General features: G+C 37.6%; 2 protein-coding genes across 3 annotated transcripts; both read left to right on the plus strand.

Moving 5' to 3' along the window:
- The first annotated feature begins 8,120 nt into the window (after nt 1–8,120).
- On the plus strand, nt 8,121–11,381 carry LOC127526846 (uncharacterized). Its single transcript, XM_051923907.1, has 4 exons — nt 8,121–8,294; nt 8,619–8,833; nt 9,788–9,947; nt 11,162–11,381. The coding sequence occupies exons 1-4, from the start codon at nt 8,219–8,221 to the stop codon at nt 11,320–11,322; spliced, it is 612 nt and encodes a 203-aa protein (XP_051779867.1). The 5' UTR covers nt 8,121–8,218; the 3' UTR covers nt 11,323–11,381.
- Nucleotides 11,382–13,971: 2,590 nt separating this feature from the next.
- Nucleotides 13,972–102,799, plus strand: slc29a3 (solute carrier family 29 member 3). Of its 2 annotated transcripts, XM_051923905.1 has the most exons (7): nt 13,972–14,090; nt 35,481–35,636; nt 52,076–52,350; nt 68,319–68,401; nt 68,741–68,967; nt 79,383–79,545; nt 101,682–102,799. In XM_051923905.1, the coding sequence occupies exons 3-7, from the start codon at nt 52,078–52,080 to the stop codon at nt 102,319–102,321; spliced, it is 1,386 nt and encodes a 461-aa protein (XP_051779865.1). In that variant the 5' UTR covers nt 13,972–14,090; nt 35,481–35,636; nt 52,076–52,077; the 3' UTR covers nt 102,322–102,799. The 2 variants fall into 2 exon arrangements, with proteins under 2 accessions (XP_051779865.1, XP_051779866.1); XM_051923906.1 differs by lacking the exons at nt 13,972–14,090; nt 35,481–35,636 and adding an exon at nt 45,229–45,347.
- The last annotated feature ends 41,380 nt before the right edge of the window (nt 102,800–144,179 follow it).

Raw genomic sequence — 144,179 nt, forward strand, 5'->3', positions numbered from 1 at the left:
TTCCTGAATAAGCGTGTGGTTGTAGGTAGGACCCTCACTCTTGGTTTGTAGTGAGGCTGAAGCAGAACCAGGTTATGATCTGCTTTCCCAAGCACTGGCAGCGGGGTGGCACTGTATGCGTCTTTAACATTTGCATACAGTAAGTCAAAAGTCTTATTTCCCCGGGTGTTACAGTCCACATACTGGGAGAAGGCAAGTAATGTTTTGTCCAGCGTCACATGGTTAAAATCTCCAGCGATTAGCACAAGTGCCTCACGGTGCTGCATTTGTAACTTAGCAACAGCAGAATGTATGATGTCACTCGTTATCTCCACGTCCGCCCAAGGAGGGATGTAAACAATAACAACAATGACGTGTCCAAACTCTCTGGGCAAGTAATAGGGATGCAAACTTATGGCCAACAGTTCAATGTCCCTGCAGCAAGTGGAGACTTTAACGTTAACATGTCCAGAGTTACACCACCTTGTATTGACATAGAGAGCTAGACCTCCTCCTTTGTGCTTCCCGCAGGTACTTGCGTCTCTAACTGTGCTAAACCTAGGTAGCTCCACGTTAGCATCTGGGATGGTGGTAGTTAGCCACGTTTCGCAAAAGCACAACAAACTGCATTCTCTGTAAGTTCTGACATTTTCGACCAGCTCAGCCAGTTCGTCAATCTTATTTGATATTGAGTTCACATATATATATGAACACACACATATATATATATATATTCATATATATATATACTGTATGTATGTATATATATATATATATATATATATATATATATATATATACTGTATGTATGTATGTATATATATATATATATATATATATATATATATATATATATATATATATATATATATATATATACAGTATATACACATTGTCACACACGTGCGCATGGGAGGCAGCTAAAGGGCTTGAGTAAAGGCAATTCTGAGGCATCCCGGGATGTGGCAGAGTACACTGACTCTTTTTCTCCCTGTCCTGTAGACCATTCACGGGAGATTCCACCTGGCTCTCTTGACGTCACTTCCGGGACCGAGCCTATGGAAGGAAACCTTGCCGGCACCGGCCCCTATGATGTCACGTCTGGGCTCGAACCAATGGCTGAAGAACATGAGCCCAATCCCTATGATCTCACTTCCTGTCTTCCCCTTTAAAAGCCTGCACCTTTTCCCTATTCCCTCAGTTCCGTCTTGGACTCGGTTGTATGCACATTAGTGCAGTATTCATTTGAAAGCAACTTTTGCAGCCAGGAAAACAATTACACGGGTGGCTGACCCAAACCTTTATATGAATCTGTATCAAGTTTGTGACAACATATACACTTGTAAATAGTACTATATAGCTCTCTCTATATATATATCATATATATAAAATCCAATGTCTGTCTGTCTCTCTGCTACTACTACTTAACTACTTAACGGATTTAGATCAAGTTTTTTCTATAATTTGCTTGAACATTCTGGTTGATTTTGCAACCTCTCTCATAGTATCATAGTTCACTTGCGGTACCAATTTATTTGCATAAATCCGAGAGTGACGCAGCGGGCCGAGGGGACGAGGGCAGGGCCCTCCTCACTCACAAGCCATCCTCGGGGCATATCTTACATCCGCTTAGCTAGTGAGTGAGAGAAATACTTAACAGATTTAGATTGGGTTTTTTTCTAGAATTTGCTTGAACATTCCGGTTGATTTTGCGACTTCTCTCATCGCGCTAATAATCACAGTTTGCTTGCAGGAGTGATATATTCATGCTAATCCAAGACAGAGGCTGCGAGCCGAGGGGAGTAGGAACCATGACATCAATAGTGGGGAGTCGGTATACCTCTGGGTTTTGGAGTGTACCTTGCCTCCGCTTAACTAGCGATACCTTTTTGTTTATTGCTTTCTAAAGTTTGTCCTGTTTCAGTACTACGTGGGCAGAGCAGCAGGTGACGGCTAGTATGTATACATATATATATTGTCACAAACTGCCATAGCAGTTTGGGGCAGCCACCCGTATATTTGGTTTCCTGGTTGCAAATTTTTAGTAAATGATAGCACTAATGTGCACAAAACTGAGTCCAAAACAAAACTGAGGGAATAGGAAAAAGGTGTAGGCTTTTAAAGGAGAAGACAGGAAGTGAGGTCAAAGAGGTTGGGCTCATAAGGGTCTTTAGCCATAGGCTCGTGCCTGGACATGACATCACAGGGGCCGGAGCCGGCAAGTTCTTCTTACATAGGCTCAGACCCGGAAGTGACGTCAAGCGGGCCAGGTGGAATCTCCGGTGAATGGTCTGCAGGAAATGGAGAAAAAGAGTCAGTGCACTCTGCCACCCCCGACAGCAGCTGACTCAGGAACAGATCCGGCCACAACATGGCAAAGTCGTATAGCAGTCACATTCTTTTTTTGACTCCGTAACAGATCCGTCTGTATTCCGGCATGCTCAGTTCGTGCTTCTGTGGGAGGGACAAATGGATCCGCCCACATTTCGTCATGTATAGTAATTGACAGTTCAATCTCTTAACACGCTTATGTTTTGTGTTCGCGCTCAAATTTGCGCGCCACAACGAGCAGTCTGAAAACATTTACAAAGAGAACAGAATTGTTCTGGGAGGAAGTGAGTCAAAAATTCATTTTTAAAAGTTATGAGAAGTTCAGCAGCTTTTTATATATGTGTCGCCATCATAGCAGGTTAAAGTGAAATGTAATGAATTATATTAGCATCTCACTGTAATAATTTTTAGTATTTGTACATATTAGGCCACGATGTTAAATTCCTGTGCAGTTTATTTTAGCCTCCACCAAATAAGGGTTAGTTGGTGCTGTGTTCAAAATTATTTTCTTAAACGTTTTGTGTTGAACGTGGGCTTATTTCAGATACGCTATAGAAAAAAAAGTGGTCTAACCTTTTTTGTGTTTCATTGTAAGTGGCTTCGCGACCGCTGGAGAGGGTTGCGTTGGTGAATCGTGAAAGCAGGGGCAATGTCAGAGGACCGCCGAATTGAGCGCGATCTGCCGTCAGAGCGGGGAAAAGGGGGTTGGGTGCATGTTCGCCCAGCGAATACGGGGAAATGTGGTTTAGGCGACCCGCCGGTCACGAAACACTTTTAATTGAACGGACTTACGCCTGTGGTAGTTTGTTTTGCTTTAGAAACTTTTTCAGTGTCGGTTTATTTTATGGAAGCTTATACAATTTAATCTTTTCTTAGTTCTTCGCTTTAATAAAGTGCCAATAGGATTCAGGTTGCACTCCTAATTTGTACAAAAATTACATGATAAACATATATAAAGGATTTGTTAAATGTAGATACAAAAAGTACTAACATTAATGTGTTGTTATTTTAAATATTTTAGTAGAATCCTGATGGGGATATATACTTTAGCAACATTTCACAAGCATAATCTGTACATTACATGTATTTTCTCTGTCCTTTAAAAGTGAATGGTTGCGAATATTCAAATTAGAATGGTAAATATATATTCACGTATATGGTAGCTTGGCTTCTGCTAAATAATAAAAAAAATCTTTGTAAATTAATTAGTGTCTTTTTTGTCATATTACAATTTAAGCAATATAGGTTACAATTTAAGTGAGGGTGGCATGGCAGCAGTGCTGCCTCGCAGTAAGGAGACTGCAGGGTTCACATCCCAGGTCTTCCCGGTGTGGAGTTTGCATGTTCTCCCCATGTCTACGTGGGTTTCCACTGGGTGCTCCGGTTTCTTCCCACGGTCCAAAGACATGCAGATTAGGTGGATAAAATAAATTGACCCAAGTGTGTGCTTTGTATGTTTGTTCACCCTGTGATGCACTGGCACCCTATCCAGGGTTTATTCCTGCCTTGCACCCTATACTAGCTGGGATCGGCTCCAGCAACCCCTACAACACTACTCAGGTTGTTAGAAAATGACTGACTGACAATTTAAGTGATATGGAGGCATTTACCTGTCAGTGATGATTTCATTTATTATTTTTCTTTTGGTGACTTTTGTCTAATCTTGGTACACATTTAAAAAGCTGTTAATTAAATGTGTTTGTAGATCTGTTTTATTTAAGCAAGGATCATCTGCAGTAGTTACCTGTTGCATTACTGCTGATAGGTAGTAGCTATTTTTGTCAGTCAGTCATTTTCTAACTCACTTAATGCAAACCAGGGTTGCATGAGCTGCCGGATCCTATTCCAGTTAGCATTGGGCCAAAGGCAGGAACAAATCCAGGACAGGGCACTAGGGCCATTTTTGTTTTAATATCTACAGTAAAAATAACAGCATTTAATGTTTGTATTTTTTTTTTTGGTATAAATTAAAATGTGGAATTCCAGTGCAGATCTGGAGACATCACTTGAAAGATTTTTATTTTTTATCAAAATGACAGTAAAAATCATATTTTGTTTTTAAGACATGTATATTTTGTAGCATGTTATTCAGTGGGATTGGTGTGCAGCCCAAGCTTAAATTTAACAAAAAAATACTGTTGCTGGTTTATATTTGAATTAAATACTGTATGCTTATTGTTTAGCTAGATCAAACATTATTTACATATTTGCTTACCAGTAGTGTACACAAAGTTACACACACAATATTTTACAGTAACATGTTAAACCATACTTATATTTCTTTCTGTGTATATTTTTGACCTGCAGTTCGTGCATGGTGATAATCAGCAGTGAGAAATGGCTGATTCTGTGGTATCGGGTTCAACCCTCAGACGAAGAGCACGCAGAGATGTTGATAGGAGACTTCAGCAAATGAGGGAGAACTGCAGATTTAACTTTGCATTTGGAATTAGGAATGGGGAAAGGATGGAGGAAGGTGATCTTAGAAATGAGGAGAGAGTGGAGCAAAATGACTTTGAAAATGGAAGTGAAGTGGAGAATGAGGATGTTGGGAATGAGGGCATTTATATAGACAACACAGCAGACATTTTTGTGTGTCCTCAGTCAGCAGACATTTCTGAGGATGAGTCTGATTTGGATCTGCATTCTGATGAGAATTTAGAAGAGCCATGTAGCCTCAGTGACAGTATTTGTAACTGGGCTTTAACCTTTGGAATATCTCTTGTTGCTCAAACAGCACTTTTAGGGTTGTTGAGACTTTATCATCCTGAACTCCCAAAAGATGCAAGAACTCTCCTCAATACTAAGAGTGGGTATTCTATTCAGAATAAGGTTGGTGGCCATTATTACTATTTTGGTATCCTTGCTTCAATCAGTAAAATTCTTTCAGATACCATAAGCTCAGTCACAGAAGGCTTTACCTTGAAGTTGCAGATCAATGTGGATGGGTTGCCCTTATTTAAAAGCACTAGCATTCAGCTTTGGCCTATTTTGGGACTTCTCCTCAACCTTCCTATGAAAATGCCTGTTGTTATTGGACTATTTTGTGGACCAAACAAACCAAAGTCATCTGAGGAGTTTATGAAAGATTTTGTTACCGAGTTAAGGGAATTAGAAAATGGTATTTCTTTTAATGGCAAACTGCTCTTTCTGAAGGTAGATTCTGTTGAGTGTGACACACCTGCCAGGGCTTTTTTAAAGAACACAAAAGCACATAATGGATATCATGGATGCGACAAATGTGCACACCGAGGGCAGTATGTCAACAACAGGATGACTTTTCCTTTAACTGAATACACACTCAGAACAGATGAATCTTTTTCACAAAAACTTGATGAAGAACATCATCTATTTGGCTTGCATGCTTTTCAAGGAACAAGCATTGGCATGGTATCACAGTTTCCAGTTGATTACATGCATTTGGTTTGTTTGGGGGTTGTCAGGAAATTGTTAAATATTTGGCTCAGAGGTCCTCTAAATTTTTGATTACCTGCAAACATTATTACTAGATTATCTGACGGTTTAAATGACTTGTGACCTTGTATACCAGTGGAATTTGCCCGGAAACCCCGGACACTGAGAGAAATTGACCGCTGGAAAGCAACAGAATTTAGACTGCTTCTACTTTACACGGGCCCTGTTGTTCTGTGTTCATTCCTGGATAACAGGATGTATAACAACTTCATGCTGTTGTTCTCTGCCATCTCAATTTTAGTCAGTCCAGTGCTTTCTTCATTCTACTGTCAGTATGCTCAAACATTGCTTCAAACGTTTGTGAACCATTTTGGTGAGATTTATGGCAAAGATCAGCTTGTATACAATGTACATTGTTTAGTCCATCTTCCTCTGGATGTACAGCGGCATGGTTCTTTAGACTGCTTTTCATCTTTCCCTTAAGAAAACCACCTTCAAAGACTTAAGAAACTTGTGAGAAAGCCTGAACGTCCACTTGCTCAGATTGTCCGAAGACTGTCTGAGCAAACTGCTTGCACACCCACTGGTCTGGTGTCAAAGTCTTTGGAAAAACCCCATTATGTTGGACCAGTTCCAGATGGACTTTTTGTACTTGGACAGTACCGTCAAATGCGTTGTGAACAATGGGTTATTAAAGTTTCAACAGCAGATAATGTCTTCATTATAGGCGATGATGTGTGCATGATATACAATATTGTTGAATCCAGTGAAGATGTCTATGTTGTGTACAAGGTGTTCTTAAAGAAGTCTGTCTTTTTTACCTACCCTATATTGCATTTCTCAGATATCTGAAACAATCAAGTATGCAAATGTGTCAGCCATCAGTCAAAAGTGCATAGTTCTGCCCCACAGAGGAGGTTCTGTGGCGATACCTTTACTTCATTCTCAAAAATATTAAATCAGAGTTATTTTATGTAAATAGCATTTTTGATTGTTCTACTTGTTCATTAGTCAGCACAGATGGAATCACGATTACATTTTGTAAGTACGTTGAGCCCTTTTTCACTCTACTGTTGATGCATTTATACGCTTCACTTTGTACTTTGTTATATATCATTTTCATTTGTGTATAAACAATTTTTTTCAGTGGCTAATGGATAAACCTGCTGCACATTGCAAACTACCAAACAAAGCTTACCTTTCATCAATAGTCAAAAAAGCATTCTTGTTTTTATTAAAATCAGGGCTGAGGATGTGCTAGGTGGTTTCACCTGCTGTTTGAGTAATGCATTTTGTGTGCAACATGTAAATATTATGTTTATTTTGAACACTGTCTTTTTTTTCTTCTGCAGGATGTTTCTGGTAGTTCAGTTTATAGATGAACAAAAATCTGTGTCTGTTATACCACAGAATTGGTACAGTGATGGCACAACCTTTTGGCCAAATTATAAGAGCGATCAAAGACTCAACAAAGCAGCAAGATATGCTAAGGACCAGGCCCAGACTGGACCAAGCACTATGTTAGAGTACTAAAGTCCTACGGTAATTGAAATGTTCAAGATATGTCCCCAACTTAATCCCTTTCACCAGAGAAATATTGCTGTAAAATATTAGTTTCTTGATATTCGTTTTTTTTTTATAGAAAAGCAACAAATATTTGTCTAAAGCCTTATTTTCATGTTGTAATCATGTGATTTTTCGCTGTCTCCAGGCCTCTTTTCCAACAACCTTCATACTAGTGTTCATGAGAAATCGGGGCCCAATTCACACCTTTCATTAACATGCATCTCTAGTGATTGCATTTATCCAAATTGAAACCCAATCTTACTTTCTCATGTAGGTCTCTTTACAATTTTTCCTAGTTTCACTTTGGTGGTTAAATGCTATCAAACTGTGATGCGATTACAAAAAAAGAAAATATGTGAATGCTAGGTGTAAATGGGGCCTAGGTAGTAGTGATTTAAAAAAATCACAGAAGTGATAATGTTATATTGCACATTGTTTACATCACCTGACATTAACTTTTTGAAATGCTTTTAGGAGATTACATGTCTGCATGGCAAGGGATGAAGAAGTCTTTGATTTGTCAAACTTCAGAATTGGATACAGATGGTGAGGAGGATATAGGCAGCGTGAAAAGAGCAACTAAACCAATGTAAGTTTGATTCAACTTCACCTGTGTTTTGTTGAATGTATGAAACCTTTGTTTTGAGTAATATATGCACATTCAATCTTCTGTAAACGGCCACTACTATGGTGACACTGACTATGAAAGTGAACATGAAGACTTAGCTAAGAAAACAAAAGTTCCCTTGACAAGATCTTCAAAACCTCAACAGTCAACTGGACCTCCCCACATTCTGCACCTCAGGTACCATCACCACCTTTACCTTGTCGCTCACCACCACATTCTTCGCTTCAGGTGCCACCTCCTTACCAGTCACTATTGCTCTCTGAAAATACATCTCAACAAATTTCCAGGAACCTTCCAAAAATGCAAAATACTTCTGAACTCTTCAGGCCTACTTACAGAGTGGGTCGATGTGGAACAGAACCAATACCTTGCACTGGTAAGTTATGATCGGACTATTGATTGTACTTGTTTCACATATTCAACAACCTTTTGAACATATCGGAGCATAAGTCAACAAGTTATTAGATATGTTATGGTATTTGTTGTCACGTTCATTTTGTGCCAGTATATTCCTTAATTTTTAGTGTTTTGGTTTTTAAAATGTCAAATTATATATGTTCCAAAGGATGTTCTTTTAACGTGTATGAGAGTTGTGTTTGCTCCAAAGTGCAGGAGTAGGATTCATTGCATTTTCCAATAAAGAACAAAGTATTCAAATGAATAGTATCCTTTTTATATTTTGTTGGTATTTATTTTTCAGCTGCAGATCTTCATATCCTCACATTGCTTGAACATGTGAAGCACCAGCTGTCACAATTGGCTGTCATGATCAGTTCACTATCTGGGCGGCTAAACATTGAATGCTCACCTGATATGCCTGAGGAGGTCCAGTTTCCTCTACAATCACTGGAGGAAGTGGATGATTTTGAAGCCTGGTTGAAACAACCAACCAATGCTTTGAAGAAAAAGAACACGGTATGGACTGTAAAGCTAGACTTTGTTCTCTTTCTGATTTTGTTTAATTTAAAATATTCACTTGCATTTTGTGTCATAATTTTAAACAATTGCTAATTTTTTTTGTACATAATAGGACGAGACCAAATCTTCACATTATATGCTAATCATAGGCAACATAAGAAACTGTCAAATCAAAGTTACTTCTCAATGGAAAAATATTTTGTTTCTAAATAAACTAGTTTTAAAGTATGACATGACATGGGTAGAATGTGTGAAATAAGTCTGCATTTTCCTTTTTTTTCTTTAGTAATTATTTTTCTCAGGGGAGTACTGTGTATTTTGCACACAATGCCCATGTGACTTCTCAGTTATTTGTGCATGGCTGTTGTGCTGGAAGTGGTATGTACTCTTTAGCTTTAAAGTCTGAAAAAAAAAATATATCATACATATATATATATATTTAAAATACAAGAAGAACAGTTTAACCATTGCTTGCATAAAGCTGTAGTATTTATATAAGTGTCATCCCAAATTTGCATTAATATAGTTGTTTTAGCTGTTAAGTGGGTTATCTGTTACAGGATGTTTATTGTGTAAGGGACTATGCTTAGCAAAATATTTAATAGCTCTACAGTTACAAGAAAACTTCCTTGTACAATAACAAGAGTTGCAAATATAAATTATTTCATTTGAGCTTTCTGAACATTACAATCCATGAATTTTGTGCTTCCTTTGTTATATTCTTATTATTACAAAATTAATGTCTACTGGATTGAATTACAGTTAACATTATGGTTAACATTAACTTTAATTTGGAAAGTGTAACTTTTGAACAATATTTGTCAGAATGCCAATCATCACATCAAAGTCAAAAGACATGTGCTTCAGAGTGACAAATGATGCCGTTTCTGCATATATTTTAATGTTTAAATTCTAAAGCCACTGCCTGTATATTATCTTTTGTCCTTGTAGATTTCTGTACTGGCATCTATTGGAGGACAGGATACCAAGCGTGTCACTTGGAATATTCTTTCACATATTTTTGGAGATGATGTAGCAAAAAAGATAAACTGGAAGGGAGTGAATGAAAAACGGGCCTTCAGTCAAATGGCAACCAAAACTCTAATTATGCGTAAGTATCAACAAATCCAATTATATGAAATTAGTCTAATTGTATTAAGATATTACATTTTATGCCTTTGTTGGCTCAGTGGTAGTGCTGCTGCCTTGCAGTAAGGAGACCAGGGTTTGCCTCCTGGGTCCTCTCTGTGTAGAGTTTGCATGTTCTTCCTGTGTCTGCTCTGGTTTCCACCCACTGTCCAAAGGCATACAGGTTCAGTATATTGTAAAATGGCCTTTGTGTGTGTTCACCCTGCGATGGACTGGTGTCCTGTCCAGGGTTTGTTCCTGAATGTGCCCCAAAGCTAGCTGGGAAGGCTCCAGCCCTCCCTGACCCTGGTCTGAATTAAGCAGGTTAGAAAATGACATGACATATTATTTTAAGATAGACCCTAAATATTACAGATTTCTGGAAAATAGCAATTATTAAATAAAAGAATTTTCCTGGTCTCTCTCTAACACCTTCTGCTCGTCCTAAAACTCCTGCCACATTCTTAGGAGTACTTGGAGTTTCCTCTATATTAAGAAAGATAATTAGGAGAGGGTTTCTGGTTTTTATGCATTTATTTAAAACAGAGTCATGTATTTAAAATGAGTTAATTGTACTATTTTTATCCACAACCCCAAATAATAATAAGTAAAGAATAAGAGAAAAACTGCAAAATTAATTCAACCTTACAATTGAACTGTTGTGAATTTTTCTATATTAATTATTTTTACACTTGCTCCACAAAAAAAATCTTGAAGGTGTGAGTAGGTCAGTCCACAATCTGTACATAGCCTTTATTGATCAGTATTAAAAAAGTTCACTAAAATCAAGCATAAATGATTTCATATCATTAGTAAAACTTTTGCCTCTCCTGTATTCAAAAAGCTTTGCTGTGTGGTCATTATGCAGTAGTGCAAGTGCCAATCCTTAAAGCATTGGGTGGAGTGGTAGCTCTAAGGCTAAGGAGCTGCGCTGGTATTCCGAAGGTTGCCGGTTCAAATCCCTGTCACTGCCAAAAAAGGCCACTGCTCTGCTGGGCCCTTGAGCAAGGCCCTTAACCTGTAATTGCTCCAGGGGCGCTGTACAATGGCTGACCCTGTGCTCTGACCCCAAGGGGTATGCGAAAACTACCAAATTCCTAATACAAGAAATTGTATAAGGCAGAACAAAAAAAAAAAAAAAAGCAACTGTTTGCCATTTAATGTTTCTGATAATTATTTTTCTGTATTTGCCTGTAGGTGCAGTTCGCCAGAGTCATGTGGCAGCCAAAGCTACAGATGTGGACATTAATAAATTTGTCATTAGGTGGTTCAATTTGGCATCTGACCGTGGTGGTGGTCGCAAGGAGTGCTGCAGGAGAGTGCAGGCAGCAGTGCCTTCTGAATCAGGACTGATGTAAACACAATTTAATAGTAAAGTTTATTGCTGTTTTACTGTTTTGGGTAGATTTCTTCATTTTTGTACTTGCATCCTACACTTATCTGCAAATGTGCTCATTTTATATTTATATTTTAACCATGTTACTGGATATTTGAACTGTTAAAATACTCAATATATTAATATATTATGTTTGTTTGGACATGGTGGCGCAGTGGGTAGTGCTGCTGCCTCGCAGTTGGGTGATCTGGGGACCCGGGTTCGCTTCCCGGGTCCTCCCTGCGTGGAGTTTGCATGTTCTCCCCGTGTCTGCGTGGGTTTCCTCCGGGTGCTCCGGTTTCCTCCCACAGTCCAAAGACATACAGGTTAGGTGGATTGGCGATTCTAAATTGGCCCTAGTGTGTGCTTGGTGTATGGGTGTGTTTGTGTGTGTCCTGCGGTGGGTTGGCACCCTGCCCAGGATTGGTTCCCTGCCTTGTGCCCTGTGTTGGCTGGGATTGGCTCCAGCAGACCCCCGCGACCCTGTATTCGGATTCAGCGGGTTGGAAAATGGATGGATGGATGTTTGTTTGGAATTGTAGTGTATGTTGACATCTTTTGATCCATGCAACGCATTGAGTTTATATAACATGACAATAAATAAACCAGTTATATACTGAAAGTTGTCATTCAGTTATTTTTCTCGTAACTTTTAATACTAGACACTTAAATTCTATGTAGGAGGGAATATGGACAAGAAAATACTATTTAACTCAACAGGGCATGTAGGTGATATTGCTACAAATTAAGGATGTCTTGAGTTGCAGTTTTTTTTTTTTTTTCTTGTTTTTTTTTTCATGCTATGTGTTTGGAAAGTGCCACCAACAAATGTATACTCCCACCAATGCAGCTGGAGTTGAAGTAAGCTAGCATCTCTGTAGAACGCTTTTGAGACCTTGATTAGCCCATTCCTTGATTTCCTGATGCTGTTCTTATAGACCATGGCATAATTAGGTATAATTAAATATTAGAAGGATGACCCTGTATTACTCATTCATTAAGGCAAGATCATCATTTCATTTCATCTACATTTTTTCAACATTTCAGCAGAGGTTAGCCCTATAGTATTTGCCTTATCCAGATTAGAAGCTCAGGTAATTTTAAGAACTTGGCTCTAAAGGGGCCAGATCTGGCACAGAGTCAGTCTGGGGCTGTAACGGATGTGTGCCAGAAAAGGCCCGGATTTTTACAAAATTATTTGATGCTGGTCCAGCTCTGGCTTAAATCTGGCCCAGGTAAAAAATCCTGATCTGTGCCGGTATTGGGCCATTGTGCAAAAAGACACTGGACCAGGTCTGTATGCCAGATCTGGTCCTGATGTTATAGTATATCCGGGCCATATCTGGAACTGTGTCCATTTGCTGTCTGGGACATCCCACTCTGATTCGGAAATGCCCTTACTCAAGCCCTTTTGCTGCCTCCCATCCGCACGTGTGTGACAATATATATATATTCACACACTTTTATATAGTTTTTATTGATTTCTACAATTAGAGACTAGAGAAAATAACTTTATCACAACCAGTGAGTCAGCAATGAAGAATAAACTTCCAACCATAAGCTTTAGCAAAACAACTCCTTTTTAACCACGTTGTGCTTCCTGCCACTTCAGCCCTGTGACATTTATCCAACTGAACACATTATTAAAAGTTATATAACAACCTTACCACATAGAGTGATACAGTCATGGACAGTCAAAACTGAAATGGACTTTGATTTTGTAAATGACACATAACCGAGCATGCATTATTCAATGAATGAAAACAAAATTTTATTTAACTTTGAGTTTTTTTTTCTTCTAATGAATATTTAATAGAACACTGCAATAATATAGTAGAAAGACGTGTAACCAGAAAAAAGGTGTCATATGGGTTGGGTTGAAAAAGAACAGCTGTGTCAAAGACAGTCCGTTTGAAAAGACATTACAACAAAATAAAAAATATTGTATTCTAGTGTAGAGTTCTTTTCGAAATTCGTTTTAGGGAAACGTCGTTAATGGTGGTAGAAATGCAGGGTCTTACTAACATTAAGAAACACAAGACAAGAACCGATCCCACATTGATGTTAGTGCATCATGTTGTACACACATAAGCTTGAATAAATTAGTCGCCATTCATGCTAACGTAATGACAAGAGTTTAATAGTCGGGCTCCAAAGTGCAATGTTTCTGTGCTTGAACATGAGAAGGACAGATTGAGTTTTACTTCCAAGTTTTTAAAAGAGTCGTCCTTTCACCTATGGCTGTATTGACAGGGACCTCCCAAATACAACACCCCACATAAATAAAAGCTTAAACCTTAAGCATCGACTTTACTTACGTATGGGACACGCGCGTTATTTTCTATAATGAGTGGTTGCTAATACTAAACTAAGCTTTTATCAAAGTATGAGGCAAATTAAAAATGAAAAGAGCACATAATTGGAATCGTCCTCCGCTGCAAAACTCTGAACTCTCCTTTGGAGAAGTAGCAACAGCACAGATTAATCAAAAATGAAAGTCGGAAGCCACTTCGGAGGATTTCGGAAAGCAGATCGATCGGTCGGTCGTCGTCTTCAAATACTGTCCCCTCCCACCTATACTCTCTCTCTGCCTCTGTCTCCGTCCCCCTCCCTCCCCAGTCTGTTTCTTGGTGCGGCTATATGGGCTGTTTGATGCGGAAGTAAGCGATCGGCAATGTTCAGCACTTATTTTCAAAGTAGTGGTTAGCCGTAAACCTTATCGGCGAGACAGTCTTATGCGGTGCACAGCGGGTAAGGGTTTTCTTTTTTTTCCATAATTAGAAAGTGTTCTTTATGTAGCACTGTTAGGATGGTATCAGCTTTAATTAAGTTTTAAAAAGTGACCGAAGAGTTTTAGAAATCATTTGAATCACTAGACTGGTGAGTGGTCAGTCTTTTTGGAATAACTGATTAAGTCAGTGCCTTTCCATCACAGTTAAATCCGGCGATACGGAGTGCTATATATCAAAAATTATGTCATACGGGTTTAAGAGTCAAACATCTGGGATATCACGATCATATCTAGGATTGAATCTGTTCAAGGAAATCGTCAAGACTACAGTTCGAGGAGTATTTGTCTTGATTTATTCAACTTAAGAATGAAGCAGTTTGAAATTTGCTAGTCTTGTTTCATTTCTTTCAGTTAACTGCAGCCGCCCCAGGAGTAACGAAAAAAAAGTCATATGATGTTGTCGTCGTGCGAGTTAAAATTTATGCCGACCTAAAGTAATATCATACCAATGTACCACGGCAGCATCTGACATCTTTCACAGCCCCAAACATTTTCTGAGAAGAAATGTTTGCCTTGTTGATTGAAACTGACTTTGATGTGATTGAAGAGGGTATTGTTCATGGCTCTTTCACAGTCTCTTTCTTTCAATTTTGCTGCACAAGAATGAGGTTGGCAGGGTGGTGCAGTAGGTAGTGCTGCCACCTGAAGGACTAAAAATTCCAGTGTAGAATTTGCATATTCTCCCTTTGTATGTGTATCTCTCTAGGCTTATGTTCCTCAACACATGGTGATTAGATTAACTGGGGATTTCATTTTTCCCTGTAATAATGTAAATGTGGGTAAGAATGGGTGTACGAGTAGACCCAGAAAACGGTTGGTGCCCTGCTTAGGGATGTTTATTCTGTTAAGCCCAGTGCTACTGCTTTTGTGACCCTGAATTGTGTTAAGCAGGCGAGTATGAGGGTGCTATGTTATTTAGGATTTGCGGGAGCATCAGATTCAAAACAAATGAGAGCTAGTTTTAATAATATGATAAGGTTGCTTCCCACTTTCCCATGTGGTATACTGATGATCTGGGATCTACACCTAAGAGCTGACAAAATTTTTTTCTTCACTTCACAGTGTTGTATATTCATAACCTCCACTTGAACAAACCCTGGAACAATGCAATTACATTTAGATAACTAGTGCAAAGTACTACATAGCACCAAACAAGAAGATTAATTATGAATACATGAAAGGAGATCCTGTGCTACAGGGAACAAATCCTGGAAAGGATTTATATAAGTACATTGACACTGTGTTCTCATCCTCCTGGCAATATGCAAAAGCAATTGAAAAGGCTAATAAAATGTCAAGATTTATTGTAACAACTGGAATACAAATCAAGGCAGGTTCTGCGCATGCTCTTTAATTGTCAAGTGAAACCTGACAAAGTATTGCATACAGTATTTTCCTGACAGAGCTCTATATTTTAACTTTACAGGCGCTAAAAGAAAATTAATGAACCTTCAGAACAGCTAATTTGGGTAACAAAATGTGACATCATAATATGTTAATAGATTAAATTTTGCTTTGCATGGATAATCTTTATGAGTGTACTTTATTATCAAGGATTTATTTCTTTAAAAGAAACTGTTTTTAATAAACACGTGTACTGTTTGGTAAAAGTGATGCAGTAAAACAGGAGGTTGGAACACAATTTGTTCACGCTAAAATGAAAGCACTGAAGAACCAATTAAGTTTAAGTTATGTTCTAAGTTGGCTGAAAATAGAGGGCAAACAGATGGGCAAGTTAATTTGGGAAGAATTAATATTATTTTGGTAATCTTAGCATGTAAAGAGTATAAATCACATTCCTTCAATTGTATGTTGGATCAATACTAAAATGTTGACTTTGCTATCAATATCAAAATGATTCTGAAGCAAATAACGGAAAACTTTGTATTACCTCCTGCCACCAACAACAGTCACTGCGCCACCTCACTAATTTCCTGTACAGTTTGTTTACCACTTCATTGTCATGGCACTGAAGCATACCACTCCTTCCAAATTTGCATTCCTCCAAATTCTTATTCTCTTCATCAGTAGCTTTCTGACTCCTCTGGCAACAGGTTGAGCACCTTCTGCCAACCGACCAGGGACGCCTTCCACTTTTTTTCCACCAGCCACTGCCCCTCTTTGCCTTCCTAGACAATAATATGCAACTGCAGAGCCTTAGCACCATACGTCACCGCAGGTCCATGCCAGCAGTAATAGGACAGAAGTTAAGGTTAGGGGTTAATATGGTTAGCGTGTAGGATAAATGGTTAAGGTTAGGGGTTAGTATTCCTAAAGTTTGAGTTTGATGTGATTGGCGTGTCTTATCAATTTGATTTGTGACATCCTTTAAACGTTTAATACCAAACTTCTGATCTAGATATGTGGTGATGTCACTTCCGCCTTGAAACTGCTGGCATAGGCCCTGTGGTGACGTGTGGTGACGTATGGTGCTGTGGTTCTGCTGGTTGATACATCTCTTCCTAGATCTCACTGTGATGCATCATTTGCATAACCATCCTCTTGTTCCGAAAGCACTCTGCATGGAAGCTGTGCAGCTACATAGCCTTTGGAATTGCTAGCCCAGTCATTACAATATGTTTAGAATCTAGAATGTTTCAACACACTTCAGAACGTTCATGAGGACTAATAGATGTTATTAGTGAAATGCGCACTAATTAAAATAGTGTGCAATGCATAGACTTGTTTGGGGATTAATGCTCTTTAGTTCAGTATTTGTATCACACTTTACAGAATTACAATGATTGGAAGTGAACTAGTTTGTCTGTCTTTATGAGTTTGTGCTGCGTGAAAATGTTGCACTTTTTAACCCATCGAAATACATTAATCATAACTTTTCTTATTATGTTGCCTCCTTTGGCAAGGTTAGCTTTGTAAGTCCGTTTCCAGACAACAGCTACAATATCTTAAGGTTCAACTTTTTTTATTTGCCTTATAAGAAAAGTATTTCCATATTTCACTTTGACTGCCCTGTTTACCAACAAGTTGGGGATGACTAGCACTATCAGCCGTTTCCATGTCTGTTTTTGTAACTGAATTGATGACTTATGTAATAAAGCTCAGCTAGCGTTCTTTGGTTTTCTGCTAACTACACAGATTCAGCATTGCATATGTAGACAAATCTGTTCGGTGCTCTGGGTGTCTATTTTTCCGACACAGCGCTTACATTTCAATAAAGACAACCTAAGGCAATTTCAGTCACATTATTCATGTAGTAAGATTGCCAAATTTTGTGTAATGCTGGTATAGTAGTTTTAAAAAATTAGTAGTTTAGAACATGGTATACTGTGCAACACTACTTCATATTTTGACTTGTTTTAATTTGACATTTTTCAAACTTTACCACCGTTTTATTACACTTGCACTAGAAAACCTATATACATCCTCTTTCGGACGCATTATGTCAGCATTCTCTGGCCTCTGTGGTCCAGAAAAACTGGACACCTTTTCAGTTACTTGCAGTTTCAGGAATTACTTCAAATCCAAGAATAGTGCAGGGAGAAGCTGATACACTTCAGTTCATTCTAAACCACAAACTTGGCAGAGTTTCTTCACAAAAGAGATCCTTCCTTTCATCTTATGTAGTTAGACTAAGTGGTGTATAGAAGTCTGAACAGAGGAGTTCTCCTAGTGACAATAACTAGAAGGAGCAAGTGAAAATAAGTTTGTGTGATTTATCATGGTGAGAGCTTGGATGTTCAGAAATTCTGTGCCCTTCCCCCAAATGTAATTTTTAATATGAGTTAAACTTTCTAATGGCTTCTGTGCCATTGTAAAGGTAGGGGCTAGGGGACTCAGCCAGCAAACACTACAACTGTCTTCACCAAGACTGCTTTACTAAGAACATCACCTGCTTTTATGGCAATTGCCTTATCAGAAGCATTTTGCTGTCTTGTGAGGAGTCATACTCTTCTTCAAGACATCAAGGCTTTTTAAGTTCAAAATATTCTTAAAATATATGATCTTTTTTGGAGTGCAGTTAATTCTTTAATCAATCAAAGTGCCAAGTAGTATAAAATATGACATTTTCAGGTTGAAAAAAATTATTCTGTTCCCTATACCTAACAATCTGGCTTTAGTCAGGTCAAAAGAATCTAGCATTCTTACACTCTGTTCATTATGTAGCAAACATTCATTGCCTTTGGGGCTATAATCAAATGTGTCTGGGCCTATGTTTTTACTAAAGTGTAAATTCTGCTCTCTTGAATTTTGGGGGCTCAGTTTCTTTAGCGTTGAGTATGGGAAACTTCACAGATACCTAATCGCTACGTGCTAAACTGTAAGTCATAGGTTCGCCTGAGCAGTGACCAACCGTTGTTCAAACTGCTAAAAATTAATATTTGTACTACAGTAACTCCATACTTGCAAAGTTTTTTTGGGATGGCTAAATAGTATAAGCTTACTAGTTTGTTAACATTTGTGGAGTGTAAAAACAAAAAATCCGTATGGTATGGTAAAGACAAATTTCTCCACTACTAAATACATGCAGAGCAAGTGAAAATAGTCTGTAGTGGATGGCCATAAATCTCAAACAAACCAGATTAATTTCACATGTCCAATAATTAACTCTGCTCTCATGAAAATTTGCATTTAAGACGGAAAATAGTAGTTTTTTATTTTGTTTTATTACAGACACTGATTAAAAAATAGAAAAAAAAGTGTATCCTATCAGATGCAATCTTTAACAGAATGACTGGATGAAATAATGAGACCAATCAACTAAACACTCGATCAGAATAGATTAAATGGCTTCCTCTCATTTGTAAACATTTTAATTCCTTCTGCTCTGTGGACTGGCTGTAATGCTGTGAACAATGGACATGTAGAATTTTTCATGAATACTAGCAGTGGAGCATAAATACTGAGCAGAGTTAATTATTGGACATGTGAAATTAATCTGGTTTGTTAGAGATTTATGGCCATCCACTACAGACTATTTTCATTTGCTCTGCATGTATTTAGTAGTGGAGAAATGTGTGTTGCCTTGCAGCTTAATATCCAACTTGTAATATTGACCGGCAAATACTGTGCACATTTCTTTTTCTGTCAATATACATTATGCTGTTCACAATCTATTCATCAGAGTTTAAATGTAAGACAGAAAACATTCATGTATAATGAGAGAGGCGTAAAGCTACCAGCCATGTTTGAATCTGGCATTATATTGTTCAGTTATCCCGTGGTGGGACAATACTGCTGATACTGGTGGCGCATAAAAAACATAACTGATTGCCCCCGATATAAGACAATGCTTCTTTAGCTCAGCACAGTAAATAAAGAGTTTGTTTAGTAGATGTGCTGTTAGAGTTATGAGAGAGTTTAAATTTTGTCTGCTTCTGTCACTCTTGGTATGCCCCCGATGTTTGCACCAGTGCATATTGGCATCTGGCTGGCCTCAGCTGATATATTCTAGTGGGAATTTATTTATGTAATTATTTATTTATTTTGTGAACCAAGTATTAAAAGACCCAGTATCAAATAGGAAGGGATACATGCAGACCTGGGGCCTCATTTATAAAACTTTGTGTGGATTTGAGTGTGAAAATATACAAACTTTCTGGGAAGCTTGTGTTTTAAATGGCCTTCAACTAAGACATTTCCAATGGGCTCTGCCAAGGAGATTTTTTTTTTGAGAATGCCTGGAGGAATAGATTATTTGTTATTTAATATGATAAAAGGTAGGAAGTGATTTTTTTCTTTAGGTGTTTACTTTTTTGGCAACCTCTATAACAGACGACTATTATTATTATTTTTTTTCTGATGGGTTTATTGATATAAAAACTCTATAAACAGCAGTAGGCACTACTGAGCCCCAAACTTCCAAACACACCAACACAAACACAGATCCTGTGTTCAAATAAAGATTTTATTTTTCATAAATAGCTCTTACAGACACTCTCTCAAACATCGCACAAGCACAAAACACAAACAATATTCTTCCCTCTCTTTGTCTTTCCTTCCTTCCTTTCTTTCTTCCAAGGTAGCTCTGTCCTCTTCTACCTGTATTTGACTCCCTGAGTGAGGAGGGGTGGCTTCTTTTATACCAGACTTGGGAGTACTTTCAGTGCCTCCACATTGTATCCAGTAAGCACTTCCAGGTCAGGTGGAACTTCCCTATAAGGAGGAAACCTCCTCCTCCCCACAGCTCCCTCTGGTGGCTCTCACAAAACCCAGCAGGGCTGCCCAGTGCAACTCCAGTTCCCATGAAACCCTGTGGGAGTGTATATGGGAGGCCCATCAGAGAGCTGCTGCCACCTGCTGGACTGGGGGAGGCAAATGGCTTTGGGTTGTGTTTTCCTCCCATCCTTTCCTTAAAATGACCTCCCAGCTGGGTAAGAAACCTTGAACCATCCTGGCCAGGATGCCAGTCCAGGCTTGGTGCTCATGCTTGGTGTTCATAACAATGTATATACATCCATCCATCCATTTTCCAACCCGCTGAATCCGAACACAGGGTCACGGGGGTCTGCTGGAGCCAGTCCCAGCCAACACAGGGCACAAGGCAGGAACCAATCCCAGGCATGGTGCCAACCCATTGCAGATGTATATACAGTACTTGGTTATTAAAAAAATGTAGGGTTACAAAATGTAATACAACAGCATTCTCACACCTGCTTAATGTAATTCTATCCTGGTAGAACTAGAAATTAGAAAATCTGATTAATTTTTTTTTTAATATTTTTATTTTATTAATTTTCATTGTAATCATTCCATACAAACAGATCAATTTATAACCCAGCAAATTTGAAGACAAATCAAACCCCACCCCTGAGAAGGAGAGCTTAGCTAAAGGAAAATTGCTTTAAGCTTTTTAATAAGGCAACATTAGACAAAAGAAGGGGAGAAGTAAATATCTATATTAAAATAATATTGATTAAATCCTGCCAAGTTTTGAAAAAATTTTGTACAGATCCTCTAACTGAAAATTTGATTTTTTCCAATTTCAAATAATATAAAACATCAGTTTCCCACTGACTTATAAGAGGAGAATTAGGATTCTTCCAATTTAACAAAATAAGTCTGCGTGCCAAGAGTGTAGTGAATGCAATCACTGTTTGTTTGTCCTTCTCCAATTCAAGTCCATCTGGAAGGACACCAAACACAGCTGTTAGTGGGTTAGGAGGGATTGTGATACTAAGGCTGTCTGAGAGGCACTTAAAAATTTTTGTCCAAAATGATGTTAGTTTGGTGCAGGCCCAGAACATGTGACCCAGTGAGGCAGGAGCTTGGTTGCAGCGCTCGCAGGTTGGATCCTGGCCTGGAAACATTTTGGACAGTTTTAAGCGAGACAGATGAGCTCGATATATAATTTTTAGTTGAATAATTCTATGCTTTGCGCATATAGAACTCGAGTGAATTCTCTGCTTTGCTACCTTCCACTCCTTTTCTGATATATTGATTAAGAGATCTTCTTCCCAATGTCCTCTTGGATCTTTGAAAGGTAGGGACTCTAATAAGATTTTATATATTGCGGAAATAGTGTTTGTTTCCTCGGAATTGAGCAGTATTTTTTCCAGCATTGTGGAGGGTGCAAGGTGGGGGAAATCGGGCAATTTCTGTTTAACAAAATTTCTAATTTGAAGATAGTAAAAGAAATGTGTAGCTGGGAGGTTAAATTTTGAACGTAATTGTTCAAAAGATGTAAATATGTTGTCTATATAAAGATCTCTGAGCATTTTAATCCCAAAACTTTCCCAGGTATTAAAAACTGGATATACTTGCGAAGGTTGAAAGAGGTGGTTCCCTTGCAGAGGTGCCACTGATAAAAGATTTTCCATCTTAAAATGCTTCCTAATTTGGTTCCATATTCTGAGTGAGTAAAGCACGATTGGGTTATTAGTATATTTGCGATAACTTTCATTTATTGGAGAGCAGAGCAGGGAATATAAAGAAGTACTACAGGATTTTACTTCTATTGCAGACCAAGCCTGTGTATGTGCATTTATTTGTGTCCAGGTTTTTATGGCTTGTATGTTTGCTGCCCAGTAATAAAACTGAAAATTAGGTAAAGCCATGCCACCTTCTGCCTGAGGTCTTTGTAGGGTCGCTTTTCGGATACGTGGGTGTTTTGAGTTCCAAATGAATGAGGTTATTATTGAATCTAACTGTTTAAAAAACGATTTATTGATATATATTGAAATGTTTTGAAATAAAAAAAGAAGTTTAGGAAGGATATTCATCTTAATGATGTTAATTCTTCCGGCTAGAGTGAGATGAAGGGTTGACCATCTATGCAAGTCTTGCTTAATTTTTTCCATACAGACGCCAAAATTTTGTTGATAAAGAGCTTTATGTTTACTTGTGATATTTACCCCTAGGTATTTAAACTGATCTGCTATGGTAAAAGGTAGGGTGTCTAATTTATTATTATATGCTTGTGAGTTCACTGGAAAGAGTATACTTTTATTCAGATTAATTCTAAGACCAGATATCTTTTGAAATTCTGTTAGTGCTGTTAAAACAGCAGGGACAGTGTTTTCTGGGTCCGATATATATAAGACCATATCATCTGCATATAAAGAAATTTTCTGTTCCAGTCCTTCTCTGACAATCCCCTTTATCTGATGAGAATTTCGGCAGTGAACCGCCAGTGGTTCAATAGCGATTGCAAACAACAGTGGCGACAAGGGACATCCTTGTCTGGTACCACGTTCTAGTTTAAAGTAGTCTGAGCAAATTTTATTAATACAAACTGAAGCTTCTGGACTGGTATACAGTAGTTTAATCCAAGCACAAATATTCGGGCCAAACCCAAATTTCTCCAATGCAGTGAAAAGGTAATTCCATTCGATCATGTCAAATGCCTTTTCTGCGTCTAATGATAGTAATATCTCTGGGGTGTTTGATTTTGCTGGTGAATATATAACATTAAACAAGCGTCGGAGATTTGAAGATAGATGTCGGCCTTTAATAAATCCAGTTTGATCTTGTGATATTACCGAGGGCAGCACTTTCTCCATCCTTCTAGCTAGGATTTTTGAGAGTATCTTAACATCATTATTCAGGAGTGAAATTGGTCTATATGATGCACATTGTAACAAGTCCTTATTTTGTTTAGGAAAGACGGTGATTAATGCTTGTCGAAATGTTTGAGGTAGTATTTGGTGGTCTTTAGCTTCTGTAAATGTTACCAATAAGAGTGGAGCTAGCTGAGTGGAGAATTTCTTATAAAACTCTACGGGGTAACCATCAGGGCCTGATGATTTCCCGCTTTGTAGTGACTTTATAGCGTCTAGTAATTCTGTTAGCGTTAGAGGTTTATCTAGTTCCTCAGCACTTAAAGCATCTATTTGTGGTATTTGTGAATTATCCAGAAATGCATTAGATTGCGTGTTGTCTTCTTTGGGCTCAGTGGAATATAAAGACTTATAGTAATCTCTAAATGTGTGCATTATTTTATTATGGTCGATGATTTCTTCTCCATTCTTGTTGGTGATTACTGGTATTGCATTGTGAACTTCTTGTTTATGAATTTGTTGAGCTAAAAGCTTATTAGCTTTTTCTCCGTGTTCATAGTAATGCTGTCTAGACTTATAAATAAGTTGTTCAGTTTCTTTAGTTGTTAAGATGTTAAGTTCTGTATGCAGGGCCTGCCTTTTCCTGTGAAGAGCTTCACTTGGACGCCTGGCTTGTTCATCATCTATTCTAGTAATTTCATTTCTTAGCTCTGACACTTTCTTGGTTTCTAATTTATTTCTATGGGAAAGATATGAAATAATCTGGCCTCTTAGGAAGGCCTTTAGAGTTTCCCAGAGTGTTCCTACAGAAACCTCTGTAGACGTGTTTGTCTCTAGGAAGAAGCTGATTTGTTTGGATATAAATTCTGTGCAGTTCTCGTCTGCCAATAAAAGAGGGTTAAGACGCCATCTGATTAATTTAATGCAGAATGAAAATCTGCTTGGACACAGGGAAAAACACACAAGCCCCATATAGACGATGCAGCAGTATTAAGCGCTGTCCCACAGTTCTGCATTAAATTGTAATATCTCCAAACATTGGAACCAAACTTGATTATTTTTGTACCATATTTCAACATTTAGGTATTGTCATGCCTTTACAGATCTCCCAGTATAAGTAGTATTTTTCCTATTATTGCTATTTTTATATACCCTCGAATGAGTAATTGTATTAAAATGTACAAGTTTACACTGTCCTTTCATTTAAATACTGTGACTATTGTTTCAGTTGTAGTGATTCTGTTTTTAACTAGTACTGTATTAAGATGTCTGTATAAGATCTATAAACAATCTTATTTTATTCTGCCTGCTTTCAAAAATGAACCCAAACATTACATATTGAATCATGACCACATTCACTCTGGCAAATTTGCTGTTCTTCAAATGATAAGTCATCCCTGAACATTTGCCCCAACATGACTTTGAAAACTGCAGATTTAAAAATAGATTTTTTTTGTAAGATGTGTTAGTGATAGGATGAATGTCAACACCTTTATAAAAATTGAAATGAGGTATTTTTTTGGGTTGTGGGTGACATTAATAACAACTTTAATTTGTAATGTCTTATTCATTCATGCAAGTTGAATCATTGCTTAATGTAAATGAAACAAAAAAAATAGAAAATCTGGGCATATGATAAAACTGCTAATAAAAAGACTCGACCAAGACTTTAAAGAAGAAACGTATACAGCACATGTGATGCTCACATGTAAGGCATTCCAGGGGAGTGTTTCTGTAAGAGAGAAAAATACAACTTTTTCTTTTTGTTTTAAGACTTGCATTGTACTTGTAAAGGAACAGTTTCCCACAGTCATCTTTTTTTTACAGTTTATGCCATTTGTTTCACAGTGCCCTGCTCTGCGCCTTTGACTTTTATTGCAAATGCTTCAGTTTAAAGCATAAAATAATGAAATGCTAAATTGGAAGACTGCAGATTGTGTATTTCAGTTACCCACAGACATTTCTCTGTGAATGAAAATAGCTGTGAAAATTTGAACTTGGGGAAGATTGTGCCTTTAAGGACTCAAGCTATGTGATATGGCACTAACAGTATTGATTGTTTATTTTCAGGAAAAGTTTGAAAAAGAGTTCTATAAAAGAAAAATAACAAGCCTTCTGACTGTATAAGAGCAAGCACTAAAGAGATTGTACAGAAAATTATGGTAATCTATTCTTAATAAAATTAATGCAGTGACAGCTTTTTCAGCACCATTAGAAGGCACAAAAATAATTTTACATTTTTTATCTGCACATTGCATTTCTGAAGTGTTTTCTTCATTTTAAATGTAATGTATATATTGGGATTGATTTCCTGGAAAGCATGTATAACACTGAATGAAAGAGAGTTCCATTCTAATTAAATATTTTCAGTTAAGGCAGAATCTAGAATGCAAAAATGGCATCTGGATGAACGAGATACTGCTCTGAAATTTTCAGTTCTGTAAAGAAGTATCTGGGTAAAACAGCGATCATGCCTGAGCATGCTACTGGAACAAACATGGACACTATCTGTGAAAACTTGAAGCAGTTTGTGGCTGCTACCCTTTTATCACACAATGTGCAATGTTATAAAAGAAAGGAATTTCAAGTTTCAAACACTGACCATAGTGTTGTCCTAGTTTTAACACATTTTTTTACATTTGTTTTTTTAACTTCTTGTTTCATTTTACTTATCAAAAGAATCTTGTTGGCCCATTTGAGAGTTTTCTTTATGTTTGCCAGGTTAGGTGCCATACAATCTGCATACAAGTCAACTTAATACATTAAATATACAATTTTATTATGATAATCTGATAGTTCAAGGATTTCAGCATATTCAAACAATGCAAGAATCGAATGAATGTTAGCTTGACCTGCAATAGGTTCATGCAAACTTTTATTTCCATTTGTGTGATTCCTTTTGCAAAGAGTAAGGTCATTGCATACTGAAAATAACATGTAAGCATATGTGGAGAGATTATTGTGGGGCATCTTTTGTTATCTGAAGGCCCCACAGCTCTAAATTCTCTGTTTCAGTGTTGGGCAGTTCATAGAGAATATTCTATGCTTTGGAGATGGGTGGCAGTGTAGCTCATAATTTACATAGCATTTAAATATGTATTGTTGTGTTTTTGAAGATGTTGATGCCAGGAAAGAATCATCAATCTGATACCAACCTAGATGCACATTAATGTAGCGTTTTGGTTTCTACATGCACACTGCGTCTTTCAAGAAGTATTTATTTCTTCTTGATTTCTGAATTCCTTTCTCACCGTTTTCCGTTCCTATTCTTACACCGCCGTATGCTACGGCGGGCGTCGGCTAGTAGTACAGTATTATGGTACTTGAGGAAGCACACATGCCAACAGAGAGCCAATAGACTTTAGGTGAGAGTGAAAATCGGAATACTGTGTGTTCTTTTATATTAAAGAGAGTGCAATAATAAACTGAGAAAAGGGAATCAAAGGAGTAATATTTCTACATGAAGAGGAATGGCAGACGTATATGTTGTCCAGCTTGATGTACTTGGAGTAGAAGAAAAGAGTACATCTTTGTCAGAATTTAAAAGGGAATCTCCTTTAATGAGAGTCTTTTGTTTTGTCCTTTAATTAAAATGAACATTTCTTGTCTGAGTATGACTAGTGAGTGAGCTGGTGTTTAGTATAGCAGCTGACATTTTTTAATTAGGAGAAAGAATAGATAAAAAAGAATTTGCCTTCACTGCTTAGTAAACAAAAGGTTTATTAGACAGATTTGTCTCTTAATGCATTCTACATGTAACCTTGTAAAGCTTATTAGCGTTTTATCTTCTTCAGAAACATCTTTTTGAGTGTTTTTTTAGAATTGTGGCATGTAATAATGATAAACGTTTTATTTTTTTAGCCATATTTATTTAAAAATATTTTGTGCACGTATTTTATTATTTAAAATATTTATTTTAAATAGGTTTTGTTTTAGTATTTTTTTATGGTCACTGTACAATGAGCGTACAGAATTTCATTGTGTTAATACAAAATTAAAAAGTAACCCCTATGGTCTGCAGTTTAATTATAGAAATACTACTTTAATATGGAACATAAGGTTTCTCCACTGCTGTTGTGCAGGATTTTAATGTTTAAGGGGAAAAAAGTAAAAAGATAAAGAAAAAATTAGAACTGGTATCAGTTCTGTTTTGAAAGCCTGCAGTATAATTATGGGTATGAACACAACTGCCTTTTTTTGACAAAATGCCTTCCCCCAGTCGTAATAACATGAAATTTGTGATTCATATTGGCCCTAAAAATACTGATGTATCCATAATTTGGGGATTTGGAGCAAACACCATGGGGCAGTTGTCATCTGTTATTTGAGGTATAAGTGAGTCAACATCATATTCATACAGGAATCTGGTATTTTAGCCAAAGATGTGGCCAGATTTGATGATAAAACATTCCATCCATTATCCAACCCTTATATTCTAACTACAGGGTCATGGGGGTCTGCTGGAGCCAATCCCAGCCAACATAGGGCTCAAGGCAAGAAACAAACCCCGGGCAGGGCGCCAGCCCACCGCAGGATAAAACATTCCTTTAAAGCATTTTATGCATGAGATAACTCATGGTTCAACTTGCAAGCCACAATATGGCAGATTATGCTAATAGATTCTGATGGAGATAGGTAGCTGGAAACTATTTCCCACTAACTCCATATGGATTGTCCTTCTTATCTTCTTTTTATAACCAGCCAAATCTTAAATTTGAAAGCCTGCAGTATAATTATGGGTATGGACACAACTGCCTTTTTTTGACAAAATGCCTTCTCTCTTACTAGCATGTTCCTTACCTGATCTGCTTATTTCCAAGTTTGCCCCTGATTTGAATCAGGTTGATTCTCTAAGTTTGTTGAATCCATCTGCTAAAATATTTTTGCTTCTTTCTCTCTGGCACCATTTTTATTCAAGAATTGAATACATTATTCTTTCTAAATCACTTGCTGCCAGTATTGATAATGTGTCTTATGAAATAGCTAGTCTCTCTGATCGTAGGTATATACTGAAAATCTGTCATTTCCCCCATGGCCGAAATCCTCTCCAGCTCAAACATCTCTCAAGTCTTTCAGTTCTAAAAATAGATATTGGACAGGGTTGTACCCTGCCCTCTCCCACTTTTTTAATATTGCGCTTCAGCCCCTAGCTGTCAGCCTTCACAGTGCTGATTCAGTCACCTCTATTACTGCTTGCACCACATATCTTCGCCTCTTTCTTGGAAATGCTCCCTCTGATTTTCCTAACCTCCTTAATTTGCCCAGCTGTTTGGAGTCTCTGTCTGGTTATAAAAATTAACTGATCTAAATTTGGTATCTCCCCTGTAAATTCTGTATGTGGTCAGTCTGTATTTCACTGCACATTCCCCTTACAAGTTCATTTAAATACTTTGGTTTGAAACCTCTCTTTTGTTGCAGGACATTGTAGCATCTCATTATAATTATATTCTTAAGAGTGTCAAGATACTCCCTTTGTTGAGGCCTTTTTTACTGCATTATTTTGTTCCCGTTTGGCTTTTGTTAAAATGAACATAGTCCCTTGCTTTAATTTTGTTAGTGCTCTGCTCCCCTTCTCTCCATATTTTTTTTTTTCTGTTTTAAATTATCTCTTCTTTCTGCCTCTTTATGGAATGGCAAAACATCATTTATATATTCTTTGCCTGAAATTGCAGTATATGCCACTGGGCATTTACTCTAAGGCTAGTGTGGAATTGGTAGAAGCCTCTCATTAGTCCACCGCCTTGGTTTCCTACTAAACTTAATTTGGTCTATGTCTGGTTCTTCTGAGCTTTGGTACATCCACATTACTAACCGAGAATGCTAAACCGGATGGACGCAGGGACATTCGGCCATGGGCCGTAGCCGCAAAAAGACGTACTGCACAGGCGCCCCAAGAAATGAGGCACCGCGAGAGGCGGCCGCAACCACAGAAAAGCCGCGACCACAGAAAAAAGGAGTGAGCACAGAAAAAAGGAGTCAAAGAAATGAGGCGCCGCGACCACAGAAAAAAGGAGTCAAACGCAGGCGACGCACACAGCGCCGCACGAAAGCCATTGCACACGAAACTAGCACACAAAAAAAAAGAAGCCGCTCGCGCTCCACAAATCTCACACCCACCTCCAAGCACCCCCCCACAAGCAATGGACGGGACACACACAAAGAGGACGATTCAACAAGCCCCTGGCACACAAAAAATAAGACCCCGCAACCCCCCCCCATTCCCCCCCCCCCCCACAAGCAACGGACGGGACACACACAAAGAGGAGGATTCAACAAGCCCCTGGCATACAAAAAGAAAGAAGACGCTCGCGCCCCACCAATCCCACCACCCCCCCCAAGCAACACCCCCCCCCCCCCCCCCCACCAGACGCCGGCAAAGCACACAGCGCCACACGATTCCCATTGCACACGAAACGGGACGCACACAAAGAGGAGGATTCAACAAGCTCCTACCACACCAAAAAAAGAAGCCGTGACCGCCACACCAAGCCCATTAGAGATGAAACGGTACAGACTACGGACATGGCACACGAAACGTTCACAACAACGACGATTCAGACCCACAAACACTAACATCAATAAGAAGTGACACCCAAAGCCCCATTTCTAAAGGAACCGTCCGCAGACACCTGCTAAACGATTGCGCCACTTAGCTGACAACGCGTTCAATAATGAGTCCACTATTGAGGAAAATTCATTGGGATTAATGAATGTCATTTGCAATCATTGTCATTCACTTAACTTCCCTGAAGAAACAACTGGCAATACAAGTAATGAATTTACACGTTGTTGTCAAAAGGGTCAGATTAGACTGCCTCCTTTACATTCATATCCTGAATATCTACAGAAGCTTCTAACTAACGATGTGCCTGAAAGTAAAAACTTTATGAACTGCATTAGATCCTACAATAGTTCATTTGCTTTTGCATCTACCGGAGTAAATATCAGGCCACCAAAAGGCAATGGCCCATACTGCTTTCGCATATGTGGACAAATATTGCATCGCATTGGAACAGTGCACCCTGAAACAAATCAACAACGCAAATATGCACAAAACTACACACACAGCCCCATTTCTAAATGAACCGTCCGTATTAAACATACGTCATCTCAACACGTTCACACTATGCAGCATAGGTGGATCTCATTACAATAAGGCACTATTAACCGTTCAACCGCAGAAAAGGCTCCATATTAACAGTGGGTGCGATCCTCCTTATTACTTATCCATATTTATCACGCTCAAGAACAAACAAGTCATAAATTCACGATCACGGGTACAAAACGATACGGCTCGGATAACGGGACCAAACACAATTCACACTATGCAGCATAGGTGGATCTCATTACAATGAGGCACTGTTAACCGTTCAACCGCAGAAAAGGCTCCATATTAACAGTGAGTGCGATCCTCCTTATTACTTATCCATATTTCTAACGCTGAAGAACAAACAATTCATGAATTCACGATCACGGGTACAAACCGATACAGCTCGAGTAACGGGACCAAACACACGAACCCGCATGAAAAAAAAAAATACACGTCGGCTCCAACGCGCTTCTGAAACTCTGGAAGAAAAAATGTCTCGGCTCCAAAAACGCAAAGCTCAACTAACACAGTTACAGAAACGAACCCAAATGGACAGACACACTGAACGTGGACGCATGCAGCACGTGTCTCACAGTACTGCATCGAAACAGGCACGGCTTCAAAATGAAACACCTCCCGTCTCAGACATACAGAAACGGCAACGAGGGGACAAAATAAATAAACGCAGACGTCTACACCGCGCATCTCAAATGCCGGAAAACAAGCAGGCAAGGCTCCAAAAAGAGAAAGCTCAACTGACTGACATACAAAAACGGGCAAGGCTCAATACAAACAATGCACGCCGTAAACTACAACGGGCTTCTCAAACCTCACAGGCAAATCGATTACAGCTCCAAAACAACACGTCCCAAATACTGGACATACAACGATGCGCCTCTCAAACGGCACAACCAAAACATACACGTCACGGACATCAACGACAGACACCTGCTAAACGATTGCGCCAGTGTATTATTGTAGTATTTCCCTCTACTTACCCTTTACCTATTTTCTCAAGGGTAAATGTTCTCATCAGGTTCGTTATCGGGTTGGTCTACTGTTGCACTTTAAAATAAACACACACACACAGACCCTAACCACAACAGTGCCCTATGAATGACACACACACGCTGATTAACCCTTTGCACTTTATACCACACATCAGCCTGTCACTCAGCACTTCAAGAGACTTACTTATTATCGGCACGGACAACATATGATGTTTTAAATAGACCTCATACCTAAATGTTACTTTTGGTCTGCAAGAAAATATTAAAACATACAAAGACTCAGTATCCTTGACTATAGGCCATTTATCAGCCAAGAATACCTTCTTTTCATACTGTCCCTTAACTATCGAGTGGCGCCTCACTCTCAGCCTTATAAACCTCGCAGCACAGAAATAATGGCAAAAATCTGGCTACCCCAGGTGCTCAAAGAAATCTAACTTATTAATTCAATCACTCTAGACATTAAAATAAAGCATAGAAAGTTAAAAGCAGCATGGTATTTATTACAAGAATAATAAGAGAATAATAATAATACCACTGGAACAAAGAATAGAAAATAAGTACTGATAGGAAAGTCTGAATATATATAGTCTTTAGGAAAAGCTTACGAAAAAGTTGAAATGACAAGGATGAATGTCCCAGGGAGGCGTTTGATTTAGCAATGGATGTTCATGGTGCCTTTCTGACGACCAATGTCGTCTTCGTCTGTTCCTCTTCTTCTTCTTCTCCTCCCTCCTGCTCCTTCTTCTTCCTTCTTCTCCTTCTTTTCTCCTTCTTCCTCCTTCTTCTCCTTCTTCTCCCTCTGCTCCTCTTCCAGACCAAGGCATATTTATTATGAAATATCATGCCTTGGTTACACAACACATGAACCTGATTGGCTGGCTGTCAATGTGATTGATGAATTTTGCTCAAACTCTTTCCCAGATAATAAAGTTCTTTGATATTGCCTGTTTCCCTTCCCCAGGCCATAAATCCCAGATGTCCATCCATAAAGTAATCAATAGCCTGGGGTGTCAGCAGAGCATCCTTTCCCGGGTTGTAAAATAATTGAGCCCCAGAATGTCTTCCTTTCACTGTAGGAAAACAGCTGTTTGAAAGTGAGGCGTGACAAAACCTGCTTTGATCTGTCTTCGTTCATCTGTTGTCTTGTCTCGAACAAAATATAATGGAAACCAAAATGTACAGATTTTATACACCATAACAGCCAGTTAGCTGACAATGCGTTCAATAATGAGTCCACTATTCAGGAAAATTCATTGGGATTAATGAATGTCATTTGCAATCATTGTCATTCACTTAACTTCCCTGAAGAAACAACTGGCAATACAAGTAATGAATTTACACGTTGTTATCAAAACGGTCAAATTAGACTGCCTCCTTTACATTCATATCCTGAATATCTACAGAAGCTTCTAACTAACGATGTACCTGAAAGTGAAATCTTTATGAACTGCATTAGATCCTACAAATCGATATCCACTATGAACATGAACAGTGGCACTGCACATGACATCCGTCTTGCAAAACTGTTAATTATTGATGAATGTACAATGGCATCCACTCACTTACTCAACACCATTCATAAACTTCTACAAAAGTTTATGAATAATAATCTTCCCTTTGGAGGAAAGGTACTTTTATTACGAGGAGATTTTAGACAGTGCTTAGCTATTGTTCCACATTCCATGCGCTCAGCTATTGTTCAGTGCACCTTAAAATACGCAGACAATTGGCATTGCTTTCAAAAGATACAGTTAGTACAAAACATGCGATGTCCACATCCAGATCATAATAATTGGTTATTACAACTGGGAGATGGTACACTCACCAATACAGATAGACTTCACCCAGATTTTATTACAATTCCTCAAGCCTTTATCTGCGCCGACTTAGTTACAGACAGATTTGGAACAGCAATCTCATTAGACCAAATGCCCTTTTTAACACAACGCACTATATTATGTCCAAAAAATATTAATGTGGAAAACATAAATACCCAAGTCATTGCATTACTTCCTGGAGAGACACAACTCTTTCTAAGCTCTGACAAACTTGACTCTGATCACGACAATAACCATCTTCATTGACCTTACAAGTTCTGACCTGGAATTACCTTTTACACTTAAACGGCGTGTACAAAGAAATTTTCCAATAAACCTTTACACTGTGCCACACACTTTATTGTTTGCTTTCTATTTGCATCATCTACACCTTCACACTATTCTATATCTCATTCATACATCACGCTCTTTCTCATTCCCAACACCAGGGGTTGGCGAGCGAAGCGAGCAGGGGGCGGAGCCCCCTAGTCTCATAGAAAGTACAGTTGCACTTCTATAATTTTAGTCCTTTAGGTTCCTGTGCTCTCCAAACACATACTTATCTTCTACAGGTTTAATGCTCTTTTCTATATTGGTAACAACCCCTGGACAGATAATGGTGTTAAGACACTTTGTGACATCTGTGATGATTCCAGGCTTGCAAGCTACCAATCACTGACTTCTAGGTTCTCTTTTTTTTTCCCCCCATCTTCCATTTTTCTTTGATCAGTCCTTAAGGCAAATGGTATCTTGTTATACTCTCCATTTCTCTTCCATCCCCCAAAAAATGCTTCAGAAACTATCCTCAATAACATTTGTGCATCCTCCAAAAATCCAAATTGTCATCATTTTTATGTCAAATTCATACATTGCCTGTAGTTTTTCCTTTGCAAGCTCTGTGCTGTGCTCTTGGTCCCAAATGATCTCTACCATTTTTGTTCCTCAACATAATTCTGTCACATTTTTTCATGTTTTTGGGATTGTTACAGTGTCCGCCATATGTCTGTCTATTTTCCCAGTTAGTATTTCCTTTCTTCTTCATGTGTTTCTTCTCTTGGACCTTTCTGCTCTTCTCTTTATTTTTAACCAGCCGAGGCTTTTTCATAGGAAACAATTGCTGCAAATTTAAAATTCATTGTTCCTCTGTCTTTAAGTTTTGGGAATTTCTCTTTCTTTACCAATCTCCCTGGAACTTTCAGGAGTATGAGGTACACATCACCAGTTCATCTGCTTCCAATACAAAGAAGTGGCCGGCATCTGAGCACTTGGTTAGGAGCCGACTTTATTATGATCGGCATTTCATTTCTAATCTCAATTCTGAACTTGTATGTCTGCTCTACCTAATTATTGCTCTGGAGCATCCTGTGTGTGCTGTCCCTCTCTTCCCAGATTGCATTTGAATTAAGGATTTAATCCTGTGTGGACCTATTTTACAGTGTGGTTTGGATGGGATGGAATAGGATTTATTCTTTTATTCTTTCAATATTTTTCATGTTTGCAATGTTTCATTTGTATTGATTTTTATAATCGAAGACTGTTGTTTAAAGTACTGTATAATAAAAAAAAATTCAGTCACTTTGCATACGTTAAGACCTCCTTAATTACACTATTTCATTGCAAAACTGTTTAGTCTTCCAACAGTTTTGTATCATTTATGCAGTCGTGTGACTTGGTCTAACTTTAACTGTTGACAACTGTTGACTAAAAGGAACTCTAAACCCACCAGTGTTTTATTATCTCCAGAAATTATGTTGAATGGAGCGTTTGGTTTTCTTTCCTTCATTGTCATCTGGTCATATCTCAAGTACAGTATTATTAGGTCTTTATATTTTTGTGTGAACCTGCACTTGGTAAAGAGAGCTATGCAAAGCCAAAATGAATTAAGTGTAATGCACTCTGTAATTACATTCTTTAGCTTCAGTTTTTAAAATAAAAAAGTAACTATATATGTATGCTTAAAATTTAAGAGGTACTATTGTCCATGTATGAAATGGACAAAACTCAGTACATGAAGTGGGGAAAAAAATAGGTCTAAGAGAGAATCCAAACACGGTATGTACTGGATAACAAGCAAACTGCCAACCAGAATAATTAGGTACAAAAATGCTCACACTTTAACTACTGCATTAAGACATTTCTATTTGGAACACAAACTAGTCTGGAATTTCTTAGATCATTTTGATCTTATCATAGTATCCCAATGTTTGCCTATAGTTTTTAAGTATCTTTGAGAGAAATTGCAGTTTTCAAATGCTATAACTTTAGTAAATGTTCAGTGTAATACCATTGACATTATATTATTAGGAGACTAACTAAACAGTTTTTTTTTTCTCTTGTTCTTATTTGGGATTGGACGTCCAGAGGCCGAAAGCTATTGTCTGGTATGTGTCAAGGTGCACTTACTGTTTGTAATGCCTAACATAAATGATCATATAGAATTCTTTTAGATTTTAAATGTTTTTGTCCTCTTTAGCTGGAAGACTACAACACTATCCTGCCACTGGAAAATGGCAGCTCCCAGAAGCAGGCTATTTCCTTTCTGAGTCCTTGTTTGCCATGTGATCACCTGCTAGTGAAGCAGTGTATACCATCTCCAAGAAGACTGTTGAATCAAGGAGAGCAAAGAAAGGTAAGGCATTATTTTCTTGCCATTGCATATCTAAGTAAAGATAACATACTGTTTCGTGTTTGTAGCTTCCTAGTTAGGAAAAGAGAAAAAAGGTAATTTAAACCTTTTTATGATATAACTAAGCTTCTTGCTAAAGAGCTGACTATAATAAGTACTTTTTGAATAACTTTACTTTATAGCGGTGGTCTTTATGGTGAGATTGTTTTCATTACTGAGAAATTATAAAAAAGACAAAAAAACCCACTTCATAAGAACGTTGTTAAGATATCTTGGTCATACTTTATATGGATCCATTATAAACCAGTCAAAATATTTTATTAATAATGTTATTAACAATAAATTACCACTAAACGTAATAAGACTCTTGAAATACTGTATGTTAGTCTCATTTAATGCTGTTTTATATTATACCAGTAACAGCGTACGATAACGTGCAGTGAATACACTTGACTTGAGCATTCCTAGTTTACATCCTCTTTCTCTGTACATTTAGCATTCATTTGCTCGGAGGTTGATGCGCTTGCTGCTTCATGAGCAGCTCTTCTTTTCTCCACCCTAGCGGCCCGCGGCTTCTCTTCTTTCGTTGGCATCTTTTCGGGTTAAAACTGATTTAAGTTAGTTTTTGTGTTGCAATTACTTAGTACGTTTTCTTTCATTTTTCTCTTAAGCTGGCACTCAAGTCTTCAATCTGTCTCAAGAATGATTAGCAAAGTGGGGAATGAGAACGGCACCCATACGCAACCGCACGGCCGCTCTGCTGCGCGGTGCCAATCGTTGATTCAACAATAAAATAAAATAAAAATAAAAAGTGTAATACAAATCATCACCCCAAAAGCGGATAGTAGACGTCACGTAGTATATGTGTACCAAATTTCAAGTCAATAGGTGAAACGGTTTGCGAGCTACAGGTGATTTAAAATCCTGGACAGACAAACAAACAGTTACGGTAGCGTATTATAGAAGAAGATTACAATGTCTTATTATGTGTTTCATAACATGCAGATTATTGCAATGGATAACTTAGCTGCAGTTGGTCCAAAGTGCTGCTGCCTGTTTTTTTGGTCGTGACAAGAAAGTTTGATTCTGTATCTCCAATTTTAGCCTATTTACACTGGCTGCCTGGTAGTTTCAGAATTAATTTTAAAGTTTTGCTGCTGGTATTTAAATCAATACATGGGTTTGTTCCCACTTATTTATCTGAATTATGTGTTATACACCAGCCACCCAGAGAGCTAAGATCTACCGGTCAGTTAGCTCTTGTTGTCCTTCGTACTACTACTGATACTGATGGTTCCTTCCTCATAGTCATTTGTTTGTTTTCAATTTACTGCTGGTTTGTGCTATGTTTTATTGTATTTGATGATATTTATTTTATTTATGTTTATTATATATTTTATTGTAAAACACTTTGGCGACAGCATTACTGATGTTGTTTTAAATGCGCTATATAAATAAATAAGCTGGAGTTTTACCACTGTCTCTTGGGTAATTACAATCATTTGTAAATTAAAATGTTTAAATTTGGGCACACACAAAAAGATTTCAATGATTATATGAGAATGGTGACATGACACCAAGTAAGATAAACATGTAGTATGTCAGTTGTGTGTTATTCTTATTGTTGATATTTTATTATTTGAATATCCAAATTTTAAGTCTTTATTTATTTTTGCAGTAATGCATTATCATCTCTCATAGAACAATCATGTACAGTATCTTAAATATTAACTGTATTTAACCTCTGGATACATACTTTTATTGCAGTTCACTTGAATTTGTCCTTTTAAAACACTCTTCGACTAATATGTTCAGTTTGTTATATACTGTTCCTAATACACTATATTTAAAACTATTTATGTTATCTGTTGAAGACAGATCACAAATATTTTTAAATTTATTCTATTACCTCTTCCCCTACGTGTACCTTCAGCTCCTTTCCTCTCTATCCTCTCTGACCAGTTCTCCCTCTGTTGAGCATTTTCCCATAAAACCTGCTTATCAGATTCTGTTGTTATTTTCAGGGCGCCTTTATCAACTCCTGTCTGGTTTTATAATTATCGCCTTTGAAGGCATCTCTCGTGGCTTCTATGGCTTTATTCCACTTCATGAGTCTCACATTCGCACTTCCTATTTTGATTGGTCACTAAAGCCAAACTGGTCAGTTTGACTTTGGAGTGATTGGTCAATCAGATTACTCACAGACACCTGACATTCATACAGATCTTAGTGTTTTATTATATAGTAGATAAAAAATACATGGAACTAGATGATATCCTTCTGAATACATAATACCTTATATGTACACATTGCTTCTGAAAAGTACTAAGATTAATTAAAAGGTTTCAAATCTTTCTGTATGATAAACTTAGCATATATATGTTGTGTTATTGTGTACAGTTAGGTCCATAAATATTTGGACAGAGACAACTTTTTTCTAATTTTAGTTCTGTACATTACCACAATGAATTTTAAATGAAACAACTCAGATGCAGTTGAAGTGCAGACGTTCAGCTTTAATTCAGTGGGGTGAACAAAACGATTGCATAAAAATGTGAGGCAACTAAAGCATTTTTTTAACACAATCCCTTCATTTCAGGGGCTCAAAAGTAATTGGACAAATTAAATAACTGGAAATAAAGTGTTCATTTCTAATACTTGCTTGAAAAACATTTGCTGGCAATGACAGCCTGAAGTCTTGAACTCATGGACATCACCAGATGCTGGGCTTCCTCCTTTTTAATGCTTTGCCAGGCCTTTACTGCAGCGGCTTTCAGTTGCTGTTTGTTTGTGGGCCTTTCTGTCCGAAGTTTAGTCTTCAACAAGTTAAATCCATTCTCAATTGGGTTAAGATCAGGTGACTGACTTGGCCATTCAAGAATTTCCCACTTCTTTGCTTTAATAAACTCCTTGGTTGCTTTGGCTGTATGTTTTGGGTCATTGTCCATCTGTATCATGAAACACTGCCCAATCAATTTGACTGTATTTAGCTGGATTTGAGCAGACAGTATGTCTCTGAACACCTCAGAAGTCATTTGGCTGCTTCTGTCCTGTGTCACATCATCAATAAACACTAGTGTCCCAGTGCCACTGGCAGCCGTGCACGTCCAAGCCATCACACTGCCTCCACCGTGTTTTACAGATGATGTGCTATGCTTTGGATAATGAGCTGTTCCACGCCTTCTCCATACTTTTTTCTTGCCATCATTCTGGTAGAGGTTGATCTTGGTTTAATCTGTCCAAAGAATGTTTTTCCAGAACTGTGCTGGCTTTTTTAGATGTTCTTTAGCAAAGTCCAATCTAGTCTTTCTATTCCTGAGGCTTATGAGTGGCTTGCACTTTGCAGTGCACCCTCTGTGTTTACTTTCATGCAGTCTTCTCTTTATGGGAGACTTGGATATCGATACACCTACCCCCTGGAGAGTGTTGTTCACTTGGCTGGCTGTTGTGAAGGGGTTTCTCTTCACCATGGAAATGATTCTGCAATCATCCACCACTGTTGTCTTTCATGGACGTCCAGGTCTTTTTGCGTTGCTGAGTTCACCAGTGCTTGCTTTCTTTCTCAGGATCTACCAAACTGTAGATTGTGCCACTCGTAATATTGCAGCAATTTCTCGGATGGGTTTTTTCTGTTTTCGCAGCTTAAGGATGGCTTCTATCACCTGCATGGAGAGCTCCTTTGACCGCATGTTGTCTGTTCACAGCAAAATCTTCCACATTCAAGCACTACACCTCAAATCAACTCCAGGCCTTTTATCTGCTTAATTGATAATGACATAATGAAGGACTTACCCACACCTGCCCATGAGATAGCCTTTGAGTCAATTGTCCAATTACTTTTAAGCCCCTGAAATGAAGGGATTGTGTTAAAAAAATGCTTTAGTTGCCTCACATTTTTATGCAATCATTTTGTTCACCCCACTGAATTAAAGCTGAAAGTCTGCACTTCAACTGCATCTGAGTTGTTTCATTTAAAATTCATTGTGGTAATGTACAGAACCAAAATTAGAAAAAAGTTCTGTATGTTAATTATAAACTCACATCATCAAGTAGAAAAGTTTAAATACAAAGATAAGGTTTTTAATCATCAGAATTTTTAAAGTCAGAAACTGAAATCTGCTGCCTACTTAAGTTTGCAGATGTCTATGCAATGGTAGTTTTTATATATGAATGAAATTGCTCTTACAAGGAGGTAATTTCCTTACTATTATGGATAAAACTGGTAGTAATTTTTTACATTACTGTAATCTGAATCTAAGTTATGCAAATAAAAACTTTGGACAGTCACTTCCTTGAGGGGACATATACTGTACATGCAGTACAGATGGTTGGCCTTTTATACTGAAGTGTGTGCTATACAGTTTGAATATGCATGTTACTGCTGTCCCTCAGTAAGATTTGTTTGTGTCATTTGCCATATATGCTCACACATTGTGGATACAAAAACTTAGATGAGTGTAGAGAGCTCTGTGGAAGAGTGTCATTTTGACATCAGTCTAAACAACCACATAGTTTTTTCTGTGAATTTTCTTATAAAGTGATAAATATATTTAAGGAAAAAAAACTACACTTTGTGCAGTAGTAGTGTTAATAGTTTGTCATAGAATTGGGATCTCTTTCTGAGCACTCTGCTTAGATTTAGAAACTGAAGCTGGATCACACTTTTCAAATGCTGCCTAGAAAGGGACATCTGTTCAAAACAAAAGAAGGGTTGCAAAAGAAGTTACCAAGAGATGAGCAGTTGGTTTGAAAAACCTTAAGACTGAAAGTGCATCAGTCATCTAGGTTACATATAATATGAAACAATAGTGTCTATGAGATGGTGGTTAAGAAAGAAACTATTGCTCAAAAGAGGCATCATAAGGTCCTTCTAGAGTGTGACAGAAAGTATGTGAGACAACCAGCTGAGCTTTCAGAAATGATCTTGTGGTAAGGCGAAGACTTTTTTTTTTTTTTGCATCTAAAATGGGTAGCACATATCTACCGGTAGCTTGTGACCCAAAAACAATCTGAAGTGAATTATATGGTTGGGGAAACATGTTGTGAAGATATCCCTCATCATCAGGAACTGAGCAACTTTTTAATGAACAGTAAACTGTGTATAAAAGTAATCTAATGTGAGGATACCAAGAAATGACATAAAAGCAAAGGGACCTTTACAGCAGCTTCTTTACATTGAATGGATTGATAAATATTTGTAATTATGAACAGGACTGAGAATCAATGGGAAAGAAGTGTGCATGAAAATACTGCATATACTCATATTTTAACAAAATTATACAATGCTGCTTAAAAATAAAAAGCACTACTAAACTTTGTTTTTGGGCTAATTGACCTGAGCAATTCACATGTAAACATGGAAATTTACTTTACTCTAGTTAATGTTCCTATTCTTATGGCTCTGTCAACCTCCATTCACTTTTTCAAATATATGTGTTTTCCCCTCCTGCAAATGTAGAAGGAAAACTCCTATTAACAGTGACAAAATGTGGTAATTCCACGCTAATGGTTCCAACGCTGGGATTTGTACCCAGAACTCAAGGTTGTGTGAGGCAGTACTGCTGTGCAATCTGTTGTCTTTTATATATAGCCTCATGTGTATGTGTCTCTCCACTGATTGACATAATTCTAAAAAAAATGTAGTACTTTAGAACACAGAGTGTACAGTATAGACAGCACATTAATTTCTGCATCTTGGTAGACAATACCTATTGTATATCAAGCAGCTTTCCTGTAGATATAACCTCTTGAAAACATTTTTTCTCACTATATTTAAATCATAGACTTTTCTTGATTTAATATACAGTACATTGATTTAAAACACTGCTCTCTTTTTTCTTTTATTGAGCCTTTGCTAGAAATTAATTACATTTGAAATGGAGCAATATCAAAACTACATCATCAACTGCAGGGTAGTTCCCCTTACTCTTATTAAAACATTAATATGAGGACAAAATAACAATTACACTAGCAAATAACTGGAAAGAAAAACATTCACTGTTCCTCAGTTTGTGTTAGACTTGTAGTGATTGTAAGCCATGTTCAGCACTCAAAGCTGAAACTTTAAGGTTTCCAAAATATGTAGTATATGCAACTAGGCTTCAGCACTCCTGGGAAATGTGATCTGTCATTTTCTAACCCTCGTAAAATGTGTGCATCGTAATTGTGTTCTCTTATAAGGTGTTGTTGAGGTCCCAGTAATTTTGCATCCATTTGTAACTTTTTTGGCGTTAATGCCCAATTAAACTCAGTTATCCAATGGCCAGTGTAATGTAATGGATAATTACTGAAATAATTATGCAAATATAGTAGCCCTTTATAGATATTGTGTTTTACTGCCTACCAGAACAAGTGTCAAACTTTTTCTTTTCGTTTATATTTTATTGCATATGTCATTGTAACCGTATGGTGAATTCATTTAACACTGTCCAAACATTGAACACAACAGTAGAAAAATGTCCACCACTAATGATAATGTTAATTAGCTGTCAAAAAAAAAGTTCAGAAATTCATGAAAAATATACTATAACAAATGAGATCTTACTTTGAGTTCCTACTTACCAGTACCCAGGGATATAAGAAAATATTAATGTTAAACAGCTATTGAATGTGTTTATACCGATGCAGGAAAAAACACATATTCATTGAGAATGGCAAGAGATTAGTCATTGCCAATAAAGTTCACTCTTTTAAATAGCTGGTCATCTGTTTTTTTCATTATATTTCTCATTATTGTTTGGGTAATGCTTAAGGTAAAATAAGAAATTAACGGTTCTGCATTTTTAAAAGCAAGTCAGTTAAAATTAGGGTAAGTTCCATTAGTCACAGTTTTTTAGTAATTTGTTACTAATGAAAGAAAGTGGCTGGGACCAAACTCTGTAGCCACTGCAGGCTTCCAGGATCTGAGTTTGATACCCTTGCCTTAAACTAATGAAAATGTAGTACTGCAACTGTTTAAATATTATCTTGCCACTTTCTGTGTTTAACTTAGAAAGGTACATATTATGGCACTGTTCCATTTTGAAATGGCATTACACATATTTAGAATATAAATCTGTGCTCTGGAATGTCTGTAAAAGAAATCATAGGAATTAAGTATTCAATGTGTATTTATAACAGTGACCTTAAATGTCCTTATAAAAGACTAACTTGCTTTCTTCAAAGAAAAAAAAAAAAACAAGTGGCAATCACCCATATATATGGCAGCTCAACTGTGACCTCTACAGTTTTTATTTGTTTAACACATGAAATAGCATACAGTATCTTGTAACACCCACTGCCATCTTAAACATTTAAAAAAATATATAAGCATTTTTTAAAAATCTTGCAATATTAAAACTTATCAAATGAAATGTCATACATAAATTGCATCAGCATTCATTGTTGGTAAAATAAAAAATTCATAATAATATAAAAAAATTCCTGCTTTAATCAAAGTTAACTTTTAGTTAGTCTTTACCCTTAAAACATAAAAGTATTTATGTTTTGCTTATTCAAATTGTACAAAATAAAAATAATAGCTTGTAGGAATGTGGAACATGTAACTGAATATTTCTTTAATAAAAAACAATATTCAGATAGTATTCAAATACAGGAAACAATGATTCTTTAGGAGTGAAGTGAGACATGAAACTGCAAATGCAGAAATAAATGGTCACCTACTTTCCTCAAGAAGTGCCTGAGACTTTAAATAAAGTTTGTGTTCAAAAATTCCAAATTACAGCCGTGTTCATTTATTCTCTGCAACATTTGGGGATGTGTATGCGTGTGTGTGTGTGTGCGTGTTCAATTCTTGTGATCCCTCAACAATATAAAGGTAAGGTTATAGCCTTGCAATTATTTTACTTTTTGATTATTGGCTTTGGTGAGCTCTTAAAGCACTTAGTAAGTGGAAAATGGCAGAATCAGTTTAAAAACAGCTTTCCTTCAAACTCTTCATGTATTGCTGACTACGCTACATCTTTAATGTTCCATTTTTAGTAAATTAGTTTTTCTACAGGAGCATTAAAAAAGGAGTACTGTGTGTTCCAGCATGGTGTTTCACCCATGTTCTAATGCTGCTAAGGTATATTTTACTGGCTGTGAGTGAGATTTGATAGTGTACGGTATGCTCAGTAAAGTGTATATAAATTCTTAAATATTTGTTGATCTTTTATGTTAACACATTTGACCTGATCAAGTATTTGAGGTACATTTGGTGATATTAGCTTGTTTTTCTATTTAATTATTAATTACGGTAAATATTAGTAAATGTCCGCATTTGTGCCCCCCATTTTTTAAATCACAATGTCATTGCAATTTGAGTGGATCCTCTTTCTTTTTTTTTTTTCCTTCAACAAAGCAGATACTGTATACTCAGTATACTATACTGAGTAGAAGGTATGTCACATTATGCAGCTTTTCTAGCAATTTTCTGTCATAGCCATCATTTACATAATATTAGCAAGTTCAAGGCAGTTTGTGACATGTTCACATGAAATCAGTCATCTGATGTGACATACCCAATGACTCAATCCATCTACTCTGCAACTTGCTCCGATAAAATCTAAGACGTTTAGATTTTTAGACCTTGGGACAAGCTCTGTGTGCCTGAGAGCTGACAACCAATGAAAGTACAACATATTTAATGTAGCAATGAGGAATATGAAACACGTGTGTTTTGAACCTCACAAACAGAAGAGAAATTTGTCTGATGTCTCATGTTCTACATTCACAACCGGTCATAAGTTTTAGAACACCTCAGTTTTTTCAGTTTTTCTTCAGATTTATTACATTGAAATGCAATTAATGTCCTAAAGTGGTGAAAGGGTAAGCAGTAAACAGCCAGAGGTTTAAATTTAAAGTTTAGGTTATCAAAAACTGAAAAAAGGAAATATCAGAATATTTCAAATGTGCCTTCTTCAGGGAACAATTAATAGGTTACAACCTGCAGATGTTCTGCAGCAATTTAATTAAATTGTGTCTTGCAAGTTGAAATGAACAAGTTGGTGAAAGGATGGTTCCTCAGTGTTTGACACCAACTTTCAAACATAGAGGAGGAAGTACGATGGTCTGGGGTTCTTTTGCTGGAGACAGAGTTGGTGACTTGCACAGAGTGACTGACATCCTGAATCAAGGGTTACCACATTTTGGCTGTTATATCAGCAAAAATTGGTTACTTTGATGAATCAAAAATTTGAGTAAGAATCTGTACACTTCTTGACTTAACTTTTTATTTGCCATTGTTTATTTGTTCTATGCCAATGTAATATTGTCCAGGTAGTACTTTTAGAGGGTGTAGTAACACTATATGTTCCAACTCTGCTTTAAGACCGACAGTGTTTTTAAGTAATCAACAGAAGTTTGGACACCTGTGCAAATTGTTTGTTTTAACTTACAAAGCATAATTTACTTTATTTTCTGCAAAACATCTGTAGGTCGTAACCTATTAGTTGTCCCCCGAAGAAGGCACATTTGTAATATTCTGAAATTTCCTTTTTTTAGTTTTTGCTAAAGCATTAAATGTAAATCTCTGACAGTTTACTGCTCACCTTTTCACCCTTTTAGGTCATTCATTGCATTTCATCTGATTAAATTTGAAGAAAAACTGGAAAAACAAAAAAAGTAAAAATGAAAAAAGAAAATGCTGATATTGAGGCTGAACTCGCCATATCTGCTAAACCTTTGTACACCATAGCTTCGATCAGGCAGCATGGTATTGGCTGTAACAAAAAAGTAAGAGCATGATTGTGCTGGAAATTCAGAACTCATCTGTAAATATGACATGGTCCGTGATTTTTCTATAGTTTAAATTGACATGGTCCAGCAACACACTCAACAACTGCAATCGGCAATTCTGACATAACCCACATAAAAGTTGTGTAATGTGACATCTGTTTAAGTTAGGAGACATGTAACTTGTCTTCCTTGCCATCATGAGCTTATATTTTCAGAGATATCTTGCGCAGAAAACAATGTTAATTAGACATGATGGCTGCCGTGCTGTTAGGATGTATCTCTCAGAAAAATTAGCTTTTATTAATTTTCCATGCATGGTTCACATTCAGGATGGATGTCTGTAGAAACACAGATTGAAAAATGAATTTGAACAGTCAAATAATATATGAAAAAATTGAACCAAGTTACTTTTAGTTGCACTGTGATTGTGTGAGCCATTTAGTGTTACCTGTTATCCTAGTATGCATGCATTTGGTATGTGAAAGGAATGTTAAGTACGCAGTGAAAAACTTGCCATTACAATGGGAGGAATGTCCAAAATCCGTAAAGCAATCACCAGTCTTGGCATAAGCAGTTGTGAATATGTACTGTGTGTGCATGAATGATAACCCAAACTCTTGTTGAGTCTTTCATACCCATTTAAAATTCCCATCAAAGACATTATAATGCTGGAGCATGACATTATGCAAACATTCATTCAGATGTATTTATATATCTATAATAATAAAAGGCAAAGCCCTCACTGACTGACTCACTCACTGATTGACTGACTGACTGACTCATCACTAATTCTCCAACTTCCCGTGTAGGTGGAAGGCTAAAATTTGGCAGGCTCATTCCTTACAGCTTACTTACAAAAGTTAGGCAGGTTTCATTTCGAAATTCAAAGCGTAATGGTCATAACTGGAATATATTTTTTGTCCATACACTGTAATGGAGGAGGCGGAGTCATGTATCGCGTCATCACGCCTCCTACGTAATCACGTGAACTAAAAACAAGGAAGAGATTTACAGCACGAGTCACACGCGGGAACGAAGGTAAATGACGTTAATTTTTGACTGTCTTTTAATACTGTGTAAGCATACATATTAACACATGTGCAATTAAACGTGTGCATTTACGGGGTGATTTCTCAGGCTTAAAAGCTCACCTTTTATCAAACGCGGGAACAAAGGTAACTGACGTTGTTCACTGTCTTTTAATACTGTGTAACCATACATATTAACACATGTGCAATTAAACGTGTGCATTTACGGGGTGATTTCTCAGGCTTAAAAGCTCGCCTTTTACTAAAAAGGTAAATGCAAAACTATTTTCAATCAGTTTATTGAAACGCTCCCGTTAAGGATTGCAATAACATATTCGCGAGATAAAAGAACGAAGTAGGGGAAATGGAGGAAGAGCCGGAAACAGCGAACAGCAAAAAATTAATTAAACAATTGAGAACGGAGCGAGTGAAGCATACAAGCATGTTCATAAGGGAAACAAAGCACGGTGTAAAACGTAACTTTAAATTAAGTTTATAGAAACGCTCCCGCTGCGGATTGCAATAACATATTCGCGAGATAAAAGTTTAATGAGAAGACACGAGGTATAAACGAACCACACGCCGTGGCGCAACGTTAGGGGCAACAGTTTCAACCATTCTATGATCTGCTTCTCGCAACTGAAAGACAGCACATGGCGGATGTTAGCCGACTTGCTGACCGCAACGTTAGGGGCTTCAACTATGGCGCTGACGCCACATCTCAGTGCCAACACTTTGCAGACTCTACTTAAAAGACACGCCCTACTCACTGGACAGTTAAAAAGACCAATCAAACTAACGATGACATCAAGTATTACCCAATCAAAAGTAGGAAAGGAGGCATCTTCGTAAAATGCGTGTGGGATGATTTGCATGACACGCTGCTTTAAAAAAAAAATGATAAAAAAAATACGGGATAAATCCCGTCCAGTATTGATTCAAAACGGGACGCGCAATTTCATTCTCAAACACGGCACGATTCCGTATTTTAAAGGACGGGTGGCAACCCTACAGTGCCAGGTAACCACCCATACAATCAGATTGTGATTCAGACTAGGAATGCAATGAATGTAATTACCCCGATCTACATACAAGGCGAAAGTCTTGCAACATTCAAAGATGATGGTTTGGGATAATTAGTACTTATTAAGTACACCATGGCACATAAAAGAGCTTATGAAGCCTTGAACCGAAAAAAGCAAGATCTCAGAGATGGTAAAAAAAAAAAAGGAGGTAATGTCGTTTTACTCGCTGTACATTTTAGTCAAACATTACCAGTTATTCCACGAGGGAGACCAGCAGATGAACTCAACGCGTGTTTAAAATCCATGCTTCTCCCACGCTCGGTTATATGTCGCGTGTTCTCGGGTAGGTACACCAAAAAATGTATACATTTAAGCATGTAATGGGCAAAGAAAAAATGAGGTATACCCGAAGGCACTGCAGTAGTACTCAATGTAAGTTTACTTCTTAAATGTTAATGTTTTACTGTTTAATAATTTATACGCTTCTTATATATTGTTCAAATTCTTTTATCAAAATACCAGTGACAGCGCAATGCACGATAACATCGAGTGAATACACCATACACATCTGCCCACTGATTCTAAAATAAAATAAACATAAAAAGAGTAATACAATCATCACCCATAAAGCGGATAGCAGACGTGACGTATTATATGTGTACCAGATTTCAAGTCAATAGGTGAAACGGTTTGCAAGCTACAGGTGATTTAAAATCCTGGACAGATCAACGAAAAGCCACGGTAGCAAATTATAGAAGATTTTACTGTTTAATAATTTATATTTATATGAAATGTGCTTCTTATATATTACTTCATATTCTCATATGATAATGATGTTAATGTTGTTTATATTGATTTCTATGTTATTGTAAGTGCATCTATGTGTGTATATGTCTGTATGTATGTATGTATGTGTATATATATATATATAATAAAAAATATATGTGTATATGTATATATAATATATCTGTATATGTGTGTGTATATGTGTATATGTATATATATATGACAGCAACACTCATAACAATGACAACACAATTACATTGACAATCATGTTACGTTATTTTTAAAATGTTTCCTTTACTTTTTCATAACCTCTTTAACACACTACTTCTCCGCTGCGAAGCGCGGGTATTTTGCTAGTTTTATATATGCACAAACCAATGTGTTTTTTCGTGTCGGTCCCAAGCCCGGATAAATGGAGAGGATTATGTCAGGAAGGGCATCCGGTGTAACATTTTGCCAAATCAATATGTGGACAACAACACAAATTTCCATACCGGATTGGTCGAGCCCCGGGTTAACAAAGACCTCCACCAGTACTGTTGGCCAACAGGGTGCAGGCGGAAATTGGGCTACTGTTGGCCGAAGGAGAAGAAGAGGGGGGAGACGTGTCCGGAGGCAGGAGGAGAGGAGGAAGGTAAAGAGAGTGGAACTGAGGGTAGGAACTTTGAATGTTGGCAGTATGACTGACAAGGGGAGAGAGTTAGCAGATATGATGGAGAGAAGAAAGATTGATATTTTGTGCATGTAAGGGAATAAGTGGAAGGGGAGTAAGGCCAGGTGGATTGGAGGTGGATTCAGATTGTTCCATCATGGTGTGGATGGGAGGAGAAATGGGGTAGGAGTTATTCTGAAGGAACAGTATGTCAAGAGTGTTTTGGAGGTGAAAAGAGTGTCAGTCAGAGTAATGATTATGAAGTTGGAAATTGGAGGTGTGATGATGAATGTTAGAGTGATGAACAGTGTACCCAAGGGACAGAAAGTGGTGATTGGAGTGGATTTCATGTTGGTGAAAGGAACAGTGGAGATGAGGAGGTGATGGGTAGGTATGGTGTCAAGGAGAGGAATAAAGAAGGTCAGAGGATAGTGGATTTTGCCACTTTTGGACATAGCTGTGGTGAATACGTATTTTAAGAAGAGGGAGGAACATAGGGTTACGTACAAGAGTGGAGGAAGATGCACACAGGTATATTACATCCTATGTAGAAGAGTTGATCTGAAGGAGATTGAAGACTGCAAAGTGGTGGCAGGGAAAAGTGTAGGTAAGCAGCATAGGATGGTGGTCTGTAGGATGACGTTGGAGATCAAGAAGAGGAAGAGGAAGAGAATGAGGGCAGAGCCAAGGATCAAATGGTGGAAGTTTTAAAAGGAAGAATGCAAGGTTGAGTTTAGGGAGGAGGCGAGACAGGCACTGGGTGGCAGTGAAGAGTTACCAGATAGTTGGGAAACTACAGCAGATGTAGTAAGGGTGACAGCAAGAAGGGTGCTTGGTGTGACATCTGGAAGGAGGAAAAGGAAACCTGGTGGTGGAATGAAGAAATACAGGAGAGTATACAGAGGAAGAGGATGGCTAAGAAGAAGTGGGACAGTCAGAGAGATGCAGAAAGGAGACAAGAAAGTGAGAGGATGCCTGAGGAGTGGAGAAGAAGTGTACTGGTGCTGATATTTAAGAATAAGGGGTATGTGCAGGACTGCAGTAACTACAGGGGAATACAATTGAAGAGCCACACCATGAAGTTATGGGAAAGAGTAGTGGAAGCTAGGTTAAGAAGTGAGGTGATGATTAGTGAGCAGCAGTATGGTTTGATGCCAAGAAAGAGCACCACAGATGCGATGTTTGTTCTGAGGATGTTGATTGAGAAGTTTAGAGAAGGCCAGAATCACTTGCATTGCGTCTTTGCGGACCTGGAGAAAGCATATGACAAGGTGCCTCGAGAGGAGCTGTGATATTGTATGAGGAAGTCGGGAGTGGCAGATAAGTACGTAAGAGTTGTACAGGATATGTACGAGGGAAGTGTGACAGTGGTGAGGTCTGTGGTAGGAGCGACAGATGCATTCAACGTGGAGGTGGGATTACATCAGTGATCGGCTCTGAGCCCTTTCTTATTTGCAATGGTGATGGACAGATTGACAGACGAGATTAGACAGGAGTCCCCGTGGACTATGATGTTTGCTGATGACATTGTGATCTGTAGCGATAGTAGGGAGCAGGTTGAGGAGACCCTGGAGAGGTGGAGATATGCTCTAGAGAGGAGAGGAATGAAGGTCAGTAGGAACAAGACAGAATACTTGTGTGTAAATGAGATGGAGGTCAGTGGAATGGTGAGGATGCAAGGAGTAGAGTTGGCAAAGGTGGATGAGTTTAAATACTTGGAATCAACAATACAGAGTAATGGGGATTGTGGAAGAGAGGTGAAAAAGAGAGTGCAGGCAGGGTGGAATTGGTGGAGAAGATTGTCAGGAGTAATTTTTGACAGACGGGTATCAGCAAGAGTGAAAGGGAAGGTCTGCAGGACGGTAGTGAGACCAGCTATATTATATGAGTTGGAGATGGTGGAACTGACCAGAAAGCAGGAGACAGAGCTGGAGGTAGCAGAGTTAAAGATGCTAAGATTTGCACTGGGTGTGACGAGGATGGATAGGATTAGAAATGAGTAAATTAAAGGGTCAGCTCAAGTTAAAACAGTTGGGAGACAAAGTCAGGGAGGTGAGATTGCGTTGGTTTGGACATGTGTAGAGGAGAGATGCTGGGTATATTGGGAGAAGGATGCTAAGGATAGAGTTGCCAGGGAAGAGGAAAGAGGAAGGCCTAAGCGAAGGTTTATGTATGTGGTTAGAGAGGACATGCAGGTGATGGGTGTAACAGAATAAGATGCAGAGGAAAGAAAGATATGGAAGAAGATGATCCGCTGTGGCAACCCCTAATGGGAGCAGCCGAAAGAAGAAGAAGAAGATCATTTGTATATCGCTCATCAATAAAAATACTCTTTCCTAATTAGTTTATAAGTGGACATTTGGCAGAATGGTAGATCTTGGGCAGAGTGTATCTGCTAAGAAAGGAAATTTTGATATCAATATTTAGGGGTAAACTTCCACCCATACAATAGAAAAACTAACTACCTCAAAATCTCCGAATGGGAAAATTAGCTAATTAATTAAATGGTGATGACTCATACCCCAGCTCTCTCTATATATAAAGTCTTTGCATGTGCATTTGCATCTGTGGACTTTAAAGGGGACTTTAAAACGTAAACATCTAATAATGATAATACTGTATATCACAGTTCAAAATAATTAAATTTCAAATTAATTTCAAATCAAAAAATACACTTTCCTGTAAAATTGTGTTTTGCAATAACCATCAACAAAAGCCAGCTTACTAGGAATTGCTCTAATGCTGGAATGTTATACTCAAAGGAAATTGCACGTTCAAGAGTTAGCAGCTCCAGTGACCTAATAGTATAATTAGTACTTATTATTTGACAGATGCCTTTTTCCAAGGCTCCTTAAAACATTTGAGATACAATTCATTTCTTTTGATTTGTTTTTCCAGTTGGTGTACTGGTATGTGAAGTAACTTGCTCGTAGTTACACAGTGTACAAATATGGTATGCAGAAAAGTAATAGTTACATAGTATTTTTGATTAATTTGATTAATCATTGGCACTGTAACTTAGGCCAATTGTCTTGCAAAATTTCCTGGGCGAAGTTGGGTAACATGGCTAGTATTCTATATAGAACAAATGTAGAATTTGCCAATCTGTATGGATACTATTTTAACAGCATGAAAATTGAAGATGTCTGATTCTCTCTGAATATAATAATCTTTTTTCCATGTAAATGTATTTTTTCTTAAATAAGATTGTAACTTGTTACTTTTTAATTTCAGTTATGATGGAGACATCCCATGGACAGCGAATTAGTCGAAACCAATCTGATGATTCCAACAGTGATGACCAGGACCCACTACTCCCTAGTGATGATTCCATACAGAATCTTTATGCCTCCAGGCAGAAACCTCAAGACGATTTCTCCATAGTTTATGCTGTCTTCTTCCTCTTGGGTGTGGGTTCTTTGTTGCCTTGGAACTTTTTCGTTACTGCCAAACATTACTGGACGTACAAACTCAACAGTGGCTCTGGGCCGAGCTCATCAGATTTTAGCGTAAGTGTGAAACTGAAAAATGTAAAACAACTCCGTATTGAAATTGTTTACTGTGCTGTATATTTAAATCACAATTTTCTGGGGAGGAATCTAATTTTAGTAAAATTCCTTATGTATTGCCACTGCTCCTAAATTGTTTTTTTTTAGTTGCTTAGGCTTGTTGTCTGAGGACATTTAAATTTCAACATTGACTGTCAGTGTGAGCTTGCCAGATCTTCATGGTTGTGCCCAAATTTGCTGCCTTTTATCATGCATTGAGACTTCAGTCTTAAATAGTTAATAATACTGTTACGCGTTTGTCAGTTATTTGAAACAGACATGATAATTTCTGTTTATGACATCAGAGAGAAAGCAGCAGTAGGTGTTGCTTTATAAAATAATGATCTCTATAGAATAACTTAATTTCATTGAAAATCCTAATAAGTCCTTTTGTGTAAGTTTGTTATCCTCATGTCAGTTACATTAATATATTTCCCATGACTAGCACCTCTCAATGAATGAACAGACAACATTCCTTTACTGCGCCAAAGACCTTGTGAAGCAGAAATAACCAATGACAGAAAGAATAACTGTGTGTCATTACATACTTTTACTGTAGTGTAATTAAAATTTAAATATTTAGAGTTAAGTAATATTTTATAATTTAACCCACCCTGGGTTAAATAAATAGCACGGGTTTCCCTGTTCAGTCCTGGAGTACCATTGTGGCTCCAGGTTATCATTTTATCCTGTTTAGAAATCAGTGGGTCAGTCTTAACTTCTGCTTGATCTGATCGTTTAATTAGCATCTTCTTTTCTTGTGCTAGTATGGATATTCACATGTACAAGAAGTTCAGATTTTTTTTACCATAGCTTTAGAAGTTTAACTGTCTTTTACCATATTCTTCTTGATGCATCTTTTTCTGTGAAGTTTGTTCCCTTATTTGTATCCAATCTTTTTTAAGGTTTCACTCTTTTCTTACTAATTAGCACACAAATGAACTTTCTGTTGCACTAGCTTGCTATCATTTAACATTCAGTTTCATTTGCACCTTTGTCTGCACTACTCATCACTAATTGTCAGAATTTGCATACAATTAAAGATGCAAACTCCAAAAAAACATTGTGAATTAACGTCCTTTAACCATATCATTTTAAGTATTTAAACGTATAGCAAAACAAAAATTTCAGAATTCTTCTAAATGTAAATATCATACTAGAGCACTTTTCTAAATGTAAACTAAGATAAGAAAAAATACCAGGTAATTAAACAATTAGATCAGTGATTTGTAAGCACAACTGAGTGATTCATGAATTTTGTTGAAATAAAATCCTGCAGTCACAGAGGTACCCCAGGACCAGATTTGAGAAATACTAATCTGTGGTAAATAACTTTGATACCTTTAAATCTTTGCACTATATACCATTGTAAACTTACTGATGTTTACTTGTAATCTAATTGTTGGTTTATAGCCTATAAGGATCTTTTTGAAATGTTCTGTGTCTTCTAAAAATGTTTATTTAGCTTTTGCACCATTCAAATGTGTCGTATCGTTATTGCTGTTAGGTGGCACACCAAAATGAGCAGTAGTAAACTATCTGCAAGTAGCAGTCTAAATAAAACCATCAGCTTTCCAGCTCCACTGCATTATCTTATGTGACTGAATGTTCTGCAGTTTAGAATATCAGAAAACTCTTTCCATTTCCTTTGGAAGTTTAACAGTGCTTCAAACTTCAGAGAAATGTGAGTTATTATATGAAAGATATTTGTCTCTCTTATCCACAAACTGACTATCCAGTATGATACAGCAGCGAACATTTAATTTAAATACTGATCCAGTCATTTCAGTGTTACAAATCAACATTCAAACGTATTTCTGAAAGGTAATTTATGTTTGGTTAACTGTACCATTTGTTTCTGTTAAGTTTAGAGGAAATGGTAAGCAGCAATCCCCGACATTGGAGTTTTTGATTTTAATTATGTGATAGTGCCAGTCGAATGGTTAGGAGAAGTGGATAGCTCACTGGAGATCTAACTAATCATCTTGTTCTGGTTTTATTTACTGATATATTTTTAAGCTCCTCCAAGAAAAAAAGAAAGTGATACATTTTAAATAAAAATTACTGGAATGCATTTCAATTTAGTTAATTTAATGGTGTGCATGATAGTGGAATTTGAAATACATAAAATGTATATATGAGTTGTATTGTTATTATTAATACTTCTATTTTTATGATGATTTTAATTGGGTTTTGGGTAAATGCATTATAATTACTCCCTTTAGATCTTTTTCTTTGTTAGCCCTTTGTCATGTTTGAACCAAAGAAGTGGCCCAGTTTTTAGTTTTTATTGCATTTTCAGTATAGTTGTGCTTCAAAAAAAAAAAAAAGGAACAGGCTCAAATAAAGCAGGCAAGTGACAGAGATTCCCGATAAGACAGTTGTGAGTGTAGTGACATAGGCGTTTTCTTTTAAACACTAATTTTTGGATTCAGAGAAGCTTTTAGCCTCTTATCTTATGATTTGCTGTTTTTACAGTTTGCCTAAATCAATTGCAGTTTTTATACCTTCCTACTTTATGTTGCTGTTTACACATTTAATCTATGGCAAGACTTTGAACAAATACTGATTTTTTATAGCTTGTGTTCAGCTGTTGCCCACTGTTCATTTATCCTTAAAATTTGGGGTAGGATAGCACATATTCTACACAAATCCTCTCAAATACAAGTTTTTAATGAATGAATTTCCCACATGTAGTTTTGTATGCACTCTTTCTTGTGGCAAGAATAGTCAACATCACTTTGTAAATCATTGTTGTATAAGTTTGTCAAATTTGTTACTAAGGAATTGCTTTTTTTTTTTTTCATTGTTTATGCTTTGTTAAGATTATATACATAGGATGCCGCCTTCCTGTTATCATTGCGACCAGAATGCACAGTTCTGGAATGTGGCAATCAGCCGTTCAGCTGAATTGCACAAGTGGGCAGCAGGATTTGAGGGCATGGACCTTGCAGTGCCCTTTGTTTAAACGTTCCTTTATAATTTGGATCACTTGACTAGATTAGTTTTACAACAGGAGGTGGCGTAAATTACTATTTACCTTAGGACCTCTGTAATTTTTAAACTCTATTTGGACAGGGTTAGTTTTACACCAGGAGGTGGTTTAAAGTTAGTCCTTGAAATGGGATAGTGACACCCTGGTACTCTGCACCAGCATTTCCTATTGTTAATGTTTGCATACTGTCAGTTCAGACCACATTAACAACTCCTATTTATAAGACAAACATATCTGTTTGTATGTCCAAGGAGGACAGTCCTGCACACACCTGCTTTTCCACATAATTTATGTACAGTATATAAAAAAGCGTGCCAATGGACCTCAAAGGGGAAGTAACTAGTGTTGGGCATTTCGATTCAATTTACTGAATGATTCTGTACAACTGCCTATTTTAAGTGAATCAATTCTTTCTGTTCATTTGATTCATTTTAAGGCATAGCTTATTCTGTATTCCCTTGGGTTCCCTGTGATCGTATCACAAATATATAATTTAATAATCCGTACATTGTTTATTTATTTTTATATATATATATATATATATATATATATATATATATATATATATATGTATGTACTTATTTCTGGCATGATTAGTAAACTTGTCAAATTCTCAGATGACGCTAAAATTGGGGGGATGGCAGACACTAAGGAGGCAGCAAAAAGACCAGGACAACTTTCAGTTTGCAGTTTAATGTACAGGTACTGTGCAAAAGTTTTAGGCAGGTGTGAAAAAATGCTGTAAACAAAGAATGCTTTCAGAAATATAAATAATGATTGTTTATTGTTATGAATTTACAAAATGCAAAGTGAGCGAACAAAAGAAAAATCTAAATCAAATCAATATTTAGTGTTACTACCTTTTGCCTTCAAACCAGCATCAATTCTTATAGGTACACTTGCACAAAGTCAGGGATTTTGTAGGATTCTAGTCAGGTGTATGATCAACCAATTATACCAAACAGGTGCTAATCATCATCAATGTCACACGTAGGTTGAAACACAGTCATTAACTGAAACAGAAACAGCTGTGTAGGAGGCTTAAAACTGGGTGAGGAACAGCCAAACTCTGCTACCAAGGTGAGGTTGTGGAAGACAGTTTCATGTCATGGCAAGATTGAGCACAGTAACAAGACACAAGGTAGTTGTACTGCATCAGCAAGGTCTATCCCAGACAAAGATTTCAAAGCAGACTGGGGTTTCAAGATGTGCTGTTCAAGCTCTTCTGAAGAAGCACAAAGAAACAGGCAACGTTGAGGATCGTAGACGCAGTGGTCGGCCAAGGAAACTTTGTGCAGCAGATGAAAGACACATCAAGCTTATTACCCTTCGAAATCGGAAGATGTCCAGCAGTGCCATCAGCTCAGAACTGGCAGAAACCAGTGGGACCCAGGTACACCCATCTACTATCTGGAGAAGTCTGGCCAGAAGTGGTCTTCATGGAAGAGTTGCAGCCAAAAAGCCATACCTCCGACATGGAAACAAGGCCAAGCAACTCAAGTATGCACGAAAACATAGGAACTGGGGTGCAGAAAAATGGCAGCAGGTGCTCTGGACTGATGAGTCAAAATTTGAAATATTTGGCTGTAGCAGAAGGCAGTTTGTTCATCGAAGGGTTGGAGAGTGGTACAATAATGAGCATGGTGGAGGCTCCTTGAACGTTTGGGGCTGTATTTCTGCAAATGGAGTTGGAGATTTGGTCAGGATTAATGGTGTTCTCAATACTGAGAAATACAGGCAGATACTTATCCATCATGCAATACCATCAGGGAGGCGTATGATTGGCCCCAAATTTATTCTGCAGCAGGACAACGACCCCAAACATACAGCCAAAGTCATTAAGAACTATCTTCAGCGTAAAGAAGAACAAGAAGTCCTGGAAGTGATGGTATGGCCCCCACAGAGCCCTGATCTCAACATCATCGAGTGTGTCTAGGATTACATGAAGAGACAGAAGGATGTGAGGAAGCCTACATCCACAGAAGATCTGTGGTTAGTTCTCCAAGATATTTGGAACAACCTACCAGCCGAGTTCCTTCAAAAACTGTGTGCAAGTGTACCTAGAAGAATTGATGCTGTTTTGAAGGCAAAGGGTGGTCACACCAAATATTGATTTGATTTAGATTTCTCTTTTGTTCATTCACTGCATTTTGTTTTGAATGTTGATTGATGAAAATAAATGATTAACACTTCCATTTTTGAAAGCATTCTTTGTTTACAGCATTTTTTCACACCTGCCTAAAACTTTTGCACAGTACTATAGTAAAGTACAAAGTGCTATACTTGAGCTAAAGGAATGTCAATTATAAATGCAAGATGGGAGACACTGTTATACAGGAAGCAACTTCTAGAAAGGATTTATGGGTTTATGTTGACTAAGCAATGCACAGAAGCAATTAAAAAGGCAAATAAAATGTTAGGTTATATCATAAAAACTGTTGAATTTAAGTCAAGGGACATTATACTCAAGCTGTATGATGCACTGGTAAGACCATATCTCGAGTGTTGTGTACATTTGTGGTCACCACGGTACAGGAAAGACATAGCAGCCCTTGAAGCTGTGCAGCGGAGAGCAACCAAGTACATCCCAGGATTTAAGGACATATCCTCTAGTGACAGATTCAGATAATTAAACCTCTTTAGTCTTGAGCAGAGGAAACTACATGGGGACCTATTCAAGGTATTTAAAATCCTCAAAGGCATTGATAAACTTGATCCATCAACATTCTTTCAGCTTAAGGGTAAATCACATACTTGAGGACATCAATGGAAATTAAGGGGATGTGCATTTAAAACTGAAGCCAAGAAGCACTTCTTTACACAAAGAGTTGTGAGACTCTGGAACAAACTATCAAGACATGTTGCTGAAGCAAAAACCTTAACAACCTTAAAGAAGAATATGAATGAGATATTGGGACAGCTTAGCTATTAGCTAAATAAACAGGCTTGAAGGACTGAATGGTCTCCTGTTGTTTGTCATATTTCTTATATATTTTTATGTATATGTTTTTGCAAAGTGTGGTCTGTTCCTTATAACAGAATTCCACTCATGTTGTGGTGACATATGAAGATCTTTCAAATCTGAAACGCAGAATAAGAGCATATGAGCAGGCTGATATTTTACAAAGATTGCTAAGGGAGGAGAAGATGTCAGTTTTAACCAGAAAGGAGCTTGTGGAAATAAAGTGGAGAAAACAGTGGTTAAGGGGGTTGTGAAGGTAAAGGCCCATCAACTGTAAGTTAGCTGAAAAAAGTTGGTGAAACTACCTAAAAAATACTGCTTTCGCTTATAGATTAAGAGAGCCCTGTGGAACGGGCAAACAAAAAAATGATGTGCATTTTAATAATATATCAATAAAATATTGTATCATGTATGTTGCCTAGGGGTTATTTGCTCTGTTTTCCAAAACCTATTTGTTATACAGTAATTTGGGTTTCCAATTTCTGTTGTTTTGTTTAATAATTAAAATAGTTCATTTCACTAAAATAATTAGGTTAGTTGGCATATAATAAATGAATATTTGTCTTGATATGTAAAGTGCTGATTTAAGCAATGATTGTTTAATAGTGCAACTAATATGACAGCCAGTATTTCATTTGCACATATTTAGAAGAGGCACTAAAAATCCGGTGCTTTTTCTTGCCAGTATTTTGACATGAATTCCACATATGTTTTCACCTACCAAAAAGAACTACTGCTTACTGTGTGTCAGTAATCCCTGCTGAGTTGTATTAACCTAAACATGCCTGAGACTGTCAGTGATCAATCAAATTATTATTTTAATTCAACAAAATGATACTTAGTGATAAGCAGATATATGGTCTAGTTTAAAAGCATTTTTCCTTATAGATTTAACTTTTACTAACTTTTTTATCTCTTATGTTTGCTTTGAACTTGACAAGAAGTGAAAATAAGTAAGGTATGCCTCTCTGCTAAAAATTGTCACTGTTATGCTTAAATGAGGCTTAAATTTGAACCTCAGTTTCTGCATGAAAGCTTTTGATGTCAAAAATAGATACAGCAGGTGCTTCTATTTGATTGCTTTCAGTGAGTGTAAATCTGAAAACCTTAGCCTTATTTGCATTTAAAGTTTTTCTAGGATCAGAGTGCTATGATTTTTTTTTTCTTCTTAACAGTGTCACTCTTGCACTTAGTACAGCTGAACATACTATAGTATCATTTAATTTTTTTGTCACTTCTGCTGTCTTAGTTTAGACAATCCATTGATTACTTTCTCAATTTACTTTTTTTATTTATAGCAACTACAGTTGTATCCACACTTACTGATTGTGGGCCAGTACCCAAGGAAAAACCTAATAGGTATTGTGTGAATGCATAAATTACACACAGAGAGTACTGTTGAATACAATGCCCCTCTAAAGTTGTAAGGGAACAACACTAATTACTGCACCACAATGTTATCCATAAACATTTTGTAACTTTCTTTTTAACTGGCAAGTAGTTTCAAGTATTTTAAAGTACTATGAAAATGGATCGAGTCAAGTCAAGTCAAGTTGGGGAGCATGCACTGGTACAGTCCATTGCCACACCCACTACACAACGAAACAACTCGGGATCCCGGTTTGTACCCCCAAGGCAGACATGTGGTCCAGTCCCACCCTTCGGAAATGACCCTCTATCTGTCACAGCCAGGTGTTACGTGGGCGACCCCTTGGCCTGGTCTAGTCACTCGGGTCCCCAACAATGAGGATCTTACGTGCCGGATCACCCTCGGGGCAACGCGCCACATGGCCATAGTGCCGTAACTGACGCTTCCTCACAATGCAGGTAATGTGCCTCATTCAGGACTCCATGAGCAATCGCTCATTCGACACAAAGTCAAACCAACCAGGGGTGCGGAAATCCAACACCCGACTTGTCCGACACAGGTAAATTGACCGTCGGACAAGTGAGTTTTTCTGGTTTCAGTTGTCCGCGGACAAGTGCAATTTTCTGGAGAAAAAAGAATTGCAGGGCACATTTTTACCATTACTTTCAAATTTTAAACATTTGGGTACGTACTTCGTGCAGAAACAGTCTACTTAGGCATGGTTCTTCATGTCTCAAATTGGTCTTCAATATTGTTTAGAAAATGACGGCTGATTTTTCAAAGGGGAAGCACTCTTACGGTCTTACGTAAATATTTTACCCTACTATTTACACGCTTGGAGATGCGGTAATTTTTTTTCATGCCGACATTATGATGTAATCTGATGATTTTTCATTACAATCGATAACTTTTATATATTACCAGTAACGGCATACTGCACGATAACGTGCAGTGAATACACTTGACTTGAGCATTCCTAGTTTTCATTCTCTTTCTCTGTTCGTTTAGCATTTGTTTGTTCAGAGGTTGATGCTCTTGCTGCTTCCTGAGCAGCTCTTCTTTTCTCCACCCTAGCGGCCCGCTGCTTCTCTTCTTTCGTTGGCATCTTTTCGCGTTAAAACTGATTGTTAGTTTTTGTGTTGCAGTTACTTAGTACGTTTTCCTTAATTTTTCACTTAAGCTGGCAATTAAGTCTTCAATCTGCCTCAAGAATGATTAGCGAAGGTGGTGGGGAATGAGAACGGCGCCAATACGCATGCGCAGTGCCGAGAGTCAACAATAAAATAACATAAAAATAAAAAGAGTAATTCTTTCTTTCTTTCTTTCTTTCTTTCTTTCTTTCTTTCTTTCTCCCCTGACTCTTTGATGTAGGGCTGGGAGGTTTTTTTTTTTTTTTTTTTTTTTTTGCTGGACCGAGAACTGCTTCTGGTGGCCCAACATGACTTATGGGGTGCAGTTCCAGGTTTTTTGAGAACCCTGTGCGTATCCAAGCTGCCACCTAACAGAAATTGGAATTGCTCCTGGCCTCTGGTTTTAGCGCATCCACCCCCTGGCACCTTCCATTTTGGTAGCTGGTGCTGATGTTCCTGACTGTCCTCAGTGGCACTCACAACAGGTCTGTTGATCTTAAATCTGGGTTGGGACCCCTTAAGAGGTCTGCTATCATCTTTCACCTTGCTAATGTTTGTTCATACTGTATGCATATTCTACCTGCTTAGGACATGGTTATGACTTTTCCTTGTCTTTTTTGAGATCAACAGCATCTCTACCTTCCCTTGGCAGTACGATTGTATCTTTCATAAAACAAACTTTTAAGGATTGTAAGAATCAGTTCACTGGCTATACATGTTTTTAGAGCTCCATTTCCTAAACTGGAATTGTCTTTAATGTACAGTATATGGTTTGACCTGAACTACATTGACGTTTTAGACCTCCCTGAGTCAGAAAATACCATTTTTGGAATTCTGTCTGTCTGTCTGTCTGTGTGTGTGTGTGTGTGTGTGTGTGTGTGTGTGTGTGTGTGTGTGTGTGTGTGTGTGTGTGTGTGTGTGTGTATAAACACAGTAGCATGACTACCCTTTCAGTTAGGTCAACCAAATTTTGCATACAAGTATTAGGTACAAAACGTAGATTTCTGTCAACTTTTGAGCTATTTTCACTAACTAGAAGTGGTACTTTTTTCCGATTAATTCAACTTTACTTTTATAATTGTTCAATATATTATTGATTTGATTTGATTTGATTTGTTGTTGATGGTTCTTTAATATACATAATATAAAAATATAATCATTGTCTTGCAGTTTACTCCTCAAATGTACATCCCCCACATCTGAGTATACGATTAAGTCTATGGGAAACCACTCCCAATTTTTTATTGAAATGTTTGGCTCCCATTAAGTAATCTGATCTGGCACCAAAGATAATAATTTTAATTTGTTAAAAATATATCATTATAATACTGTGTTTTGGTTTTTAAACTTGATGTTTTCCAGTTACAGGAAACATTCCTCCGTGACCTGTTAGGCTGAATGTACAAGAAGATGTCAACTGTTACAAACTAAATATAAGTGCTATGCAAAATAATGGCTATGTTGCTGAAATTTGTCTTAATATGTGTTAGTTATGTGAAAGCTTGGCGGAATAACGGTGAATAACACCTACAGTGCACAGATGCACATTACCATCCAAGTGGTCTGTGAACACAACTGTACTGTCTCCTGCTGTTATATTGATCATTTAGTAGTACCCTCTCATTCGCTTTCTCTCAAACATGTCTCATATCACACAGTAGTAGGTCAGTGTTATAAAAACCTCTTCAAGGATTATTTTTTCTTTTTGCTGTTGATCCTTAAATAGTAGAAAATGATTAGTAGGAGCTTTTTTAAGACCTGTCATAACCTTTATGAAATTAACAAGGAGAGAATAAAACGGGAGTTGTCCTAAAGTACGCCATGTAACTTAAAAGTCTGAGAGAGTCTTTGAGAGTAGTTTTGGAGGAAGGACCGCATCACAAGTTCTTCTTGTATGCCATAAAAAAAGAGGCTTTGTGTAAAAAGATTGCAGAAGTGCATGGTGACATTTAGGGTATCATACACTATATTTATTAGTGTACGAAGCGGTTATACCTCACTCATCTTAGTGAAAACATAAAGCAAAATAAAGCCAAATATTTATGTGACACCAAAGGTGTGCTATTGATGATGTGTTCTTATCTTTACACTCTTCTTTCACAAGTCACAGTGTTCTCTTTATGTATGTGCAAGATGCTGCAGCAGTGCACCCTACTGATATAATTTAATTCACACTGCCGCTTCTATGATTCCCTCAAGGAATTGCTAATCAGACCAAAGGGCCTTTAGTTCAAGGGAAGCATGTGGAAAATAGCATGATCTTTTGGACAGAGGAATTGGGGGCTACCATTGTCGGCTTCATTACACGCAGAACTGAATATTGTTTTTACCAAAACTTTAGCCTCCTAAAACATCTAGATCAGCAAGGCATGTGCGACAAAAATGGTAAGCACTTAGCTACAACTTACTGAAGCTGTCTGTGCCTTGTGAAATAAGCGTCTGTATAATCCAGGAAAAGAGAGGCTTTGTGTTATGTTGAACCCATATTCAGTGACCTTAAAATGCAATTTTGGAAGTTGTCAAATGTAATCAAAGCAATGTAAACAGATTAAGAACACATTACTTGGCTGCAAATTAGAAGAAATAACAGCCATTTCCACTCCACATATTCTGTACTTCTTAGTTATTTATCTAAAATTCAGATTGTCTTGTGGGGAGTAATTATTTAGTAGATTAAACCCTGAATTTAAAAGGTGAACATCAAATATTTTATGACTTTTTTGAGTAATTATTCATATATTCTTTGGTGAAAGAGTTTAAATTCTAACAAAAATTTGTTTTTTCACAAATTTGCGCATAATTTGTGTACATGTTATTGTCAAATACATCTTAACTATGGGTGTTACCAGTTAACCATTTTTCAAAAACAGTGTAATTCAAATAATATTATTGATTACATTATTAACTTAAACTTGTGTAGGGTTTTTAATTGCCTTGCTGTATAGATTTACTTTGAGAAATATTGTTAATTTAAAAAGACATATAAGGGCAGTATTTAAGGTACATATCAGATCATTCTGAAGCAGAGTAGATACCATCAACAAAAAGGAAGTGCTAAACATCACTTGGTTTGGGGACATTTTAGCTGAAAGGATTGTGAAGTTTGCTGCAATCTGTTTAATAGTTGTAACGAAGTATAGAAGTGGCACATCTACAATGCATTACCACATACAAAACAGGTATGTGACTCGAGATGTTTGTCTGTAGCAACTCTCCATATATGCATTACTAGAAAAGGAAAACCTGATGACAAGTTGAAATCACACAGGGTGCATACAATGATAGAAGAAGATCTATTACCAATCCACATTATTGGGCAGCCTATCAGTTTTCATAAACCTGGTTTACACATTCCATTTAGAAGCACTGTTACCAGCTGTATAGGAAAACAATTTAAGAAGAAGACACTAGAGTTGAAATTGCAACTATTCAGTCAAAAAGCAAGATGACCTTTGCACTGCACTAACAACTGAGTGGTTTATCAAAATAACATACCAATACAGAGATGGCTGACATTTGAAATCGGTGGTATTACAGACATAACATTTTTCAAGTGAAACATGCAGCTGATGGCCTTGCCACAAAACTGACTGCCTTGTAGACATGGAGACTCCTAGACAAAGTGACTGCATGTTTTCATTGTAGTGCTTGAAACATTGTGACTAGGCATTTACCGATGTGCATGACCGGGTCTCTGTAGCATTTTGTTTTATTTTAAAAACAAAACGTATTAACATAACTCCATCAAGAAGTGGAAACAGCATAGCAAGTATAACAGCAAGTTCTCAGGCTGCTGGCATAACAGTTAGCAGGATGCATGTGTGACTGACTGTTGTGGTTTGTCAGTATGCTCTTATTACTAAGCATAAATACTTACAATTCTTTTTAATAATGTAAACAGACAGTTTCTGACACAATTTCTCTTAATATAAAAACATTTTCCTTGTGCAATTTCTAAATTTAAACATTTGTGAGAATATTAACCTTTGTTTATTTTCTCTCATCCTAGCAATGAATTGTTATTGATCAGTCAACATAGTTAAATATCAAATGTGATTAAAATTTGCATCACTATTCTAAACATTGCCTTACTGTCTCTATCACTCCTTATTTAATTTAATTTTAATGGATTTTATGTATAATGTCCAAACATTTTAAAGCCTTTGTTTGACTACTGAGCTGTGCTATGTTTTCTGTTGTGAATGACATCTGTGAACATATAGATGTAGCTAATGAGTTGTTACATTAATGGTTTGACTGAATTTTGAAGTTAACAAATCTGCTTCTCAGGAAACCATTGTAGTATGATGCAGTTTTTAAGTGGATCTAATGCTGTTATTTGTGTGCCCTCTAGTGAACAACCCAGGAATATTACAACAAGTATGTTTAGCTCACAATTTCTTTATAACAAGAAACAAGAATGCTAATATTGGAGTGTTTTCCATGGAGTTTATCTTTGTTCAGTGCTGTGCTCTTCAAGTAATTTGGTTTGTTATTGAGAAGTGCACATTGATTGTTCTTATACTGTGGAAAAATGTCCCCTGATAACTACACTAGAAATGCTTCAACTGCCTCTGAAGCTGATCTTGTTACAATAGATTTCAGAAGCTTGTTGTTCAATAGTCTTGCATCAGGATCCCTTCAAATCAAAAAGGGGTGTAGCCTTACGTTAGTGGAGACAAAATCTGATACCTCTGTGAACCTGATATTAACAGTCCTTGGAGGTTTGTAAAGGGCAGGTCTGGTCTACATTTTAATGAAAAATTACTACAGTTCAAGGTGCTGTAGTGTGTTCGTCATTGGTTGTGTTCTTCACATCAGGCAACATTCCACTACCATAAAGCATTTTACACTTTACCATTTCTGTGTTCATGCCTCAGGAAATATTATGTGTACACAGTCTTTAACCTTGTGAAAAAAATGCATCTGTGTTAGTTTCTGCCCCTAAATACTGTAACTTTCACTCAAATAGTACTTCATTTACTTCAAATATCTCAATAGGTTAGCTTTTTTTTTACTGAAGTCATGTCTCTATATTAACTAATTGGGAGTCAAAGTGTGACTCCCGCCTTGGGCTCAATACTGAACTGATGCACCATCTCACCATGACTTTTAGCCAGAAGAGCACGGTTTAGAAACTGGATGGGTAACTAAATATCTCCTAATGATTTTTTAGCCTTGCGGTAAGGAGACCAGGGTTCATGTCCCGGGTTCTCCCTGCACAAAGTTTGCATGCTTGACCCATGTCTGCATGGATTTCCTCTGGGTGCTCCGGATTCCTCCCAAAGATATGCAGGTTAAGTGGACTGACGGTGCAAAATTCGACCCTGTGTGTGTCTGTTCAATCTGTGATGGACTAGAGCCATGTCCAAGGATTATTTCTGCCTTTCACCCTATGCTTGCTTGGATAGGCCAGCTTCCCCATTGACCTTATCAGGATAAAGTGGATTTAGAAATGATATATATTATATTTAAATATATATATATATATATATATATATATATATATATATATATATATATATATATATATATATATATATATAATTGTCTGTTATTTTTACTTACACTTTTATTATCAATAGCAGACACAATTAAAATGTAGTAAACAGTTTCATTTAATAAGTAAGGGATGAGATTTGAAATCACAAAATGACAGGTTAAAACAATGCTACTGGCTCACTCTGAAAACTAAGTGTCAGCCTACCGGAGTTCATTAATATTTTTATCTAGAATTTGTGATTGGGAATCGAGTGAAAATTTGTTTTTGTGCATGGGTTGGCCCTGTCCAGTTTTGGGTCATGGTTTGTACTTTCTGCTACCAGAGTGTACTTGGGGTTCCCCATGATTTGCATTATCTTGGTTTGGGAAGGTTATATGGAGATATGTAAAGTCGGAATGTACTGTATCTACAAAATTGTTCTATGAAAGGCGAGGATTCATTCAGTAATTATTAAATTACTTTGAATATTAATGGCAGCCGTATGACTGGAGAACTGAAATAATGTTAAGCAGGTATGGCATTATTTATGTAAGGAGATTCAGATTTTGCTAATCATGCTTAGTTGGTGTTATGCAGGCAGAATGTAATGGCAAGGGGGGTGTTTGCCCAGCAGGTCCCATGGTGGGGGGGTTGATGTTTAATGTTATGATATCATGTTGGTACAGAAAGAAGGGCACTGAGTCTACAGTAAGTGTCAGGAGGTAAGTAATGACCAAGGCAAGGTCTCCACTGAAGAGAAGAAGTGAAACAAGGTTATGGTTTGATGTAGACATGCATTAAGAGAAAGAAGTGCTTTTGTCTCGTTTAAAGAGTAAGGAATGGAAAGGTAGCAGGTTTTGGTTTTTTACTTATGAATATTTAGTATCTTGTTATCTTCCCTTTATTTATCCCACCCCTGTGTAAAATTATTAAATAAAATCTGTTTTACATATATATTGTTTTCCTTGCAGTTATTCTGTGTAAGGGGTTTGCAACAAAAACATTCCCTCTTTGTGAAAATATCCCTAAATCTTTTGAAAGTTCATGTTGAGACATGAGTAATATTGTTAAAGTTGTCTCAGATTATACTGACACACATTATTTCAGTTGTTTCTACTTTTGTATGTCTAACAAAAGATAGAGCTTAGAAAATCAATACTTGTAAAATGAACCCTTAATGGTTAAATCTATACTTGATAGAAAACCTGTTGAGTGCAACTAGTAATCTCTATAAAACGGAAAACATTCAAAAATAAGCTCGGGTTGGATTAAGTGGTTGTGAGAATGTTATGTTGTTTTCAACATGGTGGGGTGGGGGGGGGGGGCACTTTTCTTATCTGCTTGCAATTAGTGTTTTTTTCTCTGTCTTGAAGTAGTGGGTTAAATAAATTTCTCTTAAAATTACAAGCAATGGAGGGCCATTGTAACACTCTGGGAATTGGTTTCAGAATTGTACTCTGCATTAATTTTAGTGCTTATTGCTTTGGGGACTTTTCACCATGACTACCCTTTTGGAGTGATCGCTGTAGATGTAGGAGATTAGACTTGTAGAGCACTCTAGAGACTAGAATAGTAGGAGAAAAACCTACTTTGCACTACTTTTTATTCTGCAGACTAAATGCTGGCATATTTATTAAAATGCTTTGACATACTTTCGGAGTAAGCGTAGTGTCACCCTCTAACTTGCACTGTTAGCTTAAGTAGCAAAGCAAATGTAATTGTAATATTTCCTCACTTTAACATCTAATGTAGTGTTATGCATGTTTTAACAATTATTTGGGTTTTGGTTTGATTGTAATATTAATAATTGGCTAAATCTCTGCCTCCAACTTTAGAGAACATTCCTTCAAGATTTATACCATGCAGGCGTCTTATTTTAATCATAGTGAACAATGGTAGAACTTAGAAAATTATACTTGCTGACAGAATTATTAAAGACTGATGTATAGTGATGGTGAAATTATATTTTCTGTCAAATATCTGTTTTGCAGAATTACTTTGAAGGTTACCTCTCAATTGCATCCACTGTGCCATCTGTTATATGCCTGATTCTCAACTTCCTTCTTGTGAACAAGTAGGTGGATTTCATTAACTGCTGTTAGTACTTGTATCTAACTTGTATTGAGGCAGATTTAGTCGTATTGTAAACTTTTTTTGAAAAATGTTGTCCTCTTTTTGACCAGAAAATGTTATTTCTTAGTCTGATCTTGCTGTCTGTCTTGGTCATGACAAACTAGGGAAGTGGACTTGGGTTTGTTTTTCAATCCTGAGAGTGAAAGACCACCCGTTTTCATTTTAGTAGCATACCTTTTCCTCTCTTCTGAATCAAAAAGGCTGCTGTGCCATTCATTTTGTTCAGTGTTTCTGTTTTAGTTAATGTAAAACACTTAAACTTTGTCTGTTTTTCTTTTAGGGTCTCCCCAACTGTCCGTGTACTGAGCTCTCTGTCTGTAATGCTTGCCATTTTCATAATCACAACTGTGTTTGTGAAGGTTGATACCTCAGCTGTGACAAAGGAATTTTTTGTGGCCACCTTAGTGTGTGTGGCCTGTGTTAGTGGAGCCTCCACTGTATTCACAGGAAGTGTATTTGGAGTGACGGGTCGATTCCCTATGCGAATTTCGCAGGCACTAATCTCGGGTAAGGTGTAAACAAGATTAATGTTGAATGTGTATGCAGTTTTGAAATGCTTTGTAGCTGGATCTGTTGCTTACTACATCTGATTCACTACTTAAGATTCTGGTTCAAGAAGAAAAACTGAGTAATCATCAGTAATCGTTCTAAACACAATACATGTTTTATTTAGTTTGCTTTGAAAGATTACAGGAAGAGCAAAATGTGCTCTGATTCTTTATTAACATGCAACATATAATTTATTTAATTTTACTACTTAAGATCCACATAAAAGTCTGATAAATGTATCTTAGCCCAAAACATTTATGCACAGATAAATGTTATATTACACTATATCATAATAATTATGTGTCTTTTTTTAGGACGTTTTAGTTACTATGCTTGGGGTTGCATTTTGAGTTTAATATCACTTTAATTTCCATAGTCTTACATTTTTGCTATTAATTCATTTATAATGGTAAGTGGAGTTTTCTCAGTTGCCATGGTGCATTCAGTCCTCAAGTGGATCCAAAAGAGGTTCTATTTTGTTCTGTTTTGCTGAGACAAACTACGCATCAATTTTGATATGTAAACATTCTCAAGCTACTCTTAAAGAATGTCAGATCCATGGACTGCCACAATTCTCATCTGTCCATTTGATCCTGCTTCTATTACATGGTTATAGAAAGCTAGAATATATCCCAACAGCATCTAGGATATTAATCTATCATCAAGCACACCCACATATTCACCTATACTAGCTCATACATGTTACTTTAACTAACCTTGGATATCTTAGGATCTGAGAGCAAACTGTATTAACTGGCAAAACCATATAGAGATATACAGTGCATCCAGAAAGTATTCACAGCGCATCACTTTTTCCACATTTTGTTATGTTACAGCCTTATTCCAAAATGTATTAAATTCATTTTTTTCCTCAGAAGTCTATACACAACACCCCATAATGACAACGTGAAAAACGTTTACTTGAGGTTTTTGCAAATTTATTAAAAATAAAAAAATTGAGAAAGCACATGTACATAAGTATTCACAGCCTTTGCCGTGAAGCTCGAAATTGAGCTCAGTTGCATCCTGTTTCCCCTGATCATCCTTGAGATGTTTCTGCAGCTTAATTGGAGTCCACCTGTGGTAAATTCAGTTGATTGGACATGATTTGGGAAGGCACACACCTGTCTATATATGGTCCCACAGTTGACAGTCCATGTCAGAGCACAAACCAAGCATGAAGTCAAAGGAATTGTCTGTAGACCTCAGAGACAGGATTGTCTCGAGGCACATATCTGGGGAAGGTAACAGAAAAAATTTCTGCTGCTTTGAAGGTCCCAATGAGCACAGTGGCCTCCATCATCCGTAAGTGGAAGAAGTTCGAAACCACCAGGACTCTTCCTAGAGCTGGCCGGCCATCTAAACTGAGCGATCAGGGGAGAAGGGCCTTAGTCAGGGAGGTGACCAAGAACCCGATGGTCACTCTGTCAGAGCTCCAGAGGTCCTCTGTGGAGAGAGGAGAACCATCCAGAAGGACAACCATCTCTGCAGCAATCCACCAATCAGGCCTGTATGGTAGAGTGGCGAGATGGAAGCCACTCCTTAGTAAGAGGCACATGGCAGCCCACCTGGAGTTTGCCAAAAGGCACCTGAAGAACTCTCAGACCATGAGAAAGAAAATTCTCTGGTCTCATGAGACAAAGATTGAACTCTTTGGTGTGAATGCCAGGCGTCACGTTTGGAGGAAACCTGGCACCATCCCTACAGTGAAGCATGGTGGTGGCAGCATCATGCTGTGGGGATGTTTTTCAGCGACAGGAACTGGGAAACTAGTCAGGATAAAGGGAAAGATGACTGCAGAAATGTACAGAGACATCTTGGATGAAAACCTGCTCCAGAGCGCTCTTGACCTCAGACTGGGGCGACGGTTCATCTTTCAGCAGGACAACGACCCTAAGCACACAGCCAAGATATCAAAGGAGTGGCTTCAGGACAACTCTGTGAATGTCCTTGAGTGGCCCAGCCAGACCCCAGACTTGAATCTGATTGAACATCTCTGGAGAGATCTTAAAATGGCTGTGCACCGATGCTTCCCATCCAACCTGATGGAGCTTGAGAGGTACTGCAAAGAGGAATGGGTGAAATGGCCAAGGATAGGTGTGACAAACGTGTGGCATCATATTCAACAAGACTTGAGGCTGTAATTGCTGTCAAAGGTGCATCGACAAAGTATTGAGCAAAGGCTGTGAATACTTATGTACATGGGATTTCTCAGTTTTTTTTTTTATTTTTAATAAATTTGCAAAAACCTCAATTAAACTTTTTTCACGTTGTCATTATGGGGTGTTGTGTGCAGAATTCTGAGGAAAAAAATGAATTTAATCCATTTTGGAATAAGGCTGTAACATAACAAAATGTGGAAAAAGTGATGCGCTGTGAATACTTTCTGGATGCACTGTATGGAGAATTGGGGTTCTCATTATCATTTTATTCATTTTGGTGTCTAAAGTAAATGATAGTTTTCAAGCACTTTGCACTCCGTTGTTTATTAGCCACAATCATAAAATATTGTATTATAATTTAATATCTCAAAAGTTTGAAATATAAAATAAGTGCAGTATAAAACATTAGATTTTTATGGTTTGATTGAACAATTGTCATCGTTTCCAAAGTTCACTGTTAAAGCTAAGCTGTTAGTAACATTGTAGTGATATCATGATTTTGAGAGCAACTATATTGCAAAGTAATTTTGGACTCTCTCGTCGTTAATTAATTAATATATATGTTTGCTTTTTTATGTTTTTAATATAGACATACAAAGCAAATGATAAAAATGCTTAGAACTGAAGTAACTAAACACTTGCACATATCTGCGAGTGCACCATACAATGGTTTAAAAAATGGATTTATATGCTGGCCTTGTACCTGACTGTTCATAGTTTATCACAATTTAGTCCATTTCTGTAAGGGTATTTTGCTTTGTACTCTAGTTTTCCACACACATCCCAAAAATGTGTGTTAGGTAACTCTAAACTGACCCAGTAGGAGTAAGTGTGGGGGTATTCTTGGGTTCACTCTACTTCCAGGGTTGGTTCTTTCTTTAGATCCACTGTGGTTGGTATAGTCTCTGGATCCACATGAAATAAGAATAAGCAGATTCAGAATATTGATGTATACAAATCGGCCAGTTTAGATTTCGTAAAAAAGTTAGTTAGAAGCTATCATTATTTTCTGCACTTACACTAACTAAAAATCATTTGGCAGCCTGTCAGTCTTAGATTTCTAAACATTCTTGCTCATTAGTAATTGTTTTGTACCATGCAGAAATTTGTTTATCGTTCTTAATTATTTTAATCAGCATCTCCTCAGATGCATGTATGTAGTTGCTCGTTATTTCTTTCCCAGAAGGCTTTAAGCACTGACATTATCTTGTCTTATTTTCCATATATTAATGTGGGATTGCTATTCCCTGAGCATTCCTTGTGTTTATACAGGTGGTGTAGCCCTGTTTCTAACATGCTGGACTTTACACCAGAGGACTGCATGTTTACATCACACCAACCCCCTACATCTAATTCATGAATGGCCCTCAGCAAGTGACTAAACCAGCCTGTGGTGCTAAAACAATTCTATAATTGTAAAATGTCTACAGATAAAGTTTATTATAAAAAGAAATGATTTTAATACAATACCTTCTGGCTCTAATGTTTTTTTCCTTGGTGGAGAAGATGCTTTTATATGTAGGCGGAGAAATGCTGCTGGCTCTCACAGTACAACAATGATAAATGTATTCCTGGTGTATCAAATCTAAATTTCAGTACTGTTCAAGAGTGAGGAGTAAGATTCAGGTTTCCATACATTTGCTTTCTGTGTAAATTAAATGTACTGTATATTGCAAAAAACATTAAATCAGTTTCATTAAAGACCATCATGTTTTAAAAGCAAATTATACTAAAATACATTTTCTTTCAGAAGACATATAGAATAGCTTTATGTGTAGTTTAAATACATTTGAATTATTACAGGCTTTATTTTCAAGAAAGAAAATTAAAACTTCCACTGATTCTCCTCTTCTGACATCTCAGTACATCTGTATAGATCAAATTTGGTTTTAGTGAATGAATCAAGAAATGGCAAGGAGGAGGAAGTAGCAGATCTTTCTGGAAAAAAAAAAGAAATATATCATATCACTTAAAGTACAGCATAAATTTTAATTGTGCTGTTTGTTTATTTAATGAAGGCATGTTTCATTAGCAACAGAAAAACAAGTCTACCTGAAATGGGAATTTTAAAATCCAAGATATCCGCTAGACAGTTTGTATAAAGTATAACGACTCTGAAGTTAATATCAAATTAGAGTGGCTCAAAACTGGCAGATTTCGTTTTAATGTATTTTTGCCTGTTCTACTGAGCACTGGAAGGTGACGTGGACCGCATTGTGGCTATGGAATTTCTGTTACCATGACATAAATGTTGTGAGGTAGGATTTTAAATGTATGAAATTAAATCTCTTGCTATCTGCTAGGATGGCCTTTTGCTCTATACCAGGGGTGGGCAAAGTCATTCCTGGAGGGCCACAGTGGCTGCAGGTTTTTGTTCCAACCCAATTGCTTAATAAGAAGCACTTATTGGTCAAGTAACACTTCTGCTTCATTTTAATTGTCTTAGTTGCTAAGATTTTGAATCCTTATTGCTTATTTTAGCCTTACATAGCTGTATTTTGGTTTTTAATTGCTCCTTATTAGCAATAAGATACGAATAACAAAAGAAACCAGCATTTCTCCATTTAGTTTGTTTCCATTTACACCTGTGTGTATTTATCATGCACTATTTGGTTTTATTAAATACTTGGTAGGAACGTGAAGAGAAAAAAGTGAAGGACTGAGAATTAGTCATCTGTTTTAGCCTTCAAATCATTTAAGTGATATACTTAGAAAGAAAAAAAAAATCTAGGATATGAGAATGACTTGACATGGCAGAGTTAAAGCACTAACAAGCCATGAAATTAAATTATTGGCATGGATTGCTTTCTAATTAAGCAACTGGGTTGGAAGAAAAACCTGCACCCACTGCGGACCTCCAGGACTGATTTTTCCCACCCCTGCTCTATACTCTGTCTCTCTACCCTTCTTCTCGCTCCATTTCTGTAACAAACACTAATTCTGCCTGCTTCTGTTTGTTTTTTAGCCCTTTGGCCTAATTTCAATTTATGTTAAAGGGAATAAATTAAAAAGGAATTTGAGCAATGGTCTGGGAATTACTTTATTAAACTAGATAAGATCTATGCAAAGTATGTTAAATGTTAGACTAAACATTTACACTCACCTTCAATTAAAGCAAATGATAAGAAGTAAGTGACCTGTATAAGTAAAGGCTATACATTCAAATGTTTATAATTTCAATGTTACTTGACAGGGATAAAGAATAGTCTCTTATTTATTTAATATGGGAATGAAAATATACACTCCCATAATTTATATTATTCTGAAGCTCCTTTTAAACCGGACACTAACACAGATTCTTATTTATACCTCGTGCATAATTTTAATTAAGGACAGAAATGACTCCTTCAGCCAAAGCTCCTGATATTCTGTCCTGCTTATTAGGGAGGGGCCCTCTTGCATGCCACTAAAATGTATTTAATGCAGTAGCTAGGGATGCACCGATACCACTTTTTTGTAAAACGAGTACGAGTACGAGTACTTGCATTTCAGTACTTGCCGATACCGAGTACTTAATAAAAACATGATTTAAATTTACAGGTAACAGCTTTAGTCATATAATTTAACAAAAAAAACAAGAAACTCTCGTCTGTCCACTGGGAGGTTAGGCTAATTAGCGACACGGGGCTAACACTGCTTGTCCAAATATCCGTGGTGAAACTAAACGCAGAGGAGGCTTGCAGTAGGCTGTGGATATGTTTTTTCACGGAGTCGTATAGTTTAGGCAGCTCCGTGTCAGTCATGTAGCGGCGGCTTGGGACATCATATCTGGGCTCCAGAACATGGAGGAGATGCAGGAATCCCACATTTTCTACCTCCGAGAGTGGCTGGTCACTCAATGCAATGTACTTGATAATTGCCTGTGTTATTTTCACAGCACGTGGATTGTCTCCGGACATTTTCTCTCGTCTTGCAAGAGTTTGCTGCAGCATGGGTTGTGTTGGTTTAGAAGTGTGGGTAAACTCTTTGTACTCGTTGTCGTGTTGGGATTTTAGGTGCTTGATTAAATTACTTGTGTTAAATGCGCTACCTTTTGAGCCTCCCCTGGACAATTTCGCTGAGCACAATTTGCAGTCCGCCTTTGTTTTGTCGTCTTCATTCACTTTGAAATAGTTCCACACGGCTGACATGTCTCGCCTCGCCTTCTCCCCGCTCTGAGCTGCAGCTGGGGCCTGGGGGCGGGCACTCGGCGCCTGTGATTAACCCCTTACACACCGCTCAAACATAGACATTTCTCAGACCGGGGTATCGGTCCCCGGTATCGGGGGACTTTTAACGAGTACGAGTACTTTAGAAAATGTGGTATCGAGACCGATACCAGATACCCGTTTCGGTATCGGTGCATCCCTAGCAGTAGCAACACCATTAGCTAGAAAAGCAAGCACATGTTTTGAATATGGTCACATTAGGTCACTAGAATATAAGTGTATAAATACAAATAGCTCTATCAAACAAAATTAAAGTAGTACAAAAGATTAAAATGTACTCACTGTCCCTTGGAAGGTTACAGTTGGGGAACTGCAACCCCTATAGCTGCTGGTGAAAACTGGTAAGAAACAACTCTGTGCACCACCAGCCTACCATATGCCTGCAAGCTGAAAAAGCAGCCCCAGCCTCAAGCAACAACCTCAGTGCTTTATGGTGGTTTAAAGCAAAAAGTGCTTACTGACATTGACAACTGTTATATATGATAAACATTGCTCATTGTACTCACCATATTCTGTCTTGTATCTTCTGACCCTTCTTTTCTTAGTGTACTCATACTACACACTACACAGTCTCAATAAAGTGTGCTTCCCATCTACTTTATTTGTTTGACTATGTGTTGTAAAAGTGCAGAAGCACTTATTATGTGTAAGTTCTCATCATTTGCCTCATTGGATTGTGTAAAATGAGGAGGACTGGTGAGGAAGAGTTCTACACCCCATTTCACTGTAAATATATTTGTCAGAGGACAATGTTTATTATACTACTAGGTTTGATTCAGGTGTGTAAATTTGACTTACAGCATCAACATGCAGTTTGACAAGGAGGCTATAGAAGAAGGAAGTTTTTATTTGGAAGTGTGATGTGATTGTGTGATTGGGGTGGCATAGGTGCTAGAGCTTAGGCTTAAAGCGCCTCTCTTTTAATCTTTTTGTATTTAACAAAATTTCAAAGTATCTAGTTACATATCAGAATCAGATTATTAAAAGTAAATTCACATACTCTCCAAGCTGTTGAATTCTTTATAAAATAAAGATTGTTTGCACTTTTACAGATTGTGCACTGTATGTAAACTTGTATGTAAAATTACTGCCAGAACAGCAAAAATACATTATGCATTATTTTTTAGCATATTCAGTATACACCAATCAGCCACAACATTAAAATCACTTGCCTAGTATTGTGTAGATCCCTCTTTACCAAAAAAAAGAAAAAAACACCTCTAAACCGTCAAGGCATGGATTCCATAAGACCTCTGAAGATGTTCAGTGGCATCTGGCACCAAGACATGAGCAGCAGATTCTTTAAATCCTGTAAGGTACAAACTTGGACCTCAATGGATCGGACTTGTTTTTCCAGCCCATCCTACAGATGCATGATCAGATTGAGACTTGGAAAATTTGGTGGCCAAGTTAACACCTAGAACTCTTCATGTTCCTCAAACCATTCCTGAACAATTTTTGCAGCATACAAGGGTACATTTTTCTCTGCTGCAAGAGGCCACTGCCATCAGGGAATAAATTTGCCACAAGCAGGTGTACATGGTCAACAACAATCTTTAAGTATGTGATACATGTCAAAGTAACATAAACTTAAATGCTTGGTTCCAAGGTTTCCCAACAGAACTTGCTGCCTTTGTCGGCTTGCCTTCTTTCCATAGTGCATCCTGCTGCCATTTCTTCCCAAGATAAGCAACACACACACACCTGGCCATCCACATGATCTAAAAGAAAATGGGATTCGTCAGACCAGGCCACCTGATTCTGTTGCTCTTTGGTCCAGTTCTGATGCTGACATGCCCATTGTTGGCGTTTTTGGCAGTTGACAGGGGTCGGCATGGGCACTGTCTGATCTGTGGTTATGCAGCCCCACATGCAGCAAGCTGCACTGTATGTTCTGGCACTTTTTTCTCACAGTCATGTTTAAGTTTTTCAGCAAGTTGTGATCTGCAAGATCGGACCACAAGGACAAACCTTCAATCTCCATGTTCATCAGTAAGACTTGAGCACTCATGACCCTGTTGCAAGTTCACCAGTTGTCCTTCCTTGAACCAGTTTTGGTAGACACTAACCACTGCATATTGGAAACAGCCAACAAGACCTACATTTTTGAAGATGTTTTAACCCAGTCATCCAGCCGCCACAATTTGGCCCTCAGATCCTTACTCTTGCTCATTTTTCCTGCTTCCATCACATCACCTTCAAGAACTGACTGTTTACTTGTAGCCTAATACTGTATATATTCTACTCCTTCACATGTGCCAATTTAACAAGATAATCAGTTTTATTCACTTCACCTGTCAGTGGTTTTTATGTTGTGACTGACTGGTATACTGTTAATGTATTAAAATGACTTGCTTTTATTATTTTGCAGCTTTTAGGCATGTTTTAAACACTTTGAAAACTGTTCCACTGTAGAAATTCAGTCTATGAAACAGAAGATCATGCATGTAAACCAAAAGATTGAGCACACATTGCATTTCAGCAGGTCTGATCTTTTGTATCCCCCCCAGACCAGTTCCGTGAGTGACTGCATCTGTTTCCATCTCTAAAAAGAACTGCAATAAAATGTCACACTATCACTGACAATATTTATGCTATTTTTGTTGATGACGTTTTCCTCGACAATTTTGTTTTGCAAGATATACAGGTATCAACATTTTCCAGCTTGTTCATCATTATTAAATAAGCTCCAGTATGCTCACTCAACTCAGCCAGGGAGGGATCATCATACCATGTGACTGCTATTGCAGTCCAAGAAAGCACAATTTTTCTAAACGAGCAGCAGGCAGATTCTGAGAGGAGAAAACATCTGTGGTGTATCTTATCACGTTAGTGAAGTGCACAGCTCTTGTTGTGTAGTAACACCAAAACTAATGTGAAGGTTACTGAAAGCTGATTATTTGTCCTTAAGGAAAACAAAAACATCTCTCATCTTTACAGACAATATAATTAGCCTTACGTTAGTAGATCTGTGTGACCCTAGCATTTTAAAGGTCTCATTAGCAGAAATACCTTTTGTGGCAATAACTATTAAAAGAAGAACTAATTTGGAAAACAATAGTTGCATTAACAATACTTAAAAAAATGTTTTTGTGCAGTTTGCTAAGGTATAATTCCATGCTAAGTTGACTTACTGGCATAACATAAAAGTGGATGTCAGTTCATATTTTAAAAGAATTATGGCTAGAATGCAGGTGCATGTTAAGTAATAGTTGTAGCATGATGTGGATATATATATGAGGGACTCTTTTTCAGGATTATATAGTCGGTGGCCAAAAATTCCCGTTATGAAAATAGCAATGGAGAATAAATTTGGGCTTGTTGGCCACCCGGAATTGCTTGAAATATTATGTTTCAAGAAATAGTTTGTTTCTTTTTTCATTACCTGAAATACTTTCAAATACTAATCTTTATATTTAATTAACTTGTCAAAAATTATTATACAGCGTGTTTTTGTTTTTGGTTAACCTTATTTTTAGCTAGCAAAACAATCAGTTTAATTGAGACACAAATAATCTGCATTGTGTCTCATTATTATTGATGTCATCTTTAACCTAGTGCTTTTGGTATACAATAAGTACTACTCTTCTTAGAACTGAAATACATTATAGGAGAAGAAAGAATGGTTCCTTTTAAGATTATGCATCAAATAAAGTGCTATCTGTCTTTCTGTATGTCCTTTCTATCTGTCTATACAGTTTTCAAAGTTAAGTGTTTAGTCTGCTGTAGATTTACCTGATCTTGTAAAGTACCTACAGATTGCATAAATTGACACATATTTTTATGCATACTTTTGTTCACATTGTATGCATATATCTGAATAAACAGAACTTTAAAAATTGTGCCTGGGAAGTTAGGAAATTTTCAGCAAAGTGAGATAAACCAAAACAAACAGTGAATGTGCACTAGAGTTTCCTGAAAGCTTGAGCTCTGTTCATTGCTGTTTCTTAGTGCATTGATTATTGTTCTTAATTTTTTGTATTTATGTTTTCTCTTTGTTTAGGTCAGGCCATGGGTGGTACGCTTAGCGCTGTGGCATCTATAATAGATCTGGCTGCTGGCAATGACATCACTGACAGTGCATTGGCATATTTTTTAACAGCAGATATTTTTATCGTTCTGTGTATCATCGCTTACTTGCTGTTGAACCGTCTTGCATACTCCAGGTGAGTCGTCTGCTTAATGTTCTTACATTGATTGCAAGGGTTGTTGCTTCTGATGAAACAGGAAATCATGTTCTAAGGATGATCACTGTAAGAAAAGAGCAATCAATCTATTACTCTAACTCACCCCATTCAAAAGCAATGGAAAAGTAATCTGTATTGGTAATAACATGAATGTAGAGCTACAGGATTCTAATCTATTAAAACCTTAATTCAGAGAAAGTGTAGAAACAAAAAACCCTGCTACACAGGAAAATTACTGTATGTATGCCAAAAGTAGAAGTGTTTTCCCACAATCATGACATTCTTGGAGTAGTACATGCTATAAAATTCTGACATACTAATAATTCTAATTATAATGCATTTTATTTATTCACTGTCCAAAAAAATGAAGGGATCACTTAAATCGCACATTGGATCTCGATGATATAATAATAATACTGTGTAATTTGTTGAGAGCAAAATGATGTAACAAAAGTCAATGGAAACCAAAATCACCAACCCACTGAGGGCTGGATTCCACATCACACCAAAAATCAAAGTCAAAAATTTAAATCTCGGGCTGATCCAACATGAATTTCTGTATGGCAACTCATAATGTGGTTCATAGTGTGTATGGCCCCCTATGTGCCAATATGCACTCCCAGAAATATCTGTGCATGCTCCTGATGAGACAACGGATTGTGTCCTCGGGATCTCCTCCCAGACTTGGATCAGAGCCTCAGTGAGCTCTTGGACAGTCTGTGAAGTTACTTGGTGCCGTCAGATGCACCGATGCATAACGTCCCAGAGGTTTTCAGTTGGATTGAGGTCTGGGGAACGTTCATGCCAGTCAGTGGCATCAATGCCTTCATCATCCAAGACTGCCTACGCACTCTTGCCCTACAGCCCACTGCACCGGTGTAAGTTCTGACGATGGCTCTGAGGATTTCATCCCGGTACCTAACAGCAGTCAGGGTACTGTAGCATACTGTAGCATGTGGAGGTCTGTGGGTCCGACCATCACTGACCCACTACCTAACTGGTCATGCTGGATGATGTTGCATACTGCATAACGTTCACCACGGTGTCGCTTAATTCTTTCATGTCTGTCACATATGCTCAGTGTGAACCTGCTCTCATATGTGAAGAGGACAGAGTGCCAGTGGCAGAGCTGCCAATTGTGATATTCTGTCATGAATGCCACTTCGAGCTGAACGGTGATGGGCTGTGAGCACAGGTCCCAGTAGAGGATGTCGGTTCCCCATACCATCCTCTTCGAGTCTGGTTTTGACAGTTAGGTCAGAAACATTCACATCAGTAGCCAGATGGAGGTCATTTTGTAGGGCCCTGTCAGTACTTCTCCTGTTCCTCCTCACACAAAGGGGCAGGTACCGGTCCTGCTACTGGGTTGATGGACATTCTATGGCCCTGTCCAGCTCTCCTTGTGTAACAGCTGGTCTCCTGTTATTTCCTTCATGCTCTTGAGACTGTGCTGGAAGACACATCAAACCTTCTTGTGACAGCATGTATAGATGTGCCATGCTGGAGGAGCTGGACTACCTGTGCAACCTGAACCAGCTGCAGGTACTATCTCCTGCTGCCATTAGTGACAAAGACACTAGAAAAATACAAAACTAGAAAAGAATCAGTCAAGAAGGATAAGGAGAGAACAATCATCTGTGGCCACCATGTGCAAAACCACTCTATCTACTTTATCAGGGTTGTCTTGCTGTTGCCTCTGCACTGCACCTGTTGTCACTTTAATTTGCACCAAATCAGGTGAAGCTGATTCACAGTCGCTTATGCTTCCTAACTGGACAGATTGATATCAATGAAGCATAATTGTCTTGGTGTTAGACTGTGATGATTAAGTGTTATCTTAATTTTTTGAGCAGTGTATAACACCTTTCCCATGCTCAAAGCACTTGCATATACAAATAAGGTAATTTGTAAGAATATGGGTATATTTTTTTGTTCCACATAAATTTTTTAAAGGTGCCTTCCACTGGCCAATGACTATCTGGCACTAGTAATCACTGCTGGGAGGAGTATCATCAAAAAATTGATAAATCAGTATACAGAATTGTATTGATAAATGATAAACATTGACTCCTGCAAAGTCAGTTGTTGAAAGGTTGGCATAAAAAGGGATGTTTTCAGTGGTGGGAGAGGTGATCTTCAGATGACATAGATGGAGCCATAGCTGTAGCTCTACAAACAAGTCTTGAAAACACGGTTACGTTTTTGACCCCAACCCGAAAATTATCCACAAACCCACCTAAAAATTAATTGTTTTGAGAGTGTCTAGCTATCTAGGGGTATTAGTACTCAGCCCTACATGGTATATTGTTGTGTAATGTTTGCAGATGAGGGTCTAATCCTGGTAGTTTTAGAACAATTTTCATAGCTGAATTTCCAACATTATTTGGTATAAATCTCCATCCTCTTATTTGTTTATTTTTATGCACCTTATTCAATATTTCTTATTAAGCACTCATTAATGACACTTTATTTTTATTTGAACTTCACTTACAGGAATATGGAATTATTTTACTGATTGCTATTTTAAAGTTAGTATATGTGATTTCTTATCTTCATTTCCACAGGTATTGATGCTCACCCTGTTGTTGTGTACTTTTGTTTCTGTTTGCATATCAGACTATACTGTATTACCCTCCTAGGATTGGGACCCTTGTGATATGAAGGCATTTTGCTTGCCTTAGTGATCTTTAGACCTAAGTTTTCAGGAGCTTTGCAGTTTTAGAAGGCTTGCATTTAGCAAACTGACTTTTTTGAGGAGTCAGACAAAGAGCAATCTATAAAACTTGAGTCAACTATATTTTCATAACACTTCCTCAAGCTGTTCTTCAGAGGAAGTAGCATTAAATAAAAAGGTAATGGTTAATGGCGAATACAAGCAGAATGAACAGATTTCTTATTGTAACATACATGCAACAATAAAAATAAGTAACTGCATGTAATAGTGAGTAAAATATTCTAGTGTTTCATTTATTCATTTTGCATCATACACATTTGAGAATTCTGCTTTTGCTTGCTATCAGTAAAAGCAAACAACACTAAATAGAACAGACCGTGCAAACACGTAATACAATTTGCAAATTCAAAATGCCGGACACAACAAAAATACAACATAAACAATAATCACTAAAATTAGTCAATAGCCTGTTTATTATAGTGGTGAGTGGTATTAAACCAGGGCTTTATTTCTCATCCCTGTATATATTTAATTTATTCCAGCTGAGGTCAGGTTTAATTAAGTAACCCAAATCAGCCAGCCTTTTCTGTCAATATGGATCATTATGTGAATCACAAGCGTGGGAGAGAAACTATGTTGCAAAGCAGCACTAAGGACATAGTCTCCAGAGGCAGGTCGGTTATTTGTGGCTGAAGAGGTGACAATAGAGAGTATATCAAAGACTATTAAACAGAGTATAGTTTTAGAAATGTATTTCTAGATAAAATACAAAACAAAATGAACAGCAGTGTATAAGAGGCAATACATCACTATCCTCTTCTTTAACTAACTCAAACAGCAATGCCACAACTCATAGTTGGTACCAGGATTCAAATATCACCTGAGTGCATATCGAAGAAGATATTAAAAGTAATTTTTTGACAAGTGGGGGTGAGACTTCATTGTCTTTGGGCAGTGGGCTTAAACAAAACAGGTCTGTACAGATTTAGAATTTGGTAGAGAAAACTGGCTTGCAGAATGCAAAATCTTGTTCTACTAAAGCCAGAGCTCTTGTTGTAGTTCCCTAAAAGGAGAGCGTACAGCAAGGTATGGGGATATTCACAAATCCTTGACATTTGGAGTTTGTACTAGTAAGAGTTATCTCAGCGTGACTTCAGGTTGCAGAAAAATAAATATTACCTTTGTTAACATACAGTATAATATTGGTACAATGCCTTTTTCCATCCTTTCAACTTGTATTGCATTTTTAGAAACGTTATTGTATTTACAGTACATGTAATAGATTTACCAGTATTCTGTATTATTTTGAATGTACGCCCCTATCCTTGGAGCAGAAGCAATAACATTTTGAAGAGTATTTATAAAGGCCTTGGAAGAAACATTCAGTGACATGAGGATGATTGTATTGTCGTAGAGGGAAAAATGTGCCAAGAATTGCATAGAAAGTAATTGTTTGCCTTTCAGGTCTGAGATTTGCAAGAATATTTATTTCAGTCTGTTACTTATTTAATTTAGCCTTCTTTTTACTCCCCAGAATTCTCTGTTGATTAATTTATATATATAATATAATATATATATATAGAGAGAGAGAGAGAGTAGTGTTTTCTGTCCATATATTGCAAGAGTGATGATGTTGCCTCCTCAAAGTTCCGAATAGTCAGCAAGTAATTGTATTCAAAAGTCTGCCTTTTGATTTGTTCTCGGATTTTAAACCTCTCTGTAGTAGCCATTATCACATTGTTTTGATCAACTAATGAAAGATCATGAATGGTAAATGGGATGTTGGGGTAAGAAAGTGGTCATGAATCTTTTTTTTTTTTTTAAATACCAAAAAGAGTTTTCTTCTAATAGTTATTTTTGGTGCTTACTTTAGAAGAAATTATTCATTCTGACAAGATTTCGGCATTCTGGAAATGACCCTGTAAAGACGCCAGTATGAGTTAGAATGGGTATTTATTAACAAAATGAAATGTAATGGAAGGTTATAATGGAAGGGATGCACAAAATACAAAATAAGGAACAAAACAATAATGGTTATGCCCTATGACCTTTTATAAACCCTTGTGGGTTGAATGTTCTTCTACAATACATAAGCTCCTTCTAACCAGCAGTATCTTCCTTAGTTCACTGGCTACCTCCTCCTCCACCTCATTGCTAGGTAAACCTCTTGCATCTGCACCTCTCCCAACTCTAAGCTCATCTAACAGAGGAGGAGAAGGGCCTCACAAGGCTATTCCCAGGAGTACGTCTGGCTTCATTCTGGCCTATGTACTTAAGATCACATCTGCTCCCACAGAGTCTCTGGCAATTACTGCAACTCTTAAAGAAACTGTGGAAATGTCACACATTGTAACAAAGCAAAACTACTGCCCACTATCGACATGGGGAAGCAATACTCTTGTAGAGTATGCCCTCAGCCTGGGACCTATATATAGACTTTATATTCTAACAGGGTGACTATATTCTGTCTCTGATACAGTATATCTTGCAGCCTTGCAGTTTCCTCTGACTTTCTGCTGTCGTTAACAGTGTAAACAAATTTTATGTTTAAAATTCCCAGTTGTTATGTGAAAGTGAAATATAATATGAACAAGTCTAATACATCTATTTAAATAACTAAAATTGTGCATGTTTTAAACAGGAATATTTAAAATTCAAACCACAGTCAGCTACGAGTCTTTATATAAAATGTACTTGGTCAATCATCTGAGTCAGTGGAGGTACATTTGTAGGAAATGCTAGCAATGAAGAGCAATGTTCTCTTTACATTAGAATGTTCTGTCATCATTAATCGTGATGTATTTGGAATTCATGGTGGGACCTTGCACAACTAGCTGTTCAATAGTTATTACAATGTCTTTGTAAAATTAAATGATGAAACATGAGATAGCCACATTGGACGCATCGCTCTTGGCTGCTATGTTTTGCAATGGCGCAAGATGTGTTTCTGATACATTACTAGTATCATTTTAACATTGTATTTTCTAAGAATCTTTCTGCCTCTGACCAGTAAGTATGCTGCAGGGGCTGTCTTTAGTAATCATTGTTGGGGAATCCCATTAGTTGATACTGCTAAATCCATAGGTCACTTTACCTGTGAGAGCCCATAGTTCATGGTTAATGCAAAGATTTGTCACTAAGTCTGTGTCTTGGCTAATTTGTTGTTTGATATTTTAATAAATAACAAAAATATATTGAAATTTAGGGGCGGCGCGGTGGCGCAGTGGGTAGCGCTGCTGCCTCGCAGTTAGGAGACCCGGGTTCACTTCCCGGGTCCTCCCTGCGTGGAGTTTGCATGTTCTCCCCGTGTCTGCGTGGGTTTCCTCCGGGCGCTCCGGTTTCCTCCCACGGTCCAAAGACATGCAGGTTAGGTGGACTGGTGACTCTGAATTGGCCCTAGTGTGTGTGCTTGGTGTGTGGGTGTGTTTGTGTGTGTCCTGCGGTGGGTTGGCACCCTGCCCAGGATTGGTTCCCTGCCTTGTGCCCTGTGTTTGCTGGGATTGGCTCCAGCAGACCCCCGTGACTCTGTGTTCGGATTCAGCGGGTTGGAAAATGGATGGATGGATGGATGTGTTCGTTCCATGTTACAATATATTGATCAAACACATACATGCATTATAGTTTGCATACTTTGGGATCTTACTGTATTTTAATATATTTTACTTTTTATTGAATACAGCATGAAGTTTGATTAACATTGATTGCCAGTGTTTACTATAAATAAATGTAGTCGATCCCATTTTGCGTGATGCCATCAAGTGATTGCCATGTTTTCTTGTGGATGGCTTTGTGCTGGAAGTAGGTATTGGCGATAAACAAGTTGTTGGTGCCACAGAACTGTAGTAGTCTTTCGTCATGGTCGGTTGTCTGTGTTGCCTAGCCATGCGGTCCTATTTCATGTTCCTGTCCGTATAATTGCCAAAGATTTGTGCATTCATGTCACCGATGACTAGGACTAGATTGTGACTTGGGATATCCATTAGGACATCCTGAAGTTGATCATAGAACACGTCCTTTTCTGCACCATCTGCTTCTTTGGTCGGCACATAAACATGAGCAGTTGTCGTCTTCGTATGCCTTGATTTGAACCATCCTGTAATGATGCGCTCATTGACAGTGCTTTTGACAGAGACAGACAGAGGTTTAAATACAAACTTATTTCTCTTGGTAAGCTGGAAGCTTCATATTAGGAAGTGTTATGAAGCTCAATAAAGGGGTTTCATATTTACTTGTGACAGGCAGCAAGGAGGCAGTCAGGAACAGGGGGAAAAAAGTTAACCCTGTTTAATCAATCCAAAAGTACAACAAAAAACAGGCAATTGTAAAATAAATAAAAATAACTTAGTTTCAGCATCTTTTGAGTTCAATGTAAGGCTTTGGCAGTGTTTCTAATGTCGCTTGTTCTATCATTCGTACAGTGCTCTGCTCCTGATCAGGACAAAGCTGCCACCATTCTAGCTTGTTGCTTTTTATAGCAGAGCAACCCAGAGGGTGGGACTTGTTAATGATGTCACAGCTGGCTATGTGTGCCATCAATAAGCATCTTCTCCGTGCTGTGGAGAAAGAACAAGATGGGGTTGACAACAGCACCCCGTCTCGTCCTGGAATGGTATCACTTACCTCGGTCTAGCTTACTAAGGGAGAACCGGGAGCACATGCATTACTTGTTAACATCCTTACTTTTTAGATTTTAGCTTAATCAATGCATTTTAAAGTGAACTGTTGACTCTAGCACATTATCAATCCTGCTGTTTACACCTGCACTTGAACAAATAAAACTGATTAAAAATGGTTGCATTTACAATTATACTTAGTGTTTATGTCATCATCATTCACAGTTAAATTCCTTCTGCAATATCTAATTTTGTAAGGAATTAGTTTAAATGATGTTGGTCAGTAGAAATATTTATATAATAAACTTTCAGAAGATTATTTTATCAACCACACTGCATTTTTGTAAAAAAGCAATTGGAGATTAACAGGAAATGATATCTGATAAATGTAGCTGTAGAAATTTTAATTAACTGGTTTCCTTGTTCATTCATTATTCAATTAATATATTTTGCACAAAAATTACTTTTCTTGTTTTGTCTTCTCAATCAAACTGGACTAATTTTAGAATACTGGCTTTTCCTTCATAAGCTAGCTTTGGATTTTTGCTCTGATTAAAACTGGTCTAGAATCAATTAATCTGTTTTCTCACACTACATTCTGACTTCCCAGAAACACTGCTTTTTTAAATAGCACAGTATCATTAGCATTCTTCAGTAAGTTTCAGTAATATTTAGAGATGAATGATAATATCAGGCAAAATAAAACATCTGTTCAGTTTACATACCACTTGTGAGAAACAAATCATCAGTGGTTCAATCTGCACAAATGCATCATTTAAATGGATGGTTCTCTCTTTAGTTTATAAGAAATTGATCCATAGGCCAGATTCTAATTATTTATTTATTATAGAGGTCTCCTTTTGCAGTGAAACATTAGTTAAGTGACTTGCAAAAAGTCTACTTTTTGTCATCTAAGGCAAGAAAACATATAAGCAACATTTGTGAAGTAGGGCAACAGGCCGTTCAGTTCAACAAAGCTTATCAATCCTATTTTCCTAATTTCTGCAAAGTAACACTTGAGTCGAGTTTTGAATGTCCCTAAAGTACTACATCGTGCCATACTGCTTAACTTATTTTATTCATATTCAAGTCCAGTTGATGTCTCAATAATAAAACATTTAAAGTACAAGTTAATATTTATTGTAATATGCCCACCATGAAAACTACAATAGGTTTGTTGTGAGCTCTAAAAAAACGTATCTCCTTTCATTGTATTAAAGGAAAAAGCAGCAGTAAGATAAGGGTACAATCCTGTGATTTTTGATGGAATCTCAGATACTAGACATTTGAGGGGGTACCCAAAAATAACCAGATTTGAAAAAAAAAAATTGTTTTAATAATTTTTACTTACAGAAACTTTAGTCTCCTTCAAAGTACTCTCCATGTGAATGAATGCACTTGTCCCAATGGTTTTCCCACTGATGGAAACATTTTTGGAATTGCTGAAAAGGAATGTTGTCCAATGCCTGCAGCGATTTTTCTTTGACTTCCTCCATGGTACAAAAATGCTTTCCTTTGAGTTCTTTTTTCATATGCCGGAACAAGGAAAATGTCACATGGAGCAAGATCAAGTGACATTCCCCCTCGTTTGAAATGTGAAAACCACTTGTAGACCTGTGTTTTACTTAAAGCTTCCTTTTAAAAGCAGTTTCAAGCCTCACTACAGTTTCAGCAGCTGTTTTCCCTAAGAGAAAACAAACTTTAACTCGGACTCTCTGTTCTTTTTGATCACCCATCACAAAAATTGCACAATACGTTTAATAAGTATCAAGAAAACCGACACAGAATGCCTTACGAATAATACAGAGCATCACCACTTGGCAGACTGCCACAGAATACTGTAACTATGCTACACCTAATGGCGAAATTCACAACCAAGTCTAGATTGTGCGCCAGGTACAGGTTCTGGTTATTTTTGGGTACCCCGTCGTATATAAACAAAATACCTGTGTGTGTATGAGGCAGTCAACTCTGCTCACACTCAGTCACAGCCACTAGATGGCGCATGCATGTACTTTTATATTTTTTTGGCTCTTGCATGTACCTCACTTCTCACTACAAAAGACCCGTGTACAGCAAACAGCACATGCAACAATGACGTTGTGCTAAAGACACAGATGAAGAGACAAAAATTCAAAACGAAGCAAACACCATGGCTCAACAATATGCAAGTGAAACACTTCAACAACGGAGGGCAAGGCTTCAGCTTTTTCCTAAAAATATTACCTATCTGGTGGTATTTTCTCGAGACAATGATTAATGGGACTCAAATGCCAGCAGTACGGCTAAGATAAGGTATTGCTTATATCTTCTTACGAAAGACAGTGAGGCAGCAAGCACTGGTGGTGTCCACGTCCTCTGCACTGGGCAGTTCTCAAGAATTAGTTGACGCCTCTCCAAGTTCACTAATATAGTAAAACTGTTAAGGTCACAATTCCTACCCCACCTTCCAAATTTTCTGTAGGTTCTTTTCCTATTTCCAAAACTAATTCTGCGCTTCTGTGTCCTGCTTTGGGTAACAAATCCTGAAGAATGCTTTAAATTTTTAGGCACCAATCAAAGCAGCTTTGAGAAGCTCAGGACCAATGGTGTTTTGGAAGCACTCGAGAATGAAACTGTTCTTGCCCTCAAGTGGCTTATGGCCCTGTAAAATTCTTGTCCTCAAGCACGTCAAGAAACTATTGTTTAAGTTGCAGTTGATGAGTGATGTCCAGGTAACACAAAAGGACTGGAGAAAATCTGACAACACAAATGAAGGAAAGTAAATAGCCCACAGTGTTTGAAATGTAAAGAGTAAAACTATTAATGAGAAGACGTATTTGTAGCAGATATGAATATGAGGAGTTTTAATGCTGTGGGAAGCAGCCCGGACACAGACAGACGGACATCATTTTCAAGTCCAGCACACACGTTTATTTACAATAAGTAAGTGCACAAACCCAGTACCGCAGCACCATTCACCCTAGTCCAGGCCAAAACCACAGTTTGCCTTTTCTTCTTCGGACCTCCTCCGTCTCTCTCCACTCGACCTTGTCCTCCTCCACCCGACTCCAGCCCTGAATGAAGGGAGGCGGCCCCTTTTATAGTTCCCTGTATGTGCTCCAGGTGTGTCCCGGCAATCTTCCACCGACACGCCCCAGTGTGGCGGAAGTGCCGGCTGCATCCCCGGAAGCACTCCGGGTGTCCCTGCTCCTTTTCCCTCCAGCACTTCCTGGTGTGGCGGAAGTGCTGAGGTCCAGGTCTGCCAAGGCATCCGGGCGCCCCCTGGCGGTGACCACGGGTCCCTACAGCGTTGAGCTTCAAAGCTCCGCACCCGTGGCCGCCAAAGCAACCAGGGCGGTCGCCCCCTCGTGGTCTGGAGGAGGCGTGAGCCCTCTTCTGGTCCTCTTGGGGTGTCCCGGCAGGATACCACCCCCAGCCGCGTGCCACAATGCATATAGAAAACATTAATTACAGTGTATATATCTGTTGAGATATAACAGATTACATTTGTATAAAAACATCACCTTGTGACTTTTGAGTAGAAATTCTCCATCTGAAGTGTGCAATTTTTTCCTGTACTAACTTAGGGTCACAGGAAGCCACAGTCTCTTAAGTGTAAGACATGAATAGTCCCTGGGTGGAGTTCTCTTTCATTACATGGCACACTCCTATCTTGGCAATTTAAAATTGCCTATAAATCTAAGAAGTGGGTTTAAAAGATGTAGGAGGAAAATCCACACATACCCAGGGAGAATATGCAAACTCCATAAAGACCGTGACAAGGCCAACATTTGAGCCTGGTTGTCACAGATGCAAAAATAAATTTTAATTATACACATTTTGAAAACTTTGAATATACTAATTGAAAATTATTTATATAATATAAACAAAAGATCCTTTTTTTGCCATCTTATGATAAATTATTGTCAAGAAAGTTAATTTCATATTTACTGTTAACAATAATACAGCTCGCTAAAATTAATGTTACAGTCTGTCATTGATTCAAATATCATTTTTCTTAAACATACTTAAAAGATATTTTAACTTGTCGTGTATAATTTAAAATAGCCGTACAGTCTGGGTAATAAACTATTTTTATTTCTTTTAAAATTTATGGCGGCTGCTGTTCTGCTAATGGAGAAAGTATAAAACTCACAAGCTTGCAATATAACTCTTTTACCAGAGTTTACTTTACAAGATGTTTCCTGGTTGTTAACCAAATTGTTTTTTTGTTTTTTGTAATCAATATAACTGGTAAAAAAAACCAACATAATACTATTTCAATCATACATTAAACAGAAAACCTTATTTTAGAAGGTGGACAGTGTACTAATATATGTACATTTCTGGATAGTTTGAGTAACATAACAACAAGTAACACTGACTAAATCAGAAATTAGATATCTCAAGTGTTGCTATTTGTCAAAGCATTTTTTCTGTTTTCTACACACTAGTAGAAGTGTTTAAAATCAAAATATTTCTTATTCATGAACATATCCACAGATTCAGGCCACATTTTCCTTTCCTAAGCTTGGCAAAGGAGGTGCATGCACTTGTTTTTATGCTTCTTTTACAGTTTTGTGTGGTAAAGATAATGCATACATACAAGAAGTTTACAAAGCTAAAAAAGAGTAACGTGAAAGATGTCTGGAAAGGACTGGGCACAAATACTGGTCTCGAGCAATCTAGCACTTAGGTGCTAGAAGGGAATATGGACAAAGCTACCTGCCATCTTCTTACAATGACAGTCTCCCCACATCATCCCTACTACATCAACAACTTTGTCAGTTGGAATAGCCGGTGATGTGTCTGTCTCTGACCAGCAGTGTGGGTTATCCACAACTGAAGACCAAGTAAGGAGACAACTGTGGAAGCTGCACGCTGGAAAATATGTAGGACCAGATGGAGTCAGTCCTTGAGTTCTTATGGCCTGTGCTGACCAACTTTGTGGTGTCATCTGTCACCTGTTCTTTCATCCCAAAGGCTCCAGAAAGTGCTGCTGCTGTGGAGAACATTGTTCCTGTTCCAGAGAAGGCGGGTGCCTCTTCACCTAATGACTACACACACACACACACGCACGCATGCATGCACGCACACAAACACACACACAAACACCACTGCACCATTTTATAATCACCAGCCTTCACCAGTCTTTGGAATGTGGCATGAACCAGAGTGCCTGGAGAAAAAAATATGCAGACCACTCAAGACAGAACCCAGGATGGTATTTTAACCCAGGCTTTTAGATCTGTAAGGCAGCGATGCTAACAACTGCATTTCCTCTGTCAAACTAATAATCAAATGTATTAATTCTGTGACCCACAGTGCCCCTACCCTTATTTTCCACACTGCAATCCAAATTACGCCATCTAGGCCAGGTAGCATAATGCTATAAACAAGACTGTTAGGAGCTGTTCATATGTTGCCTTGCTTGCCATCCTCAGCAGTTTCACTTCACTCTTGGCTGAATCAAATGCTATTTTGCAGGTTCATCACTCTGTAAGATGGAAGTAAATATGCTTTCCACTTAAGATTCTAACAAAAGGCATTATCTGATTTGCTTTTTTTAAAAAATTCTATTAAAATTCTTTAAATTAAGATTTTAACTATCACAAAACATTATTATTTGTGGTTCATCTGTGGATCAGAGAGAAGAATATCTGTCTAAAAAGGTTGTAAAAGAAAAATAAAATATTTAATTAAAATGTAAAAGCTTACCATTTTTGGTCTATGCATATGTCACCAAGATAAAGAATGTTTTAGTAATAAATAATGGAAAAATCATATTATATGGGAAAATGAGCAAATAATGAAGAATGAAATGCCTATAATAAGATAATCAGTGCGCTAAGGCATGTCTTGGATTAAAACCTCTGCAATAAGTTGTAGTGCCGTAGTAATCCTTTCAAGCAAGACAAAGAAAATGGAGAAGGGAAATTTGTGTTTTAGTGAAGACTTTTCACTTTTTTCTCTGATACGCTCACTTTGAATGTTCTTTTGTTAAAGTATTAGTCGAAACTATAAAACCAAATTGAAACTGTGGTCAAAACCACAATGAAACTGTGAACCCTGGAGGAAATGACTTCGACACACACAGAGACACACAGATGATGTAACAGTTAAGGTTCTCGTGATGGGGTGTTTCTATACTTCTTTTTTCAGAGGACCATAGAAGCTGAATAGTGTGTAGCTAATAATCTAATGAGCAAAACGTGATTATAGTTTAATATGAGGTGCTATTATGCAGAGTAACAGAGTGATTGCATTCTCACAAAAATATAGCAGTGTAGTTTATGCAAGGCAGATCATTTAAAATTTGAGACCATCCTGTATGTGTGTCCTGTACTGTACATTGAAGACAAAATGGGACAGTCCTAGTTGGCATAATGTTCCTGAATAAAATACAGTGAGTTACAGTGTAATTAATAAACAGATCAGGATTAACAAATTGTGGTTATCCCATAAATACAACAAATAATGGGTTTAAACACCTTGCAGCAGCTGATAGCAAGTAAGTGAGCATTCCCAATTATGCTGTACCATTTTACTATAACAAAGTGGCACACAGCATAGGAATATTAGCTTACTAATGCCAATTAATAACAAATAAGTGATCAGACCATCTACAGCAAACCATCATTCATCTTAGGGGCAGGAAAGAAAAAAAAACTTGACCTAACATTTAGAGCAAACCTGCATTTATCTTAGGGGTACAAATTGAGGAGTGCAGTTTGAGAACAAATAAGAGATCACAAGGACCAAGGGAAATTAGAGCAAACCAACATTTATTCTAGGTATCATAAGAACAGGTCAGTAAAAAATAAAAACATTGGGTCAAACTGGGGAGTGCTAAGTCACAAGGAAAGTTTGTAACAAATAAGGGATAAGGGATCAGGTTTTGTTGACAGTACCAGGCGATGAGAATAATAGAGAGCCAATACTTAAAACCATAAGTCCATACATTTTGTTCTGCTCACCCATTTGTTGCGTGGCAGAGGCTGATGCTGGGAAGTTTATTTATTTATTAAAGTATGTATGTATGTGCATTTGATTATAGGGTCAGCAGTCAATTGCTTCCAAATGATGAAAAGGTGGAGGAAAATATGAGAACATAGTAGCATGTACACTTACAGCTACAGAAAACTACAGTATGTGCAGTTCCAGCTCAACCCATTGTATGTGTGAAATTGTGCATTTCTTTTATGTTTGTGCACATATTTTTGGGGTAATCCATTTGTTGCATGCATTTTACATTAAATAGTAATTCCAGATCCACCCTGGTATGAAGGAGGATAGGTTGGGTGTGTTCTTTATGTTAACCAGTTAGAAGAAGCTAAAAACATCCTAGACATTTAGATCAATAGCACATACAGCATCTAACTTACTAGAGTGCTACTCTATCAGAAGACCAAAATCTGTAACAATAAGGGACTAAGTCTTTTTGGAAAGTAATGATATAAAAGTAAAGTGAAATGGAGACGTTAACAGATAGCTCATTAGTGGATCCTGTTTTCAGTTACTGTCTGTGTTATACTTCCGTGTCTAGGGATCATCCCCAGCCACTAGTGACCCTGGATGAGTTAACCAAGGTTGAGAATGGTATGTGATGTTATCTAATGTCTACAACTTTCCTTTTCTCTGATAGTTTCTTAATGGCTGTGACCATTCTTATACCTACAACTTCAGTTCTTTGTAAGTCAGCAAGACTTAAAATGACATACTCCCAGCTGCTGCCTCTCAAGCTCATAACTGTCTCAGATTTACTTCCATTTGAAGCAGTATATATATAATAATTATACAGCAATTAGAAACAATCAACTGAATGAATACATCAGTGCAATCAGAATGAAAAACTGCAGCAAGAGGCCTGTGCCAAATGCCACAAATCCAGTCTTTTTATAAACCCACAAGTGCCCTCTTCTGGCAGCATATAAAATGTCTATGGCTGTAAACATACTGTGAAGTTCTTCCATCTTAGATTAAATATAATTACTGTATTACCATAGTCTGGTAACAGGTAAAATAAAATGTACCATAAGTATGTATTATTTCTTATTTCCAACATATCAATTTTAAATAAACATTTAAGAAGTGTTATTATTTATTTGAATCTTGGCCTATACCTGTAGTAAAGTTAAGAATACAATCAGACATTTTTTGAGTAAGCACATACACACATAATGTTACTTTACTGTCCAGTTTCTTACTCTTTGGCATATATACTGCTCAAAAAAATGAAAGGAACACTGTTTAATCAGAGTATAGCATCAAGTCAATGAAACTTCTGAGATATTGATCTGGTCAGAGGGGGTTGTTAATCAGTTTCAGCTGCTTTGGTGTTAATAAAATTAACAACAGGTGCACTAGAGGGGCAATAATGAGACGACCCCCAAAACAAGAATGGTTTAACAGGTGGAGGCCACTGACATTTATCCCTCCTCATCTTTTCTGACTGTTTTTTCACTAGTTTTGCATTTGGCTACGGTCAGTGTCACTACTGGTCGCATGAGGTGATACCTGGACCCTACAGAGGTTGCACAGGCAGTTCAACTTCTCCAGGATTACAGATCAATACGTGCCATTGCCAGAAGGTTTGCTGTATCACCCAGCACAGTCTCAGGGGCATGGAGGAGTGTCCAGGAGACAGGCAGTTACTCTAGGAGAGCTGGACAGGGTCATAGAAGGTCCTTAACCCATCAGCAGGACCGGTATCTGCTCCTTTGGGCAAGGAGGAACAGGATGAACACTGCCAGAGCCCTACAAAATGACCTCCAGCAGGCCACTGGTATGAATGTCTCTGACCAAACAATCAGAAACAGACTTCCTGAGGGTGGCCTGAGCGCCCGACATTCTCTAGTGGGCCCTGTGCTCACATGCCTGGCACCGTGGAGCTCGATTGGCATTTGCCATTGAATACCAGCATTGGCAGGTCCACCACTGGTGCATTGTGTTTTTTACAGATGAGAGCAGGTTCAACCTAAGCACTTGTGACAGATGAGAAAGGGTCTGGAGAAGCAATGGAGAACGTTATGCTGCCTGCAACATTGTTCAGCACGACCGGTTTAGTGGTGGGTCGGTGAAGGCATATCCATGGAGGGACGCACAGACCTCTACAGGCCAGACAACGGCACCTTGACTGCCATTAGGCATCGGGATGAAATCCTTGGACCCATTGTCAGACCCTATGCTGGTGCCTCATGTGGCGAGAGTATGCAAGCATTTCCTGGAGGATGAAGGAATTAATACCATTGACTGGCCCCCATGCTCGCCTGACCCAAATCCAATAGAACACCTCTGGGATGTTATGTTTTGGTCCATCCGACGCCGCCAGGTTGTACTCAGACTGTCCAGGAGCTCAGTGATACCCTTGTCCAGATCTCGGAAGAGATCCCCCAGGACACTGTCCTTCCTCTCATTAGGAGTATGCCTTGACGTTGTCAGGCATGCATACAAGTACTTGGGGGCCATACAAATTACTGAGTACGATTTTGAGTTGCTGCAATGAAATTTCAGCAAAATGGACTAGCCTGCCGCATCATTTTTTCACTTTGGTTTTCGGAGTGTCTTTGAATTCAGCTCTCTCTAGGTTGATAATTTTCATTTTCATCAAACAATGTGGCATCCTTTCGTTCCTAACACATTACCCAATCCATATCAATATAGATATCCAGCAGGATTTTTTTTCCCCATTGAAATCTGATGTGTTTTCAAAGTGTTCCTTTAATTTTTTGAGCATTTTTTAAACTATCCTGCAGCTGATTGCCATTTTCCTAGTCCCTCCTTCCAGCAGGCTGCTTAATCCTTTGTGTGGTCACAGGCAGGTGGCCACTAGCCCTGGCAGCATCAAGACATAAGTCTGAACAGGATATCAGCCCATTACGGGGCACATTCTAGCACACAGCTTTGTTCACTTATGGTGGACCAGTTTATACATTCCAGTTAACCAAATGTGCTTTGAAAGGTGTGGAAGATGACCCGGACACAGATAGGCGGACACTTTCAAATCACCCAACCCATGTTTATTATAAGTCTCCATATTTACAACCAGTGCACACACACCCCAAAGTCCAGCCCATCTATCCAAATGCCTCACTCTCTTCAGGCTGCCTCCTTGCCTCCTCCAAGACCTCGTCCTTCCTTCACTCCCGACTCCAGCCCCTGAACAGAGGGAGGCGGCCCCTTTTATAATCACCTGGATGTGCTCAAGTTGCCTCCCAACAATCTTCTGGCAGCACTTCCGCCACACTGGGTGTCCCCGATCCTCTCCCCCCCCCAGCACTTCCGGGTGTGGTGGAAGTGCTGAGTTCCAGGGCTCCCAAGGCATTGGGGCACCCCCTGGAAGTGACCACGGGCCCCTACAGGGTTGAGCTTCAAAGCTCTGTACCCATGGCCCCCATAGCCACCAGGGCGGTCACCCCCACGTGGTCTGGGGGAGGCATAAGCCCTTCTTCGGTCCTCCGGGGTGTCCCAGCCGGGTCGCCCCCCCAGCCATCTGTGACAAAGGTAAGAGAAAACGAGTACCCAGAGAAGATCCACTTGGTGGCATAGGGATCATGAAAACTTCACACAGAGAGTAACCAAAACAGTAATTGAACCTAGAGCTCTGAAACCATCAGGCAGCTGTGATGAATGCTGTGCTTCCAGGCTGCTTCATTTTACTAATCTATCCAACTATTTTCTTAGTTAGTCCATTACAGAGTTGTGGAGCAGTAGAGCTTTCAAATGGTTACAAAGCATTAACTGATCCTAGATGGATGCACAAACTCATAGCCGGCTTATCTTACACTGGAAGACTTTAAAGACACCAGTTAAGCTAAAGAGCATGTCTGTGAAATGTGGGAAGAAACTGGAGTTCTCAGGGTCACAGAAAGAGCCTACACAACTCAATCCAAATGAAGGTCAGGGCATGCTTCTTCAAAGCATCAACACCAAAAACAAAATATAAAAAAACGCTTTGATAAACATTCAAAGTATATTTTTAAAGATACATAACAAAGGAGAACATCAACCCCCACCACTGCCTGTTTCCCACAACTTGTAAGTGTTAAGAATTGTACTTAAGTAATGTATTAAATGTATTATAATGTATTAAACCTGTGCCACAACATTCCAAACCATTTTTTAAATTTTATTTAGGTAGGACAAGTTATCCAGGCCTTAAAGAATGTCTCCATTGCCATTTCTTAATGTTAGCAGTGGATGACCATTTGTATTTCAAAGCAGAACCATAGTGTGTGTGTATGAGAGAGAAAGTGAGCATGAAAGATCAAGGAGAAGAAAGATGTCATGGGAGAGAAGATATACAGTGGCAAGGATAAAAAACAGTTGGAAAAAATAGACTAGTAAGGACAAACAGAAGGACAGCTTCAAAAAATGTGGAGAACTGAACCACAAACTTTTAGTGAACAGAACTGACATAAGGGATTGTGTCAAGTTTTAAAGTGAATTGCTTACAAGGAGTAAGATGCAGTGCATAAATCGGAACTGGGTAATTTGATGATTGGAATTTTAGAGGGTAGAGCACTACTAATAATAGTTCTGCAGGATGGAGTGATATGGAATGGGGGATCACATTGCTAAATTGAATATATAAGACTTGTAAGATGCTTTACACAATGTAGCAGATAAGTTAGTTTGTGGTTTCTTAAATGATTAAAGGAAACGAAACACAGTAAGTGGGTGGTGGTGGAGGTAAAATGGAGAAACTCCACGTCTTTTGATATGATCTCATGTGGAGATAGAAGAAATAAAGAGTGAAAAGAGGAATAGAGAACCTGGATCGCAGTGCTTGGAATGTTGGGAGCCCTGAGTTGTCAAATATGTTTCTGAGAATTTTAAGCCGTGATGTATCCAGGTCAAAAAGGATACACAGTAGATTGCCTTCCAGTTCAGAAGACCTCAGTCTGGAATATTGGTGTGTGGGAATACCAACAAGCGTTGGCACTTAAGATCCCCCTCCACTCTGTGCCAGATGTTTAGTGCATAGTAATGAGATGGCCCAGATTGGGAAAGAGGGTTTTATTTTCAGTGTAGTAAAGGGGTGATCTTGGATTTTATTTTCAGTGTACTAATAGGGAGAACAGGTAAGGAATGAGGGAGGCCAAACTGAATTTAGAGGGAAACCATGTTGGAAGGCTAAGAAGGCAGTTTATCGAGCTACATATTGGAAGGAGCATATAACCCCAATAACAGAGTTCCAAATCTGTAAGCTATACTGCCCCAATTATATCATCATGGGTTAAACTGGCATGCATGATGTTTCTTGCTATTTCATAAGTAGTCTGAAAGAAGGGATTTGATTAGTACTTGATGGGAGGGTGAGACAGAAAATTTATGTGGAGTACAACATGTATTTTAATAATAGCCTAAACAAAAAGAATAGGACAACAGGCTGGGAAAAAATTAAGGAATTCTCCTTTTTGTCTCAAGTTGGATATGTCAAGATATATGAATGAGCTTATTCAAAACAAAGAGTAGGGAAAAGTGGACTGTAGCCAGAGAGTATTTAGGGAAAGAAGATCTGATTCAATTGATTTTGTATCCCAAAAACGTTTTGTAAGAGTTGAATAAATTAATAATGAAGCTGGTCAGAAGAGCCACTTGCCATGACAAAGGGAAATTCCGTCAATTTATAATAAAACGTTTAGGGGATACCAAGTGCACTGATGGGAGACATTAGATCCACTTTCCAAACTGGTATGACAAAGCCTTCCAGAGAAAGTTTAAATACAGTGGTGTGAAAAACTATTTGCCCCCTTCCTGATTTCTTATTCTTTTGCATGTTTGTCACACAAAATGTTTCTGATCATCAAACACATTTAACCATTAGTCAAATATAACACAAGTAAACACAAAATGCAGTTTGTAAATGGTGGTTTTTATTATTTAGGGAGAAAAAAAAATCCAAACCTACATGGCCCTGTGTGAAAAAGTAATTGCCCCCCTGAACCTAATAACTGGTTGGGCCACCCTTAGCAGCAATAACTGCAATCAAGCGTTTGCGATAACTTGCAATGAGTCTTTTACAGCGCTCTGGAGGAATTTTGGCCCACTCATCTTTGCAAAATTGTTGTAATTCAGCTTTATTTGAGGGTTTTCTAGCATGAACCGCCTTTTTAAGGTCATGCCATAGCATCTCAATTGGATTCAGGTCAGGACTTTGACTAGGCTACTCCAAAGTCTTCATTTTGTTTTTCTTCAGCCATTCAGAGGTGGATTTGCTGGTGTGTTTTGGGTCATTGTCCTGTTGCAGCACCCAAGATCGCTTCAGCTTGAGTTGACGAACAGATGGCCGGACATTCTCCTTCAGGATTTTTTGGTAGACAGTAGAATTCATGGTTCCATCTATCACAGCAAGCCTTCCAGGTCCTGAAGCAGCAAAACAACCCCAGACCATCACACTACCACCACCATATTTTACTGTTGGTATGATGTTCTTTTTCTGAAATGCTGTGTTCCTTTTACGCCAGATGTAACGGGACATTTGCCTTCCAAAAAGTTCAACTTTTGACTCATCAGTCCACAAGGTATTTTCCCAAAAGTCTTGGCAATCATTGAGATGTTTCTTAGCAAAATTGAGACGAGCCCTAATGTTCTTTTTGCTTAACAGTGGTTTGCGTCTTGGAAATCTGCCATGCAGGCCGTTTTTGCCCAGTCTCTTTCTTATGGTGGAGTCGTGAACACTGACCTTAATTGAGGCAAGTGAGGCCTGCAGTTCTTTAGACGTTGTCCTGGGGTCTTTTGTGACCTCTCGGATGAGTCGTCTCTGCGCTCTTGGGGTAATTTTGGTCGGCCGGCCACTCCTGGGAAGGTTCACCACTGTTCCATGTTTTTGCCATTTGTGGATAATGGCTCTCACTGTGGTTAGCTGGAGTCCCAAAGCTTTAGAAATGGCTTTATAACCTTTACCAGACTGATAGATCTCAATTACTTCTGTTCTCATTTGTTCCTGAATTTCTTTGGATCTTGGCATGATGTCTAGCTTTTGAGGTGCTTTTGGTCTACTTCTCTGTGTCAGGCAGCTCCTATTTAAGTGATTTCTTGATTGAAACAGGTGTGGCAGTAATCAGGCCTGGGGGTGGCTACGGAAATTGAACTCCGGTGTGATACACCACAGTTAGGTTATTTTTTAACAAGGGGGCAATTACTTTTTCACACAGGGCCATGTAGGTTTGGATTTTTTTTCTCCCTAAATAATAAAAACCATCATTTAAAAACTGCATTTTGTGTTTACTTGTGTTATATTTGACTAATGGTTAAATGTGTTTGATGATCAGAAACATTTTGTGTGACAAACATGCAAAAGAATAAGAAATCAGGAAGGGGGCAAATAGTTTTTCACACCACTGTAGGTGAAGGAACATTGGACAGCTTTGAACTCTACAAATTCCGAAGGGTTTATAGGTAATAGGTTAACAATAATTGCTATTATTAGAGTTTTTTCTTCTTTTTTTGTCCTATTAATGAATACTGCTTCTCATCTCAAGGAAATGCCTAGGTCAAAAGCAACTGTGCAGCTAGGAAGAGAAACACAGCTAGTGAGCAATGGGTTGGGATATTGACTATTTGTATACAGTTGGCAACGATATTATCTATGGGATAATAAGCCCTAATGAAGCCGGTGGGATTTGGATGTACTAATTTGCTGTGTCCCATTTTTAAAATAAAAATGTTTGACTTAGTCTATAAAGTCATATGATCAAATTAAGCCATTATTTAACACATTGGGATAAGAACCTACTGATCTAAATGTTGATATGCTCTCTCCTACACTATTCCGTATTCAACTCTCTGTTTTCTACCACAGTAAAGATTTTAAAGTATTATTTTTGTTCATTCTCCCACAGGTATTACATGGCTGGCACTGGATCTCTTAACCTCCTGCAGTATGAAGTGATACATGCTGGTAGTGGGGCCGAAGAACATCTTGGAACGAATTCCATCCCTCCGCTACAGCCAATTTTAAAGAAGACAGCCATTTTAGGATCCTGTGTGTTTTATGTATTCTTTATTTCCATCATTGTGTTCCCGGCTATCTTATCAGGTATTGAGTCGGTGCACAAGAACAGTGGCAGCCCTTGGACCACGACTTACTTTACTCCACTTACCACCTTTCTCCTCTACAACATGGCTGACTTTTGTGGACGGCAGATTACAGTTTGGATCCAATTCCCCGGGCCGAAGAGCAAACTTTTGCCAGGAGCGGTGCTGCTCCGTACCATCTTTGTGCCACTTTTCATGTACTGTAACTATCAGCCACGCAATCACATCAAGACAGTGGTATTCACTACAGATGTCTATCCCATAATTTTTACCTCCTTCCTGGGTCTCTCAAATGGTTATCTGGGGACTTTGCCAATGATCTATGGACCAAAAGTTGTCCACCGGGATCTGGCTGAAGCGGCCGGTGTGGTCATGTCTTTCTTTTTAATGTTGGGACTGGCAGTCGGAGCTGCATTTTCAGTTATCATTGTGCATTATATCTAAAAATGGCAGAAAGCATTAAGGCCACAACTTTAAAAAAGAGAAAATGCTAAAAACATTAGACTCTTAACATGCTGCGTTCATGTAGCACTTTGGATTTTAAGCCTGTGGTTTCAATTTTAACAGTGAACTCATCCAAGCAGGATGAAATACTATCTGGGATACCCTCCAGAGGACAAATACATGTCACCCTTTTATTTGCTCAGGTTTTTAATTTTGGTGTATTTTAGACAGCCAAAGGGCTGCTTAAATCATGTCTTAAAGACTTATTTTAATTAAGTGCCTTCTTTTGTGGGGTTGGAACCTGGAAATACATCAGCCGCTCATTTGCTTTCATTCAGGTTTATTTCCTTCTGGTATCTGTTGGCTTGTCAAACTGAATGTATGACATATTCTAGTAATTTACCACCTTTACTTGACCATCGGATGACCTTTCTTCATAGTGGCCAATTTAATTAAAGACAGATTCTTGTTTTAGTAACTCCACACGCTTTAACTATCTGCAAACTGCCTTCTCTTTTGAAATATTCTGCCCTACAGAGCCTGAATATTTGGCAGGTATCATCAGCTTTTATGCTCAGTCAAGCCTCTACTGCCCTTCTGTAACTAACGAGCCATATTAGCTGTCAGTGAGCCTGCTAAGCATAAGGCCAGACTTTTTCTTCTGATTTCTTAGGTTCTTGAGACACTACCTGTGCTTTTTATGTAGGCCAACCATAACACTTGAAAAGTATGCAGTCTTCAATTGAGAGTTAAGTAGTTTTGCCTGCATGATGTTCATAAAAGAATATTCCACGATGATTAACTTAATGAAGGTATGTTACAGTACATAGACAGACTTTTTTTCATGGGTGCTAGTTTGGGTGATGCTGCTGGCCTGTCAAGCAAAACTAAAGTGTCTTAGGACTGATGGTACTGTACACAAACTATATTGTTATTTTTATTTACTAGGGCCAATAAGATGGTGCAGCAGGTATAGTAACTCAGTTTAAGCCGATGATGCATTGTTTATGCTGTTGGTATGAATTCTCTTACAAATTTATGCTTTCACGTTCATGGGCAAACCTAAATTTTGCCTGTATGGGAATATTTCTTTTTGTGAGCTCCCTTTTTATCCTCTCCAAGATCAGTTGTGTCTTACACCTGTTTTTTTCATTTTACTATCATTCCTCACTAGGATTAACCAAATTAGAAAAAAAATATACAGTACAATACAATTGGATATAAGAGAGATGTTCACCTGCCTGGTAAGTATGTGGGTGTCTGTAATATTCATGCAATTGGATATCTGACTGTACATTTTACTTTCTGTGTACTTTCACTGCTTTTTCCACACGTAGTGTGCCGTAGTAGTGATGGGTGAGTTGTAAATGATTAGCTCTTTTTGAACAATTGTTTTCAGTAAATCATGGGAATCGTTTTGCGAACAAAAATTAATCAGTAGAGCACAAAGCACGTGTGCGATGCCATCAGCCTCTGTTGTTTAGTTGTTTAAAGTGCCTATGCAAGCGCTGCCCATGCCCACTTATGATTCTCATTCGGTTCACTAGTGATTCCTTCAAGTTAGAACTAAATCGTTATAGGCGAATGAGAACTCTGTCAGTGATCGTTCTATTACTCATCATACAAGTACAATACAGTAACAACATATTTATTTTAGAATGTCTTGTTTGTTTTATACAATTTGTTATTAGAATTGTTCTAAATAGAATAAATATAATATTAAAACTAATACGTTTATGTCCCTTTGTACATTCAACAAATTAGTCAAATAGAAGTGAACTTTATAAAAAAAAAATTCAATCAATTATTTGCTTTCAACTTTACTGTAATACACACCTTTTACAGCTTATTGAATACACCAAAGAAAGTACCATGCAATGAATTTTTGAGTTTGAACCGAATCATTACCCGAGAATGAGTCATACGATTCCCTTTCATTTGATTTGTGAACAAGTCATGTGATTCTCATTTATTTAAGTTTGTGAACTGAATCATTACTTGCAAATGAGTCACATGGTTCTCATTCATTTGAATCGCAAAGAGTTACACATTTTAATTCATTTGACTCATGAACTAAATCATTGCCCGAGACTCAGTCACACGATTCTTGTTCATTTGATTTGCAAGCGAATCACTGAATTATTACCCAAGAACACATCTTTTTCACTTACGATTCTCGATCATAGTATTTCATTTTAATTAAAGGTGCTATATAAATAAAATCTGTTATTACTGTTTGTTAATTATGCATTTTCAGTAAATTGTCATGCTTCGTGCTTCCAAATAAGTTAATAAATATATGATATGAACTATCATGTGTAATATCTAAACAAATATAAATACAATTAAACATTTGCGATTAATTTGTTTTTTATTGTGGAAGAATCAAACAAATCAAATTAGCTTAATTGGGTAGTTCGAAAGAATGGAAGCAGTGAAGTGAATTAAAATGGCCATCACTGCTGTACTGTCCATCCTTCGGGTTGAGTTTGCATATTGCATAACTGGCAGTTTTGGACCATTACCTTAAAGGAGTATCCACCCAAAAAATATTTTTATATGTTACTTATGTACTTACTTTGTAGTGATGACTGAAAAAAAAATTGTGTCATGTTGTCACACAGAACAGAGATAAAACAAAGTTTCTGATAAAAGGGCATATATGGCAACCAACATCAAACAATATCAAAATGTCTATGCCATATTGCATAATTACACGTGGAGTTAGCCAGTTGTATCTTCAAAACATCCCAAACACATACTTTTAATAAATTATTGTTTAACAAATCGCTTCCAGAAAACACCCCTGTGTATTAAAATGGAACACATTGTAATGTGGAAGACCCACTCCCCCCTCATTCAATGGTCACAAGTCCTGCCCAGTAACAGCTTATTTTCTGTCTTTTTTTCACTTCACTAGTGTACAGTCCACTCCCTGGCTGGAGGTGGTGTTGCACAGTAAGGTGGGAAGTGAGTAGACAGCTCAGCTGATGTCATTCAGAAGTGCTCCACTTGCAAGTGTTAGAGGTAATATCTGTACAGGATAGCACCAGGAATTATTAGCTCAGGCCAATAAAAGGCTGCTTCTGAGGGCAAGGTGTCACGGGTTCATGGGTGGCAACCGGCAGTTACCGCAGTCAAATCTGTGAACTGAGGTGGCTCGTTGTGCAAGTCCATAGCAATACACTTGTTCTCTTCCGTATGTTTTTTCTCCAGGTACTGGGCTTTCCTTCTACAACCTTGCATGTTAGGTTAACCGGTGATTCAAAATTACCCTAAAGTGAATATCAGTTTCTGAGTGTCTTCCAATGGAACATGTCCAAGCCAGGCTTGTTTCCTGCTTTGTATTTAAGGGTACAGGGATTGGCTTTAGCTCTCCATGACCCAGATCAGAAAAACAGATTGATGTATGGATGGCTTCCTTCGCATTTGTATTGTTGTTTATTGCTATTATAGTCAGATATCATTTCTCGCCATGTGTTTACATTTTATACTAGCAAAGTTATTATATTCCAAGTATTATTCCCAGGCACCTTTATCTGAGATCATGGCATAGTCTAATAGTTTACATTCTGTACTATTTTTACAATTAGTGCACAGTGAGGCTCATTGACTCACTTAGGGTGTATTAGTGAGTTGGAGGCAGAACTTGAACAGACAGCTTTGGCCTTTAAAGCCCAAAGGAATACTCCACTCAAAAATGTTTTATATTGAAAAAAAATTTTGGTCACTACAAACTACATGGGGTATTATAATTTGTAGTGACCGGAAAAAAATTTAAATCTCATGTTGTCGTGCATAACAGAGATAACAACATTTCAGATAAAACACATATGTATGATGACCAACGTTGGACAATAGCAAACATTATCAAAATGTGTATGAAAAAATCTCATATTACTCAAGTTGCATAAATCACATGTGAAGTTAGCCATTTGTATGCTCACAACTTCCCAAATGCATGTACTTTTAATAAAATATTGTTTAAAAATATCACTTCTGGAAAACGCTGCTGTGAACAAAAACAGATCACTGTCAAATGTGGCTGAGCATTTGAATTGAAGAGTCCCATCCCCTCTCATTCATTGGTCACATTAACATTTTATTCATTGGCTGACATTGCAGTTCACGTGATATCAAAAGTGCAAGGTTCACTGAACTAAAGATTTAAAAAAATATAAGCAAGTGAAAACATCACCAGGAGAATATGTCTATGCTTGTAAATATGCAAGAAGCTTTAATAAGCAGAAGGTCCTTTCACGTGTGCAGTCTCACAGACTGCTGCTAAATAATCCCAAGGTAGTCCAGTTGTAGATGGGAGGCGGGGATACGATTCAAATGCTCGTTCCTCTCTGCATAATGCATAAGAGAATTTTATGGAAGTGTTTTTTGGTTTTGTTTATTAACAGTATTTTAGTGAAGAAAAATACCTCTTGTTAGGGACATTGGGCGCATATGACTGGATGACTTGACATGTGGATTATGCAACATGAGATTTTTTTCATGGACATTTTTGACGTTTGCTGTTGTCCAACACCGGTCACCATAGATGCCTATTCTATGTCTTCAATGCCCATTCCATGGTTTTGTTGTATCAGTTGTCACAAAACTCACAATGAGACATAGCAAGGTTTGGGGCAGCCACCCGTATAATATGGTATCCTGGCTGCAAATTGTTTTTTAAGTTGATAGCACTGCTGTGCACAAAACTGAATCCAATACAGAACTGAGGGAATAGGGAAAAGGTGGAGGCTTTTAAAGGGGAAGACAGGAAGTGAAGTCAAAGGGGTCGGGCTCATGTAGGTCTTCTGTCATTGGTGCGAGCCTGGACGTGACATCACAGGGTCCGGAGCCGGCAAGGTCTCCTTCCATTGGCTTGGTCCCGGAAGTGACGTCAAGAGGACCAGGTGGAATCTCCCGTGAATGGTCTGCAGGCAAGGGAGAAAAAGAGTCAGTGCACTCTGCCACCTCCCGGTATGTCTCGGAACTGTCCTTACTCAAGCCCTTTAGCTGCCTCCCATGCGCACGTGTGTGACACAGTTTTGCATGAAAACATGAGGTTACATTTTTTTTTTTGGCCATTACAATAACCTACATGGGGTAAGTGACATTCACAAAAAATTAAGTTTTTTGCGTAGAGTTTTCTTTAATCATTGCACCACACTGCATAATATGTTTACTGTATGTATTCTGCACTCTCTCGATATACAACATAGCTTGAAGAATTTATAATCACAGTTACACTGGCCTGAGTGTGGTACTATGAAGAGTGAAATGTATATTTTCAGTATGGTCTGTACTACATATTTAAGCAACCAACCATTCTGCCTGTTTGGGGACCCACTCTGTTTGTGTCATGACTGCAGAAAACAAAATTTTATTATTTCTTTGCTTTGCAATGTATCATAATCCCCAGTATTTATGGGGACAAACAAAACCTCTCTTTGTGTATTGGCAGATATACTTCATTATTGAGTACTGTTATTTTCTATTCATTATGGCTCTGGGCTAGAGACTTCAAGTATGTTATTTTTTAGGTCTTTATATGTAGTCATATAGCATCTTAACAGCATCATGCTGCATCTTGTAGTAGCAAGCTGTCAAATTCTTCAAACTGTCAACATTACCAGCAAGTAGCCTGAAGGCAACAGATTGCCACATTCAGTTATTTGTAACCTCAGGTTCAAGCTTTTAAGATTTCAGAGGCCACAGCTTATCTTACCAAGAAGGCAAACATTCTCAGAAGGCCACCTGCATGTTCACTTGCAGCTTTTCAAAGCTTTCTGACTAGCCGGGCAGCTCAATCAGTCCTTTGGAGAAGCCAAGAGATACATTTTACTATTGATTATCATGTAAATGTAAATAAAAGGAGAAATTTAGTTTTGTCAACCTCTAAAACACTACTCTTTTTTGTTATACTGGAAAGTTGTTGATTTAAAAAAAATCAAAAATATTTAGATGAAATGCACACAAAAATATGAGTTATTATTGTGGGAAAACATAATTCCAGTATAATGAAAAGCATGCACTTTGTTTTCTGTTTGCATTTTGCTGGCTGTCATTGTAAAGCAAAAAAAAAAATTCCATTTAATATACATACTATGTACACATGAAAATTAATTTCAACTGGAACTTAAAATAAGGAACATCAGCAGATTTTGTTTTTTATTTGGAATTGCATGTTAATTGCCTATCAAGATTTGTGTGTGTGTGTGTGTGTGTTTGTGTATGATGATATAGACTAGATATTGAGAAGAATAGATGGGATCATCTTCAATATTCTACTGGTTACTTTGAAGTGCATAAGAGTGATAACAGCACATACAGTACTTAGGTAGTGCACAGATCATCCAAATGATGTGTTCATAGACGGAAATGTTTGAGTACTATCAGCATGTCAGTGCACCATCACTTTTAGAAACCAATGCAATGTTTTGTTTGGCTCTTTTCAGCAGAATTCTAGACATGCTGAGATAAAATAGTGCCATCTAGTGGTAAAATTAATTAGGTCATTTTATGTTCCAGAAATGTCTTGCTGTCACTGATCTGACTTGAGCAGTTATTAGTTTGAGAGGTTGATAGATAAGTGTTACAAACTTAAACCTTAAGCTTTTACTTCAATGCTGAATCCTTTTTGCAGCCAAATCCCTTCTAATTACTGCAGCTTGAAGTACTTTTATTTACCATCTGTCATTTTCCCAGATATTACTAATCTCTTTTCTCCCATGACATTTTTTTCCTTTTTGTTTTTACTACACACAAAGTTTTCAATTTTGATGGCACCAGTACAATAAATCAAATTACTCTGTAGAAGTACAGCTATAATTTGAGACTTGAGTCAGATCACTTTTACCTGATCTATTGTTGTTTACACTAATACAACAAATAAAATACCTTAGAAATAATAAAAAAATGACAGTTCACTGGCATATACAGTAGCTTATTTAGAAGCGGCTATTACTTCCAAATATACTGCTAATTGAAAGCCAATTGTTTTTTTAAAAAAATGTACTTAATATATTTTATTGCACCTAATTAAGACATCACCATGACTCTGAATATGTAGATCTGACATAATGCATATATCAAATGAATTTATATTATCTCCACTTTTATTTAAGAAAAGTTTTATTAGTCCTCATTTGTTCTTATAAAAGTTTGTTTAAAAATAATTTATTTAGTTTTCTTTGACTGTTCATAGCAGCATTATCTGGAACTGTAAGTCTGATGGGCATTGTTTTGCCCTTATTTTAAAAATAGGAACACCGTATTAGGCAGAAAAGAACTTACCAGAGAAAAGGAGACAGATTGACATTTGCTCTTGGAGAAATTTGGGTGGCATGGTAGCTGAAGGGCTAGCACTGCTGTCTCTTGTATCTACCATCTTTGGTCTGGATCCTGTGCTTAGCTGTTGTCCATGTGGGGTTTTCATGTTAGATAAATCAGGGGTCATCAATGATAGATAGATAGATAGATAGATAGATAGATAGGGGGTGATCAGTGGTAGATAGATGGATGGATGAACAAACAAACTTTTTTTTGTCCCCTGGTGGAGCTTTGGATAATAAGCCATGCAGGTTAATTTAATTGACAATTTCAAATTGGCCCAGTGCTAGTGCAAGTATGAGAGTGTGCATAAGGGAGTCCGGCCAAAGACTGATACCATAGCCAGGGTTTGTTTTTGACATGTACTTGAACCTCCTTAAATAGCTCCTTTTGACCCTGACATTTGGAATAAAGTGCAACCTTGTATCTTAAGTTGCTGTGTTCTGGTAGCTGTGTTTTCAAGTCTTACTAATTTGTGGGAATGGCACCTATGGACACATAACTGAAAAATTAAAATTTGTGGAGAAATAACATGCAGCAATTTTTACTGTCAGGTCCCATTGAACTAAAACATGTACTACATATGTTTGTGGCTTAAAATTTTATTGGATGGACAGCACTAATATTTGATATGATGGGCATATGTAAGGGTTGTCATACTGGCAAAAATACATTGAAGGCCTCAGAAATGTAATCATACTGTAGCTGCCTTAGGAATCCTCCCTCATTGCTTATGTTGAAGACCTGTATCTCCACTATACAAACATATTTCCAGTGAAAACATTGATTGGTATGCCCGCTTTGTTTTCTCTTTGTAATATAATGAATGGTTGTATTTTTTTTTACTTTAAATAACAAGTGGACATTTCAAAACTTGAACTGATCTTTAGTGTTTTTGTTTCTGTTGCCTTTAAATGCTTCCAGTTCCTGGTAATCACTGTACTGTATCTGCACCAGCAAATTAGGCAATGTAAGTCAGTCATTTAAAGAGCGAAAAGTGTGTATTTTTGTGAGGCTGCAAATTAGTCCCTGAGAGCCTGTTATAAATAGTACACATCCTTTACCAATGAGAGAGTCAGTTTTGGACTTTGGATACCATTTTGTAAAATGTATTTGCAGAGATGAATTGATGGTCTGTATACAATTATCCAAAAACAAGAAATTGATTATGTTGTGTTATAAATCAAGCTACCTGCTAAAATGTGTTACTCTAATAATATGATATGGTGCTGTTTTAAAATATAAATCTGCATTTTTTTTATGCTTGCTTTTCCTTTCTTTCTCACATATGGCAGTCACCTAATTCTTGTCAGAGTTTGACTCTTTTGTGGTCCAGTGTGTATGAAGAGGTGGCATGGACTTTGAAGAAACACATTCAGTGCAAAGTGAAATGCACAGGCTGGTCTGAACCAGAGGTGCACACTGATTCATAACAAGCACAGGTATGGAATTGTTTAATAGGTGAAATGTACTGTAAATAACATAGAGGTGCACACCAAGATAAAAGAAGCCACCTTAATTATTTCTAAATTCTTCACCCAGAGTAGTATGCTGTACCCCACCCATTGTCATGGAAAATGTTCAGTAAGTAAAGAAATGTGCTCAGTCATCGTTACAAATGAAATCCAAGATGGACGTTCTTTGTTTACCCCATTGGTGGAGCCTCACCATTAGGGTAGCTATGCTGTCCACAGCAAGACTGGTTACTCTTAAGATAACAGTTCCTTTTATTATTTACATTCATTTACATATAATCACTAGGAAGCATTCTAGTTACACCAATCAGTACACAGATAAATGGTATATTTTAGTAACACCCCTCTGCCATTAAGCACAATCCAAACATCCCAATATAGTCAATTATTAATAGTCTTAGGTAAATATCTAGTTCATAAAAAATAAGACGTTGTATATGAAAACAAAAAATATAAAGTTAAAATGTTATATAAGATCCCATCTTCTAATTTTAATTCTGGTGGTACATACAGTATGTTGTCAGGATGCCCTAGTTAAACAGGCCGGCAGTTGTAGTACACTATCCCTAACACCATCCATATTCTGAACTCACTTTTTTCATTGCCAGGTTGTATTGTACTCTAGCCTGTCTGCCCCTGGTAGATACTCGTCCTGGATGGGGCATGAGCCCATCAATCGGCACACTCCTAGCAAGTCAGTTTAGAGCTACCAGTCTAAGTTACATATCAATATCAACTTTTATACTGTTTATTGCTATTAACAGCAATAATGAACCAGATTTCAGGGCCATATGAGTACATTGAAATATCACAAGGATGGTTAATCTAAGGTGGTTTTTGCAATGGTGAGGCAAAAGCTGTAACCACGACTAACCATAAGGTGGTGTTCTCAGTATTTCTGAAAAGTACCAATCCATCCATTTTCCAGTCTTGCTTTGTCCAGTAGCGTCATGCGGTTTTGGCATCGATTCCATTAGTCATAGTTGCCAGTTAGAAACCAATTGTGTATACCCACATACACTCACAGGAGGACAACAGTGTCTCCATTTAAAGCCAGAGCAGTCAATATGGAGAACCTGTCCAGCTTCACATAAGAAGCTCACCAGCTCAGAAGGGTTGAAACCTTGTGAGTTGATCGATCAACAGCAGCCCAGAATAAACCTTGTGCCACTTCAAATACAATACGTGTTCAAACAGAATGTATTATTAATTTAAAAGGATTTATCTGAGCATCCCAGAAGTACATAGCAATGGGGTCTATGTAAAAAAAATTATCAGGGTGGAATAAAAGATGCTTTTGGCTTTAATTTAAGTAGAAAGAACAATCAAGATTTTAAAATATATGCATTTATTGGTGAAGGTCTGTCTCAAATGGTTTTTCATGGTTTGAATAGATGACTAGTATTAAAGGCAGGCAACTGCAACATGTAGCATTTTTGGAAACAAGTGAAGACCTGGTACTAAAAGTTAAAACACACTTCACATCTAAATGTACAAGACTGTAGACATGTGAGAGTCAAAATCCTGTTGCTGTTTTAGTAGCCTGTGAGCCTGCAAGATTTCATGGTGGTATTCCCCCAAGTTAGTTAAATCTGATGGCACTACATTAGAATTATAAATCATGCCCCCTCTCTGGGGAAAAATCACCCTAACCTGCTCACTGCTATAAACAAAGTAGTACAGTTTATTGATGAAATACAAGAGGCAAGGCAAAAAAAAAAACCAGAACATGAGGCAAGAAAGTTGAAAATAAACAGCGTTTGAGATCCTAATGGTATCTAAAGAGCTTTTCCCTAAATAAATCTTTAGCGCAAGTCACAATTCATTATTTCTGTGTTTAATACCAATATCTTTTAATGCAGGGGAGAACAACAGCAGTTCTGGCGGGCTGCAGTGACTGCAGATTTTCATTCCATCCCCGTTGCTTAAATGAAACCAATACTTGCCAATAACAGATCTAATTTAATTTAATGGCTTGTTAGTGTTTTAACCCTGAAATGTCTGGTCATTCTTATATCGTAGATTTTTTTATTTCCAAGGATATCATCCAAGTGTTTTGAAGCCTATAAAGTATGAGTAATTTTCAGTCATTTACATTATTCTCGTCAGTTTCCTTCTGACAATTTTATTAAACCAATTAGGGTGCAATAAATAGACACAAGAGTAAATGGAAAAAGTTAGAGAACTGCTGGTTACTTTATCATTTGTATCTTACTGTTAATAAGGAGCAATTAAAACAGTGAATGTGGCTGTTTAAATCAAAAATAGCAATTAATGGTGGGAAATGTCAACAAGTGAGATGGCTATAATAAAGCAGAAAAATGTCACTTGAGCAATAACCTCAATGGACCTCCAGGACCAACGTTGCTAGAAACTGTTTTAATGTTATCAGTGTCATCGTGTCACAAAATGGCAGCATCCATGCAAACCACATTGGCATTGTGATAATGGTGAAATAATAACATTAACAACATATAAAACACATTCCATCACAGAATAGAGTAACTAACATCTGCCATGTCAAAGAAAAGAAGGCAATACGGCTTTGACGCACACCATAATAGTAAGGGTGTGAACCTTTAGCGTTTCAGTTAAGATCATATTTTAAGGATAAATAAAACTGAAGTAAGTTGCATTATTTTATAATCATTAGTACTGCTGCAACACAGCTTTATAGCTATTGTCATTGTCTGTGTGGAGTCTGAATCCTCCCATTCCCAAAGCCATGTCGTTTAGAACAAGGTTTACTGAGTTTTTAAAACTGGTCCAGCCAGAGTTGTGTGAATTACAATGATGCATCTTCACTGTGCAGACAGTGTCTGACTTCCACCGGATGCTACTTGATGATACTTTTATGTCTATAAAATGCCACCCAAGGTTTACATCCATATGCAGTTTAATATAACACATTGATTATGCCTGAGTTTGGGAGTCTACCATGCAGTGGCTTGGTGTCCTTTCCGTAAATGTTTCCTCACTTTCATATTTTGCTGCTGAGATTCATCCAAAATCTGTGTGACCCTCAAAATGCATCAGAAAAAGAAACAGTTGCAAACCTGACGTAATAACAATTGGAATGTCATGATAGTAAAATGAGAGTCGTTCAGTTAGAGTGATTAAGTACAGGCCTACAAAATCTAATGGGATGAGACTGAAATGTGATTGTGCTGCATCCCTCCGAAAACTAGGAAGGATTAGACATTGAAGTGTTGGTGTTCAGATGTTTGACAGGATCACATGGAGTTAAATGCTACCAGGAGCAAATTTCCCGTTGATAATGTTCTAGATCCAAAAGGATCAAGTGTTTACATGGCTTGTGGGTTCTGTCTCCTCTTTACTGATAGAGTTGCATTTGATTTTGACTTCAGTGTTTTACTTTGTGAGGCCAAGGACTGTGTCTCTGGTCTGGATGTGAGCATCATCGGAGCACCACTAGGAACACTCCTGTCTCCATTTCTCTTCATGCTGTACCCCTCAAATTATACATTTAACACCAGGAAATGTCACCTGCAGAAGTTTTCTGATGATTCTGCGGCAACGAGGTGTATTGTCAAAGGGGATGACACAGAATATAGGAATCAGGTGGAGAACTTTATTTGCTTTCTGCAACTTAATAGCAAAACCAAAGAACAGGTTATTGACTGTTTGGACCAGTTTTGCTGGTTTGAGTGTGAATGTGTTGGTGGTACACTACACATGCCTGGAAATCCTAATCAAAGACAGGTTGGACTGGTCTTGTAACACAGACAAACTACTGTATATAAGAAAAGACAGAACAGATTCTTTTCTTAGGAGACTGCACTCCTTTCATATTGTTAGTGGTATCCTTCACATACTCTACAACTCTATAATGCACAGTGCATTTGTTATACTGTGGTGTGTTCTGTCAATTCCATCATCTCAAGAGTGGCCACTTTAATAAACAATTTAATTAAAAGGCTCAGTTATGGGATGCATTCTGGATCCCCTAAATATAGTAGTGATAGAATGAAAACAAAACCGAGTGCCATTTTGAACAATGCTGCACCTCCTCTTCATGACACACTAACACTGAGGACTTTCAGCCAACAAATTGTTCAGTAGACGTGTGTCAAAAATGTTACTGGGGCTCATTTATACCAATAGAATATGCCTGCGTAATGCCTCACTGTGACTTTGATTGCTTTGTGTATCTTTCGTCAAGCCAGAAGATTTTTCTTTCTTTCTTTCTTTCTTTCTTTCTTTCTTTCTTTCTTTCTTTCTTTCTTTCTTTCTTTCTTTCTTTCTTTCTTTCTTTCTTTCTTTCTTTCTTTCTTATTAGCTTTATATAGTGCCTTTCATTCTATCTATCTATCTATCTATCTATCTATCTATCTATCTATCTATCTATCTATCTATCTATCTATCTATCTATCTATCTATCGCATCAGTAAGCGAGTCTGACTAGAAATTGTGTGTTACAGATCTTGGAAATTTTGGATTCTATGGTCACTATGAGAATACAGTATTTCTAAGCAAGGCAAGTAGCAGCTTTTTTAAAATTGACATAGTTGGAATTATTTTTGTTTTTAAGCTGCAAAGGTTGCCAATACTTTTTATAACAATAATTGCATAATACAATAGACACTGTACTAGTTACTTTACAGGCTTGTGGGCTGTGACAACAGAATGGATAATTCAAAAACCAGCTGTTACATGTTGTAAACAGAATGAGGAACTCTTTCTGTACTTTCACCTAGTTACCCACAGAAATGCCAAGGAGGTCAGAATCTACAATAAAATAAAAATACTGATGCATGTATACATGTGTGTGTGAATGTATGTGTAGATGTATGACCAGTTGGACAGACCACAAAAAGCTAGGAAAAGTATTGAGGTACCCCCATGGCACAAAATAAAGTCGGCTGTTATCAGCCTGGTAAATGCTGTTCACAAAAGATTCTGTCAACAGGTGCCATGTGCTCATTAAGGTTCAGTCAAAATGAAATGCCAATTTCCTGGTACCAGGCCTCTTTTATAACTTCTGAATGGAAGGGGTGGAGCCTGTTCTGGGTGCTGTGGGTGGGGCTAAGCATCCACCTTGGGCGTTTCCTTGGAACTGTGGGCCGAAGAGATATTCAGTTACTGACAGTATCCCCTTTCAATGTGGAGTGCTGTGGTCACTTACCATAGCAGAGTCCAGAAGGAGATCCCCAGGCACACCTGTGTGGTATGAAAGCATTCTCTCCACCTACCATTTGCCTTTCTCTGTCTGTCTCTCACTGCCTGCCCTGCCTTTTCTTCACTCTCTCAAGTTAAGAGCTTGTTCTAAGTCACCTTCCTTCAGCCTCTGGTCATGAGAGTGCTTTAAATGCCATCATTGTATTCCATCCAGCCATGCCTTAGAACTACATGGATGGAGTGAGGGACTATTCCAGAGACATCAAGCTGAAGTTCCTTGTGGTGATGGCTCCTAATATTTGTGCCTCTGCTGGCACATAGCTGCTCTTAAAATGGTGGGTCTTTTATCATCATGCCTTATAAAGGTAGATCCAATCCTTCCAGTCTAGAACCATATTTTAACACCTCCCACAGGGTAGGCAGCATTGTGTAGTGGCATTGGACCCTGAGTGAGTTACTTGACCTGCTGGTGCTCTATCTGTAAAAAAAAAAAAAAATCTGAACAGTTTTAACAGATGCTGAATTTTTGCATTGATTTGGATAAAGATGTCAGCCAAATATACAGTTATAATGATAAGCCACCGAGTTGGAAATTTTCAAAATTCCTGTCAAATAGAAGATGGTGGGGCCTCCTTGATAACTGCTATATTGACTCTCCCCTAGCATTTTCAGAAGTATTGTATGCTTCTTTTCAGAGCTCCACTTTCTCTTCTTTGTGTAGGTGGCCAGGTCTTTTTCATGTAGCAGTGTTTCTTCACCTGTACTGGCATGATGTGTATTTTCACTGCCAGAGCCTTCTCTCATTTTTAAGGGTCAGTAAGAAACCCTGTCCCTTTCCTGTGCCACTTTATTTAGCTTATCATCGTCCTGTCCACCATTCCACCCACTAGGACATCAACTTATTTCCTGGGCATGTCTAATGAAGAAACAAGGCTCAAGCTGAAGTCACTAGAAACTCAGCTTCCCCCCAAAATGAACCAGGTGTCTGCAGATAAAAGTGTACTTTTAGACATGGCGAATGTCATACCACTTTGTTCTGATGTCATCCCATACAGCCGGTTTGCGGTCTGCTCTGCTTTGACCTTGATATCAAGCTCATTTGCAGGAACAGATGAACCCTGATGAGCCAAATGTTTCTTTTTTGCAGCTCCCAGATGTCCTTCTGCGCTTGTGTGAACACAAGGAAGTTACTGCTGACAGCAACTGAGGATGACACAGACTTGCAGCCCATCATTTTTTGAGCTTTTGGTCTAATGAATATAAGTGATCTTTTTATTTTTAATACTGGCGTGCAATGCGCATCAAGCATACATTCATTGAAATGGAATGCGGAGTGTAATTGTCTGCCTTAGCACCCCAACATGAACACTTTCTGATTTTGTCATTCTTTATTCCTCCGAAAGGAAGGATATTGAAGAGTAGGGGAATTTGTAAGACCAGACGATCATATTTTGTGAAATTAAGTAAAGATTGCCCTGACAACGACACACTTCTATGCACAGATTCATTGCTTGTCCTTCAGCCTTGTTCTCCTTGGTTATACAGTTTATTCAGCAGCATGAACATAAACATGGATCCTCTAATAGTAGGACTTAATGAATATCAGTCTTCTCAGCACCTGAGAAAACAGGGAAATAGCTCAAGCTTATGAAAGAAATTACCGACTTTGAAAGCATTGTGAATGGCACAGTGGACCAAGGGTGGTTCCATTCACAACTTAGTAACATGAGCCTGTAGTCTAGAGTGAGATACGAGAATGTGATTACACAACCATAACCTCAAGTTTTATAAAGCACCTACAAAAATGTAAAGTTTTCTCATGTTTCTTGAAGACAGGATGGTGTGTAATGACATAGTCTGAATGTAACATTTGTGATGGGAGAGCACCTCTGTCTGAAAGTTTAACTTGAAATAAAGAGAGACAAATGTCAATATAACAGGCAGAGAGCCAAAAGCCTTTATAGTTTGGCCATTTCCAAACTACCAAAAATAATATCTTTGCTTAAATCGCCAGAGGAAGGGGGAATTGGTGAAATGCTGCTCTTATCATAAACAGAGCAGATTACTGTACCTTAGGTGAATCGAGCATAATGGCAACTATGACTGGAAAGCCTTTTTCTGCTTGTTGTCCTGGCACACCTCTTCCTATTGCAAATGACCACAAATTTATTTATAAAGAAGTGTGAGCAACCTGACAGCCCCAGGCCTAGACAGAAATAAAAAAAAAATACACAGTATTTGAATGGAGAGAAGTAAATAATAACATTGGGGTCTCAAAGTGTTTCATTTTTATATGTCAATGCCACAGCAGTTTTTCACATCACTGCAACAAATTGGCCAGGAAAGGCACAGGTTTAATTTTCACTTGAAATATGTGTCTTAATAGTGACGTCAGTGGAGAGGCAAACAAGTTTGAAATACAGGAGAAATAATCATGTAGCGTTCTTCTAGGGACTGTTGGGGAAAAAAAAAAGTTTTAAATGCAGGGAATTGTCAAGGATTTTTAGTACCTCATTAGTACAGGTCTGGGTTTGCAATATTCAGGGTTTATCTATTTATTTTCACTGCAATTTTTTTTTTTTTACGACTAATCGTTACCATCCAATTTGTAATTTTCTGATTTGGTTTATTTAATCTTGTCACACACGTGCGCATGGGAAACAGCTGAAGGGCCTAAATACTAGTAATTCTATGCCAGGCCAGGGGGCGGCGGAGTGTACTGACTATCTCTCTCAGTCCCTTGCAGACCTTTCCCAGGAAATCCCGTCTCTTGCCGGCCCCAAGGATGACGTCACTTCTGGACACAAGGACGCCACTCCCAGTTCCTGCAACGTTGACGTCATTTCCTTTCCAGGCCTTTAAAACTGCCATCTTGCCTCAGTACAGGCAGTTCTGTTCTGGACTCTGAACTATACACATCATGTACAAAAAAAAGCAATTTTGCAGCCAAGCATATTATACGGGTGGCTGCCCCAACTCTTTGTGATGTCTCTGACTCATTCTTGTGACAATCTGTTCAATAATTATTGTAATTTTTGTCATTTCAGATGTTATTAAGGAAGTGCACCGCTGTTATAAACCACCACGTACAACCTTGCGTTTGATATTTGAAACCAAAAAAGCGACATTCACACTTTTCCTGTTTTCTTTACTCATATGTAGTAAAGATCTGACTTTTTAGGAAAGTATGATTAGCAAAAAATACCACGGAATCAAAACTTTGCAGAAGTATTACTTTTGTAACGATTGTTATCCAGACTATCCACATCTCTCTCACTGGTCCTGACTCCTGTTCTTTGGGCCACTTGTCTCTGTTTACAGAACACTGGCAGAGATAAATGCGCTTAAACAAACAGTTCTGGTCTATCATTTTTTTTTTGTTTCTGTTCCTGGTCATCATTTGCTGATGAATTCACACATGTTCTTCACTAAAATGATGTGAAGTAGAACAGCAACCAGCATCTTATGGTTTGCATCTGTTTGACAAAGTTGTTTTATTCTTTTTGTGTATGTGGAGCACATTCAGGAATGACAAGATTTAACTGAGCAGTCAAAAGCAAAAAAAAAAGAACCATGCAAGGCAAAATTCAGGATAGAGAAAATCAGGCTAGACTCGATTTTAGCTACCGTATGAACAAGGCCTTCAAAGACTGGCACTTCTTCAGACAAGAGTTTTTTTATGTTAAGAACATAAAACAAACTGAAAATAGACAAAATCGACACATTTGTGATTTGACTTCAGTCTCTATAGCCATTGCATAGCCAAAATGAACAACATATGCCACACTACCCAGGGTGTTACCCACTGTATATCTGGTAGAGAGGCTTCGACCACAAAATTGTCCTACTTGCCTTGAATTCTCTTTTTTCTGGTCACTCTGAAAGTGAGTTATTTTCCTGGGTTCACTTAGAGGCACCAAGTTGAATTACTCTATAGACTCTAATCGTATCTTGGGACTCACATTCAGATCAGCTTCTGCGTCATTTGTGGACTTATGAAATACAATAAGTAAGTAATACAATACAATACAATACAATTTATTTTTTGCAATGCCCAAAATCACACAAGAAGTGCTTCAATGGGCTTTAACAGGCCCTGCCTTTTGACAGCCCGCCCAGCCTTGACTCTCTAAGAAGACAAGGAAAAACTCCCCCAAAAAACCCTTTTAGGGAAAAAATGGAAGGAACCTTGGGAAAGGCAGTTCAAAGAGAGACCCTTTTCCAGGTAGGTTGGGTTTACAGTGGTTGTCAAAAAAGGGGATAAATACAATCCGATACACAGAACAGAACACAAGTAATCCTCAATACAATACAATAGTGCAATAGAAATATTACAAGTACAGAGCAGAATTCAACAGTAGATGATATCGCATAATACGATTTGGATTTGTTCAGAGTCCAGGAGACCTTGGCCATCAAGCTGCCATCCTCCAATTGGCCATTCCACAGCTGGGCCAGCCAATCTGATTAAAGGACCCCTCTACCCGACGATTCCTGAAATTTTCCAACAGAGATGAAATCTCAACAATATCAGACCACAGTACTCTCTGGTGACCACAATAACTAAAAAACTTGAATCAACATTTCTGACATGTGGATGATATGCTGGTCAAGAGAGTCAACAAGAAGGAACAAAAGCAAAAAATGAACTTAACAGGAAAAGTGTACAGGTTGGAAAAACTTCGAAAAATGTGTAGTAATCATGACTGGCCTTGAATGGAAACATGACAAGAAGAGAGGCAGAAACGTACTGCAGATGGACATAAAAGGTAAAAGGGTATGAAGAAAAAGGCCAAAGAGGAGATGGAGAGATGCAAAAATGAAAAAAGATTTAAAAAACAGAGTAATACAAAAAAAGGATTTAATGGACAAAAATAAATAGAAGAGACTGATCTGCTATAGGAAATACTAGAAGAAGAAGATTGTGTGCAACATTGATATATTTTTACCCAATGACAGTATGTGAAACATTGTAAAACATTTTTTTAGGTCCTAACAAAAGAATTGTAAGCAACATTAAAAGATAACTATACAAATTCTATAAAATGTATGGCATTGTTATGACTCCCCTAAATACTCTGAAACCACATAATTAGAAGAGTGGAATGCTATTCTGCCATGATAAAAATTACAAATTTTTTTATCATGTGAAGAGGCCAAGAGAAAAGTAAAAAAAATGTGGACAAAACTCAAAATCTATCCTAACTGTTGACAGATTGTCAACACAGTCATGAGACATGGCTGACAGGAAGAGAGTGGACATGTGGGCTTGGCTAACATGTCTGCAGTCTATGACATGATGAGCAACTCCATACTAGGAAGGGCATGGTCCCATGACCATGAACAACTCCATGAACCATGCTGATCGTCCACAGGATAACACTCTGACCCCTAAAGAAAATCATACACAAAACCTCATGCCATGAAAATGAACAAGAGCCATGACCTTAGCTCAGCATCAAGTCACACAGGTGAGACGTTTCCTTGACACCGAATGAGAAATGATGAGACCACAGGACACTGCAGCACATACCAAAACAAGAGGTCAGCCTGATGAACAGCTCCATGATAGGAAAGTCAGTGATCGACACAGTGACATGACAGATAGAAAAGCAGTGCTGGACTGGAGGTCTATGTGTTTTCTAGAATATTATATATACACTGTACAGTATACTAGCTGTGTAAGCCCAGGCTCCTAGAAACTATTGAAATAGTCAATATAACAAATTGAAATGCAGAGTCGGCGGTTTCGTTTTGCAGACGTGGTCGCCCCTCTTGTCTTATCAGCGGCTAAGTGAGTTTCTCTCTCCTTGGAGGTTTTGTTTTGCCGATGTGATCGCCTCACTTGTGTATAAGCAGCTAAGCAAGTTTGTCTTTCGTCGGCGGTTTCACTTTGGTGATGGAGTCACATTCTTTCAGCTTCATGTTATAGCCTCGCACTTCTGGGCCGCTGTGCACTTCCAGGCTGGACAGACAGACACACACACTTCCACGCGTAAATGTTTATATATAAGATGTGTTGTCATGTATGTGTGTCAGAGGATGTCCTTACTGGCTCATTCAAGGTATGTGTTAACCTGTCGGGGCCAGAGAGGGCGTTGTTGCTAACCGTGTCTTCTCCTTCTCTCCCTGTAGCTCAGAGAAGTCACCGATGTAGGGCAATTACCCCTGATGCTTCCTGTCATCCCGAAATAAGAAGCCAGAGGGCCTTGAAGGAATGTTTTTTTTTCGAAATTGAGACCTGATCACTACAGAGCTCCTCCAGAGACCTACTCTGTCTTTGTTGTTACTGTTCCATAGCCACAATCTTGCACATGTCTGCATGCCAGCAGCATGTCATGTTACAGGCACCAACAATATTCATAAATGAATAGGTAGAAGCCATATTTACCTTGATACGGCATAAAGTAAAGTAGGAATATCAAGATAGCCCCTACAATAACTATTAAGTTCCTGAAAATAAATACAAAAATGAGTTAAACTGAGAGCTAGTCAGTATCCAATATTTTCATGGTAATCTGCTAAAGATATTTTATTAAAACATTTTAAAACTTTGGCCTTGGATGCTGATGCCTTAGGGTTTGTTTCACAGGAGCAGCTGTGATGTCCAGACATAAGGAAGGCATCCAAGTGATTCTGAAAATCAAATTTTCAAGAGTGACTCATGTCCATTGTTCTTGTTGGTTAAATAAATCTGTGTTATCTGTGCTCTGCAGATGTTACTGCTTTATTTGATACAATCTATGCATTACAGTTATTTATGCGCAACTCCTGCAGGCATGCTTGTTTTATATGGGATCAGAAGATAAAACTGCATATTCCCATCATTGATATTAAAGACTTGAAACGTATATAGACTTGCGCTCTTGCTCCAAATCTGGTTCTATAAGGGATTTATTTGGTCTTTGTTTTAGGTACTTATTTAATTTGTCCATGGTCGAGGTAAGTTGCTACTTCAAGAAAAAACCAAAAGCAGACTTTTATGCTTCTTCTAAAATCTTTTGATAGGCCTATTATAAGAATTGACTATTAAAGGTTCACAAAGTGCCATTACCTTAAATGTAATTTGCATTCAATATTATTCCGTTAAAGTTTTAATCAGATTGCTTGAGTTAAAAATCAACACCGGAGGTTTTCTCTTGTAATAATCCAAATTACTCAGCCATTGTATGCCTTCTGTTATGGTAACATCACTGGCAAAATCGCCTGGGGTAGAGTGCTAAGAACATGTGGTAGAGGTTTTCACGTACAGTCATGCGGTACCACATGGCCGTAGGTTTTCATCCCAACCAGTTTCACAATCAGTTAGCCAGAGTCCAGTTAAATGAAAAATTGGATGAGATCAAAGCCTGCAGCCACAGGGATCCTAGGACTAAACATGAAAACCCCTGCACTGTGGCAATAAGTATACAGTAGCTGGCATAATGAACTAAAGAGCAGGTTCTTACAGGACTTCATGAAAGCAACTGCATTCATTCTGTTAAAATTCAGTACCATGGACATCTTTCTAAATCATCTTATACAACTATTTAAAATTAATGGCCTTATAAAACATATGCAGGGGAAAAAACACTGACTGGCTGTCTGCAGCATGTCATTTTTTCCATATGTGAAGACTATTCCTTGCTTTGTCCACAAGGGTTTATACATTTAAATGGCAGTTTTCTAATGTAGTCATGTGAAAATGGTCTTCAAGCTTCCATTCTAAAGAGCTGCCTGAAGCTGCAGTGCCTTTGACTCATAAGCTGAATTATGACAAGATAATCAGCATTTTCAAGAACAAACCAGCCAAGCTTATTTTTTGAAACTGTCATTTTCCAATTAGAATGTAAGTAAAATATTGAATTTCATGCATGTGAAAGTTTTTCTTTACAGAACATCTTATAATAATAAATAAATTGCCAGTGAACAAGAGTAATTATGGTGATAAACAGACCTGACTTGCTTGTTCTTAAGCTCTCTTTAAATATTAGAGAAGTTTGCAAGTTGACTTCTGGGTCTGTCCCAATTCTGACTTCATGTAATTGTCTTTGTCAGTGGGACACATCTCTTAGTTCCAGACCAATAAAACAACTATAGAGTACACTGTTCGTTTCCTGCATCCGATTCCATGCACACTTGCTGACCAGGTCATTGCACATTCATGATGCTTCTGTCTAAAGTGATCCTTATTCATACTGAAATTTAGTTATTTCAAAAATGACTTACAATAAATCCTCTGCCTCAGTTTTTGCAAATAGCATACACAAAGCGGGCCTGGGGCATCTCTGATTAAAAAGACTGACGAAATGTACAAAATTTAAGATTATATTTAGTTATTGTAATGCCTTTGGAAAGTATTATGTCACCTTTCTTCACATTTTAAAACATGTTGAGCTTAAAGCAAAATAATATAGTATGTGATTTTTATTTTCATTTGTCAATTTATTGGTCTTCTTAATTCTGAGATGGATTGTAAATCCTGCATGTTACTTACTGTATAATTGGCTGTGTTTTGGTATGGCATGTACAGAGGCGATTCAAGGGACTGTGGGGACACTCCAACTCATCCTATCCTGTGTCCCATTGTCAAATTTGTTGCCATTATTTTGTCACCAAGCTTAAATGGAGTCACTAATTATGAGCTCTTGGCTTCGACAGACGTGCTGCTGTATCTGTTCTGGATCTGAATTGATGCCCTAGATGCCTAGGGAAGACATTTTGACTTTGTAGACCCTCATCTTCTGGCTCACCTAGGACTGTTCATTTTGCCCATGCAATGGCTATAGAGACTGAAGCCAAATCACAAATGGTCGATTTGTCTATTTTCAGTTTGTATCATCAATATCAGGTTCCTAATATGGTTCCCTAAAGCAGCGTTTCTCAACCTTTAGGTATTTGCGACCCTCGTTTTCATAACAGTTTTAATCGCGCCCCCCTAACGTTTTTTTGAAAGGAGCCCACTAATACCAATTTGTTCTTTTTTAATTAATGATATATCATAGATGCATATTTTATTATACCTACTTAACTTTTATCAACATTTATCTAACTCTATATTTATTTTTCTAGTATCAGAATGTAGTTTAAGTTAATTTGTTTTGGTTTCAATAGACGTATTGTTCATATTTTCAATTCTTGTTTTCTTTTTTTTCACATCTTTGCGCCCCCCTTTTTGTTTCTTCACTCCCCCCTAGGGGGGCCCGCCCCACAGGTTGAGAACCACTGCCCTAAAGCATGTATTTTCCTAACCAATCCTAAGTTGTACATGCTACAGGACACACAACATATAAAGATGCCCTGAACAGACAGAGAACAAATCAATCTTACATTGAGCGCTGAGTTCAATGTTGTCTTGGTGTTTAAGTTGCTTCTGTGCCTTTGGAGTTTAGATGGTTCAATGCGACACTCACATTTAAGCTTTCACCACCGGCTGTATGATTGACTTCAGGCCATTGGCTTCTTCTCCAAGTTGGCATAAGGATACGTAATTGAATCAACATTACACAGTATCAGCATCTACAAAGTATCACTCTCCTGCTTCATCTTTCCCTCCTATTCTTGTTTTCTGTTCTCTCGTTTTGTTCCCAGACATGTAAAGCCTCTTTATAAAAACATCGTTACATTGAATGTTTCTAAAAAAGTAATATTAATCACAAACACTCTTGCAACTGAGAGGTTTGGCCTCATTTGGAGGGGGTTTCTAACTGTTAGGATGCATTCAGAGGCCCCCTCCATGTTCGGGGCCTCAGGCAATTGCCTGCCTTTATTGTTTTGACGCTACGCCTCTGCTTAGGTTTATATGTGTGAAGTAACTCTAGAATTGAAAAGGTGCTCTGTGTACAGTATATAAGGTTTCACATTTAAAAGAGCATATCTACAATGAAGACAAAGTAGCCATTTAAATAACTCCAGGAGAGAATTGTAAAGGCATAAGTAGGTTAGAAGAAGAGTATTAAACACATATAGAGTGTCCTTTTAATTCAATCTGCCATTTTTCTTTTCTGTTTAATCAAATGATAGATAGATAGATAGATAGATAGATAGATAGATAGATAGATAGATAGATAGATAGATAGATAGATAGATAGATAGATAGATAGATAGATAGATAGATAGATAGATAGATAGATAGATACTTTATTAATCCCAAGGAGAAATTCACATACTCCAGCAGCATACTGATACAAAAAACAATATTAAATTAAAGAGTAATAAAAATGCAGGTAAAAACAGACAATAACTTTAAATAATGTTAATGTTTACCCGATGTCCGATGTATATAGGCTGAACAGGACCGCTGAAAGTACAGTCCCCTGTGGCGCTCCTGTGTTGCTGACCACAATGTCAATGATTTCAGTTGTTGTCATTTAGTTGGATCGTGCAGTCCTTATAATGCGCTGTAAGTGCCAAGGTTGATTAGCAAACAAGAAGACAGGACAATGGGAATACAACTGGCAATGTATAATACAACATTCTCAGATCTGCCTGATCCAAATTAATTCCTCCATGGGCCGTTCTTGGGAGGGCATAGCCTTCAGTGTCTCTTCAATGTTGTATTTTCTCTTTGTTCCTGAGAAAGAGAAATTTATATTGAGGTTTTTAAACTCTTTCTTGGTGGGGGGTTATGTAATAAGGAGATGGGATGAAGTGTAGCAGTACACTGCAATTTTAAGCATTTTATATGTTTAGATAAGCAGTTGCCATGTATCATCAATGATAAAATTTATCTTAGTTCTCCATGCTAGTTTATTTCTGTTTATTTGTGTGCTAACTTCTGCTTGAATCATCCATTTACCAACTGAAAATCTCTTACAGACCAAGCATCCAGCTAATTCTTGAGGAACCAACAATGTCTACTACTGAACTGTAGTATTACTTGGGAGATGAGTAGTTTTTAGTCTGACTATTGATATCAGCTGTAAAGTTCCAAGGAGCTCAGTCTAGCCTACCATTAGAAAATATGAAGAATGTTCGTCAAGAAAGTAAGAGACTCATGCATTACAAACTGAATACAACGTATAGTTAGTGTTGCAAATTATGAGGTTTCCAGTGGCATTTTTGGCATTAAAGTCTCGTGGGGCCATACCAGAATGCCCCTTTATGTGTGTAGACTTCTCTAATGTTTACATCAACTTTCCTGATTCATTATATCTGTTACTCTTTTGTTAATGACTCGTGACATATGCAAGTTTACACACTTTCTTGTCACAAAAAATTACCGAACAAAGTTAGAATGTCACAACAACCCACTTTTACGAAAATGTGTTGGCTGTAAACTGCCTAAATGGCAACGGAAATAGCTTTGAGATGAAAAAGGAAAGCCACGATGTGGTTGCAGCAAACACTGCAACATTTGATCTGCACACTTCAGTACTTGTAGCAGTACTGACTACTGTAGAGCCAGGTGTTTGCTAGTCTGTGGGAGGCCACCAAAAAAATTGAAAAAGTAATTTTCTACATATGTACTGTACCTGTTCTTTCTGCACCAGGATTCTGGATTCTTTGAACTTATCATGACTTACAAACCAGAGCGCACATTAAGATCTCAAGATGCCGGTCTGCTTATGATTCTGAGGATTAATAAAATAACAGTGGGAGGTCGAGCTTTTAGTTACAGAGCCCTTAAACTGTGGAATGGTCTGCCTGCTACTATAAGAGATGCCCCTTCAGTCTCAGCTTTTAAATCCCGGCTGAAGACTCACTACTTCAGTTTAGCATATCCTGACTAGAGCTGCTGATGAACTGTACATACTGCATCTCTGTTGTTAGTCATTAGCACTAAAACATAAGTAACATGACAGTTATAATTTCTTACTAACCCTCACCTATTCTGTTTTTCTTCTCGGTACTCAAATGTGGCACTTGGTGCCACGGCCCACCTGCCAAGTTGTTTTACCTGCTTAAGGTAAAGTCATCCCTGATGGAGGATTGCAGGAATCGTGGGGTAGAGGGGTCCTTTCATCGGATTGGCTGGCCCAGTGCTGTTTCAGCTGTGGAATGGCCAAATGGGGGAGGCAGCTTGATGGCTGAGGTCTCCAGGACTCTAAACAAATCCAAATCATGTTATGTGATTTCATCTACTATTAAACTTTGCTCCGTATTTGTAAAGTTTTTATTTTTATACTGTATTGAGGATTTGTTCTGTTCTGTGCACTGTATTGTATTGACCCCCTTTTTTTTGACACCCACTGCACACCCAACCTACCTGGAAAGGGGTCTCTTTTTGAACTGCCTTTCCCAAGGTTTCTTCCATTTTTTTCCCTACAAGGGTTTTTTTGGGAGTTTTTCCTTGTCTTCTGAAAGAGTCAAGGCTGGGTGTCTGTCAAGAGGCAGGGCCTGTTAAAGCCCATTGTGGCACTGTTTGTGTGATTTTGGGCTACACAAAAATAAATTGTTTGCTTCAGTTGAAAGAGCAACATCCTACTGCCATATTCTTTTCCATGAAATAGAGGAGCACATGGTTGCTTTTTCAAATTAAGAATTGACCTCCTTAGTGGTGGATGAAAACTCAAGAACTAGCTTAATGCTTTGTGAATGTTAATAAGTGGAATAATTCATGTGAAATTGAATTTGCAGGGAGATTCAGTGTTTCGCAGTGGTGACATTTTCTATTTAAAAAAAAAAAAAAAACAGTACTGTACACAATGGTGCGATTCAGTGTGAATTTGTGTGAGAGTGTCACATTTTTAACAATTTAAGCTTTCACCACCGGCTGGATGATTGACTTTGGGCCATTGGCTTCTTCTCCAAGTTGGCATGAGCATATGTAACTAAATCAACATTACACATTATCAATAAAGTATCACTGTCCTGCTTCATCTTTCCCTCCTATTCTTGTTTTCTGTTCTCTAGTTTTTCTCCCAGACATGTAAAGCCTCTTTATAAAAACATCATTACATTGAATGTTTCTAAAAAAGTAATATTAATCACAAACACTCTTGCAACTGAGAGGTTTGGCCTCATTTGGATGGGGTTTCTAACTGTCAGGATGCATTCAGAGGCTCCCTCCATGTTCTGTCGCTACGCCTCTGCTTAGGTTTATTTGTGTGAAGTAACTCTAGAACTGAAAAGGTGCTCTTATATGTATATAAAGTCTCACATTTGGCAGAGCATGTCTAGAATGAAGACAAAGTAGCCATTTAAATAACTCAAAGAGAGAATTGTAAAGGCATAAGTAGATCACATATTAATCAGATTACTAGGACAGAATTTTATCACTTAAGAAATATAGCAAAAGTTAGACCTCTCATAACATTACAAGATGCTGAAAAATTAGTTCACGCTTTTGTTTTCAGTCTTCTAGATTACTGTAATGTACTCCTCTCAGGACTACCCAAAAAAGACATCAATCGATTGCAACGAGTGCAGAATGCAGCTGCTAGAATCTTAACTAGGAAACGAAAATCCGAGCACCCCACCCAGTTTTGATGTCACTACACTGGTTACCTGTGTCATTTAGAATTAACTTTAAAATACTGCTTATGGTTTACAAAGCCTTAAATAATCTCGCTCCATCTTATATTTTGGAATGTCTTACACCTTACACTCCAAATCATAACCTTAGATCGTCAAATGAGTGTCTACTTAGAATTCCAAGAGCTAAACTTAAAAGAAGTGTTGAGGTGGCCTTCTGCTGTTATGCACCTAAAATCTGGACTAGCTTGCCAATAGGAATTCACCAGGCTAATACAGTGGAGCACTTTAAAACACTGCTGAAAACACTACTTTAACGTGGCTTTCTAATAGCTTCATCTTAGTTTAATCCTGATGCTCTGTATATTCAATTAATTGTCATTATTATTCATGGTGGCTCCAAAATCCATACTAACCCCTAATTTCTCTTCTGTTCTTTTTCTGGTTTTCTGTGGTGGTGATCTGCGCCACCACCACCTAATCAAAGCACCATGCTGTCCTTACATTGATGGATTAGAGGCCAGAAGTCCACATGACCATCATCATCAAGTTCTTTCATGAGAACCCTGAACACAATGAGGACAAATTGAGGTCATTTATGTTAGGTAGAATGCCTAGGGTGGGATGGGTGGTCTTGTGGCCTTGGAACCCCTGCAGATTTTATTTTTTTCTCCAGCCATCTGGAGTTTTTTTTTTGTTTATTCTGTCCACCCTGGCCATCAGACCTTACTTTTATTCTATGTTAATTAGTGTTCCCTAATTTTAATTATTTATTTTGTCTTTTTTCTCTTTCTTCATCATGTAATGCACTTTGAGCTATATTGTTTATATGAAAATGTGCTATATAAATAAATGTTTTTGTTGTTGTTAGAAGAACAGAATTAAACATGTATAGAGTGTCCCTGTAATTCAATCTGCCATTTTTCTGAACCCCTCTGTAGTGATGTGAACGAGAGGCTTACTGTATGTGCTTTATGCAACTGCGGAAAAGAGTACAGGTGAACATAAAAGTGTGAATGAGGGTTTAGTATTTCTTGTTTTCCACCCAAAGAATATTTTTTTTAAAACCTCCTGCAAACTCTTTAGTCAGTTTAATGTTTCACAATTGCAAAATCGCCTGTAAATGGCATTTAGAGTCAGTATTGCAAATCAAAATTTGCCTCTTTCACTCCTCACTACTTGTGAACAATGCATTTCTGATATTTATGTATTTTTGTTCTTCCATTTTTTCTTGTTTAATACTGTAACTAGTTAAGAGGCTGTTGCCAGGTCTCTTTCGAGTTTTTGTTGTTCATCAATCAGGCCCCTTAGGTTGGCTTTCCTTTCCCACTCAGCCTTCATTCTAAGATATGTCATCAAAGTGATGCTATTTTAAAGAAGCAAATGGCACTCAACTTTTCATATCTTTTGACTGGTGTGTTCTACATGGCCTTGACTGTGGAAAAAAATGAAAATAGAAGTGCATACGGGCCATTAAAAAATAACTACAACATTTTCTCCTCTTTTTCCTATGGGAAATAACTTTCAAGCCCCATTGATTAACTGGAAAGTTTAGGTTGCATTTGCTCACAACCACCCAAAGGTATAGAGAACACTGATTTGCAGCACCCAGCATGAATATAATTTTGCATAATGGAACATACAATATTCTTATAAATATGTAATTACATTAAATATGATATTAGAGAAAAATTGTATAAAAAGAAAAAGTTGTAAACATTTTAATATTTATTTATATTACTGAGGGAAGCTTATTCCTTATTGTGTACAACACTGCCCTTAATGCCACTGGGTGCCACCACTGCACTGTTATAGGCCCCCTCACTGAAATGTATTGTCATATTCCGCTTCAGTATCACTGGTAAGGTTTGCATTCACAGTGCTATTAGGGTTGATGAGCAAAATGAAAATTTGCAACAGTGAAACTAACAGAATACTCTTATTTTAAGGTTTTGTGTTTGTTTTCTTCTATACCTTGTCATACACGTGCTCATGGGAGGCAGCTAAGGGGCTCAAATGAGGTTAATTCCAGGCCGGACCAGGGGGTGGTGGAGTGCACTAACCCTTTCTCTCTTTCTTCTTCAGACCAATTATAAGAACGTCCGCCTGGCTGACCTCACTTTCGTTTCGGGCCCTGCTGACCCCACTTTCTCTGCCAGACTTTAAAACCGCCATTTTGTATTATGTAAAGCAGCTCTGTCTTGAACTCGGTGTGGACAAAGCAATTTCTCTACTTTTCCTGAACTCAACTTACAATATACAGGGTGGCTACCCATAAACATTTTTGTGATGTTTGTCCTTCCTTTTGACAACCTACATAATCCAGCTGTCACAACATAACTCCAAGCATGGCCGCAAAGTTCACTTATATGCTGAAGATGCTCAAGTCACTCCTGGATGCACATCAGATATGAACAAATTCATCTGCAGTAGAAACTGAATAACCCAGACTTCTGTTGTTAGATCTCCAGGACAGCTCCTGCCTTGAAGTACTCGATGGTAAGCTGAGTTTTAACTCACACATAGATAGATAGATAGATAGATAGATAGATAGATAGATAGATAGATAGATAGATAGATAGATAGATAGATAGATAGATAGATAGATAGATAGATACTACTGTCTTTACTCAAGATTGTTGCTCCTTGCTGTATGTTGCATCACAACTCTCCATTGCTAACATTCCCTCAGACTCTTTCATGACTACTTCAACATTTGTAATGGTTGCTGCAATTCTCTTTTCAAGTATATAACCTTTCACAAAGTATTAACTGTTAAAAATATGGTTACTCGAAGTGTGACTCCAGCAGATATAGTAATCACAATTCATCCTGTCAGATACAGAATCATTCCAACACCTGTCAGCACACGCTCCCGAAAATGTCTGTGTCAGGCACTTAACATTAGCAAATCCATCCAAGAATTTTGATATTTTCATAACAGCCTTCTTGATGCTCCAAAACTCACTTAGTTTTACGGCTCTTACTCTCTGGAACTCAGATCACTTTCCGAGTCTCCATCATTTGTAAGGATTAAAATCAACGATCAAGGCTTACCTCTTCACTTGGGCTTTACAGAAGTGTCTTGCTGCCTTAACCTACCTAATCTTGCTTTTGCTATGCTTTGCTAATCTACAGTGCACTCTTTTCTGTTCTTTGCCTTGTTTCATCCTGAAAGCACATGAACCCTTGTTAGTCCAGTGTGTTCATTGTAGCTAGCAGTTAAGCACTGGCAGCATTAAATGCAAAGCAAGATTGTGCCCAGGGTCTCCTGTGAGGGATGCCAGTTAAGAGAGAGGATTATCAACTTTGTGCAGGACCAAAGGACATTCAAGATCATGAAATGAGTAAGCAATATAATCATGGATCACAGTTACCAAGTTATGATCACTAGGGAGAACTTACAAACAACATGCACCACTTACCTTGTCAATACGGTTTCATACAGTCAGTCAAAACTGCATCTCCTAGTTTCATAACTCCTGCTCCACCAACTTTAACTTTATATTATGACAAATGATTCCGTATGAAATATACAGTAAGTGTAATGAAAATTTGGCCTTTACTTTTGTTGCATATTACACTATGGATTAATGGTGCGAATAGTATATTGTGTTGCTTTTGCAGGAAATACTCAGTAAATAGAGAAGAGTCTTGCGCCATCATTATAAATGAACTTCAAAACAGACATACTTTATTTACACCAACTGGTGGAGCCCCATGTGCTCTTGTTCAATGCCACATTGCAGACTGAAGAACTCCAACAGAGAATAGCTTCCTTTTTATCAGCCAGGTTCATTTACATATAATGACTACAAAACATTTCAATTACACCAATCACCATACAGATAAATGGTACATTCTAGTAACATCCCTTATGTCATTAAGTATTATGTAAAGTCCCAAATTAGTAGAATTCCTGAAACACAGAAATTAGACTTCTTATATGCAAAATGTGATCAGACAGCTAAATATAAAATTATATATTACATATGATGTCATTTTCTAATTTAACTGTGCCGGTACAAATGCAGTCAAGATGTCTTACTTTAACAAACAGATTATAGTTTCAAATACTTTTTTTCCCTTACCTTACAGTTGCCTGATTTACTTTATTATTGTTATATTTGCAGTATATCTTCACAACAAGAAAATGTTCTGGCAGCTGTTTTCAGTGACTATTAGGTTTTTCATTCATTCATTCATTTAAGCTGTTAACATAGTGAAAAGTGTTTCCAGTTATCAGCTCAGAATTCATATAACAAGCACTACATTTCAATTTCTTTTTTATTTTTATTTCACATTTGTGCCAATTATACATCCAATTAAAAATAGTATATATAAATAGATATTTTGAATCAATTCAATTTTAATGTTTAACAAAACATTTTCTTTTGCAATCTATTATAGTCAGAAAAATTATCCAATTTCTGAAATTTTACTTTTCTTTCCCTATCTGAAGAATCAGTCAATAAATATATACATAAGTAAATGTAAACAGTGCTACCCCAATATAGAAATAAATACCAAAGTTAGATTGCTCATTACGCAACTACACACTCTTAACAGCAGAGGTCAGCCTTTATCTATAGAAGTGAGGAGGACATCATTAATTCACCACAGATGGCAAACATTTCTGAGAGCTCATTCTATAAACTGGGACCTGGCCTTTTCATTCATGTTAAATGGTAAAATGCATTTTCTAAAATGCCCATACTTTTCTTCCATTCTGACTTCTTTCCAGTTAAGAAAAAAGGAAGAACTTGAAAATAGCAATCATTATTCAGAGCAGCGTTACAGTACTTTATTAAGATACAGTAAATTATGGAGTTACTGTAGTTAAAATACATATATTTACCTCACACGTCAGTATGTCGGTCAGCTGTTTTTTATTTTATTGATTGCCTTGTATTTCGATATCTAAGACAAAGGACTTCAGAAAGCAAATGAAGATCATAATGCAAAGTAACAGAAAAGAACTTTGTTTGAAAGTGTGACAATTTGTGATCAAGATAAACCACAGGAATATATTTAAACACCAAAAAGGAAGCTGCACATTTTTTAATCATGTCAAAACAATAAAAAAATTAATCTCTGAACTGAATTATCCACAGCCCACAGCAGAGAGCACATCTATGAGGTAAAAAGAGAGTGCAATATGAAATAAACAAAGAGTATCAAACGAAACTATGAATAAAGCTGGTTTTCAGGCTTGAGCTGAACGTAGATCAATAGAGTCTCACTGGCAGAGAATTCTACAGACAAAGCTTAATGAAGATTTGTCAAGAGTTACATGTCAAGGTTTCCTTTCTTTGAGTTGTTTTAAGATCTAATAGAAACAAATTAACAAGAAGATACATTCAAATAGCTATCAGTCCATTATTTACTCTGTAATTCCATTCAAAGGAAACTTTATGTGAGATTATAGAGCACAATACGAAACTTTCTCGAAGTGTTTTTTAAATAGTTCATGAATGTTGGTAACACTTTAAATTAAAAACTGCAAAAAACACATCTCTTTCTCATGTACTCTTTTGTAACAAGACCTTACCAAAGGCTTCTTTTGGTCTTCATGACACTTATAAAACATCAGCAGATGGGTTATTGATCTCCTGATGGTAAAATGACTTGCTAATATGAAGGATTCACAGGTCTTGTATTAAATTTGTATTGTCGTGAGAAATGTGTCACAGTGAAGCCACCTCAGAACACTCCAAAGTGACGTTTTGTTAGTAGGCCACAATGCAGAGATGAATGAACTCTTCACTGATATTTTGTAAGTGTTATGAAGACTCAAAAAAGCCTTAATTAAGATCTTGTTACATACAGTAATAATAAATGAGAAATAGATTCATTTTTGCACTACCTACACTAAAGTGTTACCAGTAAGTTAAACCATTTTAGCTTATAGAACTGATTGGCCTTCTTGCTGTGTCATGCAAATGTTTTAAGTTCCACATTTTAAGGAGGACAAAATGTAATAATCTAAATTGGGATAAGGGTAGTTGTCAATTGGACTCTATCACAACATATTTATCATAAAAAGGAGCAAATATTTACAGTATATAATTGTAAAATTATGATTCTAAACAAAAATGTTTTATTATTGTATGGATGAACAGCAGCTCTAACCCACCTGAAAATGGCCTGCTTTGTTGTGAAATATAGTACGCTCTCCTTCATCCTAAAACTAATCTTTTTATCCCTTTACAAATTCTATTTGCTGACCTTTTTTATTTATTTACTCGTCAGTGATTGCACCTCCTCGATTAAGAGCACATAGAAAATGACACTGAAGTTTATTGAAGAAATGTGAAAGTACACATTTCAGTGCAGTGTTACCTAATTAAAATTTCTTTATCTTTTAGTAGAGCTTACACTGCCACATCTTTGTGGATGGAGAGTGGCATTTACCACCTCTGGAAGTGAGTTCTTCTTCCCAGTAATACATTGAGTAATTAGCGCTGCACAGCTAAGAGGACATAATGGAAATAAAATGACCAATGTGGGATGACAACAATGTTGATTTCAATAATATTTGTGGGATCATTTTTGTCAGATAGGCCTATAAACACATTTTAGTAGCTATTCCACAAACCAGGTATCAGAATGTATGATAGAAAGTTGATTTTAAGCCAGGAACAAAACCAGCATTAAATAGTTTCCTAACTTTACAAAGCAGTCCATGATGACATTCCAGTAAGTGGTGTTGTCTGACAATAGTGAACGTCAGATGGGGCAGTAGTTGTCATGAACAGTGTGGCTTAACATTGCACTCCTCTTAAACTACTGTATAGTTGCAGCACAAACCGAAAAATAACACTAGATGGGAATGAAAGTCTGATAAATCTAATATAAGGATGGGTCTTGTCCAAAGAGTGATTCTGTCATTAGCTGAAAAATTAGCCAGCAATATATTTAATAGCATGCAAACCATAAAAGACATTTAGTATTAGAACATTAGAACAAGAACATGCCATTCAGCCCAATAAAGCTCACCATTCCTATCAGAAAAGACAGTTTAACAACTTTGGGTTGACCTTGTAATATTTGATTTGATATACTTTATTAACCCCAGAGGGGAAATTGTCTTTTCTTATGACCTTTGGAGTTGGAGTTGCTAAAGAAGCCATCGGAGTAGAATCCCTTCTGGCAGTAATGGGGGTTGAACCTTCAGATTTCCAGCACAGACCTTAGCCTCATAGCAACTGATGAAAGTATACCGAATGTATTTTTCAGGGTCAAAGTGACCATAACATTATGTTGTGCTGCAAAGAAAATAAAAAGGTCTAACTAGGATTGAAAGATAAAAGTTTTCACCCATGAAGAAGTGGATTGAGATGTGATTTTCTCTCCTGGTGACAATGATCACTGTGTGTCTTTGGACAGTTGTAGCAAGATGTATGACATATGAAATTAAATTATTCAGATTTACTTCTTGATTCACTAAGAAAGCCCCTCATTTTTTTTTTTATTATATTGATTTTAATTAAAAGTAAACAACAGTCCATACAATCAAATCAAACTTAACAAAACCAATATTCAACCCCACCCTCAAGAAAGAAAGGAGAGCCAGCCAACAAAGCAAATCTTTGAAAGTAGCAAGGAAGAAAGAGTATCATTTTCCCTGATATAGAAGCTTATTTTAAAATATTTCTGAATATATTTTTTAAAAAGTTTTGTACAGATCATTATGAGGGTGTCAGAGGTTTATCCAGTTCCAAAGCACTAAGAGTATGTAGCTGTGGTATCTGTAATGAGTCAAAAAACTCATTAGATTGTGTCTTATATTCTTTAGACTGAGTACAAAGTAAGCACTCTCTAAATGGGTGGGGTATATTTTATAGTCTATGATTTTATTTCGATTTATGTTGATAATTACTGTTATTGTATTGCGGACTTTCTGCTTGTGGATTTGGTTGGGCTAAAATCTTATTGGCCTTCTCTCCGTTTTCATAATAATAATGTTGCGATTTAAAGATGTGCTCCTCCGTTCCTTTAGTAGACAACAGGTTAAATTTTGATTGCAAAACCTGTCTGTTCCTATAAAGTGCTTCATTTGGAGACCTGGCATATTCTAGATCTGTTTTGGTAATTTCGCTGATTAACTCGGACGCCTTCTTGGTTTTCAATTTATTTTTGTAAGAAACATATGAAATAATCTGTCCACTTAAAAATGCCTTCAAGTTTCCCAGAGTATTCATGCAGAGACCTCTGGGGATGCATTTGTCACCAGAAAATAATCATTTAGCTTGGATATGAATTCTGTACAGTTCTCATCAGCTGTTGACGGGGGTTAAGACGCCAGCTACGAGATGAGTGTGTAGGACATAGTAAGTTAAGCACCATGATCAGAGGGTTGTGGTTGGAGATAACAATAGTGTTGTACTTACACAATTTGATAATAGGCAAAACATCATTGTCTATAAACAAATAATCAATTCTTGAGTAACAATGATGAACTTATGAGAAGAAGGAATATGCTCTTAGGTTAGGATTTAATAACCTCCCCCTTTTTCAATTGCAGGAAAATGCAGGCCAGACTTACTAAAATGGAGACTTCTATCGTTCTGTCAGGAGGCTGAGGAGTAACAGTAAAGCCGTCTACTTCTAATGGTGGGGCCTTTTGCCACATCCCTCCTGAAGTAACTCTCATTGAACTGTTGGTGCGTGTAATAAATAGGACTTAATCAGAACAACTGCAACAATAGTGATGCTAGTGAGGTGGATGGCCTGCAGGATACTGAGTTATCAAAAAACGTCAGTGTAGGTTGACTGTTCCAAAATATAACCAACAAATGGTAGATGAAGACAAATTCAAAGATAAAAAAGTCAAATTCAAACTTGGCAAAATTAAAATACTGAGCAAAAGCTTTGGCATGACATACATTAGATGCAGAACAAATGATATTTTAGATCAAATTATTTCTGAAATACAGAAATTTTAAAGCTTCACATAGATTGTTTTTTTTTTCCACCAGTGTGCAAAGTCATTTTCTCAAATTAACTCAACTCTGATTCATTTGACTGTTTCAATCATCAAACAACATTTTCCAACAGTAATGTAGACAGTTTGTCATTTTTGTCTTGAAAGAAGTTCATGGATTCTCAAACATCCAATACTTTACCATGGATCTGCTTCACATAATTATTCCAATTCTTGAAATTTCATTTCTGTATAACGGGATAGTGCAGACCTCTAAGCAGACAGGCACATAAGGGCTGATATCTGACAGATCAATTAAAGACAGAAGAATTCTGATAACATATTTCTCATGGCCAGATGTCAGCTGTTCCTTTAAAATGAAATCTTCATCCAGAACACAGGATCCAGGTGGAAGCTGGTTAGGAGTACATTTCACACAAATCATTGAATGTACCAGTCCTATAATAAAATAGGGAATACACCACCAGGTAATGTGATAGAAAGTAATAATTTGTGTACCTGCATATTTTGAATTGATTGTGTCATTAAAAACTTAGATGAACAGAGACTTTCAATATGTGAATGATCTGTTACTATGAAAATGCATCTTATGCTCTTCTTATGGTAACTTATTGTTATTGGAAATTAATATATTATCTTTTGTGTCAGATTACGAGGAACTGTCATAATACTAGTTTGCATCATTGTTGCTGAAGCACCTCAAACAGATTGCAAGGTGGTCATCATTTTGCACCAGATTTAACCTTCATCTATTACCTTTATAAGAAAGGGAAATGAGACTCAGCTGCTGAAACTAAATCCATAAGCTGTCAGATAGTTATTGAGGTGTAAGCAATGATAGATTAAATGGAAAACAATGCGGTCTTAATATTATTCTGCGGCTTGTGTTGAAACAAACATCTAAACAACAGGTATCAGGCATGATTAGTGCTCACCTTCATTAAACAAGTTTAATTTTTAATCATGAAATTGTGAAAGAATAAAAAAAGCATGTGTAAGGTGAACTGCATAAAACCTGAATTTTACTTACTAAGCAAAAAATATTTTGAATGTATTAATTGTTTACTTCATTGTTTAACAGTCTGAAACAGATAGATGTGTCACAAAGTTCATATCAGTTCATGTTCTCCATGATTTTCACACTTTTTCGTGCAACACCCAGTATTTTCTAGAATGGCTAACACTTCTCTAAAATTTGTCTGCCAATTCCAGAAAACATCTTAAATCATCTCAGAAACTCTTTTTTTCTAAAAGAAGTCAGTGAGAATTATGTGACTCTACAAATAACTCACATTTCAGATGTCACACTGTGTGTTTTTTAGTAGAACCAATTAGCCTAACAGTACTACAACAGCATTTTCTAAACAGCTGGTAACGTACGACATTTGCTTATGAGCAATTTTCTGTTTTTAATGAAATCTATATACTGATAATCAAGCATTCCTAAAAAAATATTGTAGATTTAGATCTTGTAGGCCAATTGGTTACCTTTATTATATCTGGAATGGCGGCTCTGTGGATAAGAATCTGCGCTGGTTTCTAGAAGGTTGCCGGTTCAAATGCCACTACCGCGAGAAAGGATCCTACTCTGGTGGGTTCTTGAGCAAGACCCTTAACCTGCAAATCACTGCGTTGTACAATGGCTAACCCTATGCTCTGACCTCCAAAGGTCACTTGAAAAGACAATTTCCCCTTGGAGATTAATACAGTATTTTAACTCAAAAAATGATTTCCATGTTTTTACATGTATACTAGAAATATAATGTAAGGCATTTATTTTATAGATCAATCTTAAACTACATTTGCAAGTTGTGTGATGAAATTTAAGTATGTTGTATTTAGCATTTCAAGTCCAGTGTTGTAATTATATTGGACATTGGATGGCATTATGGCACTGCTCCCTTACAGTTGGCTCTGATTTTATCATTATACAATCATTTATGTTAAAATCTCTCATACACAAGTAGCAGAAAAAAAATATAAGAAATGTGTGCAAAGAAACACGCTTCCACTGTCCCGATTGCAACATTGGGTTTGAACATTGGTGACCTGTTTCAAAACATTTCACAAGCACAACATGTACCAAATCTGCATTAGTACAGCAGTGGACACTAGACATTCCTTTCCCACTGTATTTATGTTGACATGTTACACATAATAATATCTTTTTTTATTGTTGATAAAAATTAAATGCTTTTGACTCATTTTTCAGGGGTAAATATAACCCTAAGTAAGGCTACAAAATGTGAATTATATTGCAACAAGCTATACATCAGAATTTATTGGAAAACCAGCTGAAATACCCAGCGTTGCCCAGGAGGAAAATGAAATGTGTTTTTTTTTTAATTGTTTGGGAAAAATATAATAAAAAAAAAACACAACTTTAAAAATAAAAATAAATTAACAAACAATGAAGACTCACTAATGTGCTTGCCTTGCAGTCTTGTATGTATGTTATCATCTAGTCGACGCTTGGAACCGGCCAACTCTATTTAATTTTAAAAGCAACAGGGACGTGGTGGTGCTCAAACATAAAGAATGCTGGTAGTCACCTGCAGTTCGCCCTCTGGTGGTCGTTCTGAGTGTCAACAGGATGATAACATGCATACAAGACTGCAAGATCACCCCCCTACCCTACCCTAGAAGGGGGTGGGTTAGGGTTGATTTCACCCTACAGTATCTTTAGTTGACCAATGAGAAACGTGTACCAAGTTTCATGAAAAGTGCTCCAGCCGTTCGGAAGTGATACTGGAACATACATACATGCACACACACATAGTTTGACTTTTATGTATATGCGGTAGATTACAGCATGGCACCACCCTGCCAAATATAATAATTAAGTGTTGCAACCAACAGCCCATGGTCATTTCTTTATGGATATTAAATACAATCCCATACCTGATGAGAATCCAAGTTTGTCCATATCACTGAGTCTGTGACAGTGACGTCACTGGGGAGGCTTTTGGGGCTTTAGCCCCTGATCTCCAGCATGAAGCCCCTGATCATCAAGAGCCCTACCCCCACACTCATTCAATGCACCTATGCCTATAGCCCCTGATCTTTGAGAAAGCAGCCATATTTAATGGTTTATTGGTCTGATAACACTGCACAACAAAGTTTTTGCTTCTTGAACACTGTTGGGTGTTTCTTATAGATTTTTGGGTGCTGATCACATCAAAATTTACCCATCACGTACTGTTTCAGAGAAATCTTCAGTTTTGTCATGATTTTGTCTTATATTTGTATCCAAACGTTTTCGCTCCCGTAAGTGACTTATCAACAATGGTTTGTGCAGCCTGGACATGTCCAGGCATGGAATCAGGCCAGGTTGGAAGCTGTTCTGTGGAAGTTGACATCCTGGGCAGGTCCAAACGAGCTTGACGCTATCTCAGCATGCTATAAAGGTGGCTTGCATACACCTATCCTGCTCATTTGGTTAATATAGATAGTCAGTGTTTATGTATAGTATCAGCATAGTAAAGTATAGCATCTGTAGCAATATAACAGTAAGTAAGCGTGATGCTATAGACGTTTTGGTGTCGGGCGATATGTCTTGTCAATGTCGTAACAGCCGCGATACATTCTGCTATATATATACTGTATACACTTGCGCCTCAGAAACGTTGGATGACTACTCTTGTGAAGAAAGCTTATCATCTGTATTTCGGCTGCAAAATTGGTGATCAAGACAAGGAATGGGCGCCTCACATTTGCTGTGCAACATGTGCTGTCTGTCTGAGAGCCTGGCTCAGAGGCACTCGAAAGACGATGCCATTTGCTGTTCCGATGATATGGTGAAAACATAAAGACCATGTGATGGACTGTTACTTCTGTTTGACTAATGTGTCTGGTTTCTCTGCCAAAAACAAGAAGTCAATTGAATATCCTAATCTGCCTTCGGCAATGAGACCCATGCCACATGAAAACAGTCTTCCAATTTTGAAACCACCAGAGGATTGCACCTTAGAAGAACCAGATAATGAAACTGCAATGCAGGGTACTGACAGTGACATTGACCTGGATTTTGAACCGTGCTCATCAGGCAATCCACATCTGATAACACAGTCAGAATTGAATGATTTGGTCAGAGATTTGGGTCTGTCAAAAGCAGAAGCTGAGCTGCTGGGTTCGAGACTGCAGGAATGGTGTTTGCTGTCACCAGGTACGAAAATTTCTGTTTCGAGGCCAACATCATGATATAACCACATTTTTTGCACAAGTCGACAGTCTCTGTTTCTGTTGTGACATTGAAGGATTGTTCTCAGCCTTGGATTGTGATCACAACCTGAAAGAGTGGCGTCTCTTCATTGATTCGTCAATGTTAAGCCTGAAAGTTGTTCTGCTACACAATGGCAACGTTTATCCTTCAGTACCTGTTGGCTATGCAGCACACATGAAAGAAATGTATGAGAATAAGGAACTGTTGCTGAAGCACGTCCAGTATAGCAGGTACAACTGGAATATCTGTGGAAATCTTAAAGTCATTGCTCTGTTACTAGGACTGCAGCTCAGCTATACAAAGTACTGTTGTTTCATCTGTGAATGGGACAGACGTGCCAAAGAGTCGCACTGTTCTTGACAGAACTAGCCACTCCGTAAAAAGTTATTTCCAGGACAGAAAAATGTAGCACATGAATTGCTTGTCGACCCGACAAAGGTATTTTTGCCTCCTCTTCATATAAAACTGGGACTCATGAAGAATTTTGTGAAAGCACTGATGAGGAAGGCGAAGGTTTTCGTTATTTAAGACAGATGTTCCCAAGAATAACTGACGCCAAGATCAAAGAGGGCATTTTTGTTGGCCCCCAGATCAGACATATTATGAGTGACAAGTGGTTTGAAGATCTGTTAGCTGGGCCGGAAAAAATTGCCTGGAAAGCCTTCAATGATATTGCAATTACAGAGCCCCAAACTACATTCAGCTGGTAGACAAACTTCTCAAAGCATACAAGACAATGAAGTGCAACATATCACTCAAGATTAATTTCCTCCACTCACACTTGAACTTCTTCCCTGCAAATCTCGGTGCTGTCAGTGACGAACATGGTGAAAGGTTTCACCAGCACATTGCTACGATGGAGAAACAATACCAGGGCAACTGGAATCCGTCAATACTTGCTGACTACTGTTGGACACTGCAACGTGATGCACCAGATATTGAATACAAAAGAAAATCAGGAGCAAAACACTTTTAATTCTGTTGAATTTAATAGCTTATGCGAAACATAAACGTGACTAAATACGTTATTGTCAGTAAACATATAAATGTCTATTTCTCAGAGTTCCTACGTGATGCAGTAAAACCAAAATATATTTGTGCATACCCAGTAGGTACCTATCACAATCAGCAAAAACTTTTCAGGAAGCAAGACTTTTCAAAAAAATTGTTGTGCAGTGTAATGGCCAACAATGGCACGAAAAGTCCAGTTGTCAGGTAGTTAGGATAAAGCCCCTAATAAGTGTTGAATAGCACCACCCTGGTATGTAAAAAAAAATCTATCATGGTAAGATGTGTAGTCAGTGCTGAAAGAGACAAAAATCATGACAAATTTTAGAAGGGAATTATTTAAATC

The sequence above is a fragment of the Erpetoichthys calabaricus genome, chromosome 2, assembly GCF_900747795.2.
Source record: "Erpetoichthys calabaricus chromosome 2, fErpCal1.3, whole genome shotgun sequence".
NCBI classification, from domain to species: domain Eukaryota; kingdom Metazoa; phylum Chordata; class Cladistia; order Polypteriformes; family Polypteridae; genus Erpetoichthys; species Erpetoichthys calabaricus.

Excerpts from the sequence above, each read along its gene's own strand:
- LOC127526846 (XM_051923907.1), top strand. The coding sequence starts at position 8,219 with ATGCAAAATACTTCTGAACTCTTCAGGCCTACTTACAGAGTGGGTCGA. Across the intron at positions 8,295-8,618 it reads AGAACCAATACCTTGCACTG|CTGCAGATCTTCATATCCTC; the intron begins GTAAGTTATGAT and ends TTTATTTTTCAG. Across the intron at positions 9,948-11,161 it reads AACCAAAACTCTAATTATGC|GTGCAGTTCGCCAGAGTCAT; the intron begins GTAAGTATCAAC and ends ATTTGCCTGTAG.
- slc29a3 (XM_051923905.1), top strand. The coding sequence starts at position 52,078 with ATGATGGAGACATCCCATGGACAGCGAATTAGTCGAAACCAATCTGAT. Across the intron at positions 68,402-68,740 it reads AACTTCCTTCTTGTGAACAA|GGTCTCCCCAACTGTCCGTG; the intron begins GTAGGTGGATTT and ends TTTTTCTTTTAG. Across the intron at positions 68,968-79,382 it reads TTCGCAGGCACTAATCTCGG|GTCAGGCCATGGGTGGTACG; the intron begins GTAAGGTGTAAA and ends CTCTTTGTTTAG.